The following is a 143,583-nucleotide window of genomic DNA, read 5'->3' on the forward strand; positions in this document are numbered from 1 at the left end:
GCTATTTAATCTTTAGAAAAATTATAAATAAATAAAATTTATTTTTAAAAAGTCACAATTTTTTAGAATTTGTCAAAAGGAACCAAAATCAACCTTTTAAGGGTAGATTTTTTTTTTTTTTTTTTTTTTTTAATTTATAATTTCGACCATAATTTTTAAATAATTTTTTTTTAAAAGTCAAAAATTGTGGTCACCTAATAAATCATGGACATTGATATGAATACAATATCCTAATAATTCCAAATCATGCCACATGTCATCGTAAAGGTTTTTTTATTACCTTTGCACTTGTAATTGTATAATATGTACAATTTTATGTTGACAAGACAAACCATCATTTTTCTGTATTAACGTGTTGCATTCCTATGCTCAAACTCTATAGAACATAGTGCAGTTGGAGATCATGTGTGTTAAATAGTAAAATTTATTCTAGAAAATGAGAAGCTCGGCTGCAATAGTTCTTAAGTTAAAAGAAAAAAAAAAAAAAGCCCGAGGGTTTAAGGGTCGAAAGTTTTTTTTTTTAATAATAAAAAAATTAGTGGTTTAAGGGTCAATTTTTTAATTTTTAATTTAAAAAAAGAAATATTAGCCCTTAAAGGGTTAATTTTGATTCATTTTGATAACTTCTATAAAATTATTATTTTAAAAAAAAATTTTACTAAATTTTTTTTTATACATAATTTCCCCTTAATCTTTTTAGTGTGGGAAAGCCATCAAAATGGAAAGAAGGAAAAAAAAAAAATAGATACTATCAAAAGCAGAGCCGTAAATGGATTGAAGTCTCCAATTTTTTGATGGATTTTTCTGGAGAGCCGATAGTGGTACCCCAACTTTTACTTATTACACCCCAATTAGAATGAAAATAGATAAATCAATGGTTTAGAATTAATAAAATTCGAGGTGCCTATACAAATTCTCTCTCTCTCTCTCTTTTTTTTTTTTATTTCTATTTGTTAGATTTAGGATTTTACATGAGTCTAACCCTAATTTTAGACTTCAATGATGAAGTTACGGAAGTGTGTTTTGCTCTTTAATCTTCTTATCATGGACAAACTTCAAAATGGAAAGAAGGAAAAAAAAACAAATTGTAAATGGATTGAAGTCCCCAATTATTTTTTGGATTTTTATAGAGAATTGATATTGGCACCCCAACTTTAACTTATTACACCCAAATTAGAAAGGAAATAAATAAATCAATGGTTTAGAATAAGTAAAATTCGAGGTGCCTATATAAATTCTCTTCTTTTTTTTTTTTTTTTTTTTTTCAGATTTCTATTTGTTAGATTTAAACAATTGTTTAAATTTGTAATGTTGATGTAATAACATGAACCAAACTTTTGTAATGTTTGAAAAGTGTGTTCTCATTAAAGGTGTGATAAATAATTTAAGAAATTAATGGTGTACGTAATAAGTAAAATTTGGGGTGTCAATAACACATTAAAGGGATAAGAATAATGATGAAAGCATACGGTCTTGGTACGCAGTTGGATACGTGGCTGATATGGCAAAGGTGTATCCCATTGAAATAATCTATAGTTCTATACCCTTGCCACGTCAGCCTTATACCAAGACCCCAAGCATTCATCATGAGTCGAGGGCTACTTACTGCTTTACTATTATTACATCTCTACCGTTTTCATGGAGATTACTGTTTTGCATGTTTTTTTTTTTTTTTTTAAATTATAATTATAATTATTTCCCAAGTCTATAAATGCATGTAAAGCTGTTTCATACTAAAAGGCCATGGAGTCCCTTCAATATTTCTCATCCGCTGCTACTATTACCACCATTTTTGCCTTCCTATTCTTTCTCTATTATCTATTCTCATGGAGAAGAAGTGCAAGTGGTAAGGGTAAAAAGGCTCCCGAAGCAGGTGGAGCGTGGCCCATCATCGGTCACCTTCCTATGTTAGGAGGTCACCAACCACCCCACTTTACGTTGGGGACCATGGCCGACACGTACGGACCGGCCTTAATGATACGGCTAGGTGTGCGTCAAGCACTGGTGGTAAGCAATTGGGAGGTAGCAAAGGAATGTTTCACTACCAACGACAAAGTATTCGCCACCCGCCCAAGCTACGTGGCCTTGAAGATTATGGGCTACAACAACACCATGTTTGGCTTCGGTTCTTATGGGCCTTACTGGCGCGAAGTGCGCAAAATAGCCACGATTGAGCTTCTCTCGAACCATAGGCTTGAGTTGCTGAAGCATGTTAGGGCCTCCGAGGTTGATATGTGTATAAAGGAGTTGTATCAATTTTGGGCAAAAAATAACAAAGGTAATGGTGTTTTGGTAGAGATGAAGCAATGGTTGGGTGACATGACACTTAACTTGGTTGTTAGAATGGTTGCTGGGAAGAGCTATTTTGGTGCTAGTGCTACACGTGCGGATGAAGAGGAGGCGCGGCAGTGTCAAAAAGCCTTCAAAGAATTTTTTTACCTGGTGGGATTGTTCGTGGTGGCGGACTACTTGCCATTGTTAGGGTGGTTGGACATGCAAGGTCACGTAAGAGCCATGAAGAGAACTGCAAAAGATTTAGATGATATTCTTGAGAAATGGTTACAGGAGCATCGACGAAATAAATTGTCGGGTAAGGCACAGAGTGATAGAGACTTCATGGATGTGATGCTTTCAACTCTTAATGATGAAAAGCTCTTTGGTTGCGAGGCTGATGTTGTGATCAAGTCCACAAGCTTGGTATGTTTATCTGTAATCAGTTTTGCTAGGGAATTTCTAAGGAATGCTTCCCATCTTAGGGGAGTTGTTAGGGACAAGAATTTTCTTCTAATTTTTTTTATTTATTTAAAGAATGATGATAAATTGACTCTCTTGTACAAGCTCTCTTCACGTGACTGTGCATAAAACCATGGAAAAAATATAGATTTTTTTCCTCAAGACACACAATTGCACATATTAATGAGAATGCGCAATTGTGTATCCCTAAGAAAAAATCTATGGTTCTATGCAAAGTCATATGGGGACAGTTTGGAGGGAGTTTGTCAAAGGGGAGAGTTAGAAAATCATGATTTTATGCCTTGGGATATGCATCCCCATAAATATGTGCAATTGTATATCCTAAGGGAAAAATATCTATGATTCTAACACATGCCACATCAGGAGAGTATTTTGAGTATGCCACGTGGTGGATCCAGAAAATCATCCAAGGATATATATTTTCTAGGAAATCCAGAATTTCTAGAGATTTGTGTCAATCCTTTAGATTAGTACAAGTCATCCAAGGATATATATTTTCTAGGAAATCCAAGCATCTCAACTTTGGCTTGAGAATAGACTAGAGCTAGAATATATCGATTTAGTATCAAATCAGTACAAAACCGCTACCGATCCGAAATCTTTGGCCTACTATCCAGATTTGATCCAATTAGATAAATGAATCTTTGATCTGATCAAAATTTCACTCAACCCAAAACCAATTCAATCCGACACCTGTTTTCTTTCTTTTTATTTAGAATTAGAATTATTAATTGAAAACATAGAGTCGGTTTATTGCCATAATCATTTTAACCTAACATCAAATTAAAGGAAGAGAGAGAGAGAAGACAATGGATGACGATGATAGATTTGGGGAAGAAGGTTTGGAAGATTTATTAGGCTGAGGAAGGTGGGATTTAGGGAGATTTTTTAAGAGAGTAGCTTTTGTCTTAATAAAACATCGGATTGGGTTGAGGTTAATTCGAATCTGATCCAAAATTTTATAGGATTTTTAAAATTTATATTCAAACCTGATTCAAAAATCTCAATTTCTACATCTGAATCCTATTTCTTTGGGTCAGGTGTTCGATAAAAATCAGATCATTGCCGAAAAATTCTGATGAAAATGGACCGTTACAAACTCCCAAAGTTGAAATTAAAATTTAACAATAGAAAAATAACTTTTATATATATATATATATATATATATATATATCCTTGAATTATTGTATAGGGCGAGTGCTTTCAGCGCCTTGCGTTTGTATATTTGTTAGTAATTGCCTCAACTATTTATCAAGAATCTCTGAATCCCTTTCTTTCTAACCAAAACCCAAAAGAGTAGAATTTAAAATAGAGTACTGGTGGAGAGGGTGAACTTTAACCAAAGATAGGCAATTTACCTTTTAGACAAATTCCTACTGTCATATATATGGGAGCGTTCTGTCATATATATGGGAGCGTTCAAAGGCCCTAAAGAGAGTCAAATATTATGCCAAACATTTTTCAAAATAGGGGTTAGAAGTTTTCTTAGAGATCATCATCACCAAAAAATCAGCTCATTTCGAAACTTTTAAGCCTAGTTTACAAGTTAAAGAATCATGGACCATCCGACTTTTGTAAATCAATTTTGATGGGGTTAGAAGTTCGGAATGAACTGATTTATGGTGAGGGTGACCTCCTCATCATAAAGATCATCCTCACAAAAAATCAGCCCATTCTAAAATTTCTAACCCATACATTGAAAAATGTTTGGCTCTCTTTAGGGTCTCCGAACGCCACTATATATATATAATCTTTCAAAGTTCTTCAAATTTTGTCTTGTCCATCACTGTGGCATCCGGTCATGTTTTTGGATACCACAAGGTGATGCACTTTCCTCAGTAAGGAAAGTATTTTTCTATATGGGAGGACACTAACTTAAAGGTCAATGAGTGTGGATCCCATGACCTAGATTCAGATACTATGAAACCCGACCACTAATTCCATACTTATCTAATTAAAAGAATGCAACTATAACTCACTAATCTAGTAGATTTTTTGCTTGTATGTATGGATTCATTGTGAATGGGGAAAACATTCATAGGTCCCCTTACTTGAGGGTAGAGCTTCTTGAAATTAGAAGGTAAAGTGACTAACCGACCATTGTCGACCCATCGTAGATATGATCTGTAGTTTTGTTAGTGGACAGCTGGTTCGGGCTGGGCTTGGTTGGGCTCCAACCTAGCGCTAAAGAGCTAAGCTATACCTTAAATCAGTCCTACAGGTTCAGGCCTAAGTTGGATGGTTTCAAGCTCATTTTCAGATCATATATATATATATATATATATATATATATATATGGAAATGTTCAGCACCCTAAGTTTTACCACACACTTAACAAACGTTTTTTGTCCTACATGGGTTAGAAGTTTTGGAATGAGTTGATTTTTGGTGAGGATGATCTCTATGATTAGAAGATCATCCTCCCCAAAAATCAGCCCATTCCGAAATGTTTAGCCCCATGTTTACACGTTGAAAAATCGTGGACCGTCCATTTTTTGTAAGGTTAGAAGTTTTGGAATGAGCTGATTTTTGGTGAGGATGATCTCCTCACCATAGAGATCATCCTCACCAAAAAATCAGCTCATTCCGAAACTTCTAACCCATGTAAGACAAAACGCGTTTGTTAAAGTGTGTGGTAAAACTAAGGGTGGCGAACGGGACCCATATATATATAATTCATTCAATTTAAAAAATAATTTGGAGTCATTCGATGTTGTAACACCTATGTTATCTTCTTTCGTTTTCAAGCATTGTTTTTATTGGCTTTGCAGACTGTAGTCCTTGGTGGGAGCGATACCACATTGGTCACTCTAACATGGGCACTTTCTTTACTACTGAACAATCAACACATACTGAAGAAGGCCCAAGATGAGATTGATTTCCATATTGGAAAGGATAGGCCCTTGGATGAAACAGATATAAAGAACCTTGTATACCTCCAAGCCATTATCAAGGAAACGTTGCGCCTATTCCCACCCGTTCCATTGTCTGGACCACATGAGGCCATTGAGGACTGCACCGTAGCTGGCTACCACATCCCTGCAGGCACGCGCTTAATTACAAATCTTTGGAAAATTCAGCGAGACCCAAGCGTATGGGCCAACCCTACTGAGTTCCAGCCAGAGAGATTTCTCACGAGCCAAGCGAACGTGGACGTTAGGGGCCAGCATTTCGAACTAATACCTTTTGGGTCTGGCAGACGGGCGTGCCCAGGGATCTCATTCGGTCTCCAAGTAGTGCACTTGACTCTAGCACGTTTGTTGCACGCGTTTGAGTTTGCGACTCCATCTGATGCACCAGTAGATATGACCGAGAGTGTTGGCCTCACTAATCTCAAAGCAACCCCACTTGAAGTTCTAATCACCCCACGACTCTCCTCTAAACTTTATGATTAATTAAATTATTAAAATAATGGGACAGATGAGAGGTTGTGATACCTACTATATGTACCTAAATAAGAAATCCTATGTTGTATATGAGCTCCATAAATCAATGTAGCATGTAATAAAAGATGATCTTATCTCTAAAGAGAACTCCACATGCTTTTCTAGTGCTGGTGGCGATTTGGACCTTACTCAAGAATTCGGATTTCAATAAAATCCTGATCCCAAAAACTAACCTTAATTTACTATGTGAATAAAAGGTAAATTCGATTTTAAGCTTAATTTAATATAGCACTCTTAATAGAATAATTTGGGATGTCCATTTTAAGAAGAAAATTGATTTTTTCCCCCTTTAAAAAGCTTATATACGCATGAAATGCACATGAACTCTGAAGGGTTATTATATCCATGGTTTAAAATTTTGTATTGTTTCGTAATGTTTTTGTATGAAACATTTCGGAATTTCAGATTACCTAAATGAAGCATGTAAGAATATATCAATCAGTCAATGTTTCGATTTGTATTGTTTGTATCGGTATGTTTCATCTGAAACAAAATGATACAAACCTGAGAATCTAAATACAAAATAAAAAAAATACAACTTTCTGTAAAAGACGGATTCGCACGGAAAATAATATTACTAATAATTATGTAAAAATTAAATGTTTTAAGATGTATAAATTCATTTTGTATCGGTATGTTTTGATTTTTGAAGAAATCGAAATGAGATTGTATACCATGGTTATATCCAACGCAATAATCCAGATGGGACAAACAACCCTTAATCGAATCGGACTTTTCTAACCTCAACTCACCAGTGAGGCTCTCCATCAACATGACCATTAGGATTTGAGGAAAAACACAGAATTCCTTGAGATTAGTTGCAATCGCATTGTTACATCATAGTTGATCGGGACCTTAACAAAGAATTTGAGTTTCCATAAGACCAGCGGTACTTCTCATTCCTCGCTTATTATCTAAAGCCCAGATGAATAAAGACTTGGGTGTAATGGGCAAGAAATGCATGAATCGCTTTGGTAAAGCGCATGATTAATTATAAAATGGAATACAAGACTTGCCACGACATCTCCATACTTAACTATAATGGAAATGTCTCTATTTTTAAGTCTGTCTTACACTGACTTCCTTTGACACTATGCTCAACATTGTACTGATGTGGCAGTACTGTACAGAAAATCATTGATCTTTTTCCTCGGGATGCATGGAAGAAAATCAACGATTTTATGCACTGCCACAACAACATAGTGTTGAGCGTAGTGTCTAAGAAAGTCCAATTCAATATTTTCATTTTCTTCAAGAGGTTTTGTTGTGAGGGTGCATGAGATTAGCAAGGTTTTTTTTTTTTTTTCATCCTTACTAAGTTAGTTAAGAACCTCATTAGTAATCTCTTGTTTAAATCTTGAAAAATTCACTATTTTTTTCGATGAAAGTATTATTCTCCGGACTATTGAACTATTATGAATAATTCACGTATTTTAAGTTAAAAAATATAAAAACGCTTTTTTTTTTTATACAAATTTTTATAAAACTTGGTGAGAAAAAATGCTATTGTAACTTGTTGTATATTGCAAAGTGTAAATTTGTAAGTTGTGATGTGTAACACAAGTCGACTTATCAGGATCTAGAAAGTGATTTCTAGAGTCCTTATTGCTGAACTTTACAGATAAATTACATATTAAATCCCTTCATTAGACATAATGCATAGTTAATCTATATTTATCATTGATTTTGATTAAATAATATATTTTATAATTAATCACCATTATTTATGTGTAATAAAAAATATTCACAAAGTTTCAAGACTTCCCCTTATTGCATACTAAATCCCCTTACGATTAATGATCTAGAACATTAATGTTTCATACCTATAACAAAATAGGGTGTCTATGGGGCACATTTTTATTCAAGAATAAATAGATTGGGCTATATGCCATGTATGTTGGAAATTCTGTATTGTATGTGAGCTTCATGAATCAATGTAGTATGCTATAGAAGAATCAATGCAGTATGTTATAGAAGTAATTACACTACAACATATCTCACTTACGACGGTGGATTTCTCCGTCACTATAGGTTTGAATTTTCGTCGTCTTAGCCTATTTCGACAGATCAACTACGGAAGTTGAATCCATCGCTAGTTCCTCCGTCGCTAGAAGTAAGGATGGATCATGGTACCGTCGCAAATCATCACACCTATAGAGGCAGATATATTTATCTGCTCTTGAGGACACAATTTATACCGTGAGTCTAAAAGGGTCCTCTTCTAGTATTCTTTTTATTAAAATATCTTAATTACCATTACAATAACAGCTTTAAATGTTTAATGAAATGATGTTTTTGTGAGAGGTGGTCCCTCCAAGTTTTGATTAATATTAGTGATACCCCTATATTATAAAATTGATGACATGCCCCTTGACCCTAGTCTTTTCTTATAGACTAAAGAATAATGATCTGAATGACCCAAAAGTCGATGTTTTTTCTTCCCAAACTAATTTGATCATCATACTCTTTTAGATGATTGATCAAACTAATTTTTGGTATGTAGGTAAATATTTAGAATCCTTCAAATATATATTAAATTTATTAAAATAGTTTTAAATATTATTTTAAAACTTGACTCATATCTCCATTGAATCGAATCAACTTGGAAATTTGCAAGTCGAATAAAATTATATTAGTATTATGAATATTTAAAAATTATTTTTTAAATATTTAAAATAAATAAAATATATTTCTTGTTCTCCGCAACACTATTTTATACAAGAAAATAACTCAGTCAAGTTTTTGAACTTACTAGATGCATTTTTGAGTTGACTCAACTAAGTTAACTCAAAATGTTGGCTCCACCAAGTTTGGTCCCGAGTCATTGAAAAATCCAATCAAGTTGATAGTGATTGATGTATAGAACTTGGTTGGTCAAGTCGAGTCGATTAGAATTTGTAGTGACTCAGGCACAAACTCGCTATAATCAATTTGTTGAGTCAACTTGAAAATGCACTTATTAAGGTCAAAAACTTGATCTAGTTATTTGTTTATATATAATTTTTTTTTTTTTGTATGTGGAGAACAAGAAACATATTACATATGTATAATATTTGGAAATAATCACCAGGGATTAATTGAGTTGGTAAGATTGATTGAATTTGCTCTCTAAATCATACTTTCGAAATTTTATACGTCCTACACGTGCCGAGTGGGATGGCATGTGCCACCCACCAAAGCAAAAAAATTAATATTATATTTAAAAATATTTAACAAATTATATGCGCGTGTGATGGGGTCTAACTATTTCAGACCTTACATTAATCTACCTACACATTCCAAATCTGTTGGATCATCATCATCATTGCATCGTAAGATGGTAAGATGAACAGTTTTTGGAATAAAAATTAAAGATTTTTTTCTTGTTTTGTTTTTGTCATTAGGTCATTTTTCATTATTCTATAAGAAAAGACGAAGATCAAGGGGGTATTTTTCATTAATTTTAAAAAATATGGGTATCTCAAATATTCACTAAAACGTAGAAGGGCCAGATTGACGCACACGGTTTGTAAACTTTTAAAGATACTGTCAAAAGGGTAGTTCAGGGATTATGTCTAGTAATGCTTTAGTGGGTCCTTGAGAGTCAGTGTTGTTTGGGAGATAGACCTTTTCGTACATATTTTCAATTAATTAGTCTTTTTAGTCATTTCCCCAATATTTTAAGTGATGGAGTGCAACTAGTAACAAGTGGTCTAAGTGGTGTACAACTAATCGCTCCCCATTTGATTTTCATAGCAAAATGAGAATGAATCTTCGATTTTCTTCAAATAGAGACTCAAAATAAAATAAAAATCTTTTTTTTTTTTGGTGCTCAACTATGAGATTTTTCTGAAAAAGGAAAAAAATCTAAAAGCTTGAGTTTATTTTCTTCTTTTTCTCTTTTTCAATTGGAATGGATGATTAGAGTATTTGGGGATATTGGGATTTCCAACGTTCAAATCTTAGGATTGATGATCTTAAGAGTTTAAGGTAATTTTGAAATTTTAATCGAAGGAAATATTTGGGGATTGAGATTGAGGGACCATTTAGTATGGTTGTTAAAGGATCAGATCAAACTTAATTGGATTCATTCTTATTATATTTATATAATAAAACACAACTGTAAATCCCATTTTACTACAATTGTGTGGGGGGATAAATGTCTTATCCGTTATAATTTTGTGTAATTTCGAGTACGATACATTATTCATTTTAATTATCAAAACATGATGAATTCGTCACTTTTATAATCAATGAATTCGTTGATAAAATATCAATAATTTTATCATATCAGTGATCTCACTAATAATTTAGCAACAAATTCGTTGATTAAAGTGACAAATTCACTGGAAAAATAGGTTTTGAAAATAAAAATGAACATTGCAGAAGAATAAGAATTTTGTCTTAAGTTGCACACGTTTTGAAAAATATTTCTCTCTCTCTCTCTCTTGATATTTTTTTGAATTAAGGAATTTATATCAGTCTAATACTAATTGTAAAAATCTATTGAAATTGTTTTCAACAGTGTGATAATGTTTTGTAAATCGTGATCTTATAATTCTGAGTGAGAGGTGTGTTTTAATCTTTAATTGGAGTGCAATAAATAATTTTAAGAAATTAGGGTATAATAAGTAAAAGTTGGTGTGCGAATAGCAACTCTCTAAACCTTTCTTCGCTTTTCACGGTTTTGCCCCCATAGCTGCCTCACCTCCCCCTAGGGTTTACAAACCAGTGGTGGCGGCGACCTTCTACGGCAAGGTAATTCCCCCTCCTTCACCATCTTGTTCTTCTCTCTCAGTCTCTCTATCTCTCCCATTTTCGATTTCAAGCCAAAAACCCTTGATTTTTCTACTTCGTTTTTAAAAATTTCCCCAAAATCTTATCTGTCCTTGAGGTATGAAAGTTTGAGTAGTTAGAATTTGAAAGCTGAAGATTAAAATCATGGATTTTTTAAAAAATGGTTGAAGATCAATGGGTTTGAGAATAAAAAAAAAATGAACGCTTTTTAACTGAAGTTGAAGATGAGGGTTTGTTTGATACAGGTTTAAGTGTTGAAGATCAATGTGTTTAAGAAAAAAAATTAAAGGTTTTTGACACGGGTTGAAGACGAGGGATTTTGATACATGTTGAAGATGAAAATCGAATCCAGATATCTTTTATTTTTTTGGATTAAGATTGAGATGTACCTTCATTTGAAATGATAGATATCGTTGCGATTGGTCTTGCTTAGATTAATGAAAGTTTCCTTATGGTTTCCGTTTTTCAGATTACGAAGAACGCCTTGATCTGTACTGGAGGAGGAGTAGTTCTCCTACAATCATACAAGGTACGCTTTCTATATCGATCTTTAATTTCCTTATTTATTCTCTCTCAGTAGTTTTATTAGATGATTTTACTGAAGATTAGGGTTTAAATTTCTATTTGTGGTTTATACAAGTTTAAATTCTCTAGGTTTGGTTCAATTAATGTTTTCAGGTGGTGATTTTATTTTAATGAAAAAAAGCTCTTTGAAATTTGGGGAAAAAATTGCAGAGAAAAGGTCTGATCTGCTGAGTGATGATGGTTGATTGAGATCTTATTATTATTATTATTTTATTATTTTGTAAGCTTTGGGTCCTAACTTCATGGTGTTATAATTAGGGGAAAAACAATAGAAGAATTACCAGAACGGCACAATAAAATTGAAAAATTACCAAATGGCACACTTCATTTTAATTCCAAAATGGTAAATTATTTTTTTCGGAATTAATTTTTTTTACCAAAATGGTAAATTTGTGAAATGAATAGTAAATTTTGTTTCCTATTCTATAAAACGGTAAATACTTTCGTTGTTTTAGTTTCAGTAAAAAGTTCTATTTTATAAAACAGTGAATTTTTGCCCACTTTAACGAAAATATTTTAATTCTGAAAACGATAAAATTATAGATTTCGGAATTAAAATGAACAGTGTACCATTTTGGTAATTTTTCAATTTTCAGTGTATGTTTTGGTAGATCATCCAAAAACAATTACCGAGTAAGAACCAGATCGGGCTAGAATAATAGTGCCATTTCAATATGTAGCAAACCAGATAGAGTAACAATTGTTGTTGGTTTTGTGTCCCCTTCTAATAACTGGGGAAGGCCAGAAGTAGACCTTAAAAAAATGTGTTTGTACAATAATGCTTTAGATTGACTGGATATTTGAAAGAAGAAAATGATGATTCCAAACATGGGAAGAGATGAAACCCACGAATGTAGAGATTGAAATCCAAAATCCAGATTGCAGTTGCAGCTATAGTCAAAGTAGAGAAGATATAGGTTTCTGTTATCTAGTTTAGCTTAGACATTCAATTGTTGTCTTTTTTATTGGTACACATCTATTTTTTGAACATTTTATTACATTTGTAACGGTGTTTGGCTTTTGCAACCAATAGCAGTGAGACATACGTGTAGTGTTAGTATACATGGCATGTCAATACACTTACTATTTAGTCTTCAATTGAATCTTGTAGTTTCGTTGAGACCCTCTTATATGTTTGTGTCATTGTGTTAATGAGTAGAGGATACACACTTTTTTGTTCAATGGTTTAGTTGGAATTGAACCCACAATCTCAAAGCTGTTTTGCAATCTGTCAAAAACTAAGCTATGGGTCTAAGTCTCCATACACATTGGTTTTGCTTCACCTACATTTTATTTTCGCTTTTGTATACAATTTCGTTTCCAAGTATGTTATGATGAGTGATGACTATTGATGTCGTATCTTATCATACAAACACATATGATAATATACCTGTAAACACCCACCGAGGGTTCGCTGAGATGGTAAGGACGGATTGGGTATGCTCGCCAGGTCCTGACTTCGATGCTCTTCCACTATGTGGCTATATTTAAATGCTGTACAGTACAAAGCAAATATATATATATATAGACATGCAAACAATATCTATATTTACTTCTTATGGAGGTGTTCATAAAGTGTGACTTGCAATTCTAGTCAGGTCTTTATATTTAATCTTAGTGATCTCTGGAAACTAATAGCAATGTATTGTATGATTTTTCTTACTATAATGCTTAAAACCATTACTGGTAGGGAAAGGGATGGACAATGAGAATGAGGAACCAATAGTGGCCTATTTAGCCACTATCGTAGCTTACAGTTTGCTTCCTGGCTTCCTTGGTGTCATGCATGGTTTGCCGCTGCCAAAGATCTTTTCAACTAAAGTGGTTGAAAATGGGATGACACACTAAAGATGGTCTTTGCACCTTCCCAAGTTTGGGCTGACTACAAAGGTGTAAATACCACTCGTACATTCAGAGGCAGATTTCCATTGACAGTGGGGGCTCTTGCCCCCACAAGAATTTTCAAAATTAAAGAATTAATAAGCTGTTGTGGCAGGTAATAGCGGAGGATAAAAAAATCCGTTGCTATTGCTCCCAGAATTTTTTTCTACTCTTAGTTGACCCTACAAAAAAAAAATTTCTCTTAGTTGCAATCACAATTATTTTTCCACTCTTAGTCGCCCCCATGTGGGCAAAATCCTGGCCCCACCTAGATTGATAATTGATAGTCCATCAAACCCACATTTGGATACCATGTAATGCAGGAACCATTTATCCATTGTGGTTCCCGTGATCAAAATTCTTTGTTTAAAAGTGGGATGCATCACATTATATCATAGCATGGGTTAATAGTCTCAGATTTGAGTTGTACTGGATAATTATTAGAATAATGCTGAAGTGACCTCAAGATTGGACCTCACATCGCACACGCTGATGTGAAAGTGTATGGGAACCATGGACGGTTTTCCTCGAGATACAAGTGAAAAAGCATCTATGGTTCCTATCCACTTTCACGTCAAGATGTGCGATATGAGGTCCAGTCTTGAGGTCACTCCAGCAGGACTCTAATTATTATGCAAGTCGTTAACCAAACCGAAGGGTTGAAAATAAATTAACGGGAATTCCATGGTCGTCCAAATGATGGAAATTGCGGCTGACATTACTCAGAACTGACACCATTCCGAAGTGGTGTGATTTCATATTTAACACCATTCCAGAGTAAAGCGAACCAAATGGACCCTTAAAAGTATTTTCCGAAAAATTCAGAAGTGACTCAAGTGAACCAATTTATTAAATGAAAACTAGATAAACCTTTCTTTCCATGTTCAGTATTTCTGTATGAAAACTAGTCATCGAGTCTTGAAGGCGTGCCATTTCCTTTCAAGTTTACATGTTTTTCTTCTTGTATTTTTGAGAATCAATCTCAGATGCTAGTGGAGAGCTCAAATTGGGTATGAAACCTGGTTCCTTCAATGTGTCCTACTGTTTCTATTATATGATAGTTGCACGATTGTTTGTGGCATTGCAGATCTTATAAATGGACTTTGGCATTTTTTTAACCTTCTTTTTTTGTTTTGTTTTATGCACCTATCCCTCTTGCAAGTACTTGTATATGTAATAATACCCCTCTTTCAAGAATGCTCATTAAATTTATTTCTTTTTCTCTTCTACCCCATTTCCAATAATACCTCTCAAACTATATTCTCTTTCCTTTTCCCCCCTTTTTCAACACGGTAAAGTGCAATGACTACACTTAGGAAATTGGAATCAGAGGGTATTTTGGTAAAAAAAAAAAATTTTAAAGAGCATTTTCGGTACAAAATCCAATTTCCAAAGTGTATTTATTGCACTTAAACGTGTGCCCGGGCACACGCGATAAAAAGACCCTTTCTATAATATGGTAGTACCCCTCCAACTTTATTACCTTTACCCTTCTACTACCCCTTTCCAATAATACCTCTACAACTTTATTGTCTTTCCTTTTTTTTTTTTTTTTTTTAAATCGTAATTGTCTTTCCGCTTTTACCCCCTTAACCCTATGAGAAGTATTTTTTACATTAAGCTTTATTGTATTATTTATTGAAAAAAGTTTTCTTCTGCAGATTGCGAGTGGATAATTTGAAAACTATTGATGGAAGCCAAATTTTTTCGCTTGCTTAAGATTGTGGGAGTGGGATTCAAAGCCAGAGCTGAATCAGAAGGCCGCTTATTGTATATGAAGTTGGGTTACAGCCATGAGGTCGAACTAACCGTTCCACCAGCGGTTCGTGTGTTTTGTTTCAAACCCAACATCGTTTGCTGTACCGGGATAGATAAACAAAGAGTGCACCAGTTTGCCGCCGCAGTTCGTAGTTGTAAGCCTCCCGAAGTTTACAAAGGCAAAGGTATCATGTACATTGATGAAGTTATCAAGAAGAAGCAAGGAAAGAAGTCGAAATGACACCAGAGTTTATTGGATGCCTTGGCATCACAGAACAATGTTATGGTGCTGAAAGATGGTCTGGTTTTTGCTCTCAGCAACCACCTCTTGCAACTTCAAAGATTTTTGAATGATTTTGTTAGAAATAAAGTTTACAGAACTTCATTTGATTCAGGGATAAAGTAATATTTAAGGGTTATTCATTTTTTATTTTTTTTTTGGTTGTTGTTGTTGGTAGTAATTTGACTATTAAGGGAGTGGTGTAACTCAGGACTTGGCAGAAGATAAAAGATGAGAGCTGCTATTGGCACCCCAACTTTTACTTACTACACTCCAATTTCTTAAATTATTTCACACCCCCAATTAAAGATTAAAGCCCACTATTCAAACATTACAAAAGGTATGACTCAAAATATGATCTTTACATTAGAAAATATTATAACTCATTCATGTATGTGGTATGTTTCTATGCAACTGGACACTCCCCGCACCCATAAAGGTGAAAAGAATCAAACCCGTGACCTATACAAACTAGCATTTTGATATTACATTAACCAATCAATTATTCCAAAAAATCAATCTGTTGGAAAGAAGGAGAACAATGACTGAAATAGTGTCATGGGACATAAATGTGGGTATGACAACTAAGAGTGGAGGAGAATACATACTCGACATCAAGAGACATGATTTAGGAAAATTGAAATTCCCTTAAAAATGAAAAAAACATAGACTAATCTTACTAAGGATTTCACCTTTACTAAGGGTCTTGGCCTCACCTAAGCACATGGTTTTAAAATTGGTTTTGGTGTCTCATCTCTTCTATGAATGAGATCGAGTTGTTTCGGTCAAGTTTTCTGATACGTTTGAGACGTCTCGTTCAACAATGAGAAAAATGAATATGGATTTTAAATCTCGTCCGATACGTTGACTTGTCTGTCCATTTGTCTTGTTACTGGGCGATACCAAGATGACTCGAGCAATACATCCCGATCTCGAAGGGGTTTTGAAATCATGCCTCAGCATCCAAAAACATTAGCCAATGCTTTCGGTCGTAGACGATAAAATTCTATGAACTTTGAAAAAAAATAAAATATTTTGTATTGTTGAATTTCAATTTTATTCTTAGGAGTTATGTGGAAGTTCGTTACCATCCATTTTCAAAACCTGAATCACGCTCAAAATAAACTGATTTTTGAATTTTGTTTATTTGTATTTGAGTTTTTCAATGAAACTTAAGAGGGCTGTGGTGTTAGATATAATTCATTTGAGCAAAACAATCCTTGATAAAGCTAAAATCTTACTATGTTAGAAAAGAAAAATTTTCAAAACAAATTAATAATAATAATAAGACAACAAACAAACAAAAAATACAATTATAAGGGAAAAAATAGTTACATTTCTAAACCAAAAATCAGAAATATTCATCCATTTTGAAGACCCACCATTCCCATTCAAACTCGACATCGCAGAAGTTTTCTGGTACTCCCCAACCCCCTTTTCAAAGAAATTAGTCTTTCCTTGTAAAGAAATCAACTCCATACAATCAAATGGATTCTGAACATTGTACATATTTTCGTATCCCAAGGCACCCAACAACCTATCAGCCACAAACTTATTATATTGGCTCATCAAATCACCATTCATTCCAACTAAAGCACACGGTAACGCGTCACACACGATTCCCTTAACTCGTTCTTCACTCAGTTTCTGACTCAACAAGCTATAAAGCAAACAAGCGAAATCACAATGTAACCCTTCTTCTCGCGAGATTAACTCGTTTGAAAAAGTCAAACCCGGCATTAAACCACGTTTCTTTAACCAAAATATCGCGCAAAAGCTTCCAGAGAAGAAGATCCCTTCAACACAAGCGAAGGCGATTAATCGTTCAGCGAAGCTTTCTGAACCGTCGATCCATCTGAGGGCCCACTCGGCTTTTTTGACCACACAAGGGACGGTCTCGATTGAGTGAAATAAACGGCTCTTTTGGGTTTGAATCCTTGATGTATGATTCTAACAAGAGACTGTACATCTCAGAGTGGATGTTGAAATCCGTAGAAGGCTCAAGCTTCGGCGATTTGGACTTCTTTCATTAAGCGATTAGTGAGATTTTCAAGAACAATTCCATCTGAAACTGCGAAGAACGCGAGAATGTGAGTGATGAAGTGTTTTTCGTCGTGAGTTAGGGTCTCCCAATGACGAAGATCTTGAGAAAGATCGACTTCCTCGGCTGTCCAAAACGAGGCTTCGGCTTTCCTGTATATTTCACAGATTTGTAGGTATTCGAACATACATAATCGATTTGAGTTTGGAGCGAGAAGAGGTTCTTCTGGAATTGAAGGAAACAAAATAACAATAATTTGGTAAACATGGTTCTGAAATGAAAAAATATTTTTTGGAATAATTACCAAACTAACAATAATTTTTTTGGGATAATTGTGGAAGAACAAAAGAAAAAGAAAAGAGAGAGAGGAGTGCAACATTTTTTTAATGAGAATTTAAGTGCAGAATCTGAATTTTGCAGGAGAATGATCCCAAAGGACTTTTTTGGAATTTAAATAAATTCTTTCCAATTTTCAAAATAGGAAGGTGAAAGTGCAACAACGGTCATTCCATTTTTAAGAGCTTCTAATGGCACCCCAACTTTAACTTATAACGCCCCCAATTCCTTAAATTACTCATTACAGCCCAATTAAAGATTAAAACATACTTTTCAAACGTTACAAGCTTTGGCTTAAATTATAATCTCAGCATTACAAAACATTACAACACTCCTTGAAACAATTTTAGTAGTTGTTTACAATTATTATTATTAGGCTCATAAAGTTTTAAACCCAAACGATATAAATATAGGGAAAATTTTTTTTGTTAGAGCCTCAACTTTGTGCAAAGAGCATATCTCTCTCTCTCTCTTTTTCCCTTAATTTTTGTTGAATTTAAAATCCAAAAACTGGACAAGGACTATGTTATCCCAATTCATTGGTACCAGGCCGAATCACAAACTGATAAAATGGAAGTATTTTTAATTGGTTTGGAGAACCAAACAATTTTTTAAGGGGTAATTATAAAATTAAAAATAAAATAAATTAATTTAAATATTATTTATTAAAAAAATAATAATTTTTGTAAATTTATTGAAAGTAACCTATTTCGGCACTTAAACCATCAAAAAATATATTTTTTTATTCCAAATTTTCAGAACTTAAAGTGACGAAGTTTTTTTTTTTTTTAATTTTTTTAATTTTTTAATCAAATTTTCGACACTTAAGTGCCGAATTTTTTTAATCGATTTTTTTGTTCATATAATAATTATTAAAATTTAATATTTAATTAACTTTCCAAAGGAAAATTACTTCCATATCTTTGATTTCCTTATTTTTAGCAACATTACTATTTTAAAATATTTTTGAATATTTAATTATTAAAATTTAATTTTTAATTCATTTTTTAAATGAAAATCACCTCCATATTTTCATTTTCCTAAGAACATTAATATTTAAAAAATTTGTTAGTATAATTGTAGACACCTCAATTTGAACGGGCCACTTCTCGAAAGGACCCAAAAATATCGATTTTCCAAATAAATGGGCCAGCGGGCCTTAAGGGCCCAAGTCGTTGAAAAGGGACATTTTGACCAAATCGAGGCCCCTAAGACCTTTCAATGGTTTAGGAGGCCACCAAAAGGACTCGGCCTACCTTACGCTTTCCCATTATTCACCGCTCTGCTTCTAAAAATTAAAAACGCCAAATTTTTGATAAATTTCACCAACGGGCCTAAAAAGCCCGATTCGTCAACACGTGGCGTTTTTTATCAAACTAATGATTGCAAAAATCTAAAAAAATTAAAAAATTAAAAATGCGAGACTTGGGATACCTACCCCTCCTCTACTACCACCGCTCCGCCTCCGTATCCGTAAAAACCATAGGCCCACCTAAGGCCCACAAGCCCTCAACACTTTCTTAAATCGATTTCTCATCTTACCCCTAGCCTAAAATTAATCTCACATCACCTAAAATCTAAAACCAACCAATACCCTCGAAATCCATTTCAAAACAACCCTCAACCAATCCTTAAAACCCAAAAATCATTTCTAAAACCCAAGCCCAACACTACAAAGCCCACAAATCATTAACCATATCCAATTCATTATCCAACCCACAACCCTAACCCATAAACCACAACCCACATCAACCAATCACTCTTTTATCATCAAAAGATGACACATGTCATCACCCCATCTCACCTCCCTCACCCAACTACCTACCCCATTAATTTGCTTTAAATCCCATCTACCCACACATCAACCCATCACCTTTTCTCTCAAATCAAACACTTCTACCCACACTCCTAACTTATACCTCCCCTAATCTACCCTCATCATTCCCTACAAAACCTACATCTACAACCTAAACCTACACCATCCTCTTAAGTCAAACACTCAACCTCTCCTATCAACCTATCCCAACCCTTCATTCCACCCACCTTAACACATGGCATCATCTCCCTCACCCTCCCAAAATATCATCAACCACCTCTTTAAATCCTCCATACTCTTAAATCAAATCACAACCACTATCTTAAACTTACCTCACCAAACACTCCACCCAAATGGGTTGGGTAGGATCCAAACCATTTGGGTCAAAACTCACCCATTTAACCCTCCTTACCTAAATACCCTCCAATCTCCTCTAAATTACACCCACTTCTCTCTCAAACTCATAACCATTTTATCTTTTTCTTCACTTCACCCCATTATATCCCTAAAATAACTCCTCAACATCTATAAATACCCTCCTCCTCTTCCCGAAAATGGCCCTCACTTTCACTACAAAGTTTCTCTCCCCAACTCTCTCTCTACTAACAACTATCACCCCTCTCACTAAGAAAATCCTCATCAATTCCCTCACACTAATCCTCCCCAAGTCTCATAAAAAAAAATCACATACTCATCATCTCTTCTTTACTCCTTCAACCAAAAAAAAAGAGTTGTATTTGCTTAAAATACTAAGGACTCAAGAAGACTCAAAGAAGAAGAAGAAAAAAGAAAAGAAGAAAGAAGATACAAGGTGGGTTCAAGGCAACCCCCCCTCTCTCTTCTACATCCTCTCCTCCTCCCTCTTCTATCACCCCTCTCCCCTTCATTTTATTTTTTAGGATGAATGGACCCCAAGGCTAAAGGTCTATAAGGGTCATTTCCATAAATGGAATGACCCTATGATCAAGCCGAAAATGAACCCCTATCTAGGGTACAAATGCACAACACGTGGCACATCATTTTTCGTATTTTTTTAATCAAATGACTGAGTTGAGTTGAGGTTACCACTATTTAGTGGGGAGAAAAGGGTGCCTAACACCTTCCCTTTTCTCCAACCGAGCCGCTCATCCCGGATCTTAAGGTTTGATCCGTACCTTATCCACGTGAGTCACTAAAATGTCAAAATGTCATTTTTTCAAAAATGCACATCGGGTGACCATTCACACCCACTTACAATATGAATGGTGGCGACTCCAAATCATAGTAGATGTGGCCGTCGTAATGACGAAATCCCGTGTCTACAATAATAATATTAAAATTTAATATTGAATTAATTTTTTAAAAGAAAATCACTACCATATCTTTAATTTCCTTATTTTTATCAATATTAATATTTAAAAATATTTTTTAATATTTAATTGTTAAAATTTAAAAAAAAAAATCACCTCCATATCTTCATTTTCCTTACTGGTGAGAACATTAATATTTAAAAATATTTGTTAATATAAAAATTATCAAAATTTAATATTTAATTATTTTTTTAAAGGAAAATATGTCCATGTATTTAATTTTCTTATTTTTAGTAAAATTACTACTTAAACATATTTTTTTTTATATTTAATTATTAAAAAAATTAAATTTTAATTACTTTTTTATAGGTAGAAGACGTAGAAAATGTGTAAATATAACAATTGTTAAAAATATAATATTTAATTAATTAGTTAAAAAGAAATAGTAAGAAAATTACTTAATATTTTTTATTTTTTAATCAAGAGGAAGAGGAAAAATGGAGGGAAAAAATCAAGATTTTTGTTAATATAATAATTATTAAAATTTAATATTTAATTAAATTTTCAAAGGAAAATCACGTCCATATCTTAAATTTTTAAATTTTTATCAGCATTACTATTTAAAACTATTTGTTAATATTTAATTGTTAAAATTTAATTTTTAATTAATTTTTTAAAAGAAAATCACCTCCATATCTTCATTTCTTTGTTTTAGGAACATTAATATTTAAAAATATATTATTAATATACTAATTATTAAAATTTAATATTTAATTAATTTTTTAAAAGAAAATCATGTTCATATCTTCATTTTCCTTAATTTTAGGAACATTAATATTTAAAAATATTTGTTAATATAATAATGATTAAAATTTGATATGCTTGTTCACTAAGGGATGAGCCACATATCCACACGGTCAGTAGGTCAAGCACGGAATTCCATGAATTTAGAAAAGTTAAAAATTAAAATTTTATTTTTCATCATTGAATTTGAATTTGAATTTTAAATTTGAGTGCTTGGTTGCTATCTATTTTCAACACTTTGGATCAAGTTTGAAAAACTTTGTTTTTTTTCTTTTTTTTTTTTAAATTTTTAACCAAAAGCTTTTAAAATTTTTTTGAAGGCTATGCTATTCGATTGCCAATATGATAATTCATGTGGGTCCTAGGATTCTTTTTAAAATTTCAAATCTAAAATTAAAATTCGTGGACAGATCATGTGCAGGTTGAGAGAATTTTTCTCCCTATTGCTTTCGTGTACGGGACAACAACCGTTCTTAATCCTGACTTTTAGACAAAATTACCTCTACTTTCTCAAGTCTTTCAAGAGTGATTGTTTGCTCACAACTTTTCTCACAAACCAATACCGTTTTGACATATGGCGTTGATGACATAAGTAATAATAAAAGAATTTTAAATCTTAAAAGTATTGTGGAATACATATAGATTATCATATTGGCAATCAAACGCAACAACTTTCTAGATTTCTTGAAAAAAAAAAATCAATCACAACCACCTTCTAGATTCCATAAAAAAGAAAAATCATGGTAAAAAAAAATAAATTTCAAACTTTATCAATAATGTTGAAAATAGACAATTATTGAGCATTCAAATTTAAAATTAAAATACAATGGTGAAAAATAATTTTTAATTTTTTTTCCCAAAATTTATTGAATATCATCCTTTACAACACTTCCGTATTTGGATCATACTTTTGATTGTACCAAGATGATTTTATTAGTAAATTTCAATTTTTTTACCATGGCCAGGAGAGGGAGAAAATTCTCTTATTATTGATATGTGTGAACAAAGAATCACTCCTCTTTCTAAGTCATAAAGTCTGACTCAGTCTAAAAAAAATGAAAAATAGAGGTTCTAAACAGACTTACTTCGACACTATGCTTAACACTGACCTTTCATGATAATATGCAGAGAACCATAGATTTCTTTCCTCGAAATAAAAGGCAAGGAATCTATGGTTCTTTTCATACTGACACGTCAGCACAGTGATGTACGCATTATCAAAGAAAGTCAGTTCAGCATTTTCCTAAAATATAATTTAAAGTCTAGGTCTTTGTTCGAACGTCTGATTGTAACCAAACCAAGAGTAACTCTCTCTCTCTATCTGCAATTATTCTTCTTCCTTCGTCTATCAGTTCCTCTCTCTCTCTCTCTCTGTGCAAGTATTCTTCTTCGTCTATCAGTTCTTCTCAAATCATCCATGGCGACACCATGTGAGGTTATGTCAGAAACAAAGAGAATCATGAATGCCCATTACCGCCATTTCTTAGCGCTCTCATTCGTCTTTCTCTTCCCCATTGCCTTGTCCTTCTACGCCTTACCAATTCTCCATCTCTTAATCACCAAATCCGCTACAAACCCAACAGAGATCCTCATCCGTTACACTCCTCACCAATATCGTATCGACCTGGAAACCCTCTCAATCTCTCTCCTCTACTCCTTCATAGTTCTCACCCTCTTTCTCTGCGCCACAGGAACCGTCACATACAGCGTCTATCAAGGATTCTTCGATCGTCCTCTAAACTTCAAATCCTCCATTAAATCTCTCTCGAATTCTCTCTTACGCCTCTTTATAACGGTTCTCTGCGCTCTAATTATCATCTTGGCAGTCTTATTTCTTGTTGGGTTTGTTCGATATATACTAATCAGGTCGATTGAAGTTCTAGGGTTTCAATTTTTGTATACTTTGCCTTACTTTACCATAGTTTACGTAATGGGTTGGGTGATTTTAGGGTTAGGGTTTATGTATTTGCAGGTGAATTGGGTTTTAGCTTATGTGATTGTGGTGGTTGAATCAAGTTGGGGATTTGAGCCTTTTAGGCGAAGTTGGTATTTGGTGAGGGGAATGAGGGGTGTGGCAGTGTTTCTGATATTGTTTTATCGTGTGCTTGTGCCTGTTGTGTTGCTGAGCAGCATAAAGTCGATACGTTGGGGCTTTTCGGTGTTTGAGATTGTTTTTCTTTCGTTGCTTGTAATGGCTATAATGCTAAATGGTGTGGCGACAAATACGGTGTTATATATGTATTGTAAGGCTTTCCATGGTGAGCTTGTACTGGAGAAGATTGAAGAGGAATATGTGAGCTTGTTGTTTGATGGAGAGAAGGTCCCTCGTCTTGTTTCCGTGGTCCAACCTTGATGAATATTTTATTTAATTGAAGATGTATGTAGTTTGCAGAAAGTTTGAATTTTGTGTATTAATGTTCCTTTTAATAAAACAAATTCTGAGCTTGAATTTCAATTGATCTGTCAAATGAGTTTTTAGATCAAATGTAGAAAAAGTCTTTGTTTGCAATTTGGTGTTGATTATTCTTTGTAGATGAGTCGTATTAGTACGACGCCATGGTGTGACACACACGCCCTATCAAAGGACCGTAGATTATTTGCCTCGGGATACAAAAGAAAAATATTTATGATTACACATATCCCAAGGTAAATAATTTATAATTATGTGATGAGGGTGTAGGGGGGGGGGGGGGGGGGGAAGGGGGTCAGAAAATCATTACACTTTGTAGAATTAGTTGAAAATGTAATGATTTTTGGATACCCCTGTCATTACACATACCCTTATCACAGAATTGTAGATCATTTGTCTTGAGATACACATAATCATCATTTCTTTCATTATGTATCCCGAGGCAATTGATTTACGGTTCTGTGATTTGGGGGGGGGGGGGGGGGTGTTCATGTTATCACGACTCTAGCTGAAATTGGGGAATTAAGAAGTTTTGAGATTGAAAGAAACTTTGTAGTGTTTTTCAAATTGTTAGTTCTATCAATTTTGAGGTCAAATTACCTATCAATTTATAGTGTCAATGGGTTGACTCCGGTTCAGCTCCTAAAGGAGCCAGAACTATTAAATTTTATCAATTTCATTTCCAATTGTTTTCAATTCTTGAATTGGTAGAACCATAAAACCAAAATAGTCAAAAATCTTATCCTTTAAACAGTTTTGATTCTCAATTCCTATCGATTTTGATGCCGAGTTGGTTTGAGTTCAAGATGTGTGTTTGATTCTATGTACAAATGTTGATGAGGTAATAGAATCTCTCAAATCAAAAATAATAATTCAAATTCGGTTGTTCATTGAAGCTTTAAAATTCTCTCTCTCTAGCTTTCAATTCTTCTTCTTCTTCTTCTTCAATCAATTATTCTCAAATCATCCATGGTGACACCATTAATGAATTTCCACTGTATTCATTTGTCATGATTAATTTTCCAAAGAATTCATATTTCCTTGAAAATGATCATTAGGTGCCCTACTATAGCTAGAAAACACCATATTTGAATTGGATTAAGTTATTTTTCCTCTTTTCTGTCAAACCTTTCTAAGAGCATCTCTAGCCATAACTCAAATTTAATTAAAAGATTGAGTAAAAGCTTCATTAGATATGTATGAAGAACTCCAGTGGTAAACTGTAAAAATCTGACTAATCTTACAAATTTGGTAAGATTTCCTATCTTATTGAGGGTCTTGAGCTCACATTGTGGTATCCTAAAATATGATCCAATGCTACAAAGTTGTAGAGGAAAAAAAATTAGAAACTCAAGAAAAAAAAAAAAGGTAATTTTCACTGTTGAATTTTAATTTTAAATTTGATAATTATGTAACCATCCATTTTCAACATCATGGATGAAGTCCAATATATATATATATATATATATATATATATGGGTCCCGTTCGGCACCCTAAGTTTTACCACACACTTTAACAAACGCGTTTTGTCCTACATGGGTTAGAAGTTTTGGAATGGGCTGATTTTTGGTGAGGATGATCTCTATGGTGAGGAGATCATCCTCACCAAAAATCAGCTCATTCCAAAACTTCTAACCCCATCAAAAATGATTTACAAAAAATGGACGGTCCACGATTTTTGAACCTATAAACATGGGGCTAAACATTTCAGAATGGGCTGATTTTTGGGGAGGATGATCTTCTAATCATAGAGATCATCCTCACCAAAAATCAGCTCTTTCCAATACTTCCAACCCATGTAGGACAAAAAACGTTTGTTAAAGTGTGTGGTAAAACTTAGGGTGCTGAACATTTTCCAATATATATTTGTTTTTTTAATATGAGTTTTTTCATAAAAAACTAATATTGGAATTTCAATGTGGTAATTTGTATGGGCAAGACAACTAATACTTAAAATGGAACGAATTTTATTCGAAATCTAAGTGATCCAAATCCAAATTTAATTGGTTTGGTTTCATTAAGTATATCCGATTTAAAATATAATCTGAATATGGGTTGATATCGCTTGACCCGAGTCAAATATGAATTCATCTCTACATCAGTCAAGATCCCAATGATTTATTACTTTACAGATTATATTTTTATATATATATTTTTAGTTAATCTTTAACAAATAATTTTATTTGAAATAATCTCCTACGGACTCAATTGAATTCGAATGCTTTTTAATAAAAGTCAAATGTTTGGATATCTAACCTGAATTAATTAATTAATTTGATCGGATTCAATCCGGATATGATTTTAATAAAAGTAAAATGAATTAGAATTGGTCTTAGTTAGGATGAATCAGTCAGATTCAGATTTCGTCTTGGCTAGTTTGATCTTCATCGAAACTTCCTTCTAAAGTCAGCGTTGAAATTAAAACAAAACTCTCTCTCTCTCTCTCTCTCTCTCTCTCTCTCTCTGCAGTACTTCTTCTTCTCAAAGCATCCATGGCGACACCATGTGGGGTTATGTCAGAATCAAGGAGAATCATCAAAGCCCATTCCTGCCATTTCCGAGCTTTCTTATTCGTCTTTCTCCTCCCCACCGCATTCTCCTTCTACGCCTTACCAACTCTCCATCTCCTAATCACTAAATCCGCTACAAACCCAACCGAAATCCTCATCCGTTACACTCCTCACCAATATCGTATCGGCCTTGAAACACTTTCAATCTCTCTACTCTACACATTCATAGTCCTCACTTTCTTTCTCTGCGCCACAGGAATCATCACATACAGCGTCTATCAAGCATTCTTCGGTCGTCCTGTAAACTTCAAATCCTCCATTAAATCTCTCTCGAATTCTCTCTTACGCCTCTTTATAACGGTTCTCTGCGCTCTAATTATCATCCTTGCAGTCTTATTTCTTGTTGGGTTGGTTTTGTATTTAGTGATCAAGTCAATTGAATTCCTAGGGTTTCAATTGACGTATGTTTCGCCTTATTTTACCATAATTTACGTGATGGGTTGGGTGATGTTAGGGTTAGGGTTTATGTATTTGCAGGTGAATTGGGTTTTGGCTAGTGTGATAGTGGTGGTTGAATCGAGTTGGGGCTTTGAACCTTTGAGGCGAAGTTGGTATTTGGTGAGGGGAACGAGGGGTGTGGCAGTGTTTCTGATATTGTTTTATGGTTGGATTATCTCCTCACAGTAGAGATCATCCTCACCAAAAATCAGCCTATTCCAAAATTTCTAACTCATGTTTAGAAAAATGTTTTGCCAAAAAGTTAGCTATTGAATGGGACCCATATATATATTATTCAAGAATTCTGAATAAAATTATTTTTCTTGATTGTGAGCTTGAGTTTTAATTGATCTCTCCAACAGGTTTTTAGATTTAATGTAGAAAAGTCTTGGGTTGCAATTTGATGTTGGTTATTCTTTATAGAATTAGTTAAAATTGGGGAATTAATAAATCAGTAATGTGCATGGAAAGTTTTAGCATTAAAAGAAGTTTTGTAGTGATTTTAAAATTATCAAGTTAAAGTGGTAAAATAAGAAAGATAGTAAAGCTAGAGGGGGTATTATTGAAAAAAGGGTTAAAATGTGAAAGAAAGTAAAATTTGAGAGAGATTATTGAAAAATGAGAGAGAAGATGAAAGATAATAAAATTGAAGGAGATGAAAAGAAAAAACAATAAAACAAGAGTAGTGTGGACTCTACTGAGCTCAATTGTATCTAGAGTGAGACTCACCGTTATGTTTTATTTTATAGATAATTCCCTTGAATGTTAAAAGACCCATAGTTGGGTCTTTTTACATCAACCTTTTATAGAAATTTGATCGTCAAATTTATGTTCTTTCCATTTTTATGCCATAGAAATGCTATTAGTCTCCAATCACAATGGAGAATAATTACCAAATGAAAAACATGTTAACTATTATTGGGAGTAGAGATACATTGTAGATGTAACGATAGAAAGGTAAAGGTGTTGCTGTGATAAAAAAAAAAAAAAGATTTAATCAAAAGTCAACGAGGCTCGAGAAAGGATTAATTTCCTCATGATAACGATTAAATATGCCAATTGAATTATAAGCTTGATTGCGGTGGCTACAAAACTTCTTAATAGCTGAAGCAAACTTCACTTTGTTGTTTGATTTCTTTACGTCCTAGATGATGGGCTCAATCTTAGCAAGACCATCCATTGTAATAGCAAGTGAAATTAAAGTTTGTCACATTGAAACCCAAATCTTGTGATACTGATTATATATGCCAGTTGAATTATAAGCTTGATTGCGTTGATTTCAGCCGTAAATGATCTAGATTGACCAACTCATCATTGAGGAAGATGGCTTTGGGTGTAGATAATAATGGCCGTAATAGTGAATCAAGGCAATACTCATCGAAGAGGTGGATTTGGACATAATTTTACTTATCAAAAAAGAAAAGTTAAAAGGCCACCATTTAGTACTTCACAATGTTGAATTCAAGTATTGTTTGAACTTTCCTGCCTATTGAATTACACCTTGTTTGTGGTAGTTCAGATTTTATTGAAACTTACTTCCCTTTGAATCACTTATATAAAGAATCGCAATTGCAAGAACAAATTGTTTATGGAGTTGGTTTTTGGTTTTTTAAGTGCACAAAAGTCTTGGCTTGCAATTTGGTGTTGGTTATTCTTTGTAGAATTATTGAAATTGGGGAATTAATAAGTCTAGGATGTACTTGGCAAGTTTTAGTGCTGAAAGAAACTTTGTAGTGTCTCTTGAGTTGTTAATCCTTCACTGGGATCATTGAGACAGTTGGCCCCCCCACGTCAGGTGTTAAACTTTGTAGTGTCTCTTGAAGTGGATAATTTTGGTTGTTAAAAAAAAAAAGGCAAAAAATTTCACTTAATTTCCCTTTTAGAGAATCAATGCTATCGATCAAAGTAAGAAAGAAATCGAACACCCTAATTTTAAATATTTAAAAAAAAAAAAACATCTTTTTTTTTCTCCTTTTCTTTATCTATTCTAACATAAATTTACTAGTCCAGAACTAATGTTACAACGAATTAGTTGATGAAAATGGATCAAGTAAAGGAGAAGAAACGAATCATTTTTTTTTTAATCTTAGGAGAATTGAAACAAATTAATCTCAAATATCACTAAATCCAAACCATTCTCACAAATACAATCGAGGGATTGAAAGGAGGGATGGAGAGTTTCGTGTTCAATTTGCTTAGTTTCTATAACTTAAAAAAGGAGAGAGAGGAGCTAAATAGAAATAATCTTGTAGCAGCAGATAAATATAGGGGTATGTATTAAAAAAATCTAATTTAAATCTTATTTATAAAAAAAGTAACAATTTTTATAAATTTATCAAAAACAACTTATTTGGACTATTCAAGTGCGGAAATTATTTTTTTTTTAATCAAAATTTTGGCACTTAAAGTGCCGATTTTTTTTTTTTTTAATCAAATTTTCCACAGTTTAATTGCCAAATATTTGATTATTTAAAAAAACTGTGGCACTTTAACAGCCAAACTTTTATTCTTTTTTATATTTCATTTTGAGAGATTTACCCGATAGACCCGTGTTGCATTTGTATTACAAAAATGCCCTTGGAGTTTTGAATTTGTTACCTAACATATGTTAGAATGGATTCTAACACATCAATTTTTGACATCTAATAATCTAATGACAGTATCTCAAAATGATTTTTTTACTCACAACCCAACAATCGTTTGACATGTGGTGCAAATGACATAAGCAATAGAGAGATCATATCTTCTCTTGCTTGCATGATCTCTACCTAGAAATTTTAAGGGACCACCTAGTTGCACACCACTAATAGTTGGTTGCACAACAATCTTAAAAAATCCTATTTTTTGTATTTTTATAACCTAAATTTTAACCTACTACTTGCACCCCAATACCTAATCTTTAGGGTTTAAACTTTATTTTAACTTGTAGTCTTGCATTATTTGCTCGTGCTCTACTTTGATCATATTTTGTGATTGATTTTATTTGTGTTCTTTTTTACTCCAATTTAATGAAGGCATTGATTTTCTAATCTTTGTTTTGAATTTAAACTGAAATTGTGTATTTCAAGATAACATAATTTTGTGAACATGATTTTCAAATGAAAAAATATTTTTTGGAATAATTACCGAACTAACAATAATTTTTTTGGGATAATTAGGGAAGAACAAAAGAAAAAAGAAAAGAGAGAGGAGTGCAACATTTTTTTAATGAGAATTTAAGCGCAGAATCTGAATTTTTTGTGGGAAAATGATCTCAAAGGACTTTTTTGGAATTTAAATAAATTCTTTACAATTTTCAAAATAGGAAGGCGCAAGTGCAACTGTCATTCCATTTTTAAGAGCTTCTATTGGCACCCCAACTTTAACTTATAACACCCCAATTTCTTAAATTACTCATAACACCCCAATTAAAGATTAAAACATACTTTTCAAACATTACAAGCTTTGGCTTAAATTATAATCTCAGCATTACAAAACATTACAACACTCGTGTGAAACAATTTCAGTAATTGTTTACAATTATGATTAGGCTCATATAAAGTTTTAAACCCAAAAGATATAATATATAGTAAAAAAAATGTGAGATCCTCAATTTTGTGCCAATAGCACTACGTGAAAATTGAAAAATTCGACAGAAAAATTTGACAGGCAAATACCCATGAATTTTAGATACTGAATTTTGATGATCTAGAACCGTCGAAATTGTTGATGTTCCCAAATTTGATGGCTTAGAGTTGTCGAATTTCTCCCATCCTTCATTAATTTGACAATTTTAGCCTGTCGAAAAATAAAATTTGACAATGAAAATTCGACGTCAATGTGACCCTTTGGTTCGTCGAATTTTATGAAATTTGACGGCCCAAGACTATCAAATTTGAGCTTTTTCCACATTGTGTAGCAACTCTCTCTCTCTCTTTTCCCATAATTTTTGTTGAATTTAAAATCCAAAAACTGGTCAAGGGCTATGTTATCCCAATTCATTGGTACCAGTCCAAATCATGATGTGATAAAATGAAACTATTTTAAATTGGTTTGGAGAACCAAACAATTTTTTAATTGATCAGTGAACCGTACTAATTTATTATATTATTTTTTTTAAAATGCTGGAATGACATTAAAATTGACATTGTTTCACACATTGCTGATGTGGATGTGTGTATGGAATATAGATGTTTTTCATTGAGATTCGAGTGAAAAGCATCCATGGTTCTGTGTGCACCTCCTTGTCAGTAGTGTGTGAACTGATGTCAATTTTAATGTCACCTTTTTTTTTCCTCGTTGTTGAGGTTGATATTTACAATTAAATACCTCAGGTTGGATTCTCATATCGTAGTTCTTGATGTGAAAATGTATGGGAACCTTAGATGCTTTTCATTGAGATATGAGTGAAAAAGCATCTATGATTCATATCCACTATCACGTCTAGAAACGCAATATGAGGTACTCCAACTTGAGGTCACTCCAACCCGGCTCTTTACAACTAGAAAAAAACACACTCAAAATTCACCCACTGACGTGGATGTATGTAAGAGCCCTATATCTTTTTTCCTTGTGTATCCCAAGAAAAAAGATATACTGTTCCGTGCACATGCCACATCAGCAAGTGGATTTGAGTGGTTTTTTCGAGCCAGTTTATCGCAAATCTTTGGATTATCATATTATTGAACTGTAATGGGCATGTCCCCCAACTGCATTATTTGATCCAATTTGCAGGGAGAGATCTCTCATTCAAAATGGCATGAAATATGACAATTGAGCTTCTTCTCTTTGTGATGATCAAAGTTTGTTTTTATTTATTTATTTATTAAAAACTCTTATTTTTAATGAAAAATTATTCAAAGTCTCCTCATCCAAACTTCCTTATAACATCAGCATTGGAACCAATCCAAAATTATCACTTTGACTCAGATATTCTTCTTCTTCATCTATCAGTTCTTCTCAAATCATCCATGGTGACACCATGTGAGCTTTTATCAGAATCAAGAAAAATCATCACAGCCCATTCCCGCCATTTCTTATCCCTCTCACTTGTCTTTCTCCTCCCAACCGAAATCCTCTCTTCCTTTACACTCCTCTCAATCTCTCTCCTCTACGCCTTCATAGTCCTCAGTATCTTTCTATGCGCCAATGGAACCATCACATACAGCATCTATCAAGGATTCTCTGGTCATCCTCTAAAATTCATATCCACCATTAAATCTCTCTCGAATTCATTCTTACGCCTCTTTATAACGGTTCTCTGCACTCAAGTTGTCATCTTGACAGTCTTATTTCTTGTTGGGTTGGTTGTTTATATAGTAATCAAGTCAATCAAATTTGTAGGCTTTCAATTATCATATTCGTCGCCTTACTTTACCATAATTTACGGGATGGGTTGGTTGATTTTAGGGTTAGGGGTTGTGTATTTGCAGGTGAATTGTGTTTTAGCTAGTGCAATACTGGTGGTTGACTCGAGTTGGGGATTTGAGCCTTTGAGGCGTAGTGCGTATTTGGTGAGGGGAATGAGGGGTGTGGCACTCTTTCTGATATTGCTTCATGGTGGGCTAATGTCTGCTATGTTGCTGAGTGGCATACAATTGATACTGTTGGACATTTGGACGGGAACGATGTTTGTGTTTCAAATTGTTTTTCTTTCATTCCTTGTGATGGAACAATTGCAAAATAGTGTGGTGGCAAATACGGTGTTATATATGCATTGTAAATCTTGGCACGGTGAGCTTGTACTGGAGAAGATTGAAGAGGAATATGTGAGCTTGTCGTTTGATGGGGAGAATGTCTCTCATGTTGTTTCTTTCTCGTCAAACCTTGACGAATATGAGTAAACTGGTTAGGAATTATTCTCTTCTCATTTATTAATAATTAATTTATAGTCTTTTATGTATACATTTGAAGATATAAAAGGTTTGCAGGAAGTTGAATTTTGTGTATGAATGTCATTAAAGAAGAAATTGTGAGCTTGAATTTCAATTGATCTCTCCAATTGGTTTTTAGTTTAAGTGCACAAAAGTCTTGGCTTGCAATTTGGTGTTGGTTATTCTTTGTGGAATTATCGAAATTGGGGAATTAATAAGTCTAGGATGTACTTGGCAAGTTTTAGTACTGAAAGAAACTTTGTAGTCTCTTGAGTTGTTAAGTGAATACTTCACTGGGATCATCGAGACGGTTGGGCCCCCACACATCAGGTGTTAAGCTTTGTAGTGTCCCTCCTCCCCTCCTCCCCTCTTCCTTTTAGAGAATCAATGCTATCAATCAAAGAAAGAAGGAAATCAAACACCCTAATTTTAAATATTTAAGAAAAACATATTTTTTTTTTCTCCTTTTCTTTATCTATTCTAACATAAATTTGCTAATCAAGAACTAATGTTACAATAAATTAGTTCTTGAAAATGGATCAAATAAGCGAGAAGAAACAAATCATTTTTATTTTAATCTTAGGAGAATTGAAACAAATTAATCTCCAATGTCACTAAATCCAAACCATTCTCATGAATGCAATCGAGGGATTGAAAGGAGGGATGGAGAGTCTCGAGTTCAATTTGCTTAGTTTCTATAACTAAAAAAGGAGAGAGAGAGAGAGAGAGACAGCTAAGGTTATGTTTGATTGTTGGAAAGTGACCTTTAATAGAATTTGAAATCCATGGAAAAGTAGTGGTAGAAAATAGGTAGGATTGGAAAATCAAATTCCATTGTTTGATTTTACTTGAATAAAATCATGGAAAAATTATATGAGGAAAAAAAAGAAGAATGAGAAGATGAGGAGGAGAAAGAAGATGAGAGGAGGGAGAGAGGAAGAAGAAGATGAGGAGGAAGAGGGAGAGGGGAGGATGTGATGTTGGCAATGATGGTGACAGAGGTAAGTGAGGAAGAAGATGGGAGAAGGTGGTGGTGGTGGTGGTGGTGGAGATGACGACGGTGGTGCCAGAGGTAAGTAAGGAAGAAGATAATGAGGAAAATGAGGGGAGAACGTAGTGGTAGTGGTGGCAACAGAGATGAGGGATGGAGAGAGAGAGATATAAAGAAGGTAACCAGAGATTGTGACGACATCGACGGTGATGGTGACGACAATAAGGTTAGTGTGATGGTGGTGGTGATGGTAGGAAAGAAGAAGATATGAGTGGAAAAAAAAATTGGGAATGGAAAATATGGGTAGATTTCACTTTCCCACTCATATGGGTGGGAAAGTGAAATTCATATTTTGGTGGCCTTTTTGATTGGAGTGAAAAATGAATTTCCATTTTCATGTACAATCAAACACTTGAAAAATGTTATTTTCTATGAAAATTAATTTTTCACCTTATTTTTCATGTGCAATCAAACATACCCTAAAGAGAAATAATCCTATAGCAGCATATATATATATTTTCGTCGCTTTTCTTTAAGAATTTTGAATAAGACTATAAGAGGAAGTATTTTTAAATTTTTTTTTTGAGTGATGGTGGGGTTGAACCTCTATATTCTCCATGTAATTTTGCTCCTATTTTTTGGGGTGTAGAAACGCATCTAAAAGTTGTGGTGCCATTGGTGAAAACAACGATTATGGTCATTTAGATCATAAACTTAAAAAATGAAAAAAAAAAAAAAAAAAGTATGATCATTAAATTCAAATATCAACTTAGCGCATTTTGATCATGTTAATTAAAATAAGAGTAGTGCTGGAGTAACTTTATAATTGACATCAACATCGTTTTCACACATTGGTGTGCACATAACCATAGATGACTCTGCATCTACAGTTCTGTACACATATGTGAAATGATGACAATTTCAATGTTACTTTAGCATTTTCCTCACAATAATGTAGACATTTTCATTAAAAAATGATCCTTTTTCCACTTCGGATTTTTGCTGAATTTAGAATCCAAAAGTTAGTCTAGGGCATCTTTGACTTCTGGTTCATCAAACAAGAAACTAATGACAATGGACCAGTAATTTTTTTTTTTCTCACAACCCAACAATCGTTTGACATGTGATGCAAATGACATAATTGCTTGCACGTCCTCTACCTAGAAATTGTAAGGGGCTGCCTAGTTTCACACCACTAAGTGTTGGTTGTACCACAATCTTAAAAAATCAGATATATATTTATAATCTCTATTTTAACACATTGCTTGCACCTCAATATCTAATTTTTTAGGGTTTAAATTTTATTTTAACGGATAGTCTTATATTATTTGCTCGTGCTCAACTTTGATAATATTTTGTGGTTAATTTTGTTCGTGTTCTCTTTGACTCCAACTTAATTAAAGTACTGATTTTCTAATTTTTGTTTTAAATTGAAATTGAAATTGTGTATTTCAAGATAACATAATTTTGTAAACATGACTCTAAAATGAAAAAATATTTTTTAGAAATATCACCAAACTAACAATTATTTCTTTGGGCATAAGAGAGAGAGAGAGAGAGGAGTGCAACATTTTTTTTAATTATTTTGGGGGTGTAATCATCCAAAGGGAGTGCAAAGAAGAATTTTTAAGTGATGGAGTGCAATTGGTAATGGGTGGTGTGCAACCAGTCGATCCGAATTTAAAAATGGGTTGTTGGACCCACATGGGTGGTAACATTAGCAATTTAACAACACAACCTTCTATATTTCATGAAAAAACTCATATTCAAAAAAAAAAAGTAAAATTATTATTTTTTTTAATTATTTTTTTTAATATTCATAGAATTTTCTCATCTGCAACCCCATGCAATCAAATCACGTTTTTGAAACACAATGATCTTATCTTAAAATTTCCTTTTCCCCTGTGGCAACAGAGACAAATTTTCTCCCTTATTGCTATGTCATTTATGTCACATGTCAAACAGTAGTTGGGTTGTGAGTAAAAAAATCACTTAGACTAAGACAACCTTAAATGCCTCACTTTTAATTATGCCTAGGAATCTAATCCAGGTGGATTAAGTGCGGCCATTCATTTTTTTTAAAAAGAACTCATATTTTTCTTGTAAAGGAATTCCTTCGCCATCAAACAAATCAATATCTATCCGGCCGAAAACATCATTTTTGGATGTATTAAACAAGAGCTGTGATAATCGGACTACCTCATACAACATACTCAAAATACTTTCCTGACTCGGCATGTGCTAAAATCATATAGTTTCGCCTCGAGATACACATTTTCACATCTACATAAATATATGCAATTGTATATCCCAAGACAAAAAGAACCATGATTTAAGCACATGTCATATTAGGAGAGTATTTTAACTATGTCATGTGGTGAGTCCAAAAATCAATACTCAAAAAACCATGAGCCGTACTTAAACAAGGTCAGGAGGCACCCTTTTTTTCATGCCACGTGACATTTTTGGGGAGCCACTGACCTTATGAATATGTGGTCCATCCTTTGATGAACCTACACACAATAGATCGGTTTGATTGGTGATGTGCTTCCATTGATTATAGAGCATTGTCTTAAGAATGATTATAATAGTTGGATTTGAACTCTTTTTTGAGAGTCTAGTGGATACAAGTTATCAAACACTATGAATTATGGTACGCTTGTTCACCAAGGGATGGGTTACATATCTACACGGTTATGGGTCGAACACGAGATTCCATGAATTTAAAAAAAAATTAAAATATTTATTTTTCATTATTGAATTTGAATTTTAAATTTGGGTGCTTAGTAGCCGTTCGTTTTCAACACCTTGGATCAAGTTCGAAAAACTTTGTTTTAGAAAAAAAACAAAAAAAAATTTTGACCATCGACTTTTAAAGAAATCTTGAAGGCTGTGCTATTCAATTGCCAATATGATAATTCATGTTAGTCTTAGGATCCTTTTTAAAATTTCAAATCTAAAACTAAAATTCGTGGGCAATTCATATGTGGGCAGAGAGAATTTTTCTCCCTATTACTTAGGGTGTACAGGATACCGTTCTTAATCCTGACTTTTAAACAAATTTACCTCTACTTACTCAAGTCTTTCTAGAGTGATTGTTTGCTCACAAACGAACACCATTTTGACATGTGGTGTTGATGACATAAGTAATAATAATAAAAATTCAAATCTTAAAAAGTATTATGGGATACACATGGGTTATCATATTGGCAATTAAACACGGCAACCTTTTAGATTTTATGAAAAAAAATTTATGGAAATAAAAAGTTAAAATTTTTTTTTTTTAATTTTATCAATAATGTTGAAAATGAAAGGCTACAAAGTATCCAAATTTAAAATTAAAATACAGTGGTGAAAAGTAATTTCGATTTTTTATAGAATTTCATCCTCTACAACACTTTCGTATCGGATCATATTTTCGATTTTTTACCATGCGAGAGAGAAAATTCTCTTAGTATTGCAAATGTGGTGGTCTGTGAACACTGAGCTTTCATGATAATATGCAGAGAACCATTGGTTTCTTTACATCGGAATACAAGGCAAGAAATCTATGGTTCTCTTCAGACTGCCACGTCAGCACAGTGATGTGCGCATTATTAAAGAAAGTCAGCTCGGTATTTTCCTAAAAAATAATTTAAATTCTAGGTCTTTGTTCATACGTCAGCTTTGGAATCAAAACAAAACTCTCTCTTTCTCTCTCTCTCTCTCTGCAATTATTCTTCTTTCGTCTATCCGGTCTTCTCACTCTCTCCCTCTCTCTCTCTCTCTCTCTCTCTCTCTCTCTGCAATCATTCTTCTTTCGTCTGTCAGTTCTTCTCACTTTCTCTCTCTCTCTCTCTCTGCAATTATTTTTCTTCGTCTATCAGTTCTTCTCAAATCATCCATGGCGACACCATGTGAGGTTATATCAGAAACAAGGAGAATCATCAATGCTCATTCCCGCCATTTCTTTGCGCTCTCATTCGTCTTTCTCTTCCCCATTGCCTTGTCCTTCTACGCCTTACCAACTCTCCATCTCTTAATCACCAAATCCGCTACAAGCCCACCAGAGATCCTCATCCGTTACACTCCTCACCAATATCGTATCGGCCTGGAAACCCTCTCAATCTCTCTCCTCTACTCCTTCATTGTTCTCACTCTCTTTCTCAGCGCCACAGGAACCATCACATACAGCGTCTATCAAGGATTCTTCGGTCTTCCTCTAAACTTCAAGTCCTCCATTAAATCTCTCTCGAATTCTCTCTTACGCCTCTTTATAACGGTTATCTGCGCTCTAATTATCATCTTAGCAGTCTTATTTCTTGTTGGGTTTATCCTTTATATACTAATCAGGTCGATTGAATTTCTAGAGTCTCAATTTTGGTATACTTTGCCTTACTTTACCATAGTTTACGTAATGGGTTGGGTGATTTTAGGGTTAGGGTTTATGTATTTGCAGGTGAATTGGGTTTTAGCTAGTGTGATAGTGGTGGTTGAATCGAGTTGGGGCTTTGAAGCTTTGAGGCGAAGTGCGTATTTGGTGAGGGGAGCGAGGGGTGTGGCAGTGTTTCTGATATTGTTTTATGGTGGGCTTATGTCTGCTATGTTGCTGGGCAGCATAAATTTGATACTTTGGGGCCAGTGGACGGGATTGATGATGGTGTTTGAGATTCTTTGTTTTTCGTTGCTTGTAACGGTTTATTTTCAAAGTTTTGTGGCGGCAAATACGGTGTTATATATGCATTGTAAGGCTTTGCACGGTGAGTTTGCATTGGAGATTGCAGAGGAATATGAGAGCTTGCCTGTTTAGTGGAGGAAGTTTGAATTTTCTTTATGAGAGTTAATATTGTCACACCAACTTTTGCTTACGCCACACCGACTGTTTGCAATTCTTTGATTCACAAAGGAAATGGTGTGGCATTAGTAAAAGTTGGAGTGGCAATAGCAGCTCTCTTGTATATTAATGCCTTTATAAATAAATAAAAAAGATTTACTGTATTAAGGTTTATGAGTTACATTGTATCATACTAAGTGTATTTGATCACTAATGGAAATATTTACATTGTGGAGTATTGATAAATATATATATATATATATATATATATATGGGTAGCGTTCAAGGGCAAACTTTTTAGCAAACTTTTTGGCAAAACATTTTTCAAAACATGGGTTAGAGGTTTTGGAATGGGCTGATTTTTGGTGAGGATGATCTCTACCGTGAGGAGATCATTCTCACCAAAAATCAGCCCATTCCAAAACTTCTAACCCATCAAAAACAGTTTACAAAAACTGGACGGTCCACGATGTTTCAGCTTGTAAACATGGGTTAGAAGTTTTGGAATGGGCTGATTTTTGGTGATGATGATCTCCTCACCATAGAGATCATCGTCACCAAAAATCAGCCCATTCCAAAACCTCTAACTCATGTTTTGAAAAATGTTTTGCCAAAAAGTTGGCCATTGAACGCCCCCTATAGATATATATATATATATATGGGTCCCGTTCAGCAACAAACATTTTGACAAACATTTTGGCAAAACATTTTTCAAAACATGGGTTAGAGGTTTTGGAATGGGCTGATTTTTGGTGAGGATGATCTCTACGGTGAGGAGATCATCCTCACCAAAAATCAGCCCATTCTAAAACTTCTAATCCCAGTTTACAAGTTGAAAATTGTGGACCGTCCATTTTTTGTAAACCATTTTTGATGGGGTTAGAAGTTTTGGAATGGGCTGATTTTTGGTGATGATGATCTCCTCACCGTAGTGATCATCCTCACCAAAAATCAGCTAATTCCAAAAGCTCTAACCCATGTTTTGAAAAATGTTTTGCCAAAATGTTTGTCAAAATGTTTGTTGCTGAACATTTCCCTATATATATATAGGGAAATGTTCAGCAACAAACATTTTGGCAAAACATTTTTCAAAACATGGGTTAGAGCTTTTGGAATGGGCTGATTTTTGGTGAGGATGATCACTACGGTGAGGAGATCATCATCACTAAAAATCAGCCCATTCCAAAACTTCTAACCCCATGAAAAATGGTTTACAAAAAAATGACGGTCCACGATTTTTCAACTTGTAAACTGGGGCTAGAAGTTTTGGAATGAGCTGATTTTTGGTGAGGATGATCTCCTCACCGTAGAGATCATCCTCACCAAAAATCAGCCCATTTCAAAACCTCTAACCATGTTTTGAAAAATGTTTGGCCAAAATGTTGTTGCTGAACGGGACCTATATATATATATATATATATATGGGTCCCGTTCAGCAACAAACATTTTGACAAACATTTTGGCAAAACATTTTTCAAAACATGGGTTAGAGGTTTTGGAATGGGCTGATTTTTGGTGAGGATGATCTCTACGGTGAGGAGATCATCCTCACCAAAAATCAGCCCATTCTAAAACTTCTAATCCCAGTTTACAAGTTGAAAATTGTGGACCGTCCATTTTTTGTAAACCATTTTTGATGGGGTTAGAAGTTTTGGAATGGGCTGATTTTTGGTGATGATGATCTCCTCACCGTAGTGATCATCCTCACCAAAAATCAGCTAATTCCAAAAGCTCTAACCCATGTTTTGAAAAATGTTTTGCCAAAATGTTTGTCAAAATGTTTGTTGCTGAACATTTCCCTATATATATATAGGGAAATGTTCAGCAACAAACATTTTGGCAAAACATTTTTCAAAACATGGGTTAGAGCTTTTGGAATGGGCTGATTTTTGGTGAGGATGATCACTACGGTGAGGAGATCATCATCACTAAAAATCAGCCCATTCCAAAACTTCTAACCCCATGAAAAATGGTTTACAAAAAAATGACGGTCCACGATTTTTCAACTTGTAAACTGGGGCTAGAAGTTTTGGAATGAGCTGATTTTTGGTGAGGATGATCTCCTCACCGTAGAGATCATCCTCACCAAAAATCAGCCCATTTCAAAACCTCTAACCATGTTTTGAAAAATGTTTGGCCAAAATGTTTGTTGCTGAACGGGACCTATATATATATATAGGGAAATGTTCAGCAACAAACATTTTGACAAACATTTTGGCAAAACATTTTTGAAAATATGGGTTACAGGTTTTGGAATGGGCTGATTTTTGGTGAGGATGATCTCTACAGGGAATAGATCATCATCACCAAAAATCAGCCCATTCCAAAACTTCTAACCCATCAAAAATGGTTTACAAAAAATGGACAGTTCACAATTTTTCAACCAGTTAACATGGGCTAGAAGTTTTGGAATGGGCTGATTTTTGATGAGGATGATCTCCTCACCGTAGAGATCATCCTCACCAAAAATCAGCCCATTCCAAAACCTATAACCTATGTTTTGAAAAATGTTTTGCCAAAATGTTTGTCAAAATGTTTGTTGCTGAAAGGGACCCATATATATATATGGAAATGTTCAGCACCCTAAGTTTTACCACACACTTTAACAAACGTTTTTTGTCCTATATGGGTTAGAAGTTTTGGAATGGGCTGATTTTTGGTGAGGATGATCTCTATGATTAGAAGATCATCCTCCCCAAAAATCATCCCATTCTGAAATGTTTAGCCCCATGTTTACACGTTGAAAAATCGTGGACCGTCCATTTTTTGTAAATCATTTTTGATGGGGTTAGAAGTTTTGGAATTAGCTGATTTTTGGTGAGAATGATCTCCTCACCATAGATATCATCCTCACCAAAAATCAGCCCATTCCAAAATTTCTTACCCATGTAAGACAAAACACGTTTGTTAAAGTGTGTGGTAAAACTTAGGGTGCTGAACGGGACCCATATATATATATATAGGGAAATGTTCAGCACCCTAAGTTTTACCACACACTTTAACAAATGTTTTTTGTCCTACATGGGTTAGAAGTTTTGAAATGGGCTGATTTTTTGTGAGGATGATCTCTATGATTAGAAAATCATCCTCCCCAAAAATCAGCCCATTCCGAAATGTTTAGCCCCATGTTTACACGTTGAAAAATCATGGACCGTCCATTTTTTGTAAACCATTTTTGATGGGATTAAAAGTTTTGGAATGAACTGATTTTTGGTGAGGATGATCTCCTCACCATAGAGATCATCCTCACCAAAAATCAACCCATTCCAAAACTTCTAACCCATGTAAGACAAAACACGTTTGTTAAAGTGTGTGGTAAAGCTTAGGGTGCTGAACGGGACCCATATATATATGGGAAATGTTCAGCACCCTAAGTTTTACCACACATTTTAACAAACGTTTTTTGTCCTACATGGGTTAGAAGTTTTGGAATGAGCTGATTTTTGGTGAGGATGATCTCTATGATTAGAAGATCATCCTCCCCAAAAATCAGCCCATTCCGAAATGTTTAGCCCCATGTTTACACGTTGAAAAATCGTGGACCGTCCATTTTTTGTAAATCAATTTTGATGGGGTTAGAAGTTTTGGAATGAGCTGATTTTTGGTGAGGATGATCTCCTCACCATAGAGATCATCCTCACCAAAAATCAGCTCATTCCGAAACTTCTAATCCATGTAAGACAAAACGCGTTTGTTAAAGTGTGTGGTAAAACTAAGGGTGGCGAACGGGACCCTATATATATATATATATATGGGGACGGTTCGACGGACGTCCTCAAAACCGAATGAGAAACTGATGCTTCTCATGCGTTAGATTTTTCGAAAGTAACGGCTGAAACGCGTTCTCACGTCTCGTCCAAATTAAAAACAGAGTTTTAGATATTTAAAAAAAACTCCCTCAGATTTTTTTTTCTTTTTTTTGTGTTACTCATTGTTTCTATTAACTAACATATTCTCTCTCTCTCTCGACAAAACGACTGAAGACCTGAGCTCTCTCTCTCGACTCTCGACAGAAATTCCAACTGATTGGAACTCTTGGTTTCTACCCAACACTTCATTTTTCTCTCAATAGAAAGACCCAGATATTAGTTTTCCTTAAAAATCCCATTTTTATTCTAACATTCATTCTAAGTGACTCTCTCTCACACACATACATACAGAGTAAAAGGGTGAAAATAATATTTTTTTTTCTTTAATAGGTTATTCTTGTTTTGTAGTGAGAATATAAATTTGTATGAATCTAGGATTTGAAATGCTAAGGAAGAGATCAAGAACAATGGCCTGTAAACAATCTTTAATGGCTGGCAATGGGTTTATCCCATCTCCCACCACCAAATACACAAAACCCACTTTCTTCAATTCTCCTAGGTTGTTTACTGGTTTCTCTTCAAAGATTTTCTCTGAAACTGAAGCAATGATGAGCCCTACCTCAATCCTAGATATTAAACCCTTCTCTAGTTTTAAAAACCCACTTGCCTCAGATAGAAAAACTACTACTAAATCATCCCCAGAACCTTGTTTAATGAAGAAACTTGATTCAAGAGGTGTTGGTCTTGGTATTGTTGATGTTCTAATTGATGAAGAATTCAATCAGAAATTATCCAAATCTGATAGTAGAATGGTTCTGTTTGGATCACAGCTTAAGATTCAAATCCCTCCCCTATCACCATCTCTTAATTCTCCTACTGAATCCCTAAAATCTCTATCCAATTCCAATCTCAAAACCCGTAATTCTCTGTCTTCAACGAAAAAATCTCATTTTTGGTCTGCGAATTCTGGTCTTGAAACACCAAGCTCACCTCGGGTTTTTACGGGGTGTCTCTCCGTTAGCAAGATATCGAGAGAGAGAGCTCAGGTTTTCAGTCGTTCTGTCGAGAGAGAGAGAGAATATGTTAGTTAATAGAAATAGTGAATAACAAAAAAAAGAAAAAAAAAACTGAGGGAGTTTTTTTTAAATATCTAAAACTCTGTTTTTAATTGGACGAGACGTGAGAACGCGTCTCAGCCGTTGCTTTCGAAAAATCTAACGCATGAGAAGCATTGGTTTCTCAATCGGTTTTGAGGACGTCCGTCGAACCGTCCCCTATATATATATATATATATATATATATGAACAGCGTTCCTTAGACTCATATTGGGACTCACATTGCGACACACCGTTTTGTCTTATATGGGCAAAAATAATTGGAATGGGCTGATTTTTTGTGAAGATGATCTCTATGGTGAGGAGATCATCCTTGCCAAAAATCAGCTCATTAAGAAACTTCTAGACCGTCCAATTTTTGTTGAACAATTATAGACCGTCCAATTTTTGTAAATCAATTTTGATGGGGTTAGAAGTTTTGGAATGGGATGATTTTTTGCCAGGATGATCCCCTCATCACAGAGATCATCCTCACAAAAAATCAGCTCATTCCAAACATTTTTGCCCATATAAGACAAAACGGTGTGTCGCAATGTGAGTCTCAATATGAGTCTTAGGAACGTGACCCTATATATATATATATATATAGGGTCCCATTCAATGGCTAACTTTTTGGCAAAACATTTTTCAAAACATGAGTTAGAAGTTTTGGAATGGGCTGATTTTTGGTGAGGATGATCTCTACGGTGAGGAGATCATCATCACGAAAAATCAGCCCATTCCAAGACTTCTAACCCCATCAAAAACAGTTACAAAAAAAGGACGGTCTACGATTTTTCAGCTTGTAAACATGGGTTAGAAGTTTTGGAATGGGCTGATTTTTTGTGAGGATGATCTCCTCACCGTAGAGATCATCCTCACCAAAAATCAGCCCATTCCAAAACCTCTAACTCATGTTTTGAAAAATGTTTTGTCAAAAAGTTTGTCATTGAACGCTACCCATATATATATATATATAGAAATATTCAACAACAAACATTTTTCAAAATATGGGTTAGAGGTTTTGAAATTGGCTGATTTTTGGTGAGGATGATCTCTACGGTGAAGAGATCATCATCACCAAAAATCAGCTCATTCCAAAACTTCTAACCCCATCAAAAATGGTTTACAAGAAAAGGACGGTCCACAATTTTTCAACTTGTAAACATGGGTTAGAAGTTTTGGAATGGGCTGATTTTTGGTGAGGATGATCTCCTCACCGTAGAGATCATCCTCACCAAAAATCAGCCCATTCCAAAACCTTTAACCCATGTTTTGAAAAATGTTTGTTGTTGAACGGGACCCATATATATAGGGTCCCATTCAACACCAAACATTTTGGCCAACATTTTAACCAACCAATTTTGTCCTACATGGGTTAGAAGTTTTGGAATGGGCTGATTTTTTATGAGGATGATCTCTACGGTGAGGAGATCATTCTCACCAAAAATCAACCCATTCCAAAATTTCTAGCTCCATGTTTCAAGTTGAAAAATCGTGGATCGTCCATTTTTTGTAAATCATTTTTTATGGGGTTAGAAGTTTTGGAATGGGCTGATTTTTGGTGATGATGATATCCTCACCGTAGAGATCATCCTCACCAAAAATCAACCCATTCCAAAACTTCTAACCCATGGTTTAAAAAATGTTTTGCCAAAATGTTTGGTACTGAACATTTCCCATATATATATATATATATATATAATATATATAGAGGACGGTTCAGCAGCCCTAAAGTTTGCCAAGTTTGGTGCCAAACATTTTTCAAAATATGGGTTAGAAGCTTTGGAATGAGCTGATTTTTTGTGAAAATGATCTCTATGATGAGGAGATCATCCTCACCAAAAATCAGCCTATTCCAAAACTTTTAACCCTATCAAAAGTGATTTACAAAAATTGGACGGTCCACGATTCTTCAACTTGTAAATTAGGGTTAGAAGTTTCAAAATGAGCTGATTTTTTGTGAGGATGATCTCTTCGCCGTAGAGATCATCCTCACAAAAAATCAGCATATTCCAAAACTTCTAACCCCATCAAAAGTGATTTACAAAAAATGTTTAGCACCAAACTTGGCAAACTTTAGGGCTGCCGAACCGCTCCCATATATATATATATATATGGAGCGGTTCGGCAGCCCTAAAGTTTGCCAAGTTTGGTGCCAAACATTTTTCAAAATATGGGTTAGAAGCTTTGGAATGAGCTGATTTTTTGTGAGAATGATCTCTATGAAGAGGAGATCATCCTCACCAAAAATCAGCCTATTCCAAAACTTCTAACCCCATCAAAAGTGATTTACAAAACTTGGACGGTCCACAATTCTTCAACTTGTAAACTAGGGTTAGAAGTTTCAAAATGAGTTGATTTTTTGTGAGGATGATCTCTTCACCGTAGAGATCATCCTCACAAAAAATCAGCCTATTTCAAAACTTCTAACCCCATCAAAAGTGATTTACAAAAAATATTTGGCACCAAACTTGGCAAACTTTAGGGCTGATGAACCGCTTCCTATATATATATAGGGTCCCATTCAGCACCCTAAGCTTTACCACACACTTTAACAAACGTTTTTTGTCCTACATGGGTTAGAAGTTTTGGAATGGACTGATTTTTGGTGAGGATGATCTCTATGGTGAGGAGATCATCCTCACAAAAATCAGTTCATTCCAAAACTTCTAACCCCATAAAAAATGGTTTACAAAAAATGGACGGTCCACGATTTTTCAACTTGTAAACATGAGGCTAAACAATTCGGAATGGGCTGATTTTTGGAGAGGATGATCTTCTAATCATAGAGATCATTCTCACCAAAAATCAGCCCATTCCAAAACTTCTAACCCATGTAGGACAAAAAACATTTGTTAAAGTGTGTGGTAAAACTTAGGGTGCTGAACATTTCCCATATATATATATATGGGTCCCGTTCAACACCCTACGCTTTACCCTACACTTTACCCTACGTGTTTTGTTCTACATGGGTTAGAAGTTTTGGAGTAGGTTGATTTTTGGTGATGATGATTTCTATGGTGAAAAGATCATCTTCACCAAAAATCAGCCCATTCCAAAACTTCTAACCCTATAAAAAATGGTTTGTAAAAAATGAACGGTCCACAATTTTTCAAGTTGTAAACATGGGGCTAGAAATTTCGGAACGGGCTGATTTTTGGTGATGAGGATCTTCTAACCGCAGAGATTATCCTCACTAAAAATCAGCCCATTCCAAAACTTCTAACTCATGTAGGAAAAAACACGTTTGGTAAAGCGTAGGGTAAAGTGTAGGGTGTTGAACATTTCCCTATATATATATATATGGAGCGGTTCGGCAACCCTAAAGTTTGTCAAGTTTTGTGCCAAACATTTTTTGTACATCACTTTTGATAGGGTTAGAAGTTTTGGAATAGGCTGATTTTTTGTAAGGATGAAACTTCTAACCCTAGTTTACAAGTTGAATAATCGTAGACCGTCCAATTTTTGTAAATCACTTTTAATGGGGTTAGAGGTTTTGGAATAGGCTGATTTTTGGTGAGGATGATCTCTTCATCATAGAGATCATCCTCACAAAAAATCAGCTCTTTCCAAAGCTTCTAACCCATATTTTGAAAAATGTTTGACACTAAACTTGGCAAACTTTAGGACTACTGAATTGTCCCCATATATATAGGAAATGTTCAACACCCTAAGCTTTACCCTACACTTTAACAAACGTGTTTTGTCCTACATGGGTTAGAAGTTTTGGAATGGGCTGATTTTTGGTGAGGATGATCTCTATGATTAGAATATCATCCTCACCAAAAATCAGCCCATTCCGAAATTTTTAGCCCCATGTTTACAAGTTGAAAAATCGTGGACCGTTCATTTTTTGTAAACCATTTTTGATGGGGTCAGAAGTTTTGGAATGAGCTGATTTTTTAGTGAGGGTGATCTCCTCACCATAGAGATCATCCTCACCAAAAATCAGCTCATTCCAAAACTTCTAACCCATGTAGGACATAACACGTTTGTTAAAGTGTAGGGTAAAGCTTAGGGTGGGGAATGGGACCCTATATATATAATCCAAGAATTCTCAATAAAATTACTTTTCTTGATTGTGAGCTTGAGTTTCAATTGATCTCTCCAATGGGCTTTTAGATTTAATGTAAAAAAGTCTTGACTTGCAATTTGGTGTTGGTTATTCTTTATAGAATTAGTTAAAATTGGGGAATTAATAAATTGAGGATGTACATGAAAAGTTTTATCATTGAAAGAAGTTTTGTAGTGATTTTCAAATTGTTAAGTTAAAGTGGTAAAATAAGAAAGATAGTAAAGTTAGAGGAGGTATTATTCAAAAAAGGGTTATTATTACAAAAAGGGGAAGAAGATGAAAGACAATAAAAATCAAGGGGATAGAAAGGAAAAGCAATAAAGTAAGGGTAGTGGTGGACTCCACTCAACTTAACTGTATTGAGACCCACCGTTGTGTTTTATTTTATAAATAATTCACTTGAATCTTAAAAAACCCATCACTGGGTCTTTTTACATCATCCTTTTATAGCAATTTGATTGTCAAATTTATGTTTTTTTCCATTTTTATGCCATAGACACACTATTAGTCTCCAATCACAATGGAGAATAATTACTAAATGAAAAACATGTTAAACTATTATTAAGAGTAGAGATACATTTTAGATGTAGCGATAGAAAGGCGAAGGTGTTGCTGTGATTAAAAAAAAAAGATTTAATCAAAAGTCAATGAGGCTCGAGAAAGGATTTCCTCATGATGATGATTACATATGCCAATTGAATTATAAGCTTGATTGCGTTGGCTTCAAAACTTCTTAATAGCTGAAGCAAACTTCACTTTGTCGTTTGATTTCTTTACGTCCTGGATGATGGGTTCAATCTTAACAAGACCATCGATTGTAATAGCAAGTGAAATTAAAGTTTGTCACATTGAACCCAAATCTTATGATACCGATTATGTATGCCAGTTGAATTATAAGCCTGATTGCGTTGACTTCAGCCATATATGATCTTAGATTGACCTACTCATTACTGAGGAAGATGGCTTTGGGTGTAGATAATAATGGCCGTAGTAGTGAATCAAGGCAATACTCATTGAAAAGGTGGATTTGGACATAATTTTATTTATAAAAAAAAATAAAAGTTAAGGCCACCATTTAGACTTCACAATGTCGAATTCAAGTATTGTTCGACCTTTCCTGCCTATTGAATTATGCCTTGTTTGTGGTAGTTCTGATTTTATTGAAACTTACTTCTCTTTGAATCACTTATATAAAGAATCACAATCGCGAGAACAAATTGTTTATGGAGTTGGTTTTTGGACGGTTTAGAAGTGCTTCTAAAAGCTGTGGTGCATTTGGTGAAAACAACTTTGATGGACATTTAGATCATTAAAAAAATTATATATTTTTGTGTCAAGTAATGGACCTAAATGGCCTTAAATGGATCGCTTTTAATAAGGCCTAGAAATCTAATCCAAGTGGACCAAGTCCAGCCGTTTGTTAAACCAAATGTAATGGGCCTTTAAGAGAACTCATTGCCCAAGCCCATCCTACCTTAGCCTGACCCGATTACATATGGGCCATTTTGCAGGGGAGCCATCCTAATTGGGGTTGGCAACGGATCGATTCAGTACCGGATCAGTGACACTCTCATTTCGATCCAAATTTTTGTAAAGATGCGAATGGATTAATGAATATGTGAATCGAATCAGATCCGTTTCATTTCATTCTTAATCCAAAACCGATCCGATTTGATCCGAACACATGCCTTATTTTCTAATTATCAATGTTCAAAATTTTTAAAAGTATAAAATTTAAAAAAAAAATCTACTTTCCTACTACAAATATAGAGGGAAATCAAAAAGAGTAAAATGTTAGGGAAGCATTCGAAGGTCCTAAAGAGAGTCAAATATTGTGCTGAACATTTTTAGGAGAGTGTTATTATATATATATATATATATATATATATATATAAATTAAGAATAATAAAAAAAAAATTACTCCAATAGGCACAATCACATATAGGATACAAAATATTTAAAAGAAAAAATCATGAAATAAAATAAAATAAAATAGCAACAAAGATATTTTCGTGGTTCACCCGATATAGGCTACATCAATGGAGATTAAACCGGTTCACTATGCTCGGAAATGAGGATGATAAGCTTGAGAATATGATGATCAAAACATCGTCTTTGTTTTCTACAAGATGAACTGTTTTCGCATGTCTTCTCTCATCTTCTTGTTCTCTACGTTTTTCTCGAAACCTAAAAAAAGAGGTCTAGTGATATCTTAATTAGAGAATTTGGATTGAATTAATATCACTCGTCGAACTACTTCTTCCAACAAGAAAGGGTTTGCACCCCTTTGCAACTTGTTCAGCTCCAAAACCCCAACAAAAATCACAAGTGATAGTTCTCCCTCTAGTGCCCTGAACAAGCTTCATTCGTTAATCGATTAAAACTTACAAATCTACGGAAAACTAAAATACAAGTAAATACTCAACATTGGTTGCAAATGAAAGAAAAGTTGCCTGGGGGAATAAAATACAAAATTACATCTCATTAAGTGCTTAATACAATACGAGATCCGGGCGAAAAGCTATTAAATTCTACTTGAAATTAGAGTATGAGATGGTATGAATAATCAAAGGCCTTAAATCAACTAACAAAGCAGATGGGAGGGAGATCAAGAGAGCTCCAAAGGGATAATTCTCCATCGTTGATCGAAGAAGAGGATGAAGAAGTGTCTGTAGAAGTCTCCGAATTCCCGTCTTGCTTCGTCACTTGCACTAATTCTTCTTCCTTTGTCTTCTTTTCCTCTTGATTGTTATTACATGTATTTTTGAGGTTAGTTAAGTGTTCAGACCACTTCAAGCACTCAGCGATCCCATTGAAGGCGTAAAGAGACGCAGAGTACTTCCTCTCATACTTCATCCTCTTCATAGCCTCTCTAAGCATAGAAGGCTCATCCCCATTGTTCTCCTCATCAATTGGCTCTGCGATCTCTTCAGCAATCTCGAACGGATAATAGTGACACGATGACCCAACAACATCTAAGAATTGGAAATCCATGACACCTAGATCATCACCTTCTTCTCCTTCTTCCCCAACTTGACTCACATCACCCAAGTTATAATCCATAACAAATTCTCCTACTCCACCATCTTTTTCAATGGAATTTGATTCAACACTACTTGTAGTCATGTAATCACGACTACAACTAATACTACTAGTAGTGTTGGTGGTTATGGAATCATCAGGATCATTAAGAAAATCATCCAATTGGGTACCTTGCACTTCATCTAATTCTTCTTCTCTATATTCATGTTGCTTTTGCTGCTGTTGGTTCTTTGATAAAGATGTCAAGGTCGATATGGGTGTGGGTGTGGTAGTGGAAGAGTTATTTTTTGCATTTAGCCTATGAAGAAGAAGATTTGTGATCTTCGATGGAAGAGCAGGAGTTGAAGAAGATGACGACGAACAAGGCCAAAAATTCGTTCTAGTGTTTGCACCGCGGAGCAAGCAAGCGGCTTCATCGTAAGCCCTCGCCGCTTCCTCAGCCGTATCAAAAGTGCCTAACCACACTCTTATCTTTTGTATAGTATCTTTAATCTCAGCCACCCATCGCCCCGAAGGTCTTTGTCGCACCCCCACGAATCGCTTTCTAGCTCGCCTTGCTCCACCTAGCGCTACAGTCGCCGCTGCCTCCTTCACCATCTCATTCCACCCCATACTTCCATCACTATAGTCCTTCTCTTCTCCCCCCTCCCCAGCCTTTCTCTTCCTCCCCATTTTGTTTTTCTTTCTTATCTCAATATGACTTGAAGAAGGAGAAGATATATTTGCTTGGCTTCTATTTTGGGTTGATTGATCTTTTAGGTGTAATTTATAAGAGATGTGTGAGATGATGTTAAATGAGAGGCCCCTTTAATGCTTGTTGCTACCTACTTGTTTTTTTTTGAATTATTTATTTTTTATTTTTTTTCTTTTGGGGGGGGGGGGGGGGGGGGGTTTCGTATCAGACCATATGGAGGGTTCTCTTTGATGACAAAGAAATAGAAAATTATAAGGAAACAAATGGTATTTTATGGTGCAATTAGAGAAATTTTTGCATTGACCAAGCAAAGATAATACATTTCTTCTTTGATTTTTTTATTCACAAAATTTCTCTTTTTTTTAATCTATGAATGTGAGCTTGAATTGGTCCACTTTTCTTCTCTTGGATTCTTTTAGTTAATTAATTAATTAATAATATATTAATATGTAATATTTTAATTCAGGTTTTGTCGCTAACTTTCAACCTTGAAGGTGACATGAACATAGTAGTCATCTCTTTGAGAAAAAGACTAATTGTTCTCTTTTGCTTGTATATGTTAGATAAACCCTGTAAGCATTAATAACCCATTAGTAAAATAGATTGCAAGGTCCCCAACAGGAGCCAGAAAGGTGAAAATTAACAAAACAAAGATTCTAAATTACATTTAAAAAAACAAATGAATTAATATATTACTAGAGATATTTTATTAACACACCAAATTTTACTTATAACACACCAATCTATATGTATATTTATTTTCAAAAGGCCATGTGTTGTTATTAAAAGTTGGGGTGCCAATAGAATCCCTATTTATTTAGCAATTCATCTTATCTTAGGAGCAGGGAATTTATTTTCAAAGGAATATGAATTTCTTGGGAAAAGGAATTCCATCATTCATGGGAAATCATTTTCCATGCCTAATCATACAAACCCTTAGAGAAACAAAGGTAAAACAATCACTTTCTCACCTTGTAGAGACCCATATATTGGATGCATGAGGACTATGGAAATGACCCATAAACCCATTATTTGCCTTTGAAACTTTAATCAATTTCATTAAATAACAAGGGTAAAATCAGTACTTTTCGCAAATCAAGTATTAACCTGTTGTCACCATATAGGATGACAACATTATTATAAAAGGACTAAAAGGATTAATAATACAACTTTGGATTAACCAGAGATTAGAAGTATCTAATCATTTTGCTTTTGTCATTGCTGATGAAGGATAACCAATTCGATTACTCCAAAGCCCCAGCACAATCCACTAAACCCGACCTTAATCCATATCTAATTGTCTAATTTATATTATTTCTTCCTTGTAATCATTTTTAAAATTTATAATTAAATGAGCTTTTCGTCATGTTTGCTACCCCATGTGTAAGGCTGTCAACAGATGGTTATCAGTTCGGATACAGCAATATCCGAATCTGAATCCAAAATTTTTATTTGATATCCAAATTCGAATTTGAATCCGACGGATGTTCTAAAACTCTATCCAAATTCGAATCCGATTATTCTATCGGATATCGGATAACATCCGATTAGAATTCGAATAATTTGTATATTAAAAAAAAATACATAATTTTTCCTTATCCAATTGATGTTTTAGTATTTAAAAAACTTATTATATATTATACTCTGTATATAATAAATAAATAAATAAAATAATATATATTATATATTATTTCAAATCGCATATTATCATATTCAAAATGTTAATTTTTGAATTCGAATCCGATATCCAAAAATTTAGGATAATATCCAATTTTTCGAATTCAAATTTGAATCGGATTCAAATTTTCGACAATCCATTGACACCCTTACCCATGTGAAATATTTTAAACTCTTATATGCTACATATCAAGAATTAATAACTTTAAACTTGTACCGAGTCAACTTTTCATTTTGAGACAAATCACCATGCTTTATTGTTTTTCTCTCAATTTATTTAGATTGTATTTGAGTTTTAAATCAACATATTCACATTGAGACATAGACAAAGGTTAAAAAAATATAAATTTGACCTGAATTAACTCACAAGTAGTTCTTCTGTTCTTACTAGATATTGCAAAGAGTGGTGGAGTTGGGAACGAATACAGGAGCGAGATCGTGTATATAGAGCTACTAATGGGTCGGGTTGGGCGTTAAATAAGTCAGTCGTAACCAGCCCATTTAATGGTCTGACCGGGACCAAGTCGAACATGAAAATTTCTAGATCCAAGCCCGAATTCATGCAGGCTTGACCGACCCACAATTTCATATCTAAATAGTGTAACAATTATAAGTTATCGGACGAATCAGGTAGTTCCCAAGCTCGAACCAACCTGCCTGACCCAATAACTAAATGGACTTTGTATAGTATGCAAACCCGGCCCATTTATACCGTGAAGAACCTTTATAAGTACTTAATTCTTAAGTGTGTGAGACGAAACTTAACTTAAATAAATAAACAAATAAAATTGTAAGATTAGCACCAAAGGACAGGACAAAGAAGTCTTATTTTACTTCTTGAAGTTATCACCCAAAATCTTACATATAGGAGACCAATCAGATGCCTTTGATGGCAAACTTCCACCTCGGTTTGCCACTTGTCCAGTTTTAATTGGACAGGATAAATAAGAAGTAGACGCATAGGTTATGCTGTAAAAAGAGAGAGACAAAGAGGAAAGTTTGAAGGCTTTGTGAGAATCGACTTAAGTCAGGAACTCTTCTAATGTACAAAATGGTACAAAGGATCTGTTTGAAAGATTAAAATAAATAAATTATTGATTAATTTGGCACCGTAGAGTTGGGTCATGAGTGGGACCCCCTTGACTATTGACTTTTTCCTAAATGTTATAAAATTATGAATATGTGGGAATGACGTTAGTGATCATTCTCTTACTTCCACGTGGAGCTTTCTTAACAAAGCAATGTTCAAATATGTACAACACCCAATAGAATTCAAGGGTAAAGATCAAAATAATTTTAATTTTATTATTTATTAATAAAATTATTAATTCTTCAAAACTTACTAATTTAAGACACAAATTGTCCAACCTTTTCTGAAACTGATTATTAGTCGAATGATATTATATCAGAGCGGATCCTCTGTAGTACCATTTTCTTGAAGTTTTATATAGTAATTTTTATGTAGTTTTCATTAGGTCACTTTGAAAATAGATTACACCCAAATCCTTTAGTTTTCGGTGCATAGATCATATTAGGTATTAAAAAAAAGTAATCTAAATATTTTTTAAATTAAAATAAGAGATTTTAAAAATAAACAATCACTGAACTCCTAAATTTAAACGATATGATTTTAGTGTTTTGCTGACGTTGCAATACTTCAATCGTCTTAAGTTTCTCTTGAAAAAAATTTACCACATAGTATTTGTTTCCAATTTATATTGGATTATATTAGGTATAAGAAAAAGGTGAGAAGCTAAGACATAGATTGTCCACTGATTGTAAAAAGTTTTGAAGAATCTAAAATTTTAAATTGTTTTTAGTAAATTTATATATATATAAAAAAAGGATTTGTTTTTAAATAATAAATAACACAATTAACTTTGTTTTGTTATATATATATATATATATTGGAGAGCGTTCAGAGGTTCTAAAGAGAGTCAAACATTTTTCAAAACATAGGTTAGAAGTTTGGAATGGGCTGATTTTTTGTGAGGATGATCTCTATGATGAAAAGATCATCCTCATGAAAAATCAGCTAATTCCGAAACTTGTAACCCTAATTTACAAGTTGAAGAATCGTGGATCGTCCGATTTTTGTAAATCACTTTTGATAGACTTAGAAGTTTCAAAACAGACTGATTTTTAATAAGGATGATCTGCTCGTCATAAAGGCCATCCTCACAAAAAATCAGCCCATTCCGAAACTTCTAGCCCATGTTTTGAAAAATGTTTGGCACTTTTTAGGGCCTCCGAACGCCACCCATATATATATATATATAGGGTCCCGTTCGGCACCCTAAGTTTTACCACACACTTTAACAAACGCGTTTTGTCCTACATGGGTTAGAAGTTTCGGAATGAGCTGATTTTTGGTGAGGATGATCTCTATGGTGAGGAGATCATTCTCACTAAAAATCAGCTCATTCCAAAATTTCTAACCCCATCAAAAATGATTTACAAAAAATGGACGGTCCACGATTTTTCAACTTGTAAACATAGGGTTAAACATTTCAGAATGGGCTGATTTTTGGGGAGGATGATCTTCTAATCATAGAGATCATCCTCACCAAAAATCAGCCCATTCCAAAACTTCTAATCCATGTAGGACAAAAAACGTTTGTTAAAGTGTGTGGTAAAACTTAGGGTGCTGAACATTTCCCATATATATAAGTTTTACCACACACTTTAACAAACGTTTTTTGTCCTACATGGGTTAGAAGTTTTGGAATGGGCTGATTTTTGGTGAGGATGATCTCTATGATTAGAAGATCATCCTCCCCAAAAATCAGCCCATTCCGAAATGTTTAGCCCTATGTTTACACGTTGAAAAATTGTGGACCGTCCATTTTTAGTAAACCATTTTTGATGGGGTTAGAAGTTTTGGAATGAGCTGATTTTTGGTGAGGATGATCTCCTCACCATAGAGATCATCCTCACCAAAAATCAGCTCATTCCGAAACTTCTAACCCATGTAAGACAAAACGCGTTTGTTAAAGTGTGTGGTAAAACTTAGGGTGCCGAACGGGACCATATATATATATATATATATATATATATATATATATATATATATATATATATATAACAAAACAATGTTGGTTGAGAATCTTAAGATGATAATGTTGGCTGAGAAAACTTGTCCTATATGGCTTAAAAGTTTTGGATTGGATTAATTTTTTTATGAGGATGATATCTATGTTGAGGAAATCATCTTCACAAAAAATCATCCCAATCTGAAACTTATAAGCTCATAAAAAGTGGTTTACAAATTTTCGATAAAAAATTGACGATTCACAATTCTAAAATAATTTTTATGGGGTTCGAAGTTTCAGATTGGGCTGGTTTTTGGTTAGGAAGATTTCCTCACCATAGATATTATCATCACAAAAAATCAGTTCAATCCGAAATTTCTAAACTACATAAGACAAAAGTTTTGGATCTGTTTTGTCATCCTAAGATTGTCAGCTGAACGCTTCCCTCTATATATATAGGGTCAGGTTCGATAACCAACGTTAGGGAGCCAACACATTTGTCCTATGTGGCTTAAAAGTTTTGGATTAAGTTGAATCTTAAACTTTTAAATCCTTCAAAACTAATTTAGAATTGTGTATCGTCGATTTTTTACTGAAAATTTGTAAATCACTTCTGATGGAATTAGAAATTTTAGATTTGGCCGATTTTTGACGAGAATGATCTCCTCACCAAAGAGATCATCATCGTCAAAAATCAGCTCAATGTGAAACTTTTAAGCTACATTGGATAAACTTGTTGGCTCCCTAACATCGGTTGCCGAACACCACCTATATATATGGATGGGGTTCTGTTAACTCATGAAATATGACATAGGATCTTGACCATATAAACACAAAATTCAATTATTGAGATTTTTTGCATATCTCAAGAATAATTTTTAAGCATTGGATTTTGTGTTTACACGATCAAGATCTTTAGTCATATTCCTTTATATATATAAGGGAATACTAACATCTAAGACCTTATGGAAATGTGTATAAATCTGAACCGAACCAACATAGGTTGGTTCTACTAAATAAGAATAAAAACCGAACGGAAATGCTAATAGAATTGAACAACCCAAACCAAACTAAGGTTGATTTGGTTTGATTTCATGGGTTACCAATATCCTATAAACTTTCTTTTTTTGCTAGGCTCGTATAAACTTAGTTGGAAATGATATAGTTTTAATAAACAATAAATAATAAATATAAAATTTCATCTAGTAGATCATTAATTTATTCATTAAAAACATCATTAATTTATTCATAAAAAAGTCATTAATCTATATCCTAACTCTTAAAATAATTCATAACAAATGAATATATTTATTTATTTATGACATAAGGTTTAGTTCTATACATGTCTTGAACTAAGAACCGAACCAAATTGACCAGTTCTCCATTTTCTAAACCTAGAATCAAACCGCAACTTGTTCCAAACCAGCCCAAAGCTCAATGTTCTCGATTTGAACCGAACCAAGTTGCATCCCTAATTTAGACTTTAGAGTTTAGACACATCCTTCAAAGTTTTAGTGAATGTTTGAGATACACCCCCCACCCCCTTTTTCTATCCTATACTTCGATCATCTTTGTAGATTCATTTAAAATGACTTAAATGCCCTTATTTTCAATTGGTAACCAAAAATTTTTGTATTTCTTCTCAAAACTACTCGTCTTCAAACTCCATGGTAATTTAATTTTAATCTATCTAACCTTATCTTCAATCCATTGTTGTGAATGTCACCTTAATCCCTTGTAGAAAATCCTAGATTTTTTCTATCCAATTTCTTAAACCATTTTAATGTGATCCTAATTTCTCTCCTTCAAACTTACGGTGATTAATGATCAATGCCAGTTTGTTGAAATCAATACCTTTGAATAGTAGAATTGTCGAATAAAAGTCTCCAATGTCAAATGCATGTTGTTGATGATATACCGTCTTTGAAATCTATTTTACTAAGATGTGTCGTGACGTGTAAGCTCTCAAAAAAATAATGATATATACAAATGTATAAAAGAGGACCAAATAGTTCTATACAATTTAATTTAGGCCTTATAAACCGATATGAACTTGATCATGCAGGATTCAAAGATTCAAAATAAATAGGGAATTTAATTATATAGATTCAGAGGCTCTTTTGAATTAAAGGAACTTTGATCCATGGGGTTCAAAGGCTTAGCTTTGGGTTACCCATAAGCCTTGAAGTTTTTTTTAGTGGATCATGGGCTTGGGCCACAATGTTTTTCAATGAGTCTTACATGTTTGAGCTAGTTGATAGTCCCATTAGAATACAGGTTGGCAATGAAATGGGTTAAAAAGGAATTACCTTTTAGGCTTAAGAGCTAAGCCCATTTCTTCCCTTGTTTAATTGGGCTTCCATAACTAAGGCGGGAAGTTTTTGGGCTGGTTCAACCTGTAAATAGACGATCTGGCCCAGGATACTCATTTCATTATGTGGCCCAGCAAGACCATTGGACAGGCCAGACTCACTAAGATTTTAAGGCCCAGTTAGGACCTACCCATTTAAGGCTAGCTGAAACAGGCCTGGCCGACCCCTACCCACAAGTAGTGGTGTACAAAATTGACCGAAACCTGAACCAAAAATCGGACCAAAACCAGACTGAACCGAAGTAAAACCCGAAAAATTCGGGTTCGATATCAGTTTTAACAAAATCCGATCCGGATCCAAAAATTTGGTTCAATTCGGGTGGACCCGAATGTACATAACTACCCACATGGCAGGAAGCCAGTTTCTCTCTTCATCTCCCCCCAAGTAGATTCCCCTCCCTTGATTGAAGCACCGAGTGCGTAACTCGGTCTGAGAAATTCAACTCGTCTTCGTCAATCCTCTCTGTTACTTCACTGTTTCAGAGCTCTCTAATGGCTTCTTCAACGTTCCCACTCCCCTTTCGCCTCCATCATCTCAACCCATCTCCTACAAAACCCAAAACCCTGACCAGGTTCATGGTTCAACCATCTTCGACACCACACGCGAGTCTCTCTGACCCATTCGTCCTTCAACTTGCTGAAACCCTAGAAGACTCAACTTCAACCCTCTCTTCAACACCACCAATTCAGAAACTCAGAGACACCTCTTCTGAATCTCTCCTCTCCATGTCTTGGCCTTCTCGAAAAGACGAACCTTTTCGATTCACCGACACTTCTTTCATTAAAAACTCTCAAATTCAACCCGTTTCAACCTCACCCATTTCAGAATTTGATCTTTCAGGTATCTCCTCTGATACCCAATTCCCCAATTTGGTTATCTTTGATGGTCACATTGTCCATTCTGTCTCACAAATCGATGAATTTCCTGATGGTGTTTACATTGGGAGCATTTCGAACATATCTTCAGAGGAAATTATGAAAAGGGTACTTGAATTTATCTCCAATTTTCATGATGGAGACTTGTTCTGGTCTCTTAATGGGATTGGTGCTCCTGATGTTACTGTTGTATTCGTTCCGTCTGGTTGTCGGGTTGAGAATCCGCTTCATTTGAGGTTTTATTCTAGTGAAAGCAGGGATAATGGGTCGAACTATCTGCCTATATCGAATCCGAGAGTGTTGGTTATGGTAGAGAAGGGAGGGGAGATTGGGATAATTGAGGAGTATTTGGGTGGAGATGGGGATAAGTGTTATTGGGCAAATTCGGTTATGGAGGTGATGATTGGAGAAGGAGGGAAGGTTAACCATTCTTACATACAACAGCAAGCCACGAATGCAACCCATATCAAGTGGACTTTTGTTCAACAGGTGAATTGTTATTTTTGACCCAAATTTCTTTTAAGGCAAAATATTGAATTAAGTAATAAAAACTATTTCTTTCAAGTATAGATAGCATATTGTAGTAGTTATTACTTAGTTTGTACAACAATGTGGCTAGAATACTGATACAATATCTTTATTAACAAATTTGGTTTAGGAAACAATTTTCACCATAACCCAGTTTCATTTACATGGATTTAAGAAATGGGTACTTGCTCAAAGTTCCTTTTGTCAAAGGAGAATGGGTTGCTATTGAATTCTCCACTCTAACATTAAGTTCTGGTTTATGGGTCAAATTTTGATGAGCTGATTCAATAGATATGGATTGAACATATCATGTATCTTTATCTAAAGATATCTAGCTAAGTATGTCTCTTTCTTGGAATAAAATATTATTTGATTTGAAGTGCCAACTCAGCTAAGTGGTAAGACGTGTGGATTATTGTTGCCATGTCCTTGGTTCAAACCTTGAACCCAACTTCATTTGCTAACCACTAACTTTATACCTATCCAAAAATAAAAATAAAAAGTTATTTGAGAAGTTTGTAGAAAAAAGAAACCAGTTATACAAAGTAGGCCGAGAAAATCTGCTTACAAACAACAAAGCAGAAATAAAGAATAACTAGGAAATGACAGCATTTTAAAGATACAGAATGATTCAACTTATTTAGAGTTGCATTAGTGTTTGTGAGAATTGGAGCAGTACCTTGAGTATAGACTTCCTATACTTAGCATCTTATACTAGAGAAATAGGTCCAGACGGATAGGACTTAGGAGAAATAGAAGCATATGCAAGCTATTATCATTTTTCTAGGAGCGATGGAAGCTTTTTAATTTTTTTGCTAGGCAAGCGAGATCAGTAGTCAATAATTAGCGTTTTATCATATACAATGTTATTAGAATTTAGGAGATAAATTTAATTATCTTCATGGAGAATTTAGGTGGTTAAGGTTATGGGAGGATGTTTGTTATTGGAAAGTAGCCCGTTGCACCACATATGAACCACTTACTCCGTTCATATTGCTTGTAATTCTTCTTAAATGAGAGCTTATTATCCAAGTCACTGATATTTATGAATCTAATTCAACTTTTAACATCTTTATTCACCATATTTTATAGGAATCATCCAGTACGTACGAGCTCGTCGAGATAAGCACCGGTGGAAAATTGAGCAGACACAATCTTCATGTTCAACAAGTGGGCCCAGACACAGTAACAGAATTATCAACATTTCACTTATGTATACGTGATCAAATACAAGACCTTCATAGCAGATTAATCTTGGACCATCCTAGAGGTTTTTCCCGACAGCTTCATAAGTGCATTGTGGCCCATTCATTAGGACAAGCTGTGTTTGATGGAAACGTCAAGGTCAACAGGTATCTTCTTTTTCATTTCTGAATAATTTAATTGTAATTCAATTCCTAACATGAGATTCTAATTTTAAGTTAAATGGATATCTAATACTTTAATAATTCTTATTGTTGGGCTCATTGATCATGAAAAAAAAAAAAACAGATTAAAACAAGCAATCTTTATACAACAGACTTTGCCCCTTATTAGTTCTCCTTCAACTTTTGAATTATCTGTAATGTTTAAAGATCCAAACCCATTCCCTCTGTTTCATCCTTTAAAACTTCACAAATCTTCTAGAGCCTATATTTCCTTTCTTACATAGGGCTTATCCATGTATAATCATACACAGCGCAAGACTTTTTTACCTTTTATTTAAATATTTGTTTCATTTAGTAACAATATCGACCTAGACCTTGTCAATTACTAATAACCTATCTACCTAATGAGTTCCCATACCTTGTAATACAGCATTTGTGATTTGCCAGTCCAACTAGTAGATGTACTATTAATCTAAACCAACTAATTCATGGGCCACCTTTTGGAGGAGCGATGTCAAATTAATACCAAATTTTGCTTCTAGCAGTTGGTTTAGTTGCTTGAGTTTGGACATTTTTTATATTATTATGGGGAATGGGCGGCCACAAAAGTGGTCAATTACTGGATGACTACGGCTATCTGATCAGTGCAATCCATCCGTGGGATACGGTGCAATGAAGGGGTGTTATGAAGTGAGTAGTCTAGATTTTTTTTTGATAAGAGAACCAGAAATATATTAAAAAGGCGGTCGAGATAACCAACCATAAATACAAAGAGAAACAAAGAAAAAGAAAAGCAAACAAAAACTAACGGGAGCAAAGGATGTCACCCACTTAAAAACAAACTCCTCAAAGAAAACCCCTTTGAAAGCAACATCCATCTTACACCAGTAACACAACAGCCCTAAAATAAACAGAAGCATGTCATGGTGATCCCTCTCTCTCTCCGAGAAGATTCTTCTGTTTTTTTCCAACCAAATGCCCCAGCACGTAGCAAAAGGGAGCAAGACCAAAGCCTTTTTTTTCCTACCAGTGAAACAAGATGAACTCCAGCTCAAAAAGAGGGATAAACAGCAATTTGGGTAGACCCAACTGACATTGAATAACTGCAAAATGTGGACCCAACTCACATTGAGTAGTCTAGATTATTGACACTTGTACCCATTACCCAATACCCATTTGATTGGTACTATCCACCTATATAAAGGGTAGAACATTCTTCTCTGATTCTTTCTCATTTTCTAGCTCAAGCTCAATTCCATGTTTGTAAATGTGCTATTATTTGATTACCTATTCTCGTACTGTTTATAACCCTATGCCCTTGTTCTACAGATTTGCGCAACAGACGGATGCTGGGCAACTAACAAGGAGCCTACTCCTTGAGCCTCGCGCAACTGTGAATGTGAAACCCAATCTCCAAATCATTGCTGATGATGTCAAGTGCTCCCATGGAGCTGCAATAAGCGGCGACCTTGAAGAGGATCAACTCTTCTACTTTCTTGCACGTGGCATTGACCCAGGGACGGCGAGGAACGCTCTCGTCTTCTCGTTTGGAGCACAGGTGATTGAACTGTTGCCTTATGATTCCCTTCGAAAGAAGGTGAAGAGCTACATCAAAGGAATACTGAAGCCCACCCCCTAGTGAGTGGTGCTAGGTTGTTTTATATTTCTATTTTCGTTTACTTATTTGTTATTTCTATTATAAGAATGCAAGCTGTTACTCCAAATTTTTTTGAGTTAATCTTATTTTGGGTGGCGATTATATGCAAGAAAAGAAATATCATAGTCAATTAAAAATTGGAATGCATGTATTTTTTCATTTTTCTCATCTCATTTGGGTCTCAAGCTCCGTATGGTTAAGACACTTATTCCAAACTTAAAACTGTATTACAAAATCTTGCATTGTCTGTTCTTGTTTCTATGCAATAGTTGTACTTTTTAAAGAAAAATGATCAAATAAACTTTTCTTGCATTGTTTTCTGCATAATTTCCATTGTCACAATGGTAAAATAATGGTCGAACCCTTAAACATCCCTCATGTTGATGCTGGGCAGCTTTGATCTAACTGGCAACGACAATGTTGCAAAGTGCCATCCAATTGAACTCTGGTGATTTATAATCGGCCAATAAACAACATCTCTTATTACCAACAAATTCATATCTAAGCCATGAGACAAGTTATAATTATGGTACGTAAACATTGTAGCGAAAATTGTGTAAAATGCAAGAGTGGACCCATCAGTCAATGTATCACACATAGGAGATCATGCTTCATACAAAATGTTGGGGTTCGCATCATGAATCTTATTTCTTCGTTCAACCTATATATTTATCAGTTAAGGACATATTAACAATAATAATAAAGAAAACCTTCCCCCACTGTTTACCTAGTGGAAAGGTGTCAACCTACATCCACTGTAGTATTTGCACCCAAGCTGGAGTATTAATTTTCCAGATGGGTTTTAGAATTTAAGTATTAAAATTTGAAGTTGGTGCCTTGGTTTTTTGGTTGAAATTAAGGCCCAATACCCTTACTTGACCGAAATGCTCTCCATTTTTCTTCAACATGGACCTATGGTTTTCCTTGATTGAAATTGATTTTATGTCTTGCTGTAGTAACTCAACATAATTTTGACAGGTTTATTATTATTCTTGAGCCCAGTTTTTAGCTATTAGACATATTCGTGTTTCCCATTCTCTTAAATCCAAGACCACACTTTGGCTTTGAAATACGAAGCCCATCCCAAGATATTAGGTGCATACTCGTCGACTTTTTTGTCTTTCTGTTCAATCAAATTACCAGAACACACAGAAACACCTTCCACTGGACCACCTTGATGTTGTGCTACACTCCCCGGTGAGGGTATGCACTCCGACGAAGCCATCTTTTCAATATTGGAATGAGCCTATAACTTTAAATAAATGGGCTGATAAGCTTTGATATTTACAATATCAAAACCAACCGAAAAAACTGCTGTGGCATTCTATTTCACCCTTATAAGAACCATAATGAAAATACATATACAATTCTATGTTCTAGAATGGAAGCTTAATGAAGAAAACTATATTAGCTGTGTTATTTCCTTCTGTTTGGGGACTTCACGTGTGATCTCTAAAGAGATTTGTTTGGCGGCCAAGCCGAAGTGGCAACCCAAAATTTTGATATGTCCTTATCTCTCCTCCCAGTCCAGCTGTCACAATCACCATACCCCATGCTGTTGCATGGATGCTTTGATTCCGACTGCTATTACTTCCATCAAACCACCTCAAAGACGAAGAAATAGAGTTGCCCGAAGCAGAACTATAAGGTGAATCTCCATACTTACAAGATGCAGAAGCGGAAGCAAATGAGTTGCTGCCACCGATCCCCGAATCTAAATGCCATGTGTTAGCAAGCTCTGCTGAGAAGCTAGTGTTTTTAGGATGGTAGGGTGAATTTCTTCTACTGCTGTCGCTCATGAGAATTTCTTCAAAAGTAAGTATCCCGGGAGAGGGGGGTGGTAGTGGGTTACGGCGTTTTGAGTGCCTCTTTGATCTTAAAAACAACAATGGTGGTTCATACTTGATACTACCAGGCCATGGGATTGCAACTGACACATCTCTACATTGGAAGTGTTCATGAGATCGAGTGGTTATCAAACCTTTGCTTTTTCCCTCACCTACATTGCGGATCTCATCACGCTTCCATACGTATACTTGAGAATCCTCACTTGCACATACAACATATTTTCCGTCAGCAGTGAATGATGCCGAAATTTGGCTGCTTGTGTTCCGAAATCCTGCAACCAACAGAATTCCTAACAATTAGCAAACACCTTCATTATTGCCAAGATATAATACAACAACAAAGCCTTATCCCACAGATTTGGGGTCGGCTAAACGAATCCTATTTGTCCAATTCCACTCTGTTCAGAGCCAATTATTCTATTATCGAAATTTGAAAGTATGTTCATATTTGCTTTCACCATCTCCATCCACGTTCTTCTGGATCTTCCTCACACACATTTAGCACCTTCAACTTGAATATTTCTTCTAATTGGGATTGTAATTGGCCTTCGTTGAACGTGCTATAACTATCTCAGGTGACTTTCTCTTAGTTTATTGCCTACTGGAACTACTCCCACATTTTCCGAAATGCTTTCATTTCTAATTTTATCTTTCCTAATCTTTCCACTTATGCATCTTAACATTTTCATCTCTACTACCCTCATCCCCATCATCAAGATATGAAAATATCAGTACTGGCTACTTCTTAACCAACCCAAATGTGAACATTCCTTCAACAATAGCAGTATCATTTAGTTCTTGATATCGGGTGAAGATATTATAGTTAGTCTACTTTTAGTCCTAATGACATTAAATGTACATGTCGAGTTGATGCAGATGGATGCGACAATAGTCATTAGAACCTATTTCCCTTCACAATTCCTGCATTTCTTGCTTGTTTCTAAATTGATATAAAAAAAACAGTTTTGAATGTTGTGACTGAGGCGCTTTCCAGGATCATAGGTACCTTAGATTTTCTCTATACGATGCATTATTAACAGTACCTCTGAATTTGTGAATGACATCAGAACCATCAAAGATCCGTATCCGAGAATCAGCGGAGGTGATCAACACCTCAGATGGGTTCCCTGGGGCAAACTGTTTCAAAAACACGTTAGTCAGTTTTAGTGTAATGCAGTGTTCACATTGTCACAGATAGAGAAGCTTTCATTAGTTTGACATAGAAATCTTCGAGAAAGTATTATCTTCTTCAAGGGATTTGGGGGCCAAGAAACAAATAGGATACCTGGAAGCCTGTAATCTTTTTTGCATGGGACTTCTTTTTGTTCTGAACATCTATCCGACCTTTCTGATGTAGCTTGAAGTCTGGATGAGTAAAAATAAAAATAGATATCATGTATCTATGAGATCCATAATTTACATATTATGGGTGTCGGCCAATGTTCTCAAGTAGCATATGATATGTTGTGCGTGTATGCAATTGCATAGCAAATAAGTTCTGTTTATTTAAATGGAAATTAAAAAAAATTGAAAATATTTACAATTACTCTAAAAATATATACTCTTGCACTCTTTTATTACCAATTTGATTATAGTTTGTTATATTTGCAATGTTTAACATGTAAGAATGCATAAACTCAAAATAAGAGTAGAAGAGTAGAAGAAATAGTTTAGAGTGATGTTGGAATAGAAAGGTGGAAATAGGATAGAATAATGACTTTTTGACGCCCCCATCACAGAAGCATACATCATTTGCCTCAGGATACGCAGACCCGTAAATCTTTTTCTTGTGTATCCTGAGGCAAATGATCTACGGTTCTGTGATGGGGGTGTATGTCAGAGGGGGCATTATCATGACCCAATAGGATATTTATGGAAGAAGATAGGTTAAAAATGACTGATTTTTATTCTATTTTTTTTTTTTTTTTTTTTGGGGGGGGTGGGGAGAATACTACTGAGACATAAGAAGTGTATAACAATTAGGATTTCACAAAGATTTTAAAAGACTGAGAGGAAGACCCAAAAGATCATGGATTGACGTGTGAGAGCAAATCTAACGAAAAAAGTAGTGAGAGCAGATATGAGCACACTTGTAATAACGAAAGACATGGCTTTAGATAGAATTGAATGGAGCAACAGATGATAGAGGAATATTATGGCATGGAATGTAAAAATTGAAGAACTTTAACCTTGATTTTTGAAGATTTTATACCTGATGTGTTGTACAGACGGCAACCCCCTTTATGTGAACCAATTAAGGCACCCTTCAATGACAAAAACAAATCCAACACCAAATTGATTCAGATCAAATTCACATTCAAAACTCAAATTAAGTGCTTGTAAACTTGTTAAGTCCACTCAAGTACTCTTAACAGCTTAACCAAATACTGGGAACTCTTAAATTCAGAAAAAAAAAAAAAAAAATTAAAAACTCAAATTAAGTACTTCAGCTTGTTTCAAGTTGAATCGGATTGAACCAACGAGGATTCGAGCCTGAGTCAACAAGAACTCATTGAAGTACTCAAACTGAGATTTCAAGTGAAAACAGGATTGTAAAACCAACATCACTGAACTTTGCCATCAGGAGTGTAACAAGCTGCAGTAACCATTTCATGAAGATCAGTCCAATCAACAACTTGTCGATTGGGTATACTCCATATGCGAACCTTGGCATCAAGTGAACCACTGATGAAATATCTATCGTCAACTGGGTTGAACTGTATACAAGTTACTGCACACCCAATCCCAAAAAAAAAGCAAACAACAAAAAAAGTATATTAGACACAAATAATTACCACATTATTATCAAAGCTGTAATGGTAAGGTCACTCACCATAATCATTATGTGCAAATAATTTCAAACAACTCTTGCTTTCCATGTCCCATAGTCTCACAGTTTTGTCCATCGATGAGGAAAGAAGTTTCTGCAAATCTATCAAAATTGATTACTAGACTTTTGTGCAGAAAATAAATGTCAAATTCAAGGTTAGGTAATAGATTATATACATAAATTGGCGCTTTAGCGCTTTTTCCATATATGTTATGGTCTCTCCAAATATTTAAAAATGGTCTGTTAGGTTTTGGCATTACTGTTGGACTACTATAAAATCGTTACAACTGTTGTGTTTATAGACTTGAAATTTTGCATTCTAATTAAAATCTTCATAAATTGTTAAATCTTCTTGTGTTCGATTGTGTTTTCTTTTAAATTTTATCACTTGTGTGATTTTTGATCTATAATACGCACACAAGAATTTGCGTGGTTCAAGGATGTGTCTACATCCATGGATCCGAACAAAAACAATCATTATTTTTTCTCAAGTTTTACAGTCCTAGAAATCTCTATTTAAAAAACTGGAGTTGCTAAAACATGTTTTCTCCCAAAAATTAAGAAAATATTACATAATTGCCATCTTTCCCAAAAGAAATTTGGATAGGGGCTCCACCCCTGCACCCTTAGGAGGTGAAGGTGTTACCCCCTAAACTCTGGGTAGCACAACAAAATACATCTCATACACAACAAGGGTTTGTGTTTATAAGTAAAATAAAAAAAATTTAAAAAGAAGCCGGACCTGAGATTTGGACCAAGAGAGGTCTAAAACATCATCCAAGTGACCTTGGAAAGAGCACACCGGTTTTTCCGAGAGTGAAAAAATGGTCTCCGGCATGACGACATAGTCAGAGATTGAGCTACCCTTTCTAAAACTAGAAGAAACCTTTAAACCCCTTCTCTTCCTCTCCGAAGGGAGTGATTGAGCCTCCGAAAGAGGAGGTCGATCATGGCAATTGTTTACCATGGGATGAAGTGGTGTCAAGTTCAAGTCATCTAGTGATCTAGACGATAAAAGACCACAGTTTACTACTTCCCACACATGAATTATTCGATCTTCACCCGCACTAGCAAGATATCGAGCGTCGAAGCTGAATTTAATGGTCCAAATTGAGCCTTGATGAGCTTGAATTTCTTGACACATGTAGAGACCAGTAAGTTCTTTGCATGACGTCCCATGCTGACGAACCTTCGTCCACCCCGACGAAGAATTCTTTTTTGATCTCTCCTCCATTAACGATGGATGATCTCGCTCTTTATCTCCAATGAACCCATTTATTGAATTTTTCACACCCTTTATGTTCTTCAACCATCCAACTCCCCTTCTCTTACTTGATCTAAAGCTCTTGCTAAAAGGAGCATTCGAAATTGACTTCCTATCGTTACCTATCATGCTTTCATCGGGAACTTCAGCCACGTTTTCTCGACGCATTAGTTCCTTAACAATGGGTGAATATCCCACACATTTCTCAAATTCTTCCATAGTGAGTTGCTTTCCCGTCTGAAGATCCTTAAGTCGGTTCCACATTCCGTCTTCGTTAAATTCATTAACGATGAACTCCTTACCGGTATCTAAATTCTTTATCAAAAAGAAGGCCCCACCATCACCATTCATCGATGATGACAACAACATCGGACTATTTACAACATCCGTGGACCCAATTTCGTTTTCTGTCATAAATGGTTTAATGGAATTAGTGTGTAATCGAGAACTTTGATCTCCCATTGATGAAGGAGATGAAGAAGATCGTGTAAGGTGGTTTCTTGAGGCGACACTAATAAATTGTTCCCTTCTATGTTTGTCATCTTGGAGACTTGTTGCTACGCTACCTTGTGATTTTGATCGAACGATCGTACTTGGACGTGATGGGTCTTGCTTTAATTTATCAGTATGGGCCGAGGTTGATACCACCACGAATGACGGCAATGGACATGACCCACCTTTCCTTGAAGCAGCTCGTTTGAATTCCATACTTGCTCGTCTAAGGAGCTCTTTGTCGTTGAACAAACCCATTCCTTGGAGAAGGCGTTTGCGCCGTTCTTTGATGGACCCAGGCTCGGCCATCCAAATGTTGTAGTCCTCGGGCGTGGAATTCGATGAGGCCATTGCAACCGTAGCAATGCTACGGAATTCCTCGGGGGGTGTGGAGAGGGCAGAGGTGAAGGACACACGGGTGTCGTCATAGTTTTCATCATTGTCGGATCCCGATGAGGCAATGTTGAGGGTGGTGATGGTGGATATTCGATCACGAGACTCGAAGAATTCGTTGTCGTCTTCTCCTAATCCGTCCCATTGCATCATCAATATCCTCCTGTGTTCCATCTATACATATTTGTGTAGAATTCAGAGAGGACAAGAGGAAGTTTTGGAAGAGAAGGAAAAGGCGGGAAAATAACGGTTTGGTTTTTTAGTGGTTGGAAACAATGCAAAGTTAGCTCGATTGTAGGGTTAAAATGAATGAGAGACGTTGTTGGGTTAAAAAGAAACGGTCAAAGCTCACATCAGGATATCTAATTATTAAATTTAAATATTGATTTAGTTTATGCTGTCAATGGGGATGTAGCTCACATGGTAGAGCGCTCGCTTTGCATGCGAGAGGTACGGGGTTCGATACCCCGCATCTCCATTATCTTTTTATTTTTTGTAAAATTACATGACTACCCTTCTATTAAGAAAATTAAAAAGCTTACACCCCTGCAGAATTCAAATTCCCCACAAAAGATAAAAAACTAACAAGTGTTCATTTGTTCGGTTAAGTTTCTTAGTAAAATCATTCCACACACAAAGTTTGGTCCTTGATTTTAAGCTAAAATCCTATAAAACCAATTCAAAAGAATACTGAATTAAAGAATCAAAACAACATAAGGGGTTAGCTCAATGGGAATTTCGGATCGATAAGTGGTTGATACCTGTCCGTAGGTCATGAGTTTGATACTCAGTATGAGCATTAAATCCTCAGGGGCCATCCCCTCACTTACATGTTGTGTGTGACGTGTGGGCGTTACACATACTCTAGAGCTAGTCCTTGAACAAGACCATAGTCTATGTGTTGGACAAAACCCAGATAGAAGTATGATTCCTATCCATAGGGATACCCGTTTATTTATTTATTTTTTAAAGAATCAAAGCACATAATAGAAAACATTCCCGCTCTAAACCTTTTAAGTGTGGAAAAAAAATGAAGCACCAAAGAAAAGAGAATTGCACACAAACATAAGGATTTATGTGATTTGATAATGTGTAAGAGTTTGTTTTTATTTTTTTAAGACAGTCAAGGTGAGAGAGAGTGAGAGAGAGAGAGAGTCCCCATAAATTAGATACAAGCATAAAAAAATGAGGTAACATTCTAGAATTGCAGCGCGGCCACTTGCATCCTCAATCATTAACCTATTTTCTTGACTGTTTCTCTCTTGAACTCACTAAAATCATTAAGCAAGCTTTCATTCACCTTATGCTTCATATTCTCCACGAATCTTTTCAACACCTGTTATGTTCAGCAAATGTTAGATCCTTCATTAATCAATAGTAGGATTAGAACTAATCATGAATTAGTCGTGCATGATCTAACCGATTCCAAAGCGCCTCTAAGAACATCTTCGGGCACCAAAACAAGCATGGAAGGAAGAACGAGGCTTATGTTCATCTCAAATTCTCCTTTAAGCCAACTTCGAACACCATTTCTATAAGGATACAACACCCCTCGTACTCTAAGCTTAAAATGAGATGGCTTGATAATACTATCTAGACCTTTGAGCTCCCATCTTGTCTGCAAAATTAGAGTTTGATGGTTAAGAAGCCAAGGAAAAAAAAATTTATGTGTTTAATTTATGGGTGTTTTACTAACCGGTAGAGTATTTTGCTAAAATTATTAGTTTAGTCATGTTTTCTAAAATATTCATCAAATGGAGCATACACCCATTTTTGTTTTTGTTTATTTTTACCAAAATGGGCATTTAATTGGATATTAAACTGAATCTAACTATATACCCTTTTTCAAATTCATACAAATGATTACAGTTTTTTTCCAAATAGGATGCCAAATCTATTCTCATACCTTTAATCTCAACCTGAAATTAATCCTAAACCCTAAGGATAGTTATAATTTTTTCATAACTTTGCAACGTTAACAAAAAAATAAAATAATTGATCTTTTGTTTGAGGTTCACAAGAAGACTTAAAAAGAAAAATCATGAATGTGACAATGTAACGAATACACATTTTGGTAAAACTATACAAATACCAACATGGTTATATGACTTTTGATAAATATTTTTAAAAATATGACTGGACCTGTAATTCTTGGCCTTAGTACACGACCGTATAGGTAGTTTCCCCTTAATAATTTATTAAACTATTCTAACCTCAAACGACATATAAGGCTCTTCATCCGATGCACAATTGGGATAGATAAGAAACATAGGTTTTATAATAACCATCCGAGTGTTGATGGAGATGGCTAAGACCACGCCTCAGGAAGCAGAGGTCTTGAGCTTGAATCCTCCCTTAAGAATTTATCTCAGAAATTACCAAGGCATGTGAGGTAGGGGCAGAGTTAGGATTTTGCTCATGTGGGGCAATCAACAGTAGAAAAAAAAATTGTGGGGACTATTAAGAGTGAAATAAATAGTTGTGGTGGGCAACTAAGAGTGGAAAACAAATTTATGGGGACAATAGTGGTAAATTTCTTTATCCGCCACTAAAATTTGTCGCAATAGCACATTAATCTATAGAATTTGAAAACCCTTGTAAGGGCAAGTGCTCCCACTCTAAATCTGCCCGTGTGTGAGGGGGAGGGGACTGTATGTGCCTTGAGGATTAGTTGGGCTCCCTAGGGGCTAGGAGGATTGGATACCTTAGTTCCAAAATAAAAATAAAAAATGGTTACTAGTTTCCTAAGGATCAATACTGGCCTTCTAGGATTTCATTCTTTGAGAGCCTTTGATAAATTTGGGGATCCAACTCAAAACTTATTGACAATGAGTAGAGAGACCTAGGAAATTATGAGAAGAGAGAACGCAATGAGTGTCCCATGTGGGATTAAACTCAACACGCCCTTGCATGTGTAGGCCAGAATGGGCCAAAACAAGTGTAGATATAAATTGAGTGACGTGGAGGAGAGAAAGACCCGCTCTAATAGTCCAACTCAAAACCAATTGGGAGGCCCGGGAGCTTTATAAGTATATAGACAAAGCAATGAGTGTCCAATGTCGAACTAAACACAACCACCTTAGACATCATTTGATGTTAATGTTTTCTTAGTTTATTTTTGGAAGACTTACAACATCGAGCTCGAGGACCCTTGTGGTGTCGAGGGGAACTCCAATTGGGTAATCTTTCCCTTGTGATTTGCATCTCAACCTCATGTTAACAACTGGCCAAGCAGTTAGGAAAAGTAGCTGTACGGGCTGCATCTGTATTCTCCACTCTTCCTGCATCAATTTGCTATCCTCATAAAACAAGAGTTTGCTCGTTTAAGCTGCAAAATTATGCAATATTCAAAACTATCTTTCTTCTTGAGATTCTTTGAAGTCTCACAAGATGCTTTAGCGTTTGAACTTGAACCCACTGTTTAAGTGGGCTGACATGTTTTTAGTCTCTAAAAGAATAATTATTTAAGCATCCCCCTTTATTTTGCCAAAGCTCTTGCATTAGCCAACATGTTTTAAATTAGTGTAATGATTTTCTAACTTAACTCTCACAAAATAACTAAAAAACTCAATGATGTGGCATGTGCAAGAATCGTAGATTGTTTTCCCTCGAATACACAACTGCACATCCCCGTAAACATTGCAGTTGAGTATCCCGAGGGAAAAAAATATACGGTTCTTGCACATGTCACATGAGTGAGTTTTTGAGTTATTCTGTCACATTGAATAAGAAAATCAGCATTCCTTAATATAAGTAGGTGGAAAGAGACATGCGATGATATTTTAGTACCAATCCAAGGGTGGAGCAAGGATTTTGTCTACATGGGCGAAAGTAAGACCCATAAAAGTTTTAACAAAAATATTGTGGGGGAATAGTGGCGATATTTTTTTTTCACCTCTATTATCAGTCACAATAGCCTACATATCCTTACGAAAATATAAAAATCTCATTGCCCCCAATTTAAATCTGTCATTTTACCAAATCCCATCCATTGACATTCCTAGATGGGTCCAATATGCCATCGGTTTCAAAGTGTCATCTTCAACATCTTGGATTAAATTTGTTTCTTCATCTTCAAACTTAAGATGATAGAATTTTGGGTAGAAAAATGAAGGGATTTCTACAAGAGGTTAAGAAAAATGGATCCGAGACTAGGTTGAATATATTAAAAAAGAGTGATGTTAAATGCACGTTGTTTTTGGCCAATGCCCCTAACGCCCTTTTCTTTTTCTTGCTCATAGTGAAAAAAAGCAAATTTTCTGATTTGATCACATTGTAGCATTCAAATATATGATCCGATGTGGTGGAGCCGTAGAGGATAAAATTATATGAACTTAAAATTTTTTTTTTGTTATTTTTCACCTTTCAATTTTATTTTTAAATTTGAATGCTCAGTGGCCGTCCATTTTCAACACCTTAGATCAAGCTCTAAAAAAAATATTTTTTTAATTTCTTCTTTTTTCAATATGAATATTTTCATGATTTGAAATCTTAAAAAATAAATATGTGAGCAGCGGGCAAGAGAGAGAAACATGTCAGACTGTGAGCTAACATGTCATAGGGTGTTACGATTGGCCAAAAATGACCTACATTTAGCATTTCTGATTAGAAAATGCTGGAATAACACAAACAGAGATACAAAAGTGACAAAAATGATGTGATGGCGTGCACATAATCGTATATGCTTTTTTTTACTTGTATCTCACGGAAAAGCATCTATGGTAATGTGTGCTTCACCACGAGTTTTTGTCACCTTTGTGTCTTCTTTTGTGTCACCCAACACGACTTTGTTTGATTGGAAAATAATTGAATTTGAAGATGAGAGCATTTATGTCATTTTATTTAGAATTAGGTGTTGTTTGTTAAACTGAAAAAATAAAAATAAAAAAAAATAAGTATTGAATAGCATTAAACACTAAATTTAAGTACTGAAAAAGTTATTTGTTTAGATGCTAAATCACGTTTGTTACACATTACTAAAACTGGTAAATTGTCTTTTTTACCATTATAATCATATTATACATTGTTTGCTGTTTCAAATGCCTATTTCTTATCAAACATAATAAAATATATTATTTCTTATAAAATTAAAATACAATTTATTTTTAAATAATAAGTAATACAAAATATTTCAATTTATAAATAATAATTTTTATTTCTAAAAACCCACAAATTTCAAATTAAAAAAAACTTAATTTTGGACGAATAATTTTCAATGGAAATGAGGGATATGTAATTATAAAAGTACCTTATGAATTAATAAGGGCAACCAATACCATAGTCAAATTATTTTGTTTTATATGAGTTAAAGTTTTTAGAATGAGCAAATTTTTTGTGACGATGATCTTCAAATTGTAGAGATCATCCTCACAAAAATTCAACTCATTCCAAAACTTTTAACTCATATAAGACAAAATAATTTAACCATAGTGTGAATTTATGAATTTGTGGGGGTGCGTATATACTTATCTCTAGGATATAAGATGTAATATCCTTTTAAGTATAAGGGCATATTCAGGACGGAGCTAGTAAGGAGCTGGTGGGGGCAATTGCCTTCATAGAACTTTGAGACACCCCTATATTTTCAACTAATTACAAGCCTCATTTGTCCCCACTCCCTCACCTCTCCCCCATTTGCCCCCACACCCTCACCTCCCTCCAAATTTTACCCCCCCCCCCCCCCTTTAATTTTTGTTGTTGATGACATTGCCTCTTGATGAGCCTTCTAATATATTAATTGGAAATTACCTAAATATTATTTTCTTCAACTTCTAACTAAAAACCTCTGAATTTCTCCTTAAAACCATTCATCTTCCAATTCTTCAACTATACAACTAACCATAATTTGCCACCACTACAAGAAAATCCTAGCTCCACCCCTGGGCATATTTGTCCGTACCCAAAAAAATGGAATGCATACTTGTTCATGCCAAAAAAGTGAAATACTTGCCGTTTCAGCACTTTTTTTTCAACATCAAAATAGTGTGACTTTTTTTCAGCAGTAAACGCTAAAAATATGGAGTAAATAAATGCGCTATAATTTGAACTAAAGGAAGTAAAGGGAGCATATAATTTGACCTCATTTAATCTCTGGCTTGTTCGTTTTTCTGGAAAAATTGCTTCGAGGACTCGTGGACGATCATTGAGATATAAATCGAAGGAAGCCTGCGAGTATGAAAAATTCAGATGAAAATACAATACACACACACACACGCGCGAAGAGGTGTACAGTTGTGGGACAGTGGGAGTAGTGTGGTGGTAGTATAGTAGTAGTAGTAGTAGTACCGCTGGGGACTCATAGAGGGGCCAATCAGTGGTAATTCTTGAAGAGAAGTTTGATTTATTCATCTCATTTTTTATCAACGGCTGTGATTTGGAGCCTGTAGATGCATGACTTGTCCAATTGGGTTCCACTCCCACCACCTTCACTTTCTTCACTTTCCCTCTTCTAACATGCGCACCTGTACTCCGCGCATTATATAGAAACAATCACAATTTATGTACTGTAAATTCCTAACGAACGCACCCTACTATGTGCACCATTTATTAAGAGTACCTGAAAGAAGAAATCGATGTTGGCCAGGAACAAAAGCGCCTACTATCTCGCCCATTTTTCTTCACTTGTTCTACTCTGAGATAGAGGCCGAGAGAAAGAGAGAGAGCATAATATTATAGGTTCTTAGTCTTGCCTACGTGGCATCAGCTCCCAAATCTCAATCCCAATTCCAAATATAGTTTTCTTTTATTTATATATATATATATATATATATATATATATATATTATATATAGGGAGCGGTTCGGCGGCCCTAAAGTTGTACAAGTTTTAAGCCAAGTTTTTTGGATTATGAGATCTGAATAGATCCGACGGTTTTAAAGATAAAACAGTAAAAAATTAAAGTTACCCCTTGTATAAGTTTTTAATTCTTTAAAAACTCCCTCCCTACATTCTCTTCCTCCTTTCTCTCTCTCAACTCACATAAAGAGAGAGAAACTTTCTCTCTCTCTCTTTCTCTGTCAAAAAGGGTTCGAACAAGAGCTAAATGGAAAATGTGTTCTTTTTCTCTTTTTTCTTTAGAAAATACAATTTTTTTTCTCCCTAATGGTTAGTTAAGAAGGGGAAATGTCGAGAGCCATGAACGCAACTCTTCCCCAGGTTAGAGTTTCAACTCTCTCTATCTCTCAAAGACTTAACAACAGCCATGCTCTTAGGCAGTGTTCCTCCAAACCAAATCCTCAACAACAACCATGCTTCCATTTGATTGTGAGTGTAATGAAGGATGGAAGAAAGTTTCCCTTGTTGTAGGTGTGAATCCATTAAACCCACCAGGTGTTTGACTATATTACTATGTGAGATAAAAATTTTCTTTGTTCATGATGTGGCATTCTTTGAGATGGCAAGTTAGAGGATTGATTGGAGATTATTGTATAGAATAACTTACGCTAGTCCAGCCCGCTTGGTAGTGATTCAAAACGACTTGAAAAGAGGGATTCTGTAATAAAATGAAAGCTAAACTTATTTGCTTCATCTCCTCTCCCAAGAGATTAGGAACCCAAGAGACTAAGGAGAAAGAGAGAGAGGGAGAGAAAGTTTCTCTTTCTTTCTGTAAGTTGAGAGAGAGAAAGGAAGAAGAGAGTGTACAGAGGGGTTTTTAAAGAATTAAAAAATTAAATAAGGGGCGACTTTAATTTTTTACTGTTTTATCTTTAAAACCGTCAGATGCTTGCGAACCGTCGGATCTGTCCAGATCTAACAGTCCAAAAAACTTGATTCAAAACTTGTAACATATATATATATATAATATATATATATATATATATATATAGGTCCCGTTCAGCACCCTAAGCTTTACCACACACTTTAACAAACGTGTTTTGTCTTACATGGGTTAGAAGTTTTGGAATGGGCTGATTTTTGGTGAGGATGATCTCTATGGTGAGGAGATCATCCTCACCAAAAATCAGCTCATTCCAAAACTTCTAACCCCATCAAAAATGGTTTACAAAACATGGACGGTCCACGATTTTTAACGTGTAAACATGGGGCTAAACATTTCGGAATGGGCTGATTTTTGGGGAGGATGATCTTCTAATCATAGAGATCATCCTCACCAAAAATCAGCCCATTCCAAAATTTCTAACCCATGTAGGACAAAAAACGTTTGTTAAAGTGTGTGGTAAAACTTAGGGTGCTGAACATTTCCCTATAATGTTCAGCACCCTAAGTTTTACCACACACTTTAACAAACGTTTTTTGTCCTACATGGGTTAGAAATTTTGGAATGGGCTGATTTTTGGTGAGGATGATCTCTATGATTAGAAGATCATCCTCCCCAAAAATCAGCCCATTCCGAAATGTTTAGCCCCATGTTTACACGTTGAAAAATCGTGGACCGTCCATTTTTTGTAAATCAATTTTGATGAGGTTAGAAGTTTTGGAATGAGCTGATTTTTGGTGAGGATGATCTCCTCACCATAGAGATCATCCTCACCAAAAATCAGCCCATTCCAAAACTTCTAACCCATGTAAGACAAAACACGTTTGTTAAAGTGTGTGGTAAAACTTAGGGTGCTGAACGGGACCCATATATATATATAGGGGGCGTTAAGAGCCAACTTTTTGGCAAAACATTTTTCAAAACATGGGGTTAGAGATTTTGGAATAGGCTGATTTTTTGTGAGGATGATCTCTACGGTGACGAGATCATCATCACCAAAAATCAGCCCATTCCCAAACTTCTAACCCCATCAAAAACAGTTTATAAAAAATGGACGGTCCACGATTTTTCAACTTGTAAACATGGGGTTAGAAGTTTTGGAATGGGCTGATTTTTGGTGAGGATGATCTCTTCACCGTAGAGATCATCCTCACCAAAAATCAGCCCATTCCAAAACCTCTAACCCATGTTTTGAAAAATGTTTTGCCAAAAAGTTTGCTAAAAAGTTGGCCCTTGAACGCCACCCATATATATATATATATATATATATATATATATATATATATAGGGAAATGTTCAGCACCCTAAGTTTTACCACACATTTTAACAAACATTTTTTGTCCTACATGGGTTAGAAGTTTTGGAATGGGCTTATTTTTGGTGAGGATGATCTCTATGATTAGAAGATCATCCTCCCCAAAAATCAGCCCATTTCGAAATGTTTAGCCCCATGTTTACACGTTGAAAAATCGTGTACCGTCCATTTTTTATAAATCATTTTTGATGGGGTTAGAAGTTTTGGAATGAGCTGATTTTTGGTGAGGATGATCTCCTCACCATAGAGATCATCCTCACCAAAAATCAGCTCATTCCAAAACTTCTAACCCATGTAAGACAAAAAACATTTGTTAAAGTGTGTGGTAAAACTTAGGGTGCTGAACGGGACCCATATATATAGGGAAATCTTCAACAACAAACATTTTGGCAAAACATTTTTCAAAATATGGGTTAGAGGTTTTGGAATGGGCTGATTTTTGGTGAGGATGATCTCTACGGTGAGGAGATCATCATCACCAAAAATCAGCCCATTCCAAAACTTCTTACCCATCAAAAATGGCTTACAAAAAATGGACGGTCCACGATTTCCCAACTTGTAAACATGGGGTTAGAAGTTTTGGAATGGGCTGATTTTTGATGAGGATGATCTCCTCACCATAGAGATCATGCTCATCAAAAATCAGCCCATTCCAAAACCTCTAACCCATGTTTTGAAAAATGTTTTGCCAAAATGTTTGTTGCTGAAAGGGACCCATATATATATATATATGGAAATGTTCAGCACCCTAAGTTTTACCACACACTTTAACAAATGTTTTTTGTCTTACATGGGTTAGAAGTTTTGGAATGGGCTGATTTTTGGTGAGGATGATCTCTATGATTAGAAGATCATCCTCCCCAAAAATCAGTCCATTCCGAAATGTTTAGCCCCATGTTTACACGTTGAAAAATCGTGGACCGTCCATTTTTTGTAAATCATTTTTGATGGGGCTAGAAGTTTTGGAATGAGCTGATTTTTGGTGAGGATGATCTCCTCACCATAGAGATCATCCTCACCAAAAATCAGCTCATTCCAAAACTTCTAACCCATGTAAGACAAAACACGTTTGTTAAAGTGTGTGGTAAAGCTTAGGGTGCTGAACAGGACCCATATATATATATATAGGGAAATGTTCAACACCCTAAGTTTTACCACACACTTTAACAAACGTTTTTTGTCCTACATGGGTTAGAAGTTTTGGAATGAGCTGATTTTTGGTGAGGATGATCTCTATGATAAGAAGATCATCCTCCCCAAAAATCAGCCCATTCCGAAATGTTTAGCCCCATGTTTACACGTTGAAAAATCGTGGACCGTCCATTTTTTGTAAATCAATTTTGATGGGGTTAGAAGTTTTGGAATGAGCTGATTTTTGGTGAGGATGATCTCCTCACCATAGAGATCATCCTCACCAAAAATCAGCTCATTCCGAAACTTCTAATCCATGTAAGACAAAACGCGTTTGTTAAAGTGTGTGGTAAAACTAAGGGTGGCGAACGGGACCCATATATATATATATATATAGAGGGGACGGTTCAACAATCCTAAAGTTTGCCAAGTTTGGTGCCAAACATTTTTCAAAATGGGTTAGAAGCGTTGGAATGAGCTGATTTTTTGTGAGGATGATCTCTATGATGAGGAGATCATCCTCACCAAAAATCAGCCTATTCCAAAACTTCTAACCCCATCAAAAGTGATTTACAAAAGTTGGACGGTCCACGATTCTTCAACTTGTAAACTAGGGTTAGAAGTTTCAAAATGAGCTGATTTTTTGTGAGGATAGTCTCTTCACCGTAGAGATCATCCTCACAAAAAATCAGCCTATTCCAAAACTTCTAACCCCATCAAAAGTGATTTACAAAAAATGTTTGACACCAAACTTGGCAAACTTTAGGACTGCCAAACCGCTCCCTATATATATATGGGTTGGATTCCGTAGACACATAAAACTACTCATAAAGCTACAACGTTTTTGTCTTATATGGTTAAAAAGATTCGGAATAAGCTGATTTTTTGTGAGTATGATCTTTCTGGTGAGGGGATCATCCTTGCAAAAAATCATCACATTCCAAAACTTCTAACCCCATCAAAAATGATTTACAAAAATTGTACGGTCTAAAATTTTTCAACTTGTAAACATGGGGCTAGAAGTTTCATAATAGACTGATTTTTGGCAAGGATGATCTCCTCGCCATAGAGATCATCCTCACAAAAAATCAACCCATTCTAAACATTTTTGCCCATATAAGACAAAACACGTTGTAGTTTTATGAATAGCTTTATGTGTATACGGATCCTAATCCTCTCTCTATATATATATATATATATATATATGGGTCAGGTTCAAGGGCCATGTGAGAAAACATGTAAGAAAACTTTCGGCGGTAAATAAAATTTTAAAATATGGGTTAGAAATTTTAGATTGAGCTGATTTTTTGTGAGGATGATCTCTATGATGGGAAGATCATCCAAAAAAAAAATCAGCCCAATCTGAAACTTCTAACCCCATTAAAACTGATTTAGAATGTGGACCGTCGATTTTTTTTCAATTTTTATCACTAATTTGTAAATCACTTTTGATGGATTTAGAGGTTTCTGATTGAGCTGATTTTTTGTGATGATGATCTTCTCATCATAGTGACCATCCTTGCAAAAAATCAGCTCAATCCAAAACCTCTAACCCTTATTTTGAAAAACGAAAGTTTTCTTACATGTTTTCTCACATGGCCCTTGAACCTGACCCTATATATATATGGGAAATGTTCAGCACCCTAAGTTTTACCACACACTTTAACAAACGTTTTTTGTCCTACATGGGTTAGAAGTTTTGGAATGGACTGATTTTTGGTGAGGATGATCTCTATGATTAGAAGATCATCCTCCCCAAAAATCAGCCCATTCCGAAATGTTTAACCCCATGTTTACACGTTGAAAAATCGTGGACCGTCCATTTTTTGTAAACCATTTTTGATGGGGTTAGAAGTTTTGGAATGAGCTGATTTTTGGTGAGGATGATCTCCTCACCATAGAGATCATCCTCACCAAAAATCAGTCCATTCCAAAACTTCTAACCCATGTAAGACAAAACGCGTTTGTTAAAGTGTATGGTAAAGCTTAGGGTGCTGAACGGGACCCTATATATATATATGGGAAATGTTCAGCAACAAACATTTTGGCAAATATTTTGGTAAAACATTTTTCAAAACATGGGTTAGAGGTTTTCGAATGGGTTGATTTTTGGTGAGGATGATCTCCTCACCGTAGAGATCATCCTCACCAAAAATCAGCCTATTCCAAAACCTCTAACCCATGTTTTTAAAAATGTTTTGCCAAATTGTTTGCCAAAATGTTTGTTGCTGAACGGGACCCTATATATATATATAATATATAAGGGGGCGTTCAATGGCCAACTTTTTGGCAAAACATGAGTGAGGTTTTGGAATGGGCTGATTTTTGGTGATGATGATCTCTACGGTGAGGAGATCATCCTCACCAAAAATCAGCCCATTCCAAAACTTCTAACCCATGTTTACAAGCTAAAAAATCGTGGACCTTCCATTTTTTGTAAACTGTTTTTGATGGGGTTAGAAGTTTTGGAATGGGCTGATTTTTGGTGAGGATGATCTCTACGGTTTCTAACCCATGTTTACAAGCTAAAAAATCATGGACCGTCCATTTTTTGTAAACTGTTTTTGATGGGGTTAGAAGTTTTGGAATGGGCTGATTTTTGGTGAGGATGATCTCCTCACCGTAGAGATCATCCTCACCAAAAATCAGCCCATTCCAAAACCTCTAACCTATGTTTCGAAAAATGTTTTGCCAAAAAATTTGTTAAAAAGTTTGCCCTTGAACGCTACCCATATATATTCTTTGTCTTGCCTACGTGGCATCAGCTCCTAAATCTCAATCCCAATTACAATATAGTTTTCTTTTACATATATATATATATATATATAATATATATATATATATATATGGGTCCCGTTCCCCACCCTAAGCTTTACCCTACACTATAACAAACGTGTTTTGTCCTACATGTGTTAGAAGTTTTGGAATAGGCTGATTTTTGGCGAGGATGATTTCTATGGTGAGAAGATCATCCTCACCAAAAATCAGCTCATTCCAAAACTTCTAACCCCATCAAAAATGGTTTACAAAAAATGGACAATCCACGATTTTTCAACTTGTAAACATGGGGCTAAAAATTTCGGAATTGGCTGATTTTTTGTGAGGATGATTTTCTAATCATAGAGATCATCCTCACTAACAATCAGCCCATTCCAAAACTTCTAACCCATGTAGGACAAAACACGTTTGTTAAAGTGTAGGGTAAAGCTTAGGGTGCTGAATATTTCCCTATACATATATATATGTCCCGTCCAACACCCAACCATTTACCCAACAATTTGCCCAACGTGTTTTGTCCTACATGAGTTAGAAGTTTTGGAATAGGCTGATTTTTGGTGAGGATGACTTTGGTGAGGAGATCATCCTCACCAAAAATCAGCTCATTCCAAAACTTTTAACCCCATGTTTACAAGTTGAAAAATCGTGAACCGTCCATTTTTTGTAAATCATTTGTGATGGGGTTAGAAGTTTTGGAATGGGCTGATTTTTGGTAAGGATGATCTCACCATAGAGATCATCCTCACCAAAAATCAGCATATTTCAAAACTTCTAACCCACGTAGGACAAAGCATGTTGGGCAAATTGTTGGGCAAAATGATCAAAGAAGAAATCTAATAAAGATTAGGAGTGAAAATAAAATTTAGGGGGTAAGCAGAAAAAATAATAACATGATTGAAATGAGTCCCATACAACTCAATTGTGTTTTATTTTATAAATTAGAGTTCATGCATGCCTACGACATGAGGATTAAGGTGTAAAAGTGAAAAATAAAATAAAATTAGAATAACTAGTGGCAATTTTAACACAACGCGAAATTTGTGGATTTGAGTCAAGCCGAATTGAATTTAGAGTAGGTGGTGGCAATTTAAATCATTTAAATGAAATTAGTAAACAATATAACATGTTTGGGTTTCTTATGTTTTTTCAGCTTAACTTGACGGATGAGTTCCCCAGTTAATTTGGTGAATCGATTCAAATAAGTTTTGAACAAATTTGAAAATGTGTTTCTTAAGCATTTCTCTAGACCATAATATTTAGTTAATTTAGACCTTTCAATTATAAGATACACAAAAGGGGATGTAGCTCACATGGTAGAGCGCTCGCTTTGCATGCATGTGATTTTATCGTACATTTTCATAACCGACCGCCTTTTAACTTTCAAAAGGACTTGATTGAACATGCAAAAGTTTAAAACTACCCCTCACTAGCCCTTCTATTTTGTTCAATATGATTTTTTCGTACATTTTCATAACTTACCGAAAAGGATTTGATTCTATTTTGTTCAACATGATTTTTTAGTACATTTTCATAACCTACCGCTTTTTACCTTTGAAAAGGATTTGATTCTATTTTGTTCAACATGAGTTTTTAGTGCATTTTCATAACCTTTTACCTTTGAAAAGGATTTGATTCTATTTTGTTCAACATGAGTTTTGATTCTATTTTGTTCAACATGAGTTTTTAGTACATTTTCATAACCTACCGCTTTTTACCTTTGAAAAGGAGTTGATTCTATTTTGTTCAACATGAGTTTTTAGTACATTTTCGTAACCTTTTACCTTTGAAAAGGATTTGATTCTATTTTGTTCAACATGAGTTTTTAGTTCATTTTCATAACCTACAGCTTTTTACCTTTGAAAAGGATTTGATTCTATTTTAGTCCACATGAGTTTTTAGTAAATTTTCATAACCTACGGCTTTTTACCTTTCAAAAGGATTTGATTGAACATGCAAAAGTTCAAAATTACCCCTCACCAACACTTTCTATTTTGTTCTAACAAACTTTGGCCAAATTTGATCAGAGAAATAATGCAAGTCGAAATTTGTGGATTTGGATAGTTTTTTTCTTTTAAAAAAATTATCAATAAATATATAATAAGAATTTTTTTTTTTTTTTTGGTTCAATTTGAAATATTAATTAAGGCAATTTAGTATTTTAAAAAAAATTAGAAAGAATATTTTGATAATAGTAAATGGTTAAAAACTAACAAATGGGGTTATTAGAGCTTGTTGGATTAAAATTTTATTTCTTAGGATGAAATGGCCTTGATAATAGTGAGGTAGAATGTAAAAGTGGGGGTATTTTTTATCTTTCAATTTTTCATGTAAATAACATCTATTCGAACTTAAAAAAATTATTTATGCATGATTTTGATATTTTAAAATTTTTAAATAGATAATCTGATTTATATTATATTTTATCATTTAATATATTATAAGAATCTTTTGTAATTTAACCTATTAACTAAGGTGATTTTGTAGGTAACATAATTTAAAAAAAAAAAAAAAAAAGGATATTTCGATAATTTTAGAGTGTTAAAAAGTAAACAACATTGTTTTACGGTTAGTGGTAGTGTAATTGTATTTATTTTGGACAAATATGACCTTGATAATATACGGTTAATTATAAAAGTTGAGCATGTTTTACCTACCAAATTCAGTGTTATATTGATTTTGATGAGAATAAATGATATAAATCTTAGTGTTATTACATTTGTTCAAGAAGCATTCTTCTATATTTAATAGTCAAATTAGGAGAAAAAGATGTAGGTCGATTTAATTTACCATTTTATTGTTAGAAGAGAGTGCGTCCTTCATTTCTTCGGAGTTGAACTTGATAGATTCTGAGAAGGAGGTGTTGTTAGTGGAGAAGGGGTTTATGAGTTTGATCTTCTCTTCAAACTTGAGCTTGATTGGTTGAGACAAAGGATTTGCTTTTGGAGAAATTTTAGAAATTTTTGGTGGGTCTCATCCAGATCGCATTGGGTGTGATGGGCCATAAACAAGCAATTTTGTTATTGGAACAAATCATTTAATAATCCCGAGGGGTTGTCTAAATGGAAATTTCAGACTAATAAGCGATTAATGCCTGTAGGTCGTGAGTTCGATACCTAATATGAATATTAATTTCTCAGAGGCCACCTGCGAAGGTGCACCTTCACTTATCTGGTGTGTGTGATGTGTAAACATTGCATGTGCCCTGAGATTAGTCCTTGGACATGACCATGGTCCATGGATTGGGCAAAGCCCATATACGAGTCCGGTCTGCTGTCTATCGGGATACCCGATTATAAGGAAAAAAAATCATCCAATAGGTTTGTTGGCTGGATCATTCACTAGGACCATTGACTTTATTAATGAAAAACACAAGTCATGATATATGAGGCATACTCCCAACTAGTGGGCCCATTTAGATGGATGGGACACATATATAACTTCTAGGAATTTTCTTATGATTTACAAAAGATGTAGATGATTCTATAAGGTGTGTACAATTCTAATGTTTCTCTATTTAATTGGCTAATTTATCCATTTTACTAAGGAATCTACTTCAATTTTTTTTTTTTGGAAAATTTCTTTTTTATGTAAAAATTATTTTATTATGAATTATATGTGGACATTGATATTGTATTCCATTTTAGAAAAAAAAAGAGCTATTAAAATTTTCTGCCAATTTTTATCGCGACGAGTCTAGATCAAATATGCAACCACAATTTCACAACATAGAGCCATCGAATCGTGCCACAATCTCTACCTTATCTTGTAAGCATCTCGCTCCTGAACTCGTTAAAATCAGATATTAACCTTTCATTGACCTTATGCTTCATATTTTCCACTAATTTCTTCAACACTTGTTCCCATTGAGCAAATGTTAGATCTATCAATCAATATTACGAAGATCAATAATCAAGAATTTGTTGCGATAGATCTAACCGATTCCACAATGACTCCAAGAACATCTTTTGGCACCAAAAGAAGCATGGTAGGGAGAAGAAAGTTTATATTTATCTTTATCTCCAATTCACTTTTTAGATGACTTCGAACACCATTTCTATCGGGATAGAGGGCCCCTTGTATTCCAAGTGTAAAATGTGATGGATTGGTAGCACCGTCTAGACCTTGGACCTCCCATCTTGCCTATAAAATTAGGGTAGAAATATAATTTCTATCACGACGACTTCTAGTGTGATTTCTATTGCTAAGATTAGAGAGATGGTGTGTATTTTTCTTTGTTATTATACACAAGTTTATTAATTAATGTGCTATAACAAGAAGTATGTATGGGAATTTATGCCATTTTATATTGTAACGTAGATTACCATTTCGTGCATTAAATTCCAATTCCGGTACACTGTTATTCCCAAAACATATTTTTCAACTAGTTTGTCACTTTTATAATCAGCAATCTCGTTGATAAATTATCAATGAGATCGCCATTAAAAATATCAAGGCTATTTGACTTTAATATTACTTGTGATCTAGCTGATAATTTATCAGCGAGATCGCTGAATATAAAAGTGACGATCTTGTTGGAAAACATGTTTTGGGAATAAAAATGAATAATGTATCAAAATCGGAATTTTGTCATAACGTTTAGTTTATTTTGGAAGGCTTACCACATCAATCTTGAGAACCCTTGAGGCTTCGAGGGGAACTCCAATCGGGTAGTCTTTCCCTTATGATTTGCATCTCAACGTCATGTCAATGACTGGTGAAGTAGTTAAGAAGAGAAGTTGTTTGGGCAGCATATGTATTCTCCACTCCTCCTACATCAATTTGTTATTCAAATGGATTGCCTCAACACAACACTAATTAACACTGAGATGATTCCTTAGCCCCATCAAGAGATCTCATGGGTACATTAGCATCGTACACCACTTTGAAATTTTCAAAAATGTCTCTTATTTATTTTGTTTTTTAGTACAAAAAAGTAAGGGTATGTTTGGTAACACTTCTGAAGTTTGAAGTCTGAAGTCTGTTTTCTGAAATCCGAAATCTTATCATGGAAAAATTGTTTGTTTATCATTTTTAAAAACTTCTGGTTACAAATAGAATTTTAAAACATAATGGTCATTTTGACAATATTATCCTTTTGTAATTCTAATAAATTGTTAACCCTAACAACATAACATGTCATGCATAATGAAACCATCTATACATTTAATTTCGATTTCTTATAAATCAAATACCTTAAAAGTATTGTTTTCAATTTGAATTCATACTTGAAAAATTATATTCTAACAAGATAATACTCAAAGAATAAACGATCATTTATTTTTTAGTTGAAAAATATAGGATTTTAGGATTTGTATAAAAATATAAGGTTTTCGAACATGAAACGAGATAAAAGGGAGAGCCCTTGACAGCATAGTTGTAAAGGAATGAGAGGTAGAGAAAAGTTAAAAATAAGGGTTTTAGGGTTCGTATAAAGAAAGTATAAGTGATAGAAATTAGGATTTTGATGATGATATTTTAAGAATAAAAAAAAAATCAGATTTCAGAAGGTTTATCCAACATCTCTCCATCACTGGTTCAAAACTTCTGAATTTTGATTTTAAAGTCTAAAATCTAAACCGAAACAAACGGAAATAAAGCTTCTAAAGTCTAAATTTTAAAGATAAACCACCTCCATTCAAACTTTGCCAAACACACACTAAGAGTATTTTTGTACTTGTAGGATGGTGTTTTTGTCAATCTTATTGATATTCTTGGAAAAAAAATTATTGCATAAGAATCAAAATATCATTGAGATCTTTCTCATTTATAAAAGCATCGTTCTACAAGTGGCCAAATGCCCTTATTTTTCATGTTAAAAGACAAAGAAATAAGGATATTTTGAGTAATCAGAAGTTGTGGAGGATCTTAATGTCCCCGTGAGATATTAGGCGTTAGCACTTTATATATACATGTGGGGAATGTTAACCTGGATGATCTCATAGGGATTTTAGCATCTCTAAAACTTTAGAATTTCAAAAATATTTTTTAACATTTTATATTTTAGTACATAAGTAAAAGTATTTTGATACTTGTGAGATGGTAATAGTGTTAATATAGAAAAGCCGATGGCATTCTTTAAAGAATAATGATTTTCTTACGCCCCCCCCCCCCCCCCCCCATTGACATATGCCTAATACCTTAGGATACACAGAACTATAAATCTATTTCTTATGTATCCGAAGGCGTAGGGGGGCATATGTCAGAGGGGGGAGGGGGGAGTCAGATTATCACGACTCTTCTTTAAAATGTATCTATCAAACAAAATCCAAAATTCATTGAGAATGTCTATATTTACAAAAATACCAACTTAGAAATATCAAAACGTTCTTACTTTTTGTACTAAAAGACAAAAACATTAATTACTATTAATGACATTTACAAAAATCCAAGATTAACAAATACGATAAAATTAAGCAAATTAAAAACATCTACGATTTTGTGATGGGGGCGTAGGGGGGCATATGTTAGAGGGGGTGTCAGATTGTCACGACTCTTCTTTAAATTGTATCCATCAAACAAAATCCAAAATTCATTGAGAATGTCTATATTTTCACAAATACCATCCTACAAATATCCAAACGTCCTTACCTTTTTGTACTAAAAGACAAAAATATTAATTACTGTTAATAACATTTTCAAAAATCAAAAGATCAACGAATACGATGAACCTAAGCAAATTAAAAACATCATGCCACCTCGTTTAACCTCTTTGAGTTTTCTGTCAGGGAAAATTGCACGAAAAACGTGTGGACGATCGTTGAGATATTCATCTAAGGAAGCCTCCGAGCAAGTATAAATGAGCATGTCAAATAAAAAATACAGAAACACATGCACTCACACATGTACAGAGGCACAAAATAATAGTAGGTGTATAGTAGTAGTTGTCGAAAATCTTAAATCCATAATAAACACCGAATCGGAAAAAAAAAAAACAAAAAAAGCTTGAATCCTACAGTTAAAAGTAACAAATGAGACTGGTTCTTATTCCAGAACCACATCATCCGCTTCAGCCCCAGCAAAAAATAGACAACCTTGCACATGTACTATCTTTCATCCAGACACGCGATCCCCCAAACAAAAATGGGAAGCACATGTTACTGCTCTATTCCGGGCCGAAGCACATTAGATTGTGTTAGGAGATGACAGTAAAGCACACAAGTTTAATTTCTTGATAGAAAAAAAAATGAACAATTTATTGGTACAATGATGTACACATAATTCAACATATTGATGAAATCAAAGGCCTTTTCTTTGTTTAACAATCACTCCTACTACTTGGAATGGATGATCAGCTTTTTTGCTACTAGTCGAATGCCCGCATACTGTTGGTAATCGTATACATCCAAGGAGAAGAAGACGTCAACTAAAGTTCCTGGAACAAATAATGAATCAAGCTCGGTGGCATCAAATCTGCTAAAAACAAGCCTCTGAGTGTTCTTGCCCGAAGGGTCGCTCTGGTACATCTCTGTTGAGTAGATGGCCATGTCCCCGTTTGCTACCGTGGGTATACTTAGTACCAAAACAAACAACAATCAACAGAAAATCTATTAATCTCACCTTCACAACAATAAAATAAACAAAACTAAAATTAACAATAGAATGCTTTAGTATAAATATTAAGTTTTCACAGAACAGTATGTTCATGTATTATTTTATATTTTTCATGACTGTAAGCCCATACTCAAGCATGGGGTTGGTTGCAGAATCCAATTCAATTATGTTTAAACCATGCAGAGTGCACCGGGGACCATGTTAATAAATAGACAAGGCTAAGGTTTATCAAATTCAAGCCCAAAACAAGACTACGTAGCTATAACCACTTATAAAGGACTTATATATAAGCCTAAGATAACAAACAAATGTAGATATTAGGAAGACCATCAAGGAAGCATGTTGGTGCAAAGTAGTTTATGTCCATACTTGAAATGGTTTGGACTTTGGGATGGACAGATTTAAGTGGTTTAGGCTTCGGGAAAGATGGGTTTAAGCAGACTGTGTTGCTCTCGCATAAGAATTTTGAATTGATAATTAATTATCAATTAAGTAAAATAAACTTATACAGGATTGAATTAGAGCTTCCACGATTGGCTCACGTGTTCACATCAAGGTTGCATATGAAATAACAAAGAAATGAACACTGACCCCCTAAGAAGCACTTATGTATTTTTATAGAATTTGAATTTGAACAATCTATTACTTATTCAAAGTAACAACAAATCAGTGGTATTAGAAGGCCAACTTACTGTAACCGAATAGAGGAAGAGTTCACGAAACCATTCTTTCTTATAACAACAGGCCTCCATTCAGAGCTACTACCAGAGGCCACAGATGACCTTTGTGCAAGACCATCACAAACATCCAGAACTTGGCATAGGTTAAGGGGTGCATCCACAACAATACTCAACCGTGGCCGACCAGCATTGTCAAGAAACTTTGTGCTTACTCCAAAGCGCACTCTCATCTTTGCACAATAAAGCTGCAAAAGAATATCTTTGTGTAGTAGTTGTATTCTCCGAACCCCTCGATAACATGGGACAAGAGATGCACTAATTGAAGACATCGAAACTTCGTCGGTTTCTAAGAAGCCAGCATAGCCACTACAACCCTCAGATATGACTACATTGGAAAACATCTCAGAAGAGTCAGGGGCAGATCTTTCTTCCATGGGTGAATCTGGTTGCAACAGTTCTACTTTCACTTGATCAATGAGTGGGCCCATGTTAAAAGGGTCCGGTGTTGCATTACATTCGACTGGATGGGAAATCTCTTCTTCAATGTTGCCATTAGGATATTCCATTTGATGATTCCCAAACATCAGAATTGATGAAGGGCTATTTGTGGTAAAATTACTTCCTCTGGAAGAAGCTTTTCCATTAGTACGACTTCTTGTAGTGGCATTTGGAGATACCCAACTGTTAGGTGTATATATGTCTGGCAGGCTCGACTCCTGCAGGGGTGGTAGAATTTAGTTTCATTGTACCATAGATAATACAGACTAAATAATAATAACGTATCTCACTATTTAATGTATTTGCTTCACCCCCACAGACCCCATCCTTTTATTCCAAATTACAAAAGAAGTGATTACCCGCCCACTTGAACTGAGTCACTCCGGTTGATTGGCTTCAATAGCGAGAAAGAATGAAATCGAAATTCTTGCACGATAAAACTCCTCAACGGTACAAAACCATTGTGACTATGTGGTACATGTTCTAGATTTTGTATGTGGCTTAGACCCTTTATATCCATGCAAACTGTAAAACGGCTACCAAATATAAGGAAGTAAGATTTGAAGTGGGCATTATTCTTGTTTCATGTTTTGCTCAACCTTCTATATCCTTCTTTTAGAAATAAAATTTATACTTCACCAAAAAATAGTGTCAAACTTTTTTTTTGATGGTTTAGCTGGACTGACCTCAAAATAGTGTCAAACCAACTGAACTATGGGTCTTTATGTGACCATGGGAAGCCTTTGCACCTCTTTTGGAAAGATATACTGATCCCCTCTTTATGACAGCATACAAGATTGTAGAACAAGTAAAGAAGTTTTACAGAGAACACCGATATTATACAAAAATCTCAATACTTAAGTGTTTCACCTCTAGACTTAGCAAAATAGGGATGTAATTTGGTTCATTGGGTGTAATACATAATTATTAGTAAATAGAGTAATTGTTTACAATCAAGAAACCAAAGGCTTTACAGCTTACTAGGTTATAAAATTACCAGAAACAACACAGTGGCACAGTATTTGAGAACTTCAAGATTCATCCGAACATCATCCAAGCTCCTGTGAAATCATTGAAGATGGGATTAGCCAGAATTTTGGGCCTATATTTTAAGGTGATAAAATGGGCAAAAGATTTTGCTTAGAACTCCACAGATCCTACATTAATCTGACCATATTTGTATGGTATACCTCAACTTGCCCGCTCAATTTCTTTTTTCCCTCTGTCAAACTATGTAGATTCATGCATAGACAGTCTTTGACTCTAAACTATAATATAAAAGTAAATTATATACATAAATACATACATATATATAGCAGGGACCGAAGGACCATGTAGAGCTTTGACTGAGGTCCTCATTTGGGCCATGTGGAGTGCCCCATTGATCCAAATGAGATCTAGATTGGGTTAGGGAAAAAAAATTTCTTGGGCAAGATCTTGAGTTTGAAAATGAACAGATTTAAAATGTAAATCCAATGATGAAAAATTCTCTATTTTCAATTTAATTTTTTGGGACTTCATAAAATTTTATGCTTATGCACTCAATGGTGTTTTTGGACACCACGTTGACATTTGGTCCATAAAGATAGATGGTCCTTCAGTCCATATAACCCCATCTCTATGTATGTATCGTCAAAACCCATGGATTTAGGACTAAAATTAGAAAGGGACAACCAGATATTCCATTATAACTGATATCGACATGTATATTACTAATAAAAATATGTTATGAAGGTGATCAAATTACCTATGTGTCTGCTTTCCAAGCCCGAAATAGGTCGCAAGAGTAGCCATCTGCATAAAATAAGACAATTACAAATTGCTCTAACAATCTCAAAACAGTAATTATTTTACAAACACACAAACAGAGCAAAATGGTATGGTTTCAAGTATAAAACTTAGACGACACATGTATCCAAAACATCCAAAAGAATTTAGCTAAATGGGAATTTAGCACCTTCATGTCTCCAGCTCTTCTCCCAAATCTTTGAGTCAACAATGCCAAAGAATCAATAGTTCCTTTGGGCTCTGGCGCTGGTCGTCCAATCTCTGCAAATGCCTCCCGAATACGAACACAATCGAACCTCACAATATTGTGACCCGCCCAAACTCGTCCTACAAACCAAAATCAATCAAAAACAGAAAACTATAACTAGAAATGCTCTAAGAGTTACCTCACTCATTAATTAGACATACCTCCCTAAAATTCATAAAATCTAGACTTCCTTCCCTTGACTACTGACTTCGGTCCAAATTTACATATTGTCATAAAATTGCCCCTCCTTTTTTCATCCATTTGATCTCACACGAAAGGGTTATTAATTATTTTTTTCCTTCGTAAAGACTAAAGAATCGCGGATTAAACAGCGATTAATCAATATTTAGTTAGTGATTAATCAATAGATTTAAAATATATATATATCTTAGAGGTTGAAGACATTCCTTTGTCATGAGTTTGAAGAAATTTTGATCATTTTATCTTAGTCTCTCATGCAAGACTGATGTCAAGAGGTATGTCATCATTCATCAGTCAGTTTGAAAATACAGGGAGGTATCTCTAATATTCAGAAAACCTCCAGGGGTACGGGGTACGGGGTACCTCAAAATTGCCCTGTGCTGGGGGTACTGTTATAGTATATTGGAGTATAAAATATTTTAAAGAGATTAATCGATGGGTATTTCCGTCACTTCGTAAGTCTCTTACAGAAGACAACAGTCAAGAGGATGTGATCGATTATTCAGTTAGAAAACGTTGGGGCTATCTCAAACCTTAACAAAAACCTGAAGATGTATTTCTCTAAATTATCATAAATTCAATCGTCAACGCGGGCAAATCTAAAAACAAGAGAAATAACGGGGCTAAGGCGGTTTGCTTAGGGAGGCATATCTAATTAACCAAATTAAAAAGGAGCTAAAACAAATAAACCAAATATAACAGAGATCACCAACCATGGAGGATGTCGTAGACCTTATCTGCAATTTCTCGAAACGTAGGGGCGGAGGCAACGGCATCTCTGGTGATTCCGTTACATCTAACGGACGCAGAAGAGACGGAGAACAGATCTGCGGGTCTCACCAAGGTAGAGTAACTATCAAGCTCAATCAGCTTTCGAGGGCAGACCAGAATAGCTCCAAACTCCAAAATGGCGAAGCCTTGACCAGCTCTGGATGGAATCGTTGTCTCCAAATCGAAGAACGCGATCTCAGATCGATCTCCGCTCGAATCCATCAATGTTTGCTGAAGAATTTCTCTGCAAATTTGAGAGAAAAAGAAGAAGAAGAGAGACGAATATGTAAATGTTGGGAGATTTTGGAGGAACTTATTATTCGTGTATTTAAGCATCAGACGACAGAGATTGCCTCTCAAGGAGGGTTACTATATCTTTTGGGCTTAACAGGCCCAAGACCATTATATATGGGCTTTAGTAATTGGGAATTTTAGTAATACCCCTGTTAAATTTGCGATATTAGAATTACCCTGTAAAATGGTAGATTAGGTTTAGCCCCTAGACCACAATGTCAGCAGCGTTGACTGATGATGAATTAAAGGTTAAAATTAGGTATTTATTCCAAATATTCAAAAGAGATAAGTTATAATCAAGGGTGTAAACCTAATCTTGCATTTTACAGTGGGTAATCCTAATATCATGAATTTTTCAGGGGGTATTACTGAAATTCCCTTGAAAATTAATGCTAATGGTACACTTAAGTTAGGTCCACCATTGCTAACGTTGAGAATTTACCATTTTGGAAAAAAGTTAGACATCGAGACAACTTGCTTGACTCATTATCTAAAACGAGATGACTCGGAGGAATAAGCAAGAGTTTTAAAACCATGGCTTGATCTGGTGGTTCCTGACCCATCAAAGTAAATGGTTTAATTAAGCTTTCTCAGTTGGACACAAGTAATGAAATGGTAAGTAGGAGCATAGGCCAGCTCTAAGTTTAAGACTAATTGGGCTGGGCAAGTATATGTGTTCGTTTGGGCTTTGGATCCATTTAGAAGATAACAAATACATGTACTCTTGGTATCATTCATTTCTTTCTTTGGTAAACAAAGCATGGAATTCGTGAGCAACTGTCACAAGTTATGCTTAAACAATAAGTATACTCAAAATACTCTCTTGACGTGGCATGTGTCAAAATCATAGATTTTATGCCTCGGGATACACATGCACATCCTCATAAATATGTGCAGTTGTGTATCCCAAGAAAAAAAGATCTATGTTCTGGCACATGCCACATCAGGAGAGTATTTTGAGTATGTCACGTGGGGGAATCAAAAAATCATTAGGCTTAATTTGCTTTTCATTTCTGGAAGTTTTCTTTATAAGTTTCAATTAATCAAGCGTTCATATAAGTTATATGGTATAACTTTATTGATTTTTTAGTATTTGTAGTCATCATCCTTCCACAAATCCCACCATTGGTTACATGTTAATGTGATATTTCCATTGCATCGTTTCAAATTCCTGATTTCGAAGTTATGACCTTTCATGGAAGAGTTATCACCCCTTCTCCAAATAGTCGGAAGATGAAGTATCGCTAGGGGTGCAACTTGGTCCGGTTCAAACCAATAGCCTTGAGGTGGTTTGGTTCGGTTTTAGGATCAAGCTTGTATAGAATCGAACCCCTATGCAGTATATATATATAATAATTATTTTAGGAGTTAAGAAATAGATTGATGATCTTTTATGAATAAACTAAGGACTTTTTATGGATGGATTAGTGATTATTTGTATGAAATTTTATGTTTATTACATATTTATTTTTTCATTATAAAAATATTACTTACAATTTATAGAATATTAGCAACCTATATAATTGAACCGAACCAAACCGACTTTAGTTCAGTTTGGGTTTGTTTGGTTCCAATGGAATTTAGTTTGATTATGATTTTTTTTTAGTGGAACCGACTTATGTTGGTTCGGTTCCAATTTGACATTAAATCGAACCAAGTTGCACCCCTAATTATTACATCCTAACCCCAAGGAGTTGACCTAGTGACAAGCCGAGCCTTGATAAACTCCTCATGAAGGGTAGGTCAAGTGTTTGAAACCCCACAAAGCAATGAATTCCATGGGGCCACCCTTCAAGGTCCGGTTGATCATCGACTCAACCAATTGCGCATACGACTTTCCGAGGGGGCAGTGAGTGTGATTGTGGGATTAGTCTCACCTGAAGGGTGGGGATACCCACGATAAGCTAATATATATATAACATCATTTTCTTGGCAAATTTTATGGTTAAGTTCTTACTAAAAATTAAAAAAAATAATAAATAAATAACAAACTGACTTCCTACAACACTGCACTGACGCGGTGGAGTTAACAGAACCATAGATGCTTTTCCTTGAGATACTAGTGTCGGCGCTCGAGAAAAATCCATGGTTCTCTGTAAACAATATTGAAGACAATGTTGTAGGAAGTCAATATAGTACGACTCTAGAATTAAGGATCTATAATATTAGAATCTATTTTATCCACATGGGGTGGGAAATTTCTGAAGGGAATGCCTATGCATGCTACCCTGTTTGCACAAAAGGTTTTGAATATAAGTGTAGAAATCATATGCTTGAGGTTTTTTTATCATGAGGATTAGGTCTTTTTTATTTCACCCATCTCAACCTATTTTATTTGAGATCTCAAGGTAGTCTTGCAAATGATGGGAATTAATAACGTTTTCATTCATATATAATTCCTTGATTTTATTTGGCAAACTGGTTATTTTATCAAAACATGCATTGAAATTTGATTAATTACCAAAATGGAGGATTTTTAAAAATAATTTTGAAAATAGTAATTTATCATTTCCGGAATTAAGCTTCTTTTACCAAAATAGTAAAAAAATAAAATGAACAATAATTTTCACAATTCTTTGTACCCAAAATACCTTATATATATACCTTATATATCTATATCTATATATATATATATATATATATAAATTGAAATTAAAAAATTTGAAGGGTAAAAATGGTAACAAGATTGAAGAAAGAGAAAAGGTCATGTTTGGAATGAAAAAATGACGAAAGTATTGTTCATTTTATTTTTCTCGTTTTGATGAAAAATTTATTACGAAAACTATGAATTATCATTTTCAGAATTAATTTGAACAGTGCACCTTTTTGGAAAATTTTTAATTTTAGTGCTTTATTTTGGTAATTTGCTCATTTTATTATCTAATAAAAATGTTGTAAATAAGCATCTAACACAAATTTGTCTTCTTGAATCTAGAGGCTGCTTAGTTGCAATGTTTCAAAATAAAATCCAGAGGTTTCTTCTAGACTCACATTCTCCATTCTCTTTATGTGGATTGACTAGAATTCTAATGATTGATGGATATAACTCTTGTGAACTCTCTTCTTTATGCATTTTTCACAATTAATACGTTTTCTATATGTTGTCAATCATCTTTTATAGATGAAGATTGAGGGTATAAAATTATTCTTTTAGTAAATTTCCTATCCATTAAGGTTTCTTACTAACTTTAAAGAATATTTATAATTCTTACGATATTGAAACTCTTTAATATTGATATCCATTATGTATATAGAATCCTTATGTAATTAAACAATTAAAAATCGTGAGGTCAATGGACCACACGTTATAGAATTCTAACAAGTTAGTCTAGGATTGCAAAATCAAGCAAACCATGAACCCATTGAAAATGGATTAGATTTAAGAAGAAAAATTAAGGATTTTTTACTACAAAATTAAAAACAAGGTATTTAAATTATAATTTTTTTTAGCTTAGAAAAGAAGAATAAAGTTTAATTTTAACACATAGGGATATATCAAATATTCACCCAAATGTAGAGAAGTATCTCAATTATCTAAAAAGTTGAGTCGTAGGGAGGTGTATCATCAATTTGAAAATTAGAGGGGTATCTCAAATATTCACCCGAATATAGGGTGCATTTAAATCACCGCAAATATTAAAGGAGGGGGCAAGTCTTCAAATTTAATGTTTCATTGATTTGGAAACATGGGGATTGCCCAAATATTGACAATATTGGGAGAGGAGATGACAAGATCAAATGTGACATTTCATTTATTTGGAAGTAGAGGGATATTGCAAATATTTACTAAAATATAAAGGGTTTTAAATCATCCAATATAATTAGTGAGGGTAACAAAATAAATGGGTATGCCATTTTTTTTGAAACATTGGGAGTTATCTCAAATACAATGAAGCATCAAGGGGTTGTAATTTATGAAAAAATTGAGGGGGTCAACTACCCCTTCATTTTCCGACAATGCTCGTCTACTAACCAAGTTCAATAGTAAACCATCAACCTAAATTCGAACAGAGTGAACCGATGAACCAAATAACATAAGCCTACATCATACTGTCAATTTGTATTGAGCCGATTAGTTATATGGATCAACCATCGGTCCCATTTTTAAAAGATTACTTAGTTGCTTCTATTTATACTTCAATTACAATTTTCATTGGCTATTTTGATTAATAGAATTCAAGCGAAACCCTTTTTCAAGAAAAATTCAAAAATTTAGAGCTAACTAAAGATTTTGCCATGGAATGGCATGAGTTCGATTTTGAAGCAGGCTGCTCGCTTCAAAATTTGAAGGAACCCTCTCGGCATTTGGATACATTATTTTTCGTATTTAATACACATCCCTACTTTTTCATCAATATTTGGGATACTTAGTTGAAGAACTTAGAACCTAGCAGCCCTAAAATACCTATTTGCAACGTGACACATGTTTTTTTAATTTTACACCCTTACATTTTTCTTAATATTTGGCAGATCCCCTTAAAGACATGAGAAATTTTCCTTAAGGCAGTGCGCATTATGGAGATGGAAAGTTTGCTGTCAAAAGTCACAAAAATAATTAAATCATTGGCCCACACATATTAATGGATGCCACGTTGCAGAATCTAGGTTGCCCTGGTAGTTATCATTAACATCAATATAGATCGCATGCACCTAGGGTGGGAGGAGTGAAGCCCTCCTCCATAATCTAAGAAAACTTTTTTAAAGAAGATATTTTATGACTTACGTGGCGTGCAGTGGGGTGTGGGAGGAGGGTGTTCCAATTCTCCACCGGGTGCATACGATGGGGACCATTAACACTAATACACATAACACATACAGGAAAGTAAACCGTAAAGTCGGGCGTGGCAATTTCGATATTCTTGATGGATCGAAGTGCATTTTAGAAACCAAACCTCTCATAAATCCATCCACATCTTCGTTCTCCTCTCACACCGGATCTTGATTAAACTTTCCTAAAACACAGACCAAAGAGAAGAGAAGCAAAGCTATGTCGTACTTTAAAGGAGGAGAAAGAGATGAATCGGTGGACGGCTTCGATGATTACGATCCTACCCCTTATGGTGGTGGATACGATATCTTCATTACGTACGGTCGCCCTCTTGAACCGTCGGGTGAGATTTGCTACAACATCTCATCTGAATCGTCCAATATTGATTACGAGAGGCCTCATTACGAGCCTGATAGTGAACCATCCGCTTATGGAGAAGAAGAATTACAGAACGAGTATAGTAGTTATGCCAGGCCCAAGCCCAGGCCGAGGCCCACTCCTGCATACGAAGGAGGAGGTGTAGGTAGTGGTGGTGGTGGAGGTTATGGGTATGATGGTAGGCCGAAGCCGCAACCCGATTATGGGATGGATCGTCCAAGTTATGGTGGGGATAATGTCGGGTCGGGTTATGGATCTGGGTATGGACAAGAACCGCCACGTAGGCGTCCTGAAGAGGAAAGTGGTGGTGGGTATGGTTTTGGTGGGAGGACTGAGGAGGAGGAGCCGAGGAGGCCAGCTTATGGTAGGCCTAGTTATGGGGAGCAAGAAGAGGAGTACCAGAAGCCCACTTATGAGAAGAAGCCCAGTTATGGGCGACAGCAGGAGGAGTACCAAACACCCACTTATGAGAGGCCGAGTTACGAGCAACCGGAGGAGGAGGGGTATCGAAAGCCCAGTTACGGGAGGCCCAGTTACGAGCAGCCGGAGGAGGGGTATCAGAAGCCCAGTTACGAGCAGCCGGAGGAGGGGTATCGGAAGCCCAGTTATGGGAGGCCGGAGGAGGAGAAGGAGGGGTATCGGAAGCCCAGTTACGGGAAGCCGGAGGAAGAGGAGGGGTATCGGAAGCCCAGTTACGGGAGGCCCAGTTACGAGCAGCCTGACGAAGAGGAGGGCTATCGGAAGCCCAGTTACGGGAGGCCCAGTTATGAGCAGCCCGAGGAAGAGGGGCATCGGAAGCCCACTTACGAGAGGCCCAGTTATGAGAGAGGAGGTGGTGATGAAGAGGAGCCTAGGAAGTATGGAGAAGGAAGTTATGAAGGAGAAGGCTATGGTCGTAAGAAATATGTGAGTATTTTTGTTTCTTAGCTTTTAATTTTATGTTTTTTATGATTTTATAATCTAGATTGATTATATTTGTGTGGGAGTAGTCCTGATTATCATGATTTAATTGAATGTAACCAAAGGAGACATCAAGAATGAAAAAAAGAAGAGAGAACACACTAATTTTTAACTGGGCTCGTCGTTCTAATCATCAATCACACCTTGGGTCCTTGAAACCAATTCACTTGCATATTGATGTGTTACAAAGTACATTTCATGTTCCCCTTCTATGTGCATTGAAACCACTATCGATAATATAAGAGTAGGTGAAATGCCTGGCTTTAATTGCATGGCCGTATGTGTGGCAATCCAATTTTTCATAATCAAAGATTGCACGTTTTAGGTTATTAGTGCTCTAGTTCGACTAGCCTTACTAAGTTGGTAAGGATTTCACCCTTACTGAGGGTCCTTGAGCTCACCTTGTGGCATTTAAAAACATGATCTGATGCTTCAGGGTTGTAGAGGAATTTTGAAAAAAAAAAAAATCTAGAAAAAGTTATTGTTCACTGCTGAATTTCAATTTTAAGTTTGGGAGTTATGTGGAAGTTCAACCGTCGTCCATTTTCAAACCCTTGGATCAAGCTCAAAAGAAATTGTTTTTTTTTTCTTTTCAATATGAGTTTTTTTATGAAACTTAGAAAGCTGTGGTGTTGGATTGCTAATGTGGTAATCCATTTGTGCAAAACGACCCTTAGTAAGGCTTAAAATCTTATTTTGTTAGTAAGTAAAATGTTTCACTTAGTGCTTTTGTTGGTTGACTGTCATTTCACTAGTCGTGTCATTTATCTAAAAAAATTTAAATCTTGTGCATGTCATAACACATCCCTATTTTAGATACTTTCGAAATTGAGCAATCTTTTGATTAGGGATTGAATAATCTTCCAATGGAAAATTGAAATTCAATTCAGGTTGTCTTTTGGATGGGTTTGGATTGCCTAGTTTTATGAATTTTGATTATCCCTTGCACAAATCTCGAGGATAATTGAATTAGTTTGTGTCCTTTTTGATGTTACAATCAGACGGGTTTCTTATTGGGTTTAATTTATATATCGGGTTTCATGTGTCTCATCTATATTAAACGGAATTGTATTGCACTCACAATTTGTAGTTGCAAGTTTTAATCTTAATTTCATGTGTCTTGGATTTTTGTGTTTTGGGATTGTGATAAAAATTACGTTTTGTTTCTCTATATGTGGTCGAGTTAGTTTTTTCTACATGATTGAAGAAGTTCTTTTGAGCCATCATAATTTCTTCCCATGCGTAATAATTTTTTTTTTCTATATGAAATGTGACTTGTTAGCTATCTAAAAGAAGTGATGGGAGAGGAGAGGGAACCTTTATGTATGTTTAATTAACCTTCTACCATCAATGATAGTTCAATTGGCAATCTAGGATTGTTTTTCTCATTTATTATTTTGGATTGAATTAGAACTTTGAACAAATGGGGAGCTGTTGATGACTGAATTGGGTTGTTTGGGGGTTCATGATTTAGACTAACCAAGGCTATTATGTTGGTGTTTGAAGCATTGTATTTCATTTGGTAGCTACCACTTTTGGACGTAGATAAAATGAGTGATTGATCACTTCTTCAATATTTTGTGGAGTGGGTAGTCCTTACTTAAATCTCTCGAAGTATAAATGAAAAAAAAAAACTGTCTTTGATGTATTTTTTTTTCTTTTTTCTAAGGATATGACTAAATTAGAGAAAATATGCAACCAAGGGAAAACAACAAATACAAAATTAGATCAAGGTGACCTATGCAGAGAAAGAAAAACAAGGGAAAACAAAAGAACAAACACAGAGCTAGGGCTCTGAAAGATTACAAACACACTCCCATCGAATGAGGAAGTCCTCAAAGAAAACCCCTTTGAATTCCTTGAAAATCTTACACCAATAGAAAAGAAGCCCAAAAACTGACAAGATGATCTCTTGACTGGATTGAGCCTTCCCTTCGAAAGATCTAGCATTTCTTTCCTTTCAAACATCCCAAATAATCGCGAACAGAGTTAAACTCCAAAGCAACCTCTTGGAAAGGCGGAAACTCGCTCCCAATTGCAACAATTCCCCTAAAGCCTCTCTAATTGTACCCGGTAAGCAACGTTCCACACCAAACAAAGAAAAGAAATGATCCCACATCTCCTTTGCCACATGACAATGCACTAGAAGATGATTAGCTGTCTCCTCATTTAGCAAGCACAGTAGTTCGGACACCCCTTCTTCTCAACTGATTGAGCGTTAGAATACTTTCCTAGGAGCGTCAAATGGATTTGTCTATACGTGGTCAATGAACTTAATTTCTTAGGAGCGTCACATTCTTGTGGAGACATTTCTTCAGCATAATATTGATGGAAAGAAATTCAAAAGCTTAATGCTTGGTTCCTTTTTTCATTGAGCCTCTTGACGGATAATTGGTGCAAAAAACAAAATATTATAATTTTTGTGTGAAGAAATTTGACGTATTCAAGAAATATGCAACATTTTTTTTTTTGGGTGATAAATATGCAACATAGTTCACCATTATGTTCGGTCACCTTCTAATAAGGTACTACCGAGACAATATGGCCTTCTTACAAAACTCAATTTAAGTAATTTAACAATTATTGATATAAAATATGTATTTGTATCTTTTGCAACTGGAGACATCGTTATTCCCCCTCCCTTTCATCATCAGGATTGGTTCAATCATTTATGGGGGTGCTTTTATAATTTATTTCAATGTTATATTGGTCTTGGCTGCTTTGAAGAATTTAGTATTTAACTTCAATGTCCTTTTAATTGAAAAATAGATCTGAGATTTATAGGTGGAGGATTGAGGATCCTACTAGGTAGCAGTAGAATGTCAAGTAATGGGTAGCCTTGTTGCAATTATAGGCTTAAACCTCTCCCATGTTACAAGCAAGTTAAGAATTCCTACCTCAACAAACAAGTCTAAATTTTTCTTAGACAGCCGAACTATCCACTGCAGCTATTGGTTCCATGGAGCCCTCGTTGCTTTCACCTTGAAATCTCCATATTCTGAGGCATTGCTCTTCTATGTTAGTGATCTTTGTATGAAAATTGCTTATTATAGTGACTAAGTTGTTCTAGCTCACAGTTTTTAAATAATGTGTAATATCCATTATTGTTTAGTGAAACTTCATTTCTTTTCTTGAAACTTCACTACTGTATTTGAAACATTGTTTATTTGCTTGTATTTTAAATGAAATTGGCAGGGAGATGATGATGATGATGACGAGGAAAAGAAGCATCACCATCACAAGCACCACCACTACCGCAAGCACTCCGATGATGATGAATGAAACGAAACAATGAAGTGAACCACAACCTCCTACTCTATATAAATGGGCTTTGATACCTACTTCTTATATGAAGATACTAGTAAATAAATGGAGGGGATGTGGTTTCTTTGATGGGCATTACTACTACTACTATGTGATGTCAAGACGTGTTTGGGTGACTTGTTTGAAACTTAAGGCGTGAGAATTGTCCTTGTGCTTTTGATTAAAGTCCTGAACTTATTGGCTTCTTGTTCTTGCAAGAATTCCTTATGGGCACTACTACTACTACTACTATGTGATGTCAAGACGTGTTTGGGTGACTTGTTTAAAACTTTCGGTGTGGGAATTGTCCTTGTGCTTTTGAATAAAGTCCTCAACTACCTGGCTTCTTGTTCTTGTTAGAGTTCCTTATGGATATGATGTTGATTTGTGTGAATGTGCATGTTTGTTCTTCTCAACATAAATATTAGTCGAATAATGCTGAAGTGACCTCAAGATTGTACCTCACATCGCACATCCTGACTCAAAGTTTATAGGAACCGTAGATAATTTTCATTGAGATACAAGTGAATAAGCATATATGGTCCGGATACACTTTTGCGTCAGGACGTGCAATATGAGGATAAATCTTGAGGTCACTCCAGCACTACTCATATTGGTCAAGCTTAAAATAAAAACAAAAAACTTAATTGTTTTTGTTCATTTGGGTTGAAAGATTTTTGTGCAAGTTAGTCATTTAAGCTATTTCTGTGCAAAGCAAAAAATAAACTAAATAAATCTTTTGTGAAGCATTGTAGCTCTGCAACAAAACAAATAGGTTATGTCGTAGAGCTTTTCGAATTTGGAAGATTGGCTAGAATCACTTTTGTGAAGAACACGAAATAAAACTGAAGCATTTTAGGTCTAGAGGTGTTTCCAATTATAAACTAGCCAAAAAAAATAAAAAGGTTACAAAGCTTTCTTCCCACATAAAACAACCTTAAATATGTCTAACAAAGGATGAAGTTTTCCTTTAGGTTGTGACTTGATTAGGGGCGGAGCTAGGCTTGTAACCGCAGGTAATTAAAGGGTGGTAAAATTTTTTGTGGGGATAATAACGGTGATTTTTTTATATTAAATTTTTCATTATTATATATCACAATAATTCATAAATTCTTATAGATTTTGAAAATTCTTGTGGGACAATTGCCCCCATTGTAAATCTGCCCTTGGACTTGATTAATGATACACTCTTATGGATTAGTACCATTAGACTCCATAAAATATAAAATTATGTCAATCCAAAGTCATTATAGAGCGAAATCATCAACATGACCGCTGAAACTTGAAACCCGACTACAAGTTTCATAGATTAGTGGAAGCCGAGATTACATTGATCATCATGATTTCATTGAGTGTCCTTAACAAATCAAACACCTCTATTGAAAGGCCTTGCTTGGGAATACTTTTGCAGTCCGTGAAACCACATCCCTCTTCGGCTCCGATGTGCCACATTATGAAAACCCCTCCTTGTAGCGTAAAGGTTAATTAATGCATCGCGACAGAACAAATGTGAGTAGAATTTGAACTTCAAGATCTGCCCATGGATTTCATCTACTAACATGATCAGCCATAAATTCAAATTCAATCTCATGTTCTTTATTGAAGTTATTTTTTCTATCCCCACTTAGGACTTGATGAGATGATCCTAACCGTTAGATCAATTAGATTACTTAGGATAGTTGGAAGGGTTTGTGGTAGGGGTGCAACTTGGTCCGGTTCAAATCGATAATCGACCCAAATCGATTACTTTGGGGTGGTTTGATTCGATTTAAGTTGCGGTTCGGTTTCGAGTTATGAAAATGGAGAATCGATCAATTTGATTCATTTCTCGGATCAAACTTGTATAGAACTGAATCAAATCGAGAACCGTTCATAAATAAGTATATATGTATACAATACTTATGATGAATTATTCTAGTAGTTAGGACATAGATTAGTGATCTTTTATGAATAAACTAATGACTTTTTATGAATAGATTTATAATTTATTGTATGAAATTTTATATTTATTTTTTATTAAAAAATATTATTTATAATTTATAGAATATTTGCCAATTCGTAGAAAAGAACCGAACCAATCAGGTTTTAATTCGGTTTGCGTTGATTGGATTCCAATGGAATTTGATTTGGTTCTAGTTCTTATTTAGTGGAATACGTTGCAGAACCAAACCGAGCCAAGTTGCACCCCTAGTTTGTGCAACCATTGGCACGGGAAAGCCTAAATAACTGTGGGACCCACTTGTACATCACATGTTGATCAGATGTGATCAAAAGTGAAACTTTTGAAAAACCGTTAAAGAATGTAAGTTTAACGGATACATGGAGAGAACCCTTTCACTTGGGCAATGTTGAAGCTTTTCCACCCAAATAAGACCCCCATCTGCATCAAATGTTTCTCCTTCACCTCAAGAACTAACTTCTCTTTATCACGGTCGTCTCGATCTAGTTCTCATGTTATAAATACTTTAGTCAACTTCGAAAGCGCATATCAGGCACTTGGCTTCTTTAACAAATCTGTTTCCAAACAAATCAACTTAAGCAAAAATCCCCAACTCTATTCAGCCATCATTCATATCTTAACCGAATCCAAATTGTATACCCATGCCAGGTGTTTGATGAAAGACCTCATCAAAACTTTACAAAAGACCCGAAAACCCTGCAACATTGCTTCCTTAGCTTTCGACACTCTTCATCGATTTGAAAGCACGAAATTCACTCCCAATGTGTTTGATGTGTTACTTATGGCCTTCTCTCAAATGGGTCTTGTTGAAGAAGCATTGTGGGTGTATTATAAGATTCAGGTGTTACCCGCGATCCAAGCTTGCAATTCGCTTTTGCATGGATTGGCCAAAATGGGTAGATTTGATTCAATGTGGGAAGTTTACGAGGACATGTTATCTCGTGGAATCACCTCCAATGTCGTCACGTATAGCACTTTGATCAATGCTTGTTGCAACCAAGGTGACATGTTCAAAGCTCGTCGACTATTTGATGAAATGGTGGAAAAGAGGATTGATCCAACCGTTGTGACTTATACGACACTTATTTGTGGTTTCTGCAAAGAGGGTAAGGTCACGGAGGCCACTGATCTATTTAGGACTTTGGTGCAGTCTGGTGTGCACCCAAATCTCTATACTTACAATGCTTTATTCGATGGGTACTGCAAGGATGTTAGTCTGGGACAAGCGCTCAATTTGTATGGAGAAATGTTGAGAGATGGGTTTCGGCCAAATGTTGTTACATTTGGCATCTTAATTGATGGGCTCTGCAAAGTAGGTGAACTGGCAAAAGCTAGAAACTTTTTTGTTCATATAGCTAAGTTTGGTGTTCTCCCAAATATATTTGTCTATAACTGTTTGATCGATGGTTATTGTAAGGGAGGCAACCTCCCTGAAGCATTATGTCTCCGTATAGAGATGGAAAAAGTGGGTCTTTCACCCGACGTCTTCACTTACAGTATTCTTATAAAAGGTTTCTGCGACACGGGTAGAGTGAAAGAAGGGGTCGAAGTATTCAATCAAATGCAGCGAGAGGGCATTCTTGCAAATTCTGTGACATACAATACGCTGATTGATGGGTATTGTAAAGAGGGAAGTATGGAGAAGGCTTTGGATGTCTGTTCTCAAATGATGGAAAAGGGTTTAGAGCCCAATGTTATTACCTTCTCTTCCTTGATAGATGGGTATTGCAAGGAGGGGAAGATGGAGGCTGCCATGGCTTTATACTCTGAAATGGTGATTAAAGGTCTTGTGCCCGATGTAGTTGCATATACAGCTTTGATTGACGGGCATTCGAAAGATGGTAACTTAAAAGAGGCATTCCGGGTCCAAAGAGGAATGATAGAGGCGGGTCTTAACCCAAATGTTTTCACACTTAGTTGCTTGATTGATGGATTGTGCAAAAATGGGAGAAGTCATGATGCGATCAAGCTTTTCTTGGAGAGAATGGTGCCCGATTCAACGATAAGAGGAAATGATCAGATTGAGAGTAGGTGTTATCCAAATCTTGTGACGTATAACGCTTTAATTCATGGTTTGTGCGAAGATGGGCATATTCTGAAAGCTAGTAAGTTTTTCAAAGATATGAGAGGTTGTGGTCTGATACCGGATATTCTTACTTACACATTTCTTATACAAGGGCAATATCAAGTAAGGCATACGTTGAATGCGATGATGTTGCATGCAGATATGTTAAAGATGGGTATCGTGCACAATAGTAGTTATCTGGAAACTGGATCCGGAATCCGCTCTCATGTGTTCACAGAATTAGGATGAGGTCCGAATTACTTCAGATCAATGACGTTAATTTATCGGATTATGGGTTCTGATCTCCTTGGCGAGGGTATAAATTTCCTTCGAAGGATTATTTCAAGACTTCCGAGGCAAGATTGGAATGTATGGGACACAAAGCAGATGCTTGCCTGATCCAAGTTACATTATCCCTTCAATGTTCTTTCTCTGAAGCGTGGAAGCATCGAGATCGAGAATGCCTATGATTATCCTTATGGTCTTTGGACCTAAAACAACACTGCATTTAGAACTTTTTTGCTTCACTCGAAAAATAAAGTCCATTTCAGGTAGATTCGTTCATTGTGCGAGAAAAACTGATCAAATACTCATGGCTAGCTGTGTTAATTGTTCTTCAGTTAGAACTGAGATTGGTTCTTACTGCTGTTAGAATTCAAATTTTCAAAAAACAATGTAACCATATTTTCTCTATGATGATTGAGGTCACAAGACACCCAACCCTTCTCTCTTAGGAACTGTGACCAATCTATTTTCTCTTAGAACCCATGGAATGTCAATGAAGTAAATTACATTCTTAATGAGATCCCCATCCTGGAATGGGTTGATTTCTGCCTCTGTCTGCTTATCTATTGAAGCATTTATTTAAGATTTTAGAATTTGATTCTTGCCCATAATATAATTATGTTACATTTGGTCCAGATTATAAAAGTGATTTTTTCCTAATCAGAAATCAGAAATAGAAAACAAACAATATCAGAAATGATTTACATTTTCACACGAAAGTGACGATTTTTCCGCTTAGGTATATTACGTTTTGTATCACAACTGTTGGAGTAAAAAACAATTTTTAATTGTAGAGAGAATAATAAAGTTGGGGATTCTGAGGATCTGAAATCAAAATCAGATTTGTAGGCGGAATGACATCACAGATTTGATCGTCCCAAAACAGACTAGCAGTCCGATTCCCCTTAACAAGATGGACATCGGAGTTTTAATGGTGTGCACAAATTAAGAATGCACACATGGAAAGAAGAAGACTATAAACAGACATTAAGGCAAACAAACTCAACAAATTGTAACTGGAGCATGGCTTAAAACATGTATGCTTCTCGCTTCATTCCAAACATTTCAAGCTTGATCCATTGCCGCAAAAAAATTACATTAGCAGAAAAAAAAATACATAAACAAAACATTTATGTGAAATTATTTGCTAGAATACTAAATAAATATAAATAAATGAGGAAATTAAAAAAAAACAAAAAATCTAGGAACTACACAAGCTTTTTCCTCTCAAAGTAGGTCTTCAAATGCCACAGTTGCAAGCATGCTACTGCTAAGCAAACACAGAGTGAAAGGAAACTTAACCAGGCCATTCCGGAATTGGTTCCTCTGTTCAGCTCATGCATTTCTTCTTCCCTGAAACATTAGGATACGGACGAAAGGAAAAAAATAAGGATTTGAGTATTATAATAGGGAAGAATGTGGCATCTCAATAAACGGCGTCACAGAACAAAGAACAAGTATTTGGTGACTAGGGAGGTGTTCTTATTTGCATACCTCTCACGTAGATAAAACATCTCTACATGAATGGATTTGACAGTATCCTCCAACTTCTTCAACTCTAGTACCATGCCCTGGGGAAGGTAAAATATAGAGAAGAAATTTTGGATTCAGTTATCCGTCATCATTATCTTCTGTTAGTAAAATTGATGATACTTTTTTTGATAAATAATAAAATTTATTAAAGGAAATAAGATGAGAAAGGATGCCTACACATATCTATCCAACAAAAGGATGCTTACACATACCTCCCTCTAAGTAACAAAGACATGTACGATTGTGTATTGTGTCAGTGCCCGGCAGATATCAGGCTCCAAGTTGTAGAGATGAAGGGCAAAAAAGGCTACAATCTTGATATTGCATGCAAAAGATATAACAATTGGGGAAAGAGTGGCCACATTGTAAGGAATAGTCCTTGACTATTACTTTGTCAAGAATAGCACTCCACCAAAATTAAAGGATTGTATAGGGAGTTTATATTGTTCTCTCTCTCTTCTCAAAAAAGTAATCCCTGTATCACAAACCTTCAAATCAAAGGACATAGTGGCAAAGATAACTTTGGGGTTCTGATTCTGCAGTCATTTGCTACATACTCTTATAATATAGGTTTGCTTTATCAAAATCATGAAAATAAAGGAATTTATTCATCCATCACTAAAAGTTTGCAAAAACTTGTACACCGCATACACTGCTCCCGACAAAATAATCACAAACTCAAGTATCTTTGGTAACAAGGTTACATCTGGGAGGAGATCCATGGTACGATTTTCCCCCACAAATCCACCAAATAAAATATTTTTCCCATTCCAACATGGAAATTAATCCACATTTAGAAGCCTTTAACGTGACTGATTCGATTCCAAAATTGGAAATTCTTTTGTCTACAACCTCCCAACTCAATTGCCATATTTCTTATTTATAACTTTTCTTCAAATATAATTTTCTCTCAATAAATAAATCATGGCAAGAACATGTCACATTGCCTCTCCAACACAAGAATCTTATCTAATGGGGACATCAAAGATTGAAGAGTAGATTTTTTTTATGTTTTGGATTGTCATTTTTATGTTTTTGGGGATTATTTTCATATTTTATTAGTCCATGATCTTAGTATAATGTTTAGGGATAGTTTAGTAACTTTAAGATGTTATTTACTTAAGTTTATAAGGGTCAGAAATTTAGGAGACATTTAATTACGAAAATTAGAGTTTTATTAGTTTCTTTTTTTGGTATTTTAGTTTTGTTAAGATTCTTAAAGATTTTCTTTATTTTTATAGATTGTATTAGGTTTATTGGCAGAGACTTATGAATGGAATAAAAAAAATACATAAAATTTATGTTTTTTTTTTATTTGGATGTTGGTGCATTCAACATGATGATACCATGGAAATGATTGAGGGTGATTTCTAGGCAAATCTACTATATTTTTCTCTTTAATCTTCTTTTTATCACTTTTTTCTTCTTCAATCCATATTTTTATATTATTTTTGTTTATTTGTGAGAAATCAATCTATCCAAACTTTTCTTGAATCTTGTTAGAATTCTTGAATCTTGATTTCTTAACCCCTTTTCCTCAACTCTTAATCATTTTCTTATTCTCTTAACTCTTAATCCTTACCCTACAAACCTTAACCATTTCCTCTATCCTATAAACCTAGACCCTTAATCATAATTGTAAAACTTTGCATTTATTCTTTTAACATATAGTCATTGAGATTGTAATCATAATTGCAAAATATTTTAATTAAATCTCGCAACCAAATCCTCAAGGTTTACCCTAAACTTTTAAGGTAACCCTATTGTAACCCAAATCCCAAACCAGATTCCCTTAACTCTCTAGATTGCCTCTTTATCCCTCACCGTCTTGCATCAAATTCACTCAGAGGGAGAAATGCACTGGAGTACTAATGTGTACCATGCACCCGAATATACATATGGTAATGTTCATCTCCTACCAAAAACAAGTCATTTATGGATATTATCAGGAGATCCGTACAGATCCAGTATAGTTCCTTTTTCGCTCCACAAGGATCAAGATCAAATGAATGTTAATTCTTTTTCTCTCGAACGAAGATATATTTCTAACCTCTCAGTGACTAATGATCAAGTGAGACATAAATTGTTTCGTTCGGATCCTTCTGGTAAAAAGGCGAAGAGGATTCTGGATTATTCAGGACCTGATCGAATCATATGCAATTATTCTTCTAGCTGAACAACGGCGATTACAATATCAAGAAACCCCGTCATATATTTGACGCCACCTAGATATGTTTGCAAGTGAAATAATTGTCTTTTTAACATTGTTGCATCTCTTTCTGGAAGACGGTTGAGTTGTCCTACCTTTTGGTTCACTCTCAAGTCCCTGAACTTATGAAGTCTTGTTTATGAAGGGTTAAGGGAATCTGGCTTAGGATTTGGGTTCAGTTTGGGCTACAATAAGGTTACCTTAAAATTTCAGGGTAAATCCCAACGGTTTGGTTATGAGATTTAATTACAACATTTTACAATTACAATTACAATCCCAATGCTTATATGTTAAAAGAATAAATGCAAAGTTTTGCAATTATACTTAGGGATCTAGATTTTTAGGATAAAGGAAAGGGTTAAGGTTTGTAAGGCAAGGATTAAGGGCTAAGAGAATGGGAAAATTGATTAAGGATTGAGAAAAATGGGTTTCAAGAAATCAAGATTCAAGAGTTCTAGATTCAACAATCAAAATTCAAGAGTCAAGAATTCTAACAAGATTCAAAATGGGTTTGGATGGATTGATTTCTCACAAATATTATAAAAATATGGATTGAAGAAGAAGTAAGAGATATAAATAAGATTAAAGAGAAAAATATGGTAGATTTACCTTGGAATCACCCTAATGATTTCCATGGTATCACCACATTGAATGCACCAATATCCAAAGGGTAAGAAAACTGAAAGTTTCTATATATTTTCTTATTCCATTCACAGCTCTCCACTAATAAACCTTAATACAATGTATAAATAAAGAAAAATTCTAAGAATCCTACCAAAACTAAAATACCAAATGAAGAAATCAATAAAACTCTAATTTTCATAATTAAATCTCGCAACCAAACACTTGGGGTTTATCCTAAACTTTTAAGGTAACCCTATTGTATCTCAAATCCCAAACCAAATTCCCTTAACCCTCCAGATTGCCTTTTGTTCCTTCATTGTCTTGCATCATCATCCCCATTAGGAAGCCATCTTCCACATCCATGGCTTCCCTAAACCTTGGAACTTGTTCGATCCTCCAATCCATTTTTTGATTACCACATGTCTTACATATAACTTAAATCCGAAGACCAATCCTCATCTTCATACCACCACAACCTCTTCTAAATGGGATCATATAACAATGTCTATAACTATTTCTTCAAACACCACAATGTCTGATGTGGTTCACCATATCCCAATCTAAAAGGTGATATAATCCCTTTGTCCTTTCGAAAAGAAAACCTAGACAAACCTTGTTTAAGGGTTCCAACAAAAAAATCCCAAATCCCAACCTTCCTAACCCGCTAAACATGTGCAAACCATCTCGATCGACCCTTATTTTATCACCTATTCAGGCTACATTTTTTTTTTTTTCACTAATTCATATACTTTTAGGTTTGCATAACATAGCCTTTCCACACATCCATCTCAACAGCATTATATTGCCTAGGTCATTTCATAAAAAATATTTTAGAAGGGCCAACATCATGCTCCATAGAGGATGGCATATAAATTTCTTTTCGTTTGATTGGGTATGTGTAGGTCGCATAACACTTCAAAAACACGTCTCAACTTTAGAAAGATAGTGAAGATGATGAGATCCCATCTACATGTTTTTCTAATAAAGTTTCTCTCCATAGACTCCATCTTTGTCCCACCTATTTGAAAGTCCTCGACTCCAAAGCAATAAAACATCCCTCTAAAGTCTAGATATGAATTTACCCCATCTTTAGTTTCATTAATGTTGTCAACTTGTCATCTAGAAATAAAAGGAGGAAAATTTACCTACAGGTCCATGTTGCAAAATTATAAACCCATAGATGCTTAGAAGCAAAGTTTGGATCCAAAAATAAAACCTCATCTACAACTTAAATCTTTGGACACTGCTCCAATGCTCGGAGTGCCTTGAGTGTACACTGGAGTGCTTATTGCTCATCCCTTACCCTCCCTTTACAAGGAAAAATAATACCAAAAACCGAAAAAACCAAACCCAAGTTAAGCAAACTAACTCCCACATGAATTTCAAGAATCTATCATGCAGCCAGCTGTCCAATACCTGATCAATCCAACAAAACCCGAACTGAACTCCTTGGATTTGGTTTATTGGTTTGTTAAATTCAAGATAAACCTTTACATAATCTATAATTCAATCATATAGAATGCAATAACCACCTAAATAAACAAACAATCAAACCCAAAACAACATAAAAAAGAAACAAAATCAAATGGTAAACAAAAAGCGATGAATAGTAACTTACATTGATCTGCCCTTTCTTAACAACAGTCGTCCAGTCCTTAGCAGCCACACCCGTCTTCCAATCAAAATCAATTGTTATCGAAGGCAGCTTATGATCAGCTGCCCAAAAGCAAGCCATATAGTCTCCCACCTCCTCTGCCGTAAAAGCAAAATTCCCCGAATCAACACTCTCGCTGGTGTGATAGTTCGTTCCATAAGAAGAAGTCACCTAAAACCAAAATCACCAGAATTTCTCAACCAAAACCTAGAATTGAATCAGAAATTTGATAATTTTAAAACGAAGATAACGTTAGGGTTTCTGTGATTCTTACCTTAACATCGATTTTATGCGAATTGGGCATTGGATGCCCTTCGTGTGGGTTAATTACTTTGTACTTCCCTACGGTCATGGAGTTGATTTTGATGTCTTCTGCGATACATTTCGTTTGACCAGAAAGCAGATCGAATCGAAGGGATTGAGTGAAAGTCAATAGAAACCCTAGAATTAGAAGGAGAAATCCAAATCTGACCATCGTCTCTAGAGACCTGTTAATGGAGAAATTAGGGTTCCAGAACGAGAAATCAAGATTTAATAATGGAATCTCTGAGTTAGAGAACAATTGATGCAGTTTGGAGAAATTTCTATATTCAAACAAATTCGTTTCCTGGAACAATGATGAGTGCTAAAATTACGAGATTTGAAGGAACGATTGCCATATTTATAGTTTTTGGAGAGTTTGTTATCATCATAAATACCTACCTCTTGTATGTTGGTCGAGTTACATATCGCCATCTGGCACATTCTTTAATCTCTGCCAATGACTTTTGGGTCCACCCTATCAGAATGTTATTGGAATGGTTTAGTTTTCACAATTTTTTTGGGTACTTTAGAAATACCCCCTGTTAAATAGGTGATATTAGGTTTACCCCTTGCAAAATGCAAGATTAGGTTTAATCTCTTGATCGTAAGTCAACGTTGCTTTTTATTATTATTTATGATGATTTAAAAGTGAAATTTTGAATTAGTAATTTAAGTATTTGAAGACCATTTGGAAAAGAAAATAATAATAAATTTTATGGTTAAATCATAAAATAAAAATAAAAACAAAACATTGACTTACAATTAAGGGGGTTAAACCTAATCTTACATTTTGCAAGGGGTAAACCTAATATCACCCATTTAACAAGGGGAATTTCTAAATTACCTTTTGGGGGTTTTCCTATAATCTTTTTTTTTTCTCTTTTGCAATAATTGTGTGTCAATATTAATTTTGAAATATCTGAATAGTATTTCTTTGATCAAATTAAGGTGGATCGAGTTCAGATTACTAATTAAAAATTTCACGATTGGGATTTTAAATTTTCTTATTGATTCTTAAAAAAAATAGATTATCTATTTAAATTCTTTAAGAGGAAGATAGAGATATTTATGTTCATTGATTCTTACTTGGTGTGTTATATTTAATTTTATTAATTAATGTGTTATAGAAAAATGATTTGGGATGATTCTTAACCACATTTACCTTGAGATTCATGCAAACGAAGATCATCTTCTTCATATCAACTTTGATGAATCTTCTAATTGCTACGTCATCTGAATAAAATACCTGTGTAATGCTTGTCATAGAGTCTCTGATGATCAAGTTAGATTAGTTGTAAAAGAAGATAATTAACGAGTCCAATAAATAATAGTAAAAGGCGAACCTGCATACCTTCTTCTAAACATGTATTGAAAATGTTATATATGAGAACAAGTGTCAAGTTTTAGTGAGAAGTTCATGTGATATTTGCATATGTTTTATGCGTGAAGACATTAACCCTGTGTTTAGATTGAGAGAAATAGAGAGAAGAGAAAATAAATGAGTTTCTCTCCATTCCTCTTATTTGAATTGTAAAGTGAGGAGAGAGAAGAGAAAAAAATTGGAAATAAAAAAAAGGGTGAGTTTTCTTTCTCTCCAAAAGTGGAGAGAAGAGGAGAGAAAATGGAAAGAAACTCTCTTAAAATATTTGATAATTCTAAATCTACCCCTAGATTTCTTTTAAGATACTTAAAATTTCAAAGTTGTCCCAAGTTCTTTCTTGTCAATCTAAACATGGTGGAGAGAAATTGAATTTATCTTCTCTTCCCTTCTATTATCTTCGATTCTCTTACATTATGTTTGGATTGAGAGAAATGGAGAGAATAGAAGAAAAAATAAATGAGTTTCTCTCCATTTCTCCTATTTGGATTGTTAAGTGTGGAGAAAAGAAGAAATAATTGGAGAGAAAAAATAAATTGAGTTTTCTTTCTCTCCAAAAGTGGAGAGAAGAGAAATCCTTTTAAAATATTTTATAATGCCAACTCTACCCCTAGATCTTTTTTAAGATATATTAAAATTTTAAAGTTTTCTCAAGTTCTTTCCTGTCAATCCAAACGTGGTGAAGAGAAATTGAGTTTCTCCTACCTTCTCTTAATGAGTTTTTCTTTTCTCAACTTCTTTCAATCTAAACATATTCTTAATGAGTTTCTTTTTCTCTCCACTTCTCTCAATTCAAATATAGCCTAAGAGGTAGGAGCCAATACGATGTCCCGTTCCTATAAAATAGGATAGGTGTCTATGAGACACGATTTAGCTTGTGTTTCAAGCACCTCCGATTCCTAATCAAGCCGTTCACACCTGTTCATACAGCTTAATGTGTTCATTTTCTAATCAAAGTGAGTCACATAGACATTGTTCCTATCTATAGGACAGGACACCGTATGGGATATCGATTCAATCGTTAAATGCTAAACTACTTTTGTCAGGCAAAATGGTTCTTATGTATGGTTGCCTCATAAGCTTATGTGTTTCCCAAAAATGTTATTGAGGCTTTGATATGATGTTGTTTTGATATACGTGCATGAGCACAAGGAGGTGTCAGAACCCAAAACTTTGTTTTATTTGTCAAGTGTTATTTATTCCAAGATGTTTATGTATTTTTTGTATTTAATTTTAAGCCAGTTAAGCTCTATAGTTATAATTACTTTTGTTCAAGTTTATTTTAATTTCTTTTAGGATTGTGGGTTTTTTGTTTTTTTTTAAGAATTGAGATACCTAGGTCTCTTGTAGTTCTCAACTGATTCTCGGGATACGTATAATCTCTTTCCCACATACGCACCAAGTAATTTTCGGAATAAATCCCTGATGGTGACTTTTAAACGGAAGATCGATTTTTCAAACCAAGATGTTTTTTTCATGAGAAACAAATATTATCCTTTTCTTCGACCAAAGTGTTTTTATAAAACTCGAGCTTTTATATGATCACAAATTGTAAGGTTTTGCATGACACAAATCCCGATGATGTGTAAATCTTGAGATTACACGTGATCGTCATGCCATGGATTCATCAGCTTAACACATAAAATTCGAAACAACACTTGAAGAGGTCCTATTTTTTGAGTTCAAAATCAAGGTCCTAACCTTATTTTTGTTTAGAGTCGTGCGCGAGTGACATTGAAATTGTTATTTGAAATGTTATTTGACATTGCTGACATGAAGAGTGAAAAGCATCTATGGTTCCATGCGCACCTCCACATCAGCAATGTGTGAAACAACGTCAATTTCAATGTCACTTCAACATTTTCCTTTAAATTTTTAATTTTTTTAAAAAGCTCCAATGGCCCTACCTAAGTCAAGCCTGATCCATTTCCACGTGGGCTGGGCCAGCTATAGCCAAACTCGAATCCATCACTGGTGCCCGTTTTGCTTTCTTGCCTTCACTCTTAAGATTCAAACGGCCAGCACACACATCATACCTCTTTGCATATAACCTACTCAAAATATCTCACATCATTACTTACTTGAGTCACAATGCGCAAAGAAAGTATGGGGAATCGTAAACGAGAAGGTTGTGAGTTTGCTTGGAGACTCCAATATATATTATTATACGTTGAAAGCTAGGTGAGTCAACTCAATGCTTGGTTAGTAATGATGTTCTATTTGGGCGATTTTTATATATACCCCCTCCATGTTTGGTGAATTTTTTAGACACCCTAAAGTTTTCAAATAGATGACATGCCCTTTGATATTGAGCTTCTTAGGTATCAATAGAAAATGACCTAAATGCCTTTGTCATCAATTTTTAATTAAAAACTTTTTATATTTTTCTAAATTTTAGAGTTGCTATTGTCGCACCAAATTTTACTAATTCCACATCAATTTTAATGTAAATCATCAAAGAATTGTACACAATTGGTGAGGTGTTAGTAAAAGTTGGTGTGACAATAGTAACTCTCAAAATTTATTCATCTTCAACCCTCTAGGTAAACTTTTTTGCCCTTAAAAGATTTTATCTATTTCAACTTGAAGACTTTTCAAGAGTAATATTGGGATTTTAGGAAAAAGTTGGACAATGAAATTTTGAGTAAAAATATCAAGAGTTTCCTTCAAAAGGTAAAGCCAAGGTTGAAAAGGATGGCTTGATTGTGAGGATGGATAGATTAAAATAAGATTAAAATAACTTCCATAGGTGTTGAAGATTTTGAAAATGTCAAATTTTGTGAAGAATAAGTCTAAAGGATTTTTATTTTATTTTATACTAAATGATGAAGATGAGGTATTTAGATTATTTTTATTAATTTAGAAGTCTAGGTCAAGGGGCATGTCAACAGTTCATGGTTTTAAATCTCGTCTGAGACTGAGACGACTTGTCCGATACATCTTGGTATCGTCCACTAACAAGACAGATAGACAAGTCAAACGTATCGGAAGAGATTTAAAACCATTGTTCATTTTTCTCATTATTGAACGAGATGACTCAAACATATCGAAAAATTCATCTGAGACGACTTGATCTCTCGTTCATGGATGAGAAAAATGCCAAAATGAGTTTTAAAACCATGATAATCAGTTTGAAAATATAAGGAACATCTCAAATATTCATTAAAACTTAGTCTATACAACCCATCATTTTTATTTGATACATGGATATCTAGACTAAGTCCAACTAATCCCATGTATCTGACCTTTTAAATATTATTTTAATATAATATTATTTTTATATTAAAATTAAAAAATCCTACCAAACAAAATATTAAAAATGCTAAAAAATGACTTTAAGAAGAATAATGATGAAAGCACGTGGTGAATCATACGTGGTCTATACAGGTTTGATGTGGCAAGAGCAAAGAACCACAAATCTTTTTTCCTTATGTATCCCAAAGAAAAAGATCTATAATTTTGTGTCTTTGCCACGTCAACCGCATGCATTCATCATGACCCTGAATGGAATGATTCCACAAAGTTTTGTTAATAAAGAAAATTGCCATGGTGAGTCATTTAATATTTCTAACTTGGCAAAATAAAATATTTATTTTTCTTAAAGATTCTACCAATATTAGATGCTAGTGATCGTGGGATCATGACTAAGCATTGTGTAAGTTGTCAAGTTCCACACTTGAATTGGTCATGCCAATCTTGAGTTTGAGTCAAGGTCAAATTGGTTTTATAAACCAACTTACCCTTAGGCAAGGTTGAAAATAACTAAATCCAAATCGGTCACAAAGAGTCTCCAAGACCAAACTCATTCTCACTGTACAAGGGACATATATCATAAGTTTCAAAACACGGGTATCTCTAATATTTTCTAAATGTTTGGGGGTAGGGGCGGAGCGTGGATTTTCCTGTAGTGGGGGCAAACTATGATTAGTTGTATAATGAAGATGAATGGTTTTGAGGGGGTGAAGAGGGGGGGGGGGGTTGTAAATGGGATATGTAATTAGTTGAAAATATAGGGGTGTCTCAAAGTTTTGTGGGGGTAATTACCCCCACCAGCTCCTTACTAGTTCCATCCCTCTTTGGGGGCATATATCTAAATCACTCTTCAAAGAAAAGGATAGCGAAGCAGAAACATGATTTTTTCTTATTTTTTAAGTAAATTGTTGACAGAAGAAAATTCTATTTGCTTTTCAACTAACACTAAAGAGAAAAAATGCCTTAATAAGTTTTATCCATCATAAAAAAAAAGATCTCAAGATGTGTAAAACAAGACCTTGAGATTTGTTACAAAACTCGAGGTCTTTTTGACGGGGGATAAGACTTAGTAAAGTCTTTTTTTATTCCTCACTATGTTAGTAAGGTTGGTAGGACTCTATTTACATACTAATATTTTCCAAACATGAGATGCATATTTAAATTACTCTTAAAAGAATAGGAGAGTGGAGGCATTCATGGATTCTCCAAATGCGAGGAGTTGATTTAAATCACGAGTCCTGATAATATGACTTGCCAGGTGGCACACTCAAATGATCACTCCATGACATGGACAAATTTGGAAATCATAGATGATTATGTCTCAGGATACACGATTTTCTGTGATACGCTTTTTATGAGAAAGTGTAATTGTGTATCTTGAGGTGTTCAAATCTACGATACCTGAATTTGTCACGTCATGGAGACATTTGAGTATGCCACCTGACGAGTCATATTATCACGACTCTTAAAAAATAGGAGAGCGAGGCATTCGTGGGAAGAATGAGTCAAAATTAAAAATATATATATATTAATAGAAGAATTATTATTATTATTTTTTAAGGATGTAGAGGATAGAGGATATCTCTAATATTTTTCAAACATGAGGGACATATTTAAATCACTCTTAAAAGAATAGGAAAATTCTATTTTTTGGCTTTCGAACTCTTTTATTTTTGAATTTAGGTAAGGTTAGGGTCCCACTCGTCCACATCATCATGACTTGGCTTTTAGTTGGGAGACTTTTCTTGTAATCAACAACGGTCGAAATCGAGTGTCCATCAATGGCTGAGATAAGACCAAATTTTCTAAAGATTCCCACATGGGTATTGATTTCCTAGGAATTAGTTTACGTTGGTTGGTGATTTAGACATATTTTCCATGTTTTGACGAGTATTTGAGATTATATTTACTAGATACACAAAGTCAGATCAATATTCAATATTTAGACATATTTAATCACATAAAAAACTAAGTCAAGGATCAATTCCAACATATTTATATAGCTGATATTGGCACTCCAAATTTTACTTACTACACCCCTAATTTCTTAAATTATTTATCACACCCCAATTAAAGATTAAAACATATTATTCTAACATTGCAAATGTTTGGCTCAAATTATAATCTCAACATTACAACTTACAAGCCATTGTAAAACTGATTCATTCAAACAATTTTGGTATATAAAATCCAAAACCCCAAAAATAGAAATTTAGCAAAAATAATGAGAGACTTTCTATATTGGCATCTCAGCTTTTACTTATTCTCAATCACACTTATTTTCTTAATTTTTAATTGGAGTGTAATAAGTAAAAGTTGGGGTGTCAATAGCAACTTTCTATATTTATAATTATCCCATTTTCTGAAAAAAAAATTCCAAAATTTAAATGTATGGGACGAGCCATTATTTATTCTTTGGATAAGTAATGATCGTGATCAATTGTTTTTCAAATTTCATTTTCAACTACAAACATATTTATGATGGTTCTGTATTATTTCATTACGAATCCCATCGATATAGGACAAGTAGCAGAGGACTTTATGGAGCATTTGGATTGTCAAAAGTTCGAGTTGAAAGCCTAAATGAACTAGTAGAAATAATGAGCTTCGGAGTCAAAATCATGTGATAGGACCCTTTCTTGCATGGAATTTTAGAGATTTTCAAGATCCATTTCGTCATAGATTTTCCATTTTTAACCAAAATTCTTCATTTAGGCTATTTTCTCAACAAATTTGTTATTTTAAGAAAGTTGTATTTTGACAATAACTCTAGTTATAGAAGTTAGAATTACTCACAATTATTTCTACCCTAATTTAAATTTTGGTATTTTTTTTTTCATATTTAATTCATTTTTGCTATTTTCAATTTTTTTTTCTCTCGAATTTTACACAGATTAGGACTAGTTTTTTGTACATTGCAAGTCAAAGTGATCTTTGATCACCTTAATAAAATTAATTTTACTTTGAGAATTCTCTATTTTTTTGGTGGATTCCAATTTTCTTAGGATACTGACATTGGTTGTATCCTTTTAATTTCGGATTAGATTCATCATGACTCTGATCCATTTTGAAAAAAAATTCGATCGGAACATATTTAATAGTTTTTTTTTATTTTTTATTTTTAATTTCATATAAATGCATATCGATAAAACATTTTAGTCTTTTTGGTTTCCCTCTGTATTTGTAATTGAAAAGTAGATTTAAATTTTTTATTTTTTTTTGGAACATTGATTATTTGAAAATAAGGCATGCATTCGGATCAGATTAATTTCAGATTAAGGATGAAATGAAACAGGTTGGATTCAGTTCATATATTCATTAATCCATTTGGATTAGTATTGAAGAGGTATTGATCGGTATCGAACCGATCCATTCTCAGCCCTAATCTCAAATATTCACAAAAATGTGAAGTATGTCTAAATTACCCCCAAACAAATTAACATCAGTTCGGGGTAATTTGGTAATTCTGACTACTACACAATCGGAAATGTCCTAATCAGGTCTACCTATTTTGCCTCTAATAAGACAATGCTTCCAAAATAAAGAAACATAGAAAGAATCGTACTTCGCATTGTTTCAGTTTGGTTATTATTTCTATTACCATTAAAGAGACGACGATTTCCCGTTTAAATCGGAAAAATTCCGTAAAGATTTTCCTTTTTTAATTAATTATTAATTATTAAAAAGGAGAAATGTTAATAGAACGAACCAACAAGTAAAAATCCTCTTTTTATCAGAGAGATAGAGAGAGAGTGAGAGAGAGGTAGGTGTTCGTGAGATTATTTATTTTCTTCACGACCAACGCTCCTGCACCATATCTAGGGTTTCGCTTCTATCTATCTCTTCTTCCATTGATAGGGTGTTTTTTTTGTTTTTGTTTTTTTTTTTTTTTTTTGGGAATTTCGATTGGAAGCAATTTTGAGTTGATTTAAAGAGGAAATTTGAGGAATTTCTAGGGGATTTTTCTTTCTTCTAATTTTGGGAAACTAGGGTTCCTCAATTGGACTTCAATGATAACGAATTTATGGGAATTGTATTGTAATTTTGATTTGGATCGATGGAATTTGAGTTGTGGAACTTAGGGGAGGATCGTATGAGGTGGTGAGAGCTTCGAAGTTTGAGATATGGAGGTTAGATCTGATGCTTTTCAGTTGAGAGAGGACAAGTTTCCGCCAGTTTCGTTGCAAAGGACCCGTCTTCGTGTTTGGTTTATTCGTGTGTGTTCAAGCATTTTGCTTTGGACCTGCATTGTTCAGATGGTAGCCGTGGGAGAACTATGGCGTCCGCAATTGCTTATGGGTTTGTCGAACCAGCTTACGAGGATCTCTCACTTCACTATCCCTCTTGAAGAGACCACTCCTACACCTGCACCACTTCTTCCTGCAAGTATGATTTTTTTTATAATCTATTGGGTACTCTTTAAATTTGATTTTGAGCTAATATTTTGCCCTATGTTGGATGATTTTGGGAAATTTAGAATCCGGGTTGGATAATTCTTCCATTATTTAATATTGATCATAATACAAAATTCTCCAAATTTGTAGAAAAATTTGTTAAATTGACAAATTAATCAGTGATTTGTCGGTTAATTATGGATTATGTTTTTATCTATTGGGGGTACTCTTTCTGTTTGGTTTTGAGCTCAGTTTTTGCCCAATTTTGAATGAATTTAGGGAATTTAGAAAATTGGATGGACCATTCTTCCTTTATTTAGTATTTTGATCAAGGTACAAAATTTCAATTTTTTTTATTTATAAAAATTTGTTAAATTTGTTGAATGAGGGATTAGTCGAGGAATTAATCAGTTATTTATAGATTAATTGCGGGCTATGGTAACTATTTTATCCGTCACCCAAACTTTTATTTTCTTTAACATTCAAATCTGAAGAACAAAATAGTGTTTTCTTTTAGGGAGGTTGAAGATGATAAGTTTTGGTAAGAAACCCAAAAACTTCATTTTTTTTATGGGTTCAATTTGGTTAATTCGGATAAATTTGGGAAAGTTTTGTAAAAAAATCGGGGAAATTTTTTGTTAACTTCGCTAGTGTAAGATGCGGTTGGTTCATCCATTTAAGAAGCACCTCTAGTTGGGTTCAAGTCCGGCTAACCCATAAGAAAGCAGCACCGCTAGTAGGACTGGTACCTAAGATAGGTCAATAATGACCGAATCTGAACTTTTTTTTACTGTGGTAATGATTAGGGCATTTATGTCTTTTTTTTGCTTGGTTGGTCAACTTGCCCAACCTTGCCCATTATAAATGAAATTCTGCTTATCAAAAAAAAAAAAAAAAAAATTTAGGGCATTTATGTCATTTGGTATTTCTAAATCAGTGAGGTGGTGCATATTGCTTCAGCATTGAATGTATGGGGTGCAACTCCAGTACTAAAGTGTGCTATTGATTTTCAAAGTTGGGGAAAGGGCTGATCACACAAGCTATACAAAAATAGGAATATTTTCATATTGACATCTGTAAGTTGCGTTGGTTGGAAAATGGTTATTCAGTTAGTTGTTAAAAAGAAATACATAAAAGAAACAATTTGAAAAAATGGGACGAGAAATGATCCCTAAAATTTTTATGCGATGTGGGGAGTGGGAAATGGAAATGAAATTGTATAAGACACAAATCAACAAGCAGAATGGCATTGAAATTTTCTTGTATCCTTTTAATGGTAAGTCCTCCCAATTCTCTATAACCTCCATAGTCACTAAAAACATTTTTATTTATTTATTTTGAAAAAGTTGCATTTAACATGCATTTTGTACCTCTAGCAAATAAAACAAATAAAAAATGCATTGTTACGTTTTAAACACATTTTTTTTAACGTTTTAAAGGTGTTTTTTGCATTCTTAACACTTTTTAAACACATTTTTGTTGGGCCTGTGGTTTGTGGCCTTTTGATTGTTTTTAAAATTCATTAATATTGTTTAGTGTGGGAATTGATATGAAGTATAGGATTTGATGATCCATGAATGTAGTTTAATGCGAGATTTGATGATAATGACTTGATGTTATAGTTTTTAATATTTTCAATAGAGACTTGTCAAAGAAATAGTATGTTATTTTGCTCAAAAATATATTTTGATGGTTAAACAATCATGCATAGAGATATTCAATGGTGTATTTTTTTTTTTGCTAAAAAATATATTGAAAACTTAGACTAAATCTCTATTGTATTATGGATATTACCTTTTTTCATAATTTTTATTTTTGTATTTTATCTTTTTTTCCCAAAATTTCCCTTGCCCGTTTTAAACTCTTACTTCAACTTGTTGACCATGTTTACCTCTAAAATGCGCTGATGCACTATTTGTTCATTCTCCTAGTCTTTAAGCAAATAGTAAAGTGGTTCTCTAGTTAATTGTAAAAAAGAGAAAACATAAAAGAAACAATTTGAAGAACTGAAATAATGAAGCAAGTCTACAAATTTTAAGCGATGTGGGAAATGGGAAACGACACTGAAAATTGTAAAGGAGGACATAAATGCAACAAGCAGAATGATATTGAAATTGTCTCGTCCCTTTTAATGATCCGTCCTACCCCCAATCCTCTTTAACATTTATAATGTGGTGATCTTGACCATCTACTTGATTGCAGTATTTGTACATTTCCTAGATGGCTAGCAAATGGCATTGGATGTGTTTCTTTTTGTGTTTGATCTTTTTGGAAAACATGTTTTTTGGTGAAGTGGAAACTGGTTTCCCTTTCCATTCAGGAAATGAGTTTCCTAGAGAAACACAAATTTTTTATTAGTTGTTTTTGGCTAAGCTCTCTTTCTTTGGCAAATAATATAATTGCGATTGACATGTTTCAGGAATTTATGAAAGCAATGGTTTTCTTAAAGTATCTTGCAATGGAGGCTTGAATCAAATGCGTGCTGCAGTATGTTTTCATCATTTCACTTTCTTCATTGACTTTCATGTGTTTTATGCCAATCTTTTTATTCTTCCAAATTGACATTTTGTTTCAGATCTGTGATATGGTGACGGTTGCACGGCTGTTGAACCTCACATTAGTTGTTCCAGAGCTTGATAAGAAATCATTTTGGGCAGATCCTAGGTATTTTTATTGGTTTTAAAATTCTTTGACTAGGTGTTCTTTCTGAGTAAAATATCCAACTTATAGAAATCTTTTGCAGCAACTTTGGTGATATTTTTGATGTGAGGCACTTCATTGATTCATTAAGAGATGAGGTGCACATCATCAAAAGGCTACCAAAGAGGCTTAGTCGGAAAATTGCAAATCAACTGCTTGTGATGCCTCCAGTGAGCTGGTCAAATGAGACGTATTACTTGCGACAGGTTTGCATACTTCTAGTTTATCAATCTCATAAGATCTAGGGTTTGTTCCTCTGGTTTCAGATGGGATAAAAAGTGGGTGTTGATGATCCCTAGGATTTATATAATGTTAATATTCTTTCTTCCTACTAAATTTGTTTTAAAGAGAAATGATTAGTAAAATAAGCTGACTTTTCTGAAATTTTTTGGTTATCTTGCTATTCCTCTATCTGGCTATTTTTGGTTCTACTTTAGGCAGACAACTTCTAAATAATCGATGACCTGTCTACTATTGATTCCAAACCATTGCAGGGCGTCCATTTTATCTTATGATTTCTCTCTTATCTTGTAGATTTTGCCACTTTTCAGTAAGTACAACGTGATTCATTTTAACAAAACAGATGCACGTCTAGCAAACAATGGGCTACCCATTGATCTTCAGAAGCTGAGGTGCCGTGTCAATTACCAAGCACTGAAATTCACTCCTCAGATTGAAGCTTTGGGAAATAAATTGGTTCATATGCTTAAACAGAGGGGTTCTTTTGTGGCGCTGCATTTGAGATATGAAATGGACATGTTGGCTTTCTCAGGTTGTACTCATGGCTGCTTGGAGGAAGAAGCAGAGGAGCTCAAGCGGATGAGGTGTGTTTCTCATTTTGTTTAAAGGTTGATGCATTATCTTTTGGACGGATGCTTGTTGGAGTTAGAGATGATAGATTTATATTTTGTGCATGTAGAACGATTGGAGCTGGCCATTTAATGTGGTGTTTCAATTACATTTTTTAAGTTAATTATAGAATGATTGGATGAAAATGTCTGATATGTTGACTTTCATTGTGCACTCATACAGATATGCCTACCCTTGGTGGAGAGAGAAAGAGATAATGTCTAAAGAGAAGAGATCACAAGGTTTGTGTCCTCTTACACCAGAGGAGGCTGCATTAGTTTTACAAGCTTTAGGCTTTCATAAGGACACTCAAATCTATATTGCTTCTGGTGAGATATATGGCAGCGAACGAAGGCTTATGGCATTAAGTGCTGCATTTCCACATATCGTGAGTCCATTCCACCCTTTATTTTCTTTTATTCGTTCTCATTGTGCAAGGTGGCAATATGTAGTTGGAACATTTTTTTTTATTACTTGTTTCTCTTTTCTGAAACTTGATTATTCTGACCTTGGATATGTACACAAAATATATCTTCAGGTGAAGAAGGAGATGCTGCTCGATCCAGGGGATCTGCAGCAATTCCAGAATCACTCATCTCAAATGGCTGCCCTGGATTTTATGGTTTCAATTGCCAGCAATGTATTCATTCCCACTTATGACGGGAACATGGCTAAACTCGTTGAAGGTCACCGCAGGTTTGTGCTGTGTTATGCACCATGGCTTTTGATTTTGTACCCTGTTTGACACATGTTTATGCTCATGCCATGGTCGTGAGCTCATATGTCAACTGGACAATGTCTTTGTGCGTCAACCATGGCATTATCATGTTAACGTAATGTCGGTGATGTCTTTGGCAATTTTGATTTTCACAGATAATGGTTTTCAAATTCAAAAAACTGTGTTATTTTGCCATTGTTAAATCTAAATTAATGGAGGAATATAATAGGCCTGTTTCAGTATTTGTATCAGGCTTTATTCACAAAATTGGTGGCTGTTATAACATCACACAAAGGAAGAGTTTTGGCATATTTATTTCCGAAGTATGATGGTTTTCAAATTCTAATAATGGTGTTATTTTACCATTTTTTCAACTTTTTAAAATTTCAAACCTCATTTAAATTTCTTAGTGAAAAACACAAATTTTAGTGGTAATTTAACATTAAGGGTCCCACCTCTGTAATATTATTATAACGGTTGTAACAATGACACCCTACCTCCACTCGCACACACCGGAAAAAAGAAATAATAATAAGGAAAACGAGACATGCCTCTGGTACATCTTTAAGATGTAAAAGTTGATGTTTTGATATGCTGCAGGTATCTTGGGTTTAGCAAAACCATCTTACTGGATCGAAAAAGACTTGTAGAATTGCTTGATTTGCATCAGAATGGGACACTTTCTTGGGATGAGTTTGCAGTTTCTGTTCAGCTGGCACATGAGAGAAGGGTGGGGCAGCCGAAGCGACGGAAAGTTATTGTGGACAAGCCCAAGGAGGAAGATTATTTCTATGCAAATCCGCATGAATGTCTCTGTAAGAAAACAAATTGTGATTGGTTGCAGGACTCCCTAAACTCAAGTGTTATCTTGTGAGGCAGTCAAGCAAATCCAAGCCCAAGCTTTTGACCTTATGGGTTCGACAAGGATGCAAACCTGTAATCTCACTGTTAACGACACTGCCAACTATCATAACTGTCAGTGAACATATACACACCCTTACTCAACTGTCATGTAACTTATGGCAAGAAAAAGAAAGCTAATGTCTCCTTTGAATTAACTTTTCCCCATTCCTGATTTCTCTTTATTCCTCTGTTAATATGTTATTTGTTTATCCGTTCTTCAAAATATATGATTCAATCAATGTTTTTGTTTTGTTGTTGCTACGATTGACATGATTCATTAGTTACTTGAGGCTTTATTCGATCTTGGATAACTGTGCCCAAATCATCTCAATTGACTTTCTCATTGGTGATTATAGATGCATTTATTTCTAATTTTATATTCAGTCATTCAACTCATCCATCTCAACATCATTATTTTTTTTACTAAGCTCAGATCATTAATATGCCACTATATAAAGGATAGTTGGTCATACTATTGTCTTATAAAATTTTATTTTTAATTTAATTGGCATGCCTCTTCGAATAGCGCTCTAAGTAGTGCACTTCCACTTTTAACCATTTTTTTTTCTTATCATGGGTATTCCCACCCTTTGGGTGAGACTAATCCCACCATCACATGCACTGCCCCCTCGAAAAGTCCCACATGCACTGGTTGAGTTGAGGGGTCATATATTGTAAATTTACACTCTACATACTTGGTCATGATTCTTATTCTAAAGTTCGAGGAGTTTAACACTTCTCTTTGCATATTAGTTTCAATTCTCTCACATGTCTTTAATTTCGACAATATATTCATTTGATTTTCTTTCAATTTTCACCCAATAAAATTTCTAAATTCTCTATCATATGCTTTCTTTTAAGTTAATGAAAACCATATATAAATTTTCTTTTATTATTTTCTGTCATTTGTCCAAAAAGAAAAATCACCTTGATGGTGGATTTTGCATAAAATCAAATTGGTTCTTTGAAATATTTATTTTTTGTACTTTTCAAAAAATTATTTATTTAATGGTTTTATTGTTTGGCTTATAACATTACCTTTTATTGTCAGTCACTCTTGTATCAGAAAAAAGAAACATATTATTATTATTATTATTATTATTATTATTATTTTATAAATAAAATTGGTATACCATGGATGTACAACTATTCAGAAAAATATTTTAAACCACGTATCAAAATAAATAAATAAAAATTGAAATTTTAAATTCAATATTACCAGAATATCTGAAAGTCTACCCTATAAATATTAAAAACTCAAATGAGTTCCGAAATAATATTATAATGGACCTCAGATCAACAAGTCCTCAAAAACCATGTAACTCTCGCTTTAATTCCACCTCAAGTGCACAACTAAAAACCTATATATAACTTGGCCTATTGGCATGGATGGACAATGGTCTAAAGCTGTGTTACTAGATTAACTCCTATTATATGGAAAATAAATCTATGCAAATTGATATTTAATTTTAAGAAACCAATTCCCGTGGTGACCTGTATTTCTCTTTCCACATGTCACAATCTTGTTGGTTTGTTGTACAATCTAAGAAACAAAAACAAATGTAACTTTAATTTTGATGATAATTCTCTTCACATCTTGTAAATGTTTAAAAAAAAAAAAAAATCTAACAAGTTTTCTATCCAATTATTGTAAAAAATATGTCCTTGAGGTTGAGGATTTATACAACACCAACAATTTCTAGTAAAAGAACCAAAACAATGTCCTTGAATGCATGGAGTGATGGCTAGCTTCTGACGTCCAATATCGATCTTGCTCGACTTCAGATTGCTGGTTTCCATGTCGAGAACATTGTTACCTGTTTGAAGCAAATTAATTATCAAATATTATTTATTTTCTTTTTAAAGTATTATAGTAATGATCATCATAGATTATATCACATGCATATTATTATAGAGTCGAGATCCCATATATGGTGTCCCATTTCTATAGATAGGAAGGGTGTCTATGTGGCATAATTTGATTGGGAAACAAATGCATTGGGCTGTGTGAACGACTTGATTAGAAGCCTGAGGAGTTTCAAACATCAACTAAAACATGCCATGTATGGACACTTATCCTATTTTAGAGGAACTGGACACTGTATTGGATCTTGGGTCTAATTATAATGCACTTAGCTTATCTCTTTCAAATTAATAGTGCGTATTAGTGTAGTTTAGACATTCCCCACCTTGTTTTGCCCAATGTCAAAGACACCCTTTGTGTTCTCAAGCTGATGACATGTCTCCCTTGACCTAGCTTTCGTAATAGAGACAAACCTAAAATGATTTGAAAAGCATTTTTTTTTTCTCACTAAAACTAGTCATAATTCTAGTTATTGACCTCTATCATTGTCGGCTTCAATGTGTTACAAAAAAATCTTGATTTTTCTACCCAAAAAAAAAAAAAAAAATCCATCATTATCTGTCTCCTAATATCATAAATATAGTGCTCTTGAGGTTCGAAACGTTGAAGAAGATAGAATCCAAGGTTGACAATATTAAAAATATTTCGTCTTCAAGTACTATTTAACGTAAAGAGTAAATCAATTTTTTCTCCTTAAATGTTAGTCCCTATTACAAAACCTAGGGGCATGTCATCAATTAGAAAACATAAGGAGGTATCTCCAAATAGGGGTTTCAATGGATATTCGAAAGTTTGAATCCAAAAAATTGGATATTATCCAAAATTTTTGGATATCGGATTCGAATTCAGATAGTTTTATATATTCGAATCCTTATCGGATATGGATTTGGATATTAACATTTCAAATACGATAATATCCGATTGAAATAATATATAATATATATATATATATTATTTTATTTGATTTATTTATTACATACATACTATAATATATAATAGATTTTTTAAATAATAAAAAATCAATTGGATAAGGAAAAATTATATTTTTTTTAATATACAAATTATTCGAATTCTAATAGGATATTATCCAATATTCGATAGGATAATCGGATTTGAATTCGGATAGAGTTTTAGAACATCCGTCAGATTCAAATTCTAATTTGGATATCAGATAAAAATTTTGGATTCGGATATTGCTGTATCTGAACCGATAAGCATCTATTGACAGCCCTATCTCCAAACATGACCTTAATGTTTGACATGAATCCAAAATAAATAATATAGATTTAGTATAAAGATGTACCTTAATGGAGAGTGAAGAGAGTTGCAAGGATTGGGAGGAGAAGAGCTAAGTGTGTGGGATCGAAACTGGCCATGGATTGATAAAGTTTTCTGTATAGGAGACCTCTTTTTATGATAACACTTTGAAGAGGCACAATAAGAAGTAAATCTAATCAGAATCTCACTATTTAAACTAAATTTCTTCTAAAGATGATACACAATCTTCTCCACATTGCTATATTAAAAATTATGAAAAATATATATATCTAATAGTCCATGAGACATGTATTTTAATTTATTCTATGTTTCCAATATAACATATTCTCAAACATAATTATACACGTTTTGATACCAAAAACAAGTTTACTCGTCAACATTTCTTTTGTTCAAAATAATGCACTATTGAAAGATGAAAAACCTTATCATCAAATCTGATATTTCTACATTTATGAATCACCAAATTCTATATTAAAAGAAGAAAGTGTTTAGTTGTTGTTGTATTATTATTATTATTATTTTCTGAAAAAAGCAAGAAAAAACTTGTTTAAAATGAATAAAAAGGTTATGTTTTCAAGAAAATGCGACTTTTTAAAAGTCGCAATTTTTTTAATCATTTTAATCCTAAGAGGTACAAGTCTTGTTTTAAACACAAATTTTGTCCTTCAAAAAAATATGATGTTTCCTTCGGGTGAGACTAATCTCACGACCACACACACTGCCCCCTCGAATATTCCTACATGCAAATGGTTGACTCGAGGGTCAACCGGATCCTGGAGGGTGGCCCCAAGGACTTCGTGGGGTTTTGAGCACTTGACCTACCCTTCGTAAGAAGCTTACCAAGGCTCGGCTTGCCACTAGGCCAACCCCTTGTGGCTAGCTTCTTACATTATATGAAAGTTGGGTTGTAAGGTATCTTGCAAGAACTTATCCCTATTGCGTGCATCCAAATTCCTAACCATAGTTAATTCTCGGATAATTTGCTAACGGATCGATTAAAACGAAAAATGTCTAATTCAGTAGTTCAACTCAACTTTTTGCCAAATTGTGAAGACCGCTCAATCTAGTATCAAGTATTATTTCGGAAAAGGCTCCCTTTTAGTACTTTTGAATTAGCCACTTGAAGCCAAACCGTACTTAGGAATACTAGACATCTCACAACAAGAACCTATGTACCAAGAAGCACATTAATTGTGCCCCAAAATGGCTTTTTATTTCAAATCAACTTTTCATATATGAGACTTGGAAATTGGGCATGGAGTAATTATTTGACAGTGAAGGTTATCGTGGAGAATAATATAAGGATGAGAAAATTATTTCCCTGTGGGATTGGGTGGGAGAATATGTTTTTTCCAATTTTCCTAAGCAATGATTTTCCTTGAAAATATTTCTGTATTCCAGAGGAAACCATTTAATTTCCACCGATACCCCGACAACTAGTTATGTAGACCCCAATCTCTGTATTTCTTGCAAAGATGGGATCATTGAGCCCTTAAGAATGTGCCATTGAACAATATTTGAGCCACAATGCCATGGCTCAGATATTTTTCATGGGTAAATGGGCCTCTGAGTCTCACTATAGTTTGTTGCAAAATAAATGCTTCAAAAGTACTTTTGTTTTCGAAAGAATTTTTCAACTTCAAACTACAATAGATTTGCAAGGAAAAACATAAGTTTCTTAGCTATCCGAAAATGATTTATAGGGTCTCTAACATCTTTTGATGATGGAAAGGTATGTAGATCCAGAATCTTTTTGAGATTTGTGTGCATTTCTACATGCAAATTCTAATGCGCGCTTAATCCAATCAATTTGACATGTTTTCGATCCAATCATGAAATTATTGCTCAAGAAATTGGTAGTAAGGGAAAACTGGTGGTGCACTTTATTCAATTATAGACTACCATCATGTTACATAGAACATACTTTATTAGATTTTTGATAGATCCATACTACATTACATGGAACCGAAATTACATGTTGGGATAGAGAGGCGCAATCCATCAGAACCATTTCCTGCTTATGGAGTTAAAGATGAAGGAGGAATCTTAGGGCACACACTAAGGCAACCATTTTGGTTCACCCAGCATGGAGTATCTTTCAAGGTTAAACAACACCAACAATCACGCTTAAAACCAGCACTACAATGTCCATGGTAGCATGAATCGATATGTAGCTTCTCGCGTAGATCAATTTTTCTCGATGTCAGATGATTATTGGCTTCCATGTTGAGAACATCTTCACCTGTTCAAAGTAAAGTAAGATGTGATTGTGTTTGTCAAATAGAATGATACCTTTGTGCATGGGTCGTATGCATCGAAGGATCACCTATCTTTATGGACCTCATGTTCATGTGTCACCCATAAACATGCTTGGGTGCCACATGGTTATAAAACATTAAAATCTAAGAACTTAAAAAAAAAAAAGACTTGTTTTTGCCATTGGACATTTTCAATGTCTTAGATTTGACAAAAAAAAAAAAAAAAAATTCTGAATTTTTTTTTTCTTTTCAAAATCTAATCTAGACCATGAATTGAAGAAGCCATGTCACCCAAATGAGGACCTTGGTCCAGGCTCTACATGGTCCTTGGGTCCATCTAACATTTTCCATATAATGAAGAATCTACACCAACTAATCCAAGTGTAGTGTAAATTGAAAAATTGTTGGACTTGAAATCCTCTACAACTCTAGGAAGAATTAATCTTACAAGCAACCAAATACTAGAGTTATAGTTAATTCTTACTATAAACTTTCGAAAGTTGAAATTCAGAGAGTTGAACTTCCGACATCCAATTCTCAAGAATACAATTCTACGAACCAAAGATAATTTTAGTGTATAGGTATACCTTGATGAAGAACGAAGAGAGTTGCAAGGACAGAGAGGAGAAGAACAAAGCGCACGAGGTTGCAATTGGCCATTGGATTGATAAAGTTTGTCGGAATATGTGGCTGATGGATGATACCAAGTAAACAACGAAAGACCTCATTTTATAATAAAATTTTAAGAACATATTAGGAAAGAAATCAAATCAGAATCTAGCTATTTAATCTCAAAATTTGATAGATATGATAATCTTTCCAACATTAATAATACTACATATAAATGCTGGGTAGTTGGTATCACTTGAGACAAGTTTTAGTTGCATACTTTCTAAATAAAATGCAAGAAAACTATCTAATACAATCTTTTACATTAAACACTTGGGTTGTTTGTAGATTGAGAAAGATCTGAATATCTGATTTTTAGTTATTTTATAAATGCCAAAGTTGGATCTTTGGCTTCTAGTTCGGGTCGGATATTAAAATAACCATTAGGTATAGATGGTTTTGATTTTAGACCCATTCGGATATTAAATTTAATACCCATTTGGATTTAGATTTGGGTGTCCCATTTTTCTCTGAATGAAGAGAGACTCTGTGGTTTTGAACACTAAAGTAAATGAAAGACTGAAATTATATTTTGAGACATTTGGTTTCATTGGACGCAGATTTGTTCAAGTCCTGCATTTGGAATGATGGTCCATGGAATGGGTGTAAAAATTATTTTCCCTTAAAAACATAAATTTAGGTATATGATTGTGTATTTTCACCTAGAAAAGGAAAATGTTTTCCAACGACCCATGCACCTTCAAAAGTTACTAGAGTTCATTGTCCCAAGGAATTCATTTTCGTATAATTCACTATTTCAATCCATGTTCTACTAGGGTTTTCTCTCACTTTTTTAAAAGAGAGATTCTATTGCCACACCAACTTTTGCTAATGTCACTCCAATTCTTATGTAATTCACCCAAGAATTAACACCACCTTGGGGGTGGTGTTTGAAAAAGTTGGTGTGGCAATAGAATCTCTCTTTTAAAAATTCTTAGACTTGTAACCCCGAGGGGTAAGCTCAATGGCAATTTCGGATCTAATAAGTTGTGAGAGTCCATAGGTTGTGAGTTCGATATCCAGTATGAACAGTATTTCCTCGGGGCCATTCGTGAGAGTGCACCCTCTCACTTACTTAGTACGTGTGATGCGCGGGCGTTGCACATTCCTAGGGGAGGGACCCATATGCCTTGGCTCCAACCTTGTCTCTTAGATTTGCTCCCCCTAGTTAGACGCAAGTTTGGACACCTCGTTCATAAAAATAAAATAAAATAAATCTTAGAATTATATATTCTCTTTAATTGGGTATATATAGTGAGCTTTTATTATTTCAAAACCCACGACTTTTTGAGGTTTCCACTTACTTTTTTTAAATTACTTTTAACTTGCATTTTCTATTTGGGATTGTATCCGATCTTGGATAAATGTGCTCAAATCATCTCAATTGACTTTCTCATTGTTGATCATGGATGTAGCATTTATTTCTAATTTTATATTTTCTATCATTCAACTGATCCATCTGAACATCAACATTTTTTTTACTAAGCTTAGTTCATTAATTGCCACATTTTGACAGTCATCATCCCACCTTGTCATGTGATGCCATTTAAACAGCCACATTTCTATGGAGAGGACATATAGAGATTCAAAGTCACAACTTGGGGAGCAAACCTGGTCTCTTCTCACCATCATCTCAACTAGCCCCCCCATGGGTATCACATCCACTTTAACCATAAAGTAAAATATTTTTCAATTGTTCCATTCTTTGCACGTACACTTGAGGCAATGAATATGATATCTTCAAGGTATTTCTAGATCATCAAATTTGATTAGATATTCCTCCTTTCAGATGTTAATTCCAAATTTACACTCAACAAACTTGGTCTTGGTTCTTATTCAAAAGCTTGTGAAGTTTGAACACTTCTCTTAGCAAATATAATTTTGTGTCGACTCTAGCTAATAACATACACTAAAGTGTGTGCTCTTGACTATGAGCTATTACTTCATCTATTATTAAAGCAAATAAATATAAACTCAAAGTTGTTCTATGATAGAAATTAATTTGTAAAATCTCCACTTACTCTCATATTAATTTCAATTATCTCACATATCTTTAATTATGGTAATAGATTCATTTGATTTTATTTTTCAATGTTCACCCAATTTTTTTTTTTTTTTAATTATCACATTCTTTCTTAGGTTAATAAAAATCATATATAGTTTTCTTTTATTCTTTTCTCTATCATTTGTTTAAATAGAAATTGATATACTTCGCTTAAAACCAAATTGATTCTATGAATTATTTATTTATTTATTTTTTTACTCAGTCAAAAAATAATTTTTATTGTTATAATCTTTGTTCAATCACTCTTGTGGTTGCACAGTGTGACTAATAACTTTAACACCTCAATGTTCGGTAAAAATTTGGTTGTTTTGCTTTATTATTATTATTATTATTAGTATTATTATTTTTATGATAGGGGTTTTGGACAGTAGGCCAGACTAGTTGGGGCGAAGCAACTAGCATCTTAGAGCACCATATGTAATCAAAATGGGGTACATGCAACACCATGCAATACCATGCAGACCATGTAAGTTTGTATAAATCCGTATGGGTGGCCAACGAGAGGGTTTGAACTCAAGACTGCTCCTTTTTGAAGGGATGCCTTGGTCACTGTGCTCAATACTCATTGATTAAAAATTGGATGGATAAGTTGAGCGTGAACCCAAAGTTACTTTGCAATGTGTCAAATCGATGATCTAAACATTGCAAATCACATTGCTTACCAGAATGTCTGAAAGTTCACGAAATAAAGATTAAAAACTCAAATGAGTTCCAAAATAACATTAAAGTGGGCCACAGATCATCAATTCCTCTAAAACCATGTAATTTTCCCTTTTATTCCACCTCGAATGTAATACTAGAAACCTACATATAAGTTGGCCTATTGGCATTGATGGACTATGATCTAAAGCTATGTTACTAGATTCATTCCTACTGGATCAAACTGTCATCAACTGGTTTAAAGTGGCAAACCAAAATCCTAATCGGGCAAACCACCAAACCACGTAATATAGGTCTAAAATTCTATGATGGAGAAAGAAACCTACGCAAATGCTCCTCACATCCTACAAATAGGGGGAAAATACAAAACAAATTCTATATGACTAAATGTTAAGGGTGTCAATGGGTACCCATTTAACCGAATCGGAACCAAAAACCCTGGGTCGAATTTCCTTTTTATTCGAACTGAATAGAGCCGGGTTTGAAATGAAACCAAACCGATAGGAATTAGAACCATTAGATTTTATCCAAACCCACCAATGGGTACCATGAACCGATTTATTTTAACATTTCTTTTTATACCATAGATGATTTAAGGTACTCTTTTATTTCAAAATTAATGTATGTTATGAAAGTTCTTCAATTTTTCAATATGTTTGATACATCTCGTTCAAAAATTTGAAAAATGAATGCAAGGTTTTAAATCTCATCCAAAAAATTGACTTGTCCATCTGTCTAGTCCATGCCTGATACTGAGATGACTCGGGCTATACATCTCGGTCTCGAACAAGTTTTCAAACCATGAAAAGAACAGAGACTTTGTGATTTTGAACATTAAAGTAAATGAAAGAAGAAATAATCTTTGTTCAATCCCTGTATTTGGAATGATGGCCCAAGGAAAATGAGTTGAAAAATTATTTTTCCCCAAAAATGTGAATTTAGGTGTACGGTTGTGCATGCATTTTTGCTTGAATTCACCCAAAGTGAATTTTCACTGAGAAAGGGAAAATGTTTTCCATCTCATTCCTTAGGAAAATGATTTTACCACCTTCCAAAGTTATTCCCTTCAAATTACCGCCACCCCCAAAATTGAAAATCAAATCTCTTTCTCACATTTTCCTATGTGATGAAATCAAACGGAGAAATTCATTTTTCCATGACCATTATCCTAAGGAATTGATATTCCTATGATCGATAATGGCTCATTCTAGATACTTTGAAAGCTCAAAAATGCTTTGGTAAGCATGGTTTTTAAACTCAGTATCTCGTCTCGTCTTGTTCAGCTCCGATACTAAGTTGTCTCGGACGAGTTTTCCAATATGTTTGAGACGTCTCGAGAAACAAATCAAAAAAATTGAACGTGACTCGTAAATCTCGGTCAAAAAATGACTTTATGAGTTGGTCTCGTTCAGCTCTGATACCGAGTTAACTCGGGCGATACGTCTTGGTTTTGTATGAATTTAAAAATCATATTGGTAAGTCGTTAATACTGATATATATATATATATATATATATATATATATATATGGTCCCTTTCAGCAACAAACATTTTGGCAAAACATTTTTCAAAACATGGGTTAGAGGTTTTGGAATGGGCTGATTTTTGGTGAGGATGATCTCTACAGTGAGGAGATCATCCTCATCAAAAATCAGCCCATTCCAAAACCTCTAGCCCCATGTTTACAGGTTGAAAAATCGTGGACCGTCCATTTTTTGTAAACCATTTTTGATCAGTTAGAAGTTTTGGAATGGGCTGATTTTTGGTGATGATGATCTCCTCCCCGTAGAGATCATCCTCACCAAAAATCAGCCCATTTCAAAACCTGTAACCCATATTTTGAAAAATGTTTTGCCAAAATGTTTGTCAAAATGTTTGTTGCTGAACATTTCCCATATATATATAGGGATACTTAAGAAAAATGTAACCATTTTTCAATTAGGATAGATATAAGACCCAGCTTTTGTTAAAAACACCAGAGCTTGGCTTTCAATAATTTAAAAAATATACACGAATTTATTTTTCTCTATAGAATATCAAAATCAACCTGAGCTCAGTCTAAATCTATTAGGGTCGGGCTTAGGCCTAACCAATTTAGTCCAATAGGGTATAAGGCTGGTCTAAGTATAGCCAATATCTTTTGGATTGGGTTTGGGTTCAACCAAGCCTGGCCGGAGCCCGTCCATTGGCAGCCCTATCTATGTTTGAATTAATCGAGACTTATCTATTGATCAAGAACAAGAGAGGGTTTTTAAGAGATTGAAGAATATTGATTTTGGTAAGAAATCCAAAAACATCATTTTATAATGAATTTATCCGAACTAATTCAATTGAAGGCCTACCAAATTAAATAATTAATGAATCTGAATTTTGTTACTTAATAACTGAATTTTCATAAATTTGGTCGAGGTTTTCAAGATATTGGTACGAGTCATCTTGGGTTTTGGGACAAGTTGGCCTTAAGGATGATTCACATTGACCATCTTGCCCAATTGCTTATGAGTCATTAACTCCTCTTAGTCACGAACGACTTTTAAAACCATTATATGGACACATGATTTTAGGATTAATGTTGGAGTGACATCAATGGGGGACATCTTGATGTAGTGGGGCGTGCATGCCCATAGATGCATTATCACTGAGATATGAGTATAAGGCATCTATAGACATGCGAGCACCACCACGTCAAGGTGTCTCCCACTAAGGTCAGTCTAGCATGACTATGATTTTAAAGATTAATGTTGGAGTGACATCAATGGGGGACACGTGGGGAACATCTTGATGTAATGGCTCGTGCATGTCCATAGATGCATTTTCACTGAGATATGAGTATAACGCATCTACAAACATGTGCGCACCACCACGTCAAGGTGTCTCCCACTGAGGTTTAGCATGACTATGGTTTTTGATAAGGTCCCAATAATGTGATTTTGGGATCATAATTTCACAAATTTTATCACATTTTAAATGTTAATCCCTTTAAATAATTACAAATTTAATTATTTTTCCAAATTAAGAGAGCTAATGAGATTTTATTGCTAATTATAGATGAATAAAGCGCACGTGGAAGTTATCAAATCACGAAACGAAGTCGGTTACAATGTGAGAGCAAAAAGGGAGCATCCAACAAAATGAAAATTCTTCTTTGATTAGATGATCTACTTATATTTCTGATTCAAACTTTTGATAGCTATTACTTAGATAAGCTCAAAAACGGCTATGCTCTATGAAGAATCTGAATATAAGCTAGGCAATCTCAATTAAATCTAGATTTTCATGAATGTCTTTTGGTTACCTTTGATAATTAAACCATTCCACCTTCCGATCCATGAGCAATGACTTGCTACATGGATTGAGTTATTCTTGGAATTGATCTGCATTATGGATAGTTTGCAAAGGCTGATTTGACTTCTCTAAACCTCATTTCTTATATCTTCAATCTCTACTTTCTATTTTTATTTCAAATTGCAAGTTAATTTCCATTTTACTTGTGCAACAAATTTGTTTTGTTTTTAAATCAATATGTTTTTAAACTCTATTTTGGTTTTTTAATTCGAATGAACATTTGAATCCCAACTGTCCCTGTGGAACGAATTCGACTTACCCATAGTCCATATTTTAATTTCTATCTCTGTAATTTACATAAGCTTTACAATGATCAGTTTTAAAAATTAATGTTGGAGTGACATCAATGGGGGACACATGGGGAACATCTTGATGTAGTGGCGCGTGCATGCCCATAGATGCATTTTCACTAAGATATGAGTATAATGCATCTACAGACATGCGTGCACCACCACGTCAAGGTGTCTCCCACTGAGGTCACTCTAGCATGACTATGGTTTTAAAATTTGGAGCTGGGCTGGACCACTAGGGTGAGTGGGTGACACATCTTTTAGCCATCCAATCGAGATATCCGATCAGTCCTCACTTGATTTGTCACACAACTCGATCAATTTGTCGACCAAATTTGACAATTTTACATGTAAATTCAATCGTAAATTAAATATTTGCAATTTATCTAGAATAAGATCATATGATCGAGCATCTCTTAATAAAATTTATTTATTATTAAATATAAATATTTATTTAAATGAGTCGCACACACAATCTCGATGGGTGCCATACAAGATTGGAAGTCGGAAAATCCTTGAAATCTGCATTGTTAATTTGTAAGACAAAATCCAATTTTCCAAATCTGTGTCGCCAATGAAAATCTTGTTGAAATTATGTCGTTGAGATCTGGTTGACCCGTTGTGACTATTGATCCTTTATTAGGAGAATTTTACGGATTTAAAAAAAAGAATTCAGAAGATTTTGTGATTATGATCAAGATGACTTGCTCGAGTTATCTCAGATATATATCAATCACTCCTCGAGATGAATAATTCATATTTGATTATCTTGACTTCAAGGCTGGGATGACTTGATTGAGTCAACTCGACCAATTTTGTGAAGTATGGTAATAATTTCACCTTCACCCTCAAAATTTTATTTCTTTAACTTTCAAATCAATAGAATATGATAGCTTGGATTTTGAAAGTAGTTGACCCAAAAGTTTCCCCATTTTTTAAATGAAGAATTTCCAAACTTTATTACCAGGGTTTTTACTAATTGGTAAGCGACTCACATCCAAATAATGCCTCACTTGGAAGGTTTCCTTCCCTAAACTTTGTTAGTAAAAAGGTACAACTTACATGTTTTTAGGTATAGATATATTTTACGGTATATGAGTAAAAAGCATCTATGATTATGTGCGCACGTCCGTGTCAGAAAAGTGAGAATCGCAATAATTCCCAATGTCACCCCAACATTACTTATGTTCTTAACATGTGCTTTTACACTCAAGACTAATTTTCTTTTTCCTTTTAGGTCTCACTAACTTTGCTTTAAAGGGATTCAATAAATAAATAAATAAATAATAATAATAATAATAGAAAGTAAAAAATAATTTTTTATCTTTTTTTTTTGATGATAGGGTGTCCAAACTTACGTTCGATTGAAAGGATTGGAAGAGCTAGGGCCGGAGCCAAGACAAATGGATCCCTCCCTTGGACACGTGCAACACCCACACATCACATGCACCAGGTAAATGAGGGTGCAGCCTCCCTTATCTTACCATCTAAAATTATAGGAGACGAGAATTGATGGTGCACAAGCCATTCAAGATGGAGAGCATTTTACTAGTAGACTAATTACAACAACTGACTCAAAAATCTAAAATCATTCCTAAACTAATAATCTAGAACCCATTAGACAAAATTCAGACCTCAATGACATTTTCGATAAAAAGATGAAGAGCTTTAACAATGAATTAAAGACGAGGTTCACTAAATTAAAAATAATTTATCAAAATCTTGAAGAGCTTGAAGATGATCAGTTGTGAAAAGGAAAAAAAAAAAGAAGAGAATTTAGCTAAAGTTTGAAGACCATGGGTATTAGGTCATTTTTGTTAATCTCATTAAGAAGACTGAAGTCAAGAGTATGATGACAGTATGAAACCACGTGAAGGTGTCTCACTGTCAAACATTCCATAAAAAGCAGTCCTCCGCTCGTTGTTTGCACTTTTCACGTGTAATGGGAAAATATCTTTCCGCCTTCGCTTAAAAACTCGGTCAAAGTAAAAGTCTTTAAGCAGTAATTAAATTACAAAGAAGCCCTTTTTTATATGTGCATTTGCACATACCTCCT

The 143,583-nt window shown here is 34.6% G+C and overlaps 15 protein-coding genes, 1 non-coding gene and 1 pseudogene across 19 annotated transcripts; 11 read left to right on the forward strand and 6 right to left on the reverse strand.

Moving 5' to 3' along the window:
• The first annotated feature begins 1,720 nt into the window (after positions 1–1,720).
• LOC147394727 (cytochrome P450 CYP82D47-like) lies at positions 1,721–6,368 on the forward strand. Its single transcript, XM_086454315.1, has 2 exons — positions 1,721–2,697; positions 5,526–6,368. The coding sequence occupies exons 1-2, from the start codon at positions 1,744–1,746 to the stop codon at positions 6,147–6,149; spliced, it is 1,578 nt and encodes a 525-aa protein (XP_086310441.1). The 5' UTR covers positions 1,721–1,743; the 3' UTR covers positions 6,150–6,368.
• A 4,436-nt stretch (positions 6,369–10,804) lies between these two features.
• On the forward strand, positions 10,805–15,746 carry LOC147394728 (large ribosomal subunit protein uL6m-like). Of its 2 annotated transcripts, XM_086454511.1 has the most exons (4): positions 10,805–10,937; positions 11,446–11,505; positions 11,655–11,741; positions 15,104–15,746. In XM_086454511.1, the coding sequence occupies exon 4, from the start codon at positions 15,133–15,135 to the stop codon at positions 15,439–15,441; it is 309 nt and encodes a 102-aa protein (XP_086310637.1). In that variant the 5' UTR covers positions 10,805–10,937; positions 11,446–11,505; positions 11,655–11,741; positions 15,104–15,132; the 3' UTR covers positions 15,442–15,746. The 2 variants fall into 2 exon arrangements, with proteins under 2 accessions (XP_086310637.1, XP_086310636.1); XM_086454510.1 differs by lacking the exon at positions 11,655–11,741 and having other exon boundaries at positions 10,811–10,937.
• On the reverse strand, positions 15,469–17,753 carry LOC147394729 (ribonucleoside-diphosphate reductase small chain-like; annotated as a pseudogene).
• A 5,430-nt stretch (positions 17,754–23,183) lies between these two features.
• On the forward strand, positions 23,184–24,119 carry LOC147394730 (uncharacterized). The gene has a single exon (XM_086453322.1). It carries the CDS (start codon positions 23,184–23,186, stop codon positions 24,117–24,119), a length of 936 nt encoding a protein of 311 aa, XP_086309448.1.
• A 2,550-nt stretch (positions 24,120–26,669) lies between these two features.
• LOC147394731 (uncharacterized) lies at positions 26,670–33,007 on the forward strand. Its single transcript, XM_086453323.1, has 2 exons — positions 26,670–26,987; positions 32,597–33,007. The coding sequence occupies exons 1-2, from the start codon at positions 26,670–26,672 to the stop codon at positions 33,005–33,007; spliced, it is 729 nt and encodes a 242-aa protein (XP_086309449.1).
• Positions 33,008–37,911: 4,904 nt separating this feature from the next.
• LOC147394732 (uncharacterized) lies at positions 37,912–38,817 on the forward strand. The gene has a single exon (XM_086453324.1). The coding sequence runs from the start codon at positions 37,912–37,914 to the stop codon at positions 38,815–38,817; it is 906 nt and encodes a 301-aa protein (XP_086309450.1).
• A 4,161-nt stretch (positions 38,818–42,978) lies between these two features.
• Positions 42,979–43,741, forward strand: LOC147394733 (FCS-Like Zinc finger 8-like). Its single transcript, XM_086453325.1, has one exon. The coding sequence runs from the start codon at positions 43,076–43,078 to the stop codon at positions 43,739–43,741; it is 666 nt and encodes a 221-aa protein (XP_086309451.1). The 5' UTR covers positions 42,979–43,075.
• Positions 43,742–50,402: 6,661 nt separating this feature from the next.
• LOC147394734 (ethylene-responsive transcription factor ERN1-like) lies at positions 50,403–51,536 on the reverse strand. Its single transcript, XM_086453326.1, has one exon. It carries the CDS (start codon positions 51,534–51,536, stop codon positions 50,403–50,405), a length of 1,134 nt encoding a protein of 377 aa, XP_086309452.1.
• A 7,464-nt stretch (positions 51,537–59,000) lies between these two features.
• Positions 59,001–63,184, forward strand: ABCI7 (non-intrinsic ABC protein 6). The gene is made up of 3 exons (XM_086453789.1): positions 59,001–60,003; positions 61,135–61,394; positions 62,739–63,184. The coding sequence occupies exons 1-3, from the start codon at positions 59,131–59,133 to the stop codon at positions 63,046–63,048; spliced, it is 1,443 nt and encodes a 480-aa protein (XP_086309915.1). The 5' UTR covers positions 59,001–59,130; the 3' UTR covers positions 63,049–63,184.
• Positions 63,185–64,505: 1,321 nt separating this feature from the next.
• On the reverse strand, positions 64,506–70,153 carry LOC147394736 (uncharacterized). Its single transcript, XM_086453327.1, has 7 exons — positions 68,486–70,153; positions 67,747–67,837; positions 67,487–67,644; positions 67,126–67,177; positions 66,199–66,278; positions 65,957–66,050; positions 64,506–65,185 (listed from the first exon to the last, which is right to left on the reverse strand). Exons 1-7 carry the CDS (start codon positions 70,064–70,066, stop codon positions 64,506–64,508), a joined length of 2,736 nt encoding a protein of 911 aa, XP_086309453.1. The 5' UTR covers positions 70,067–70,153.
• Positions 70,154–70,297: 144 nt separating this feature from the next.
• TRNAA-UGC (transfer RNA alanine (anticodon UGC)) lies at positions 70,298–70,370 on the forward strand. The gene has a single exon. It is a non-coding gene; the product is annotated as a tRNA-Ala (tRNA).
• A 582-nt stretch (positions 70,371–70,952) lies between these two features.
• LOC147394738 (uncharacterized) lies at positions 70,953–76,597 on the reverse strand. 3 transcript variants are annotated; one of them, XM_086454025.1, is made up of 6 exons: positions 76,448–76,572; positions 76,178–76,361; positions 75,971–76,057; positions 73,024–73,173; positions 71,313–71,510; positions 70,957–71,228 (listed from the first exon to the last, which is right to left on the reverse strand). In XM_086454025.1, the coding sequence occupies exons 1-6, from the start codon at positions 76,501–76,503 to the stop codon at positions 71,127–71,129; spliced, it is 777 nt and encodes a 258-aa protein (XP_086310151.1). In that variant the 5' UTR covers positions 76,504–76,572; the 3' UTR covers positions 70,957–71,126. The 3 variants fall into 3 exon arrangements, with proteins under 3 accessions (XP_086310153.1, XP_086310151.1, XP_086310152.1); XM_086454026.1 differs by having other exon boundaries at positions 70,958–71,228; positions 76,178–76,353; positions 76,449–76,597; XM_086454027.1 differs by lacking the exon at positions 73,024–73,173 and having other exon boundaries at positions 70,953–71,228; positions 76,448–76,582.
• A 13,378-nt stretch (positions 76,598–89,975) lies between these two features.
• Positions 89,976–94,893, reverse strand: LOC147394739 (protein NEN1-like). Its single transcript, XM_086454335.1, has 6 exons — positions 94,512–94,893; positions 93,520–93,677; positions 93,310–93,356; positions 92,560–92,623; positions 91,077–91,780; positions 89,976–90,342 (listed from the first exon to the last, which is right to left on the reverse strand). Exons 1-6 carry the CDS (start codon positions 94,789–94,791, stop codon positions 90,105–90,107), a joined length of 1,491 nt encoding a protein of 496 aa, XP_086310461.1. The 5' UTR covers positions 94,792–94,893; the 3' UTR covers positions 89,976–90,104.
• Positions 94,894–99,763: 4,870 nt separating this feature from the next.
• Positions 99,764–104,666, forward strand: LOC147394740 (uncharacterized). Its single transcript, XM_086453513.1, has 2 exons — positions 99,764–100,915; positions 104,165–104,666. The coding sequence occupies exons 1-2, from the start codon at positions 99,851–99,853 to the stop codon at positions 104,249–104,251; spliced, it is 1,152 nt and encodes a 383-aa protein (XP_086309639.1). The 5' UTR covers positions 99,764–99,850; the 3' UTR covers positions 104,252–104,666.
• A 1,776-nt stretch (positions 104,667–106,442) lies between these two features.
• Positions 106,443–109,202, forward strand: LOC147394741 (Pentatricopeptide repeat (PPR) superfamily protein). The gene has a single exon (XM_086454856.1). It carries the CDS (start codon positions 106,618–106,620, stop codon positions 108,544–108,546), a length of 1,929 nt encoding a protein of 642 aa, XP_086310982.1. The 5' UTR covers positions 106,443–106,617; the 3' UTR covers positions 108,547–109,202.
• Positions 109,203–109,700: 498 nt separating this feature from the next.
• LOC147394742 (transmembrane emp24 domain-containing protein p24delta7-like) lies at positions 109,701–115,225 on the reverse strand. The gene is made up of 4 exons (XM_086454725.1): positions 114,877–115,225; positions 114,567–114,773; positions 110,077–110,153; positions 109,701–109,935 (listed from the first exon to the last, which is right to left on the reverse strand). Exons 1-4 carry the CDS (start codon positions 115,075–115,077, stop codon positions 109,791–109,793), a joined length of 630 nt encoding a protein of 209 aa, XP_086310851.1. The 5' UTR covers positions 115,078–115,225; the 3' UTR covers positions 109,701–109,790.
• An 8,007-nt stretch (positions 115,226–123,232) lies between these two features.
• LOC147394743 (rhamnogalacturonan I rhamnosyltransferase 1-like) lies at positions 123,233–129,338 on the forward strand. Its single transcript, XM_086453985.1, has 8 exons — positions 123,233–123,921; positions 126,349–126,416; positions 126,505–126,593; positions 126,673–126,835; positions 127,164–127,453; positions 127,662–127,866; positions 128,017–128,174; positions 128,797–129,338. Exons 1-8 carry the CDS (start codon positions 123,660–123,662, stop codon positions 129,068–129,070), a joined length of 1,509 nt encoding a protein of 502 aa, XP_086310111.1. The 5' UTR covers positions 123,233–123,659; the 3' UTR covers positions 129,071–129,338.
• The last annotated feature ends 14,245 nt before the right edge of the window (positions 129,339–143,583 follow it).

The sequence above is a fragment of the Akebia trifoliata genome, chromosome 9, assembly GCF_017979445.1.
Source record: "Akebia trifoliata isolate Shusen 1 chromosome 9, ASM1797944v1, whole genome shotgun sequence".
Taxonomy (NCBI): Eukaryota; Viridiplantae; Streptophyta; class Magnoliopsida; order Ranunculales; family Lardizabalaceae; genus Akebia; species Akebia trifoliata.

Bases quoted from the DNA above. Each gene is read 5' to 3' on its own strand.
- LOC147394727 (XM_086454315.1), top strand. From the start codon at position 1,744: ATGGAGTCCCTTCAATATTTCTCATCCGCTGCTACTATTACCACCATT. The intron at 2,698-5,525 runs GTATGTTTATCT...TTGGCTTTGCAG, and splicing joins TGATCAAGTCCACAAGCTTG to ACTGTAGTCCTTGGTGGGAG.
- LOC147394728 (XM_086454511.1), top strand. From the start codon at position 15,133: ATGGAAGCCAAATTTTTTCGCTTGCTTAAGATTGTGGGAGTGGGATTC.
- LOC147394730 (XM_086453322.1), top strand. From the start codon at position 23,184: ATGGCGACACCATGTGAGGTTATGTCAGAAACAAAGAGAATCATGAAT.
- LOC147394731 (XM_086453323.1), top strand. From the start codon at position 26,670: ATGGCGACACCATGTGGGGTTATGTCAGAATCAAGGAGAATCATCAAA. The intron at 26,988-32,596 runs GTAAACTTCAAA...GTGTATTTGCAG, and splicing joins AAGCATTCTTCGGTCGTCCT to GTGAATTGTGTTTTAGCTAG.
- LOC147394732 (XM_086453324.1), top strand. From the start codon at position 37,912: ATGGCGACACCATGTGAGGTTATATCAGAAACAAGGAGAATCATCAAT.
- LOC147394733 (XM_086453325.1), top strand. From the start codon at position 43,076: ATGAATCTAGGATTTGAAATGCTAAGGAAGAGATCAAGAACAATGGCC.
- LOC147394734 (XM_086453326.1), bottom strand. From the start codon at position 51,536: ATGGGGAGGAAGAGAAAGGCTGGGGAGGGGGGAGAAGAGAAGGACTAT.
- ABCI7 (XM_086453789.1), top strand. From the start codon at position 59,131: ATGGCTTCTTCAACGTTCCCACTCCCCTTTCGCCTCCATCATCTCAAC. The intron at 60,004-61,134 runs GTGAATTGTTAT...CATATTTTATAG, and splicing joins AGTGGACTTTTGTTCAACAG to GAATCATCCAGTACGTACGA. The intron at 61,395-62,738 runs GTATCTTCTTTT...CTTGTTCTACAG, and splicing joins GGAAACGTCAAGGTCAACAG to ATTTGCGCAACAGACGGATG.
- LOC147394736 (XM_086453327.1), bottom strand. From the start codon at position 70,066: ATGGAACACAGGAGGATATTGATGATGCAATGGGACGGATTAGGAGAA. The intron at 67,645-67,746 runs GTGAGTGACCTT...TTGGGTGTGCAG, and splicing joins ATTTGCACATAATGATTATG to TAACTTGTATACAGTTCAAC. The intron at 66,279-67,125 runs GTATAAAATCTT...TTACTCATCCAG, and splicing joins CCGTCTGTACAACACATCAG to ACTTCAAGCTACATCAGAAA.
- LOC147394738 (XM_086454025.1), bottom strand. From the start codon at position 76,503: ATGGGCGAGATAGTAGGCGCTTTTGTTCCTGGCCAACATCGATTTCTT. The intron at 76,058-76,177 runs GTACTACTACTA...TCATACTCGCAG, and splicing joins CCCTCTATGAGTCCCCAGCG to GCTTCCTTCGATTTATATCT. The intron at 73,174-75,970 runs GTCAAATTATAT...AAATTGATGCAG, and splicing joins CAAGCCAGAGATTAAATGAG to GAAGAGTGGAGAATACAGAT.
- LOC147394739 (XM_086454335.1), bottom strand. From the start codon at position 94,791: ATGGATTCGAGCGGAGATCGATCTGAGATCGCGTTCTTCGATTTGGAG. The intron at 92,624-93,309 runs GTAATTTGATCA...ATGATTTCACAG, and splicing joins CTTGGAAAGCAGACACATAG to GAGCTTGGATGATGTTCGGA. The intron at 90,343-91,076 runs GTAAGTTGGCCT...TTTGGTACTAAG, and splicing joins TCTTCCTCTATTCGGTTACA to TATACCCACGGTAGCAAACG.
- LOC147394740 (XM_086453513.1), top strand. From the start codon at position 99,851: ATGTCGTACTTTAAAGGAGGAGAAAGAGATGAATCGGTGGACGGCTTC. The intron at 100,916-104,164 runs GTGAGTATTTTT...TGAAATTGGCAG, and splicing joins GCTATGGTCGTAAGAAATAT to GGAGATGATGATGATGATGA.
- LOC147394741 (XM_086454856.1), top strand. From the start codon at position 106,618: ATGTTGAAGCTTTTCCACCCAAATAAGACCCCCATCTGCATCAAATGT.
- LOC147394742 (XM_086454725.1), bottom strand. From the start codon at position 115,077: ATGGTCAGATTTGGATTTCTCCTTCTAATTCTAGGGTTTCTATTGACT. The intron at 110,154-114,566 runs GTAAGTTACTAT...TACCTTCCCCAG, and splicing joins TTAAGAAAGGGCAGATCAAT to GGCATGGTACTAGAGTTGAA. The intron at 109,936-110,076 runs GTATGCAAATAA...CTAATGTTTCAG, and splicing joins ATGTTTTATCTACGTGAGAG to GGAAGAAGAAATGCATGAGC.
- LOC147394743 (XM_086453985.1), top strand. From the start codon at position 123,660: ATGGAGGTTAGATCTGATGCTTTTCAGTTGAGAGAGGACAAGTTTCCG. The intron at 123,922-126,348 runs GTATGATTTTTT...GACATGTTTCAG, and splicing joins TGCACCACTTCTTCCTGCAA to GAATTTATGAAAGCAATGGT. The intron at 126,417-126,504 runs GTATGTTTTCAT...ATTTTGTTTCAG, and splicing joins TGAATCAAATGCGTGCTGCA to ATCTGTGATATGGTGACGGT.